A 144,179-nucleotide genomic window follows, 5' to 3' on the forward strand; every position below is an offset into this window, starting at 1 on the left:
TGTGATGAACTTCAATATGCAGGGGATGGAAAAGACCATTCCTGAGGTATTTGCAATGCTGAAATCAGCAGAGGTAGAAGTCAAAAAGGAACATCAAGTGTTGATGGTGAATAAAACCACTAAGTTCAAGAAAGGCAAGGGTAAGAAAACCTTCAAGAAAGACGGCAAGGGAGTTGCCACGCCCGGCAAGCAAGCTGCCGGGAAGAAGCCAAAGAATGGACCCAAGCCCGAGACTGAGTGCTTTTATTGCAAGGAAAGTGGTCACTGGAAGCGGAACTGCCCCAAATACTTAGCAGACAAGAAGGCCGGCAAAACAAAAGGTATATGTGATATACATGTAATTGATGTGTACCTTACCAGTACTCGTAGTAGCTCCTGGGTATTTGATACCGGTGCAGTTGCTCACATTTGTAACTCAAAGCAGGAGCTGCGGAATAAGCGGAGACTGGCGAAGGACGAGGTGACGATGCGCATCGGGAATGGTTCCAAGGTCGATGCGATCGCCGTCGGCATGCTACCTCTACATTTACCTTCGGGATTAGTTTTAAACCTTAATAATTGTTATTTAGTGCCAGCTTTGAGCATGAACATTGTATCAGGATCTCGTTTAATTCGAGATGGCTACTCATTTAAATCCGAGAATAATGGTTGTTCTATTTATATGAGAGATATGTTTTATGGTCATGCTCCGATGGTGAATGGTTTATTCTTAATGAATCTCGAGCGTAATGCTATACATGTTCATAGTGTGAGTACCAAAAGATGTAAGATTGATAATGATAGTCCCACATACTTGTGGCACTGCCGCCTTGGTCACATAGGTGTCAAACGCATGAAGAAGCTCCTTGCTGATGGACTTTTAGAGTCTCTTGATTACGAATCATTTGACACGTGCGAACCATGCCTCATGGGTAAAATGACCAAGACTCCGTTCTCAGGAACAATGGAGCGAGCAACCAACTTATTGGAAATCATACATACTGATGTGTGTGGTCCAATGAGTGTTGAGGCTCGCGGTGGCTATCGTTATGTTCTCACCCTCATTGATGACTTGAGTAGATATGGGTATGTCTACTTAATGAAACACAAGTCTGATACCTTTGAAAAGTTCAAGGAATTGCAGAGTGAGGTTGAGAATCAACGTGACAGGAAAATCAAGTTCCTGCGATCAGATCGTGGAGGAGAATACTTGAGTCACGAGTTTGGCACACACTTAAGAAAATGTGGAATAGTTTCACAACTCACGCCGCCTGGAACACCTCAGCATAATGGTGTGTCTGAACGTCGTAATCGCACTCTATTAGATATGGTGCGATCTATGATGTCTCTTACCGATTTACCGCTATCTTTTTGGGGCTATGCTTTAGAGACTGCCGCATTCACTTTAAATAGGGCTCCGTCGAAATCCGTTGAGATGACACCGTATGAATTATGGTTTGGGAATAAACCTAAGCCGTCATTTCTAAAAGTTTGGGGATGCGATGCTTATGTCAAGAAACTTCAACCTGAAAAGCTCGAACCCAAGTCGGAAAAATGCGTCTTCATAGGATACCCTAAAGAAACTATTGGGTATACCTTCTACCTCAGATCCGAAGGCAAGATCTTTGTTGCCAAGAATGGATCCTTTCTAGAGAAGGAGTTTCTCTCGAAAGAAGTAAGTGGGAGGAAGGTAGAACTTGATGAAGTATTACCTCTTGAACCGGAAAATGGCGCAACTCAGGAAAATGTTCCTGAGGTGCTTGCACCGACTAGAGAGGAAGTCAATGATGATGATCATGAAACTTCAGATCAGGTTGCTACTGAAATTCGAAGGTCCACAAGGACACGTTCCGCACCAGAGTGGTACGGCAACCCTGTCTTGGAAATCATGTTGTTAGACAACGGTGAACCTTCGAATTATGAAGAAGCGATGGCGGGCCCGGATTCCGACAAATGGCTGGAAGCCATGAAATCCGAGATAGGATCCATGTATGAAAATGAAGTATGGACTTTGACTGACTTGCCCGTAGAGCAGCGAGCCATAGAAAATAAATGGATCTTTAAGAAGAAGACAGACGCGGATGGTAATGTGACCATCTATAAAGCTCGGCTTGTCACTAAGGGTTATCGACAAGTTCAAGGGGTTGACTACGATGAGACTTTCTCACCGGTAGCGAAGCTGAAGTCCGTCCGAATCATGTTAGCAATTGCCGCATTCTATGATTATGAAATATGGCAAATGGATGTCAAAACGGCATTCCTTAATGGTTTCCTTAAGGAAGAATTGTATATGATGCAGCCGGAAGGTTTTGTCGATCCTAAGAATGCTGACAAGGTGTGCAAGCTCCAACGCTTGATTTATGGGCTGGTGCAAGCATCTCGGAGTTGGAACATTTGCTCTGATGAGATGATCAAAGCGTTTGGGTTTACGCAGACTTATGGAAAAGCCTACGTTTACAAGAAAGTGAGTGGGAGCTCTGTAGCATTTCTCATACTATATGTAGATGACATACTTTTGATGGGAAATGATATAGAACTCTTGGACAGCATCAAGGCCTACTTGAATAAGAGTTTTTCAATGAAGGACCTTGGAGAAGCTGCATATATATTAGGCATCAAGATCTATAGAGATAGATCAAGACGCCTCATAGGTCTTTCACAAAGCACATACCTTGATAAGATATTGAACAAATTCAATATGGAGCAGTCTAAGAAGGGGTTCTTGCATGTGTTACAAGGTGTGAAATTGAGCTCAGCTCAATGTCCGACCACGGCAGAAGATATAGAAGAGATGAGTGTCATCCCCTATGCCTCAGCCATAGGTTCTATTATGTATGCCATGCTGTGTACCAGACCTGATGTAAACCTTGCCGTAAGTTTGGTAGGAAGGTACCAAAGTAATCCCGGCAAGGAACACTGGACAGCGGTCAAGAATATCCTGAAGTACCTGAAAAGGACTAAGGAAATGTTTCTTGTTTATGGAGGTGACGAAGAGCTCGTCATAAAAGGTTACGTCGATGCTAGCTTCGACACAGATCTAGATGACTCCAAGTCACAAACCGGATACGTGTATATTTTGAATGGTGGGGCAGTAAGCTGGTGCAGTTGCAAGCAGATCATCATGGCGGGATCTACATGTGAAGCGGAGTACATGGCAGCCTCGGAGGCAGCGCATGAAGCAATTTGGGTGAAGGAGTTCATCACCGACCTAGGAGTCATACCCAATGCGTCGGGGCCAATCAAACTCTTCTGTGATAACACTGGAGCTATTGCACTTGCCAAGGAGCCCAGGTTTCACAAGAAGACCAGGGACATCAAGCGTCGCTTCAACTCCATTCGTGAAAATGTTCAAGATGGAGACATAGATATTTGTAAAGTACATACGGACCTGAATGTAGCAGATCCGTTGACTAAACCTCTCCCTAGAGCAAAACATGATCAACACTAGAATTCCATGGGTGTTCGATTCATCACAATGTAACTAGATTATTGACTCTAGTGCAAGTGGGAGACTGTTCGAAATATGCCCTAGAGGCAATAATAAAAGCATTATTATTATATTTCCTTGTTCATGATAATTGTCTTTATTCATGCTATAATTGTGTTATCCGGAAATCGTAATACATGTGTGAATCTTAGACACCAACATGTCCCTGGTAAGCCTCTAGTTGACTAGCTCGTTCATCAACAGATAGTCATGGTTTCCTGACTATGGACATTGGATGTCATTGATAACGAGATCACATCATTAGGAGAATGATGTGATGGACAAGACCCAATACTAAACATAGCACAAGATCGTATAGTTCGTTTGCTAGAGTTTTCCAATGTCAAGTATGTTTTCCTTAGACCATGAGATCGTGTAACTCCCGGATACCATAGGAGTGCTTTGGGTGTACCAAATGTCACAACGTAACTGGGTGACTATAAAGGTATACTACGGGTATCTCCGAAAGTGTCTGTTGGGTTGACACGGATCAAGACTGGGATTTGTCACTCCGTATGACGGAGAGGTATCACTGGGCCCACTCGGTAATGCATCATCATTACGAGCTCAAAGTGACCAAGTGTCTGGTCACGGGATCATGCATTACGGTACGAGTAAAGTGACTTGCCCGTAACGAGATTGAACAAGGTATTGGGATACCGACGATCGAATCTCGGGCAAGTAGCATACCGATTGACGAAGGGAATTGTATACGGGGTTGCTTGAATCCTCGACATCGTGGTTCATCCGATGAGATCATCGAGGAGCATGTGGGAGCCAACATGGGTATCCAGATCCCGCTGTTGGTTATTGACCGGAGAGCAATCTCGGTCATGTCTACATGTCTCCCGAACCCGTAGGGTCTACACACTTAAGGTTCGGTGACGCTAGGGTTGTAGGGATATGTATATGTAGTAACCCGAATGTTGTTCGGAGTCTCGGATGAGATCCCAGACGTCACGAGGAGTTCCGGAATGGTCCGGAGGTAAAGAATTATATATAGGAAGTGCTATTTCGGCCGTCGGGACAAGTTTCGAGGTCTCCTCCTCCTCCATAGAGCTTGGCGAAGCCCTGCCGGAGTACTGCAGCTCCATCACCACCACACCGTCATGCTGCTGCTAGAGCCATCTTCCTCAACCTGATTTTTTTTTTCAAAACTATCTCGTTATTTGAAGCAAATTCGGAAACTATAGCATGCTTTGGAGAAATATCAAGTCTAGCACCCTGTCGGCCAGGTGTTGGCCGAAAAGGGTGTTTTCGGCCACCACTAGGCCGAAATAGGTTTTTCGGCCATGCCTTGGCCGAAAAGATGCAAAGCTGGCCGAAGAGGGGTGTTTTCGGCCACCCTTTGGCCGAAAAGGTCTTTTTGGCCTAGTGTAGGCCGAAAAGTACTTGTTGGTCAATCGTAGGCCGAAAAGTACTTTCTGGTCAAGTTTAGGCCAAAAAGTCCCTTGGGCCACCTTTTTCCGTTAATTGTTGGCCAATGTATTTTCCCGCCAACCCCTTCGTTGATGCAGCCCTCTTGCCCTTCGACGATGTGGTCCTTTTGCCATCCGTCGATGCAGAACTATTGCCCTTCGAGGATGGAGAACTCTTGCCCTTGGACGATGAAGAACTCTTGCCCTTCGACGATGCAGAACCCGGAAGCGGGGCATGAAGATATCATCTTCGTCCTGGCTCTCCTCAATCCATAAAGATGGATTATTTGCTAAGTTGGCGGGAAGGGGTTGGTGGGAAAGAATTGGCGGGAAGGGGTTGGTGGGAAAATACATTGGCCAACAGATAACGGAAAGGTGGGCCCAAGAGACTTTTTGGCCTACACTAGACCAAAAAGTACTTTTCGGCCTAGTGTAGACCAAAAAGTACATTTCGGCCTACATTTGACCAAAAAGACCTTTTCTGCCAAACAGCAGCCGAAAATAGCCATTTTGGCCAGCTCAACCACTTTTCGCCCATGGCAAGGCCGAAAACCCTACTTCGGCCAACAGTTGGCTGAAAACTACCTTTTCGGCCTGCACGTGGCCGACAGGGTCATAGTTTTGCATTTTTTTTCATTATGTGCTATAGTTTCCGAAATTGCTACAAAATACATCATAGTTTTGAAAAAAATCCCCCCTTGCTGGATCAAGAAGGAGACGTTACGCTGACCGTACGTGTGTTGAACACGGAGGTGTCGTCCGTTCGGCGCTAGGATCTCCGGTGATTTGGATCACCTCGAGTACGACTTCCTCATCCCCGTTATTTGAACGCTTCCGCACGTGATCTACAAAGGTATGTAGATGCAATCCAATCACTCATTGCTAGATGAACTCCTAGATGGATCTTGGTGAAACCGTAGGAAAATTTTGTTTTCTGCAACGTTCCCCAACAGGATCCAGGGCGACTGGATCCACTCGAGGATCTCCCAAGAGGACCTCGACGACCTGGCCGAGGGAGGGCTGAACCCCTACGACTCGGCGCGGCTTCTGGGGAAGGAATCCGAGCCGCAACCCAGGGAGGGTGAGCGCGTTCTTCTTGCCACCCACGTCGACCATGGGTTTTCCCTGCCCCTTCATCCTTTCTTCTGAGGGTTTCTGAACTTCTTTGGGGCTCAACTCCACCATTTTACCCCCAACTCAATCGTTTATCTTGCCGCGTTCATTTCCTTGTGTGAGAACTTCTTGGGTTGTCGACCTCACTGGGGTCTTTTCAAGCATATCTTCACTTGTCGCTCCCAGACAGTGAAAAAGGCTAATCCAAGTGACGAGAGGACCCAAGTGATCCAGATGTGTGGCGGTCTTGGCATCCGGACGAGGGAAAAGCTCCTTTCCGGCCATGATTCTTCCCGATTCAGTTCGCGGATGGCAGTCGACCTGGTTCTACTGCAAAGACCAGTCGACGCCAGGGCAATCGACCGGCCTCCCTCCCTTTACCATGGACCGAGTGGAAAAACCCTCCCCTTTGAAGGTGCTCTCGGAGGAGAAGGCGCACGTGAAGGTGTTGGTCAACCAAGTGGTCCAGCTCATTCGTGACGGGGTCACCGGTATGGATCTCTTGGAGGTCTTCCTTCAACGGCGCATCCAGCCTCTCCAAGCCCGAGACCACCCGATGTGGATGTATTCGGGTCTAGAAGACTCCACTCGGATCCAACCGGAGGAGGTCGATGACGACATGCTGGAGAAGTGGCTGTCGAGCATTACCGGGAACAAGGACAACCCCAGGGGAGCCAGGAGAGTCCCTCCATTCGACCAGTCTCATGCACCAGAGAAGCTCTGATTCTGAGTTTTTGCTTGTAATCTGAATTCACTCGCGCAGATGTCTGTATTGCGTCGACTGACTTTGTTCTCCCTGCTTTCTTTCAGGCCATTATTCAAATGTATTCGATGCCCAACGGGAAGCAAGAGCAAGCTCAGGAAGGCGAGGCGAGTGGTGGCGAAAGTGGCGAGTGGACTTCCGATGGTGAAGGGGATGGAGGAAGCGACGACTCGAGTGATGAGGAAGAAGTCGAGCCGCCTCCTCGCATAGAGAGGCGATCCAAGCTTGACCAGGATCGGCCGAGTGCCCGCGACAAGGCGACTGCTCAGGCTAGTCAGTCTTCGAAGCGTCCTCGTATCTCTTCACCAACCACGACTGAGAAGGCGCCAAAGCACCCCAAAATTGCAGAACCGAAGACTCGGAATGCGCTGCCGAAGATCAAGATCGATATCCCCGTCGCCTCCGCGTGAGTGTTTCTCCTTGTATTCACTCGACGCTCCGCGCTGTTTATTTTTCTTGTTTTAACTGGACGAGCTTTGGAATTGTTAGCGCTGCCACTTCCGGGACCTCAGCTTACAGGGATGATGATGAGGTGATGGAGGATGCGGTCACTTCTAATCTGGGTATGATTTCTGCCATATTATCTTTCTTTGGTCGATTCAACTGCATCATGCATCATTGGGTGACGTGATTTTGGCAACTTGAACTTTGTACAGCTCCCAACATTATTGACCTCCCTGATGATGATGAACATCCTGAGAGGTCTTTGACGAGGAAGAGTAGGCGAGCTCCTGTAAGTGAGGCGCTGCAGTCGACGCCGAGGGCGGAACCAGTCGTTCAGGACACTGGTGACGTCAATCGGGGTTCTGTTACCTTCGCGGAGCCCCTGTCGAGCGCCTTGCCTTCTTCTTCGACTGCTCAGGCCCCTGTCGACCCGCCTTCACTTTTTGCAACTCATCATGTCCCGGAGGACGAGGTGAATGCTGCTTGGGAAGCCATACGCCAGGTGGGCATTATGATGGAGAAGATGAAGACAGTGTGGGATGCCAGCCAAGCCGCCTATGATGCCAGCTCGGCTCTCCAGAGCAATGTTCAGGTTAGTTGGTCGCCGCTTGTTCTGTTAGGATATGCTATCTGAAGATTCTTTCCGAAAATCTTTTTATCTGTACACCCACTGGGTGTGTCGATTGAATTTTTTGGACTAGTGGGGGCACGCTGAGTGCACCCACTGGGGGTAGTCCCCGAGGCTACGGCGGACTGCTGGCAGTCGACCGTAGTCTTTGTATTTTGTCGAGTAAAGCCGAACTGGTAGTTTGTTTCTTTCGCTCGATCTGGTCGAGTGGAATCAGAACCGGTAGGGGCACACAAAGTGCACCCACTGGGTGTACTCCCCGAGACCGCGGTCGACTGCTGGCAGTCGACTGTGGTCTGAGTTCTACTTTGCCTCTCTTTTTTTTACTACTCGACTCTGGCGGGCCGGTCGAGTGGGATCAGAACCGGTGGGGGCACGCAAAGTGCACCCACTGGGTGTAGTCCCCGAGACTATGGTGGACTGCGGGCAGTCGACTATAGTCTTAGTATTTGTCGTTTTCTGCTATGGAATAATTTCTCCCCTTTGATTTCAGAAATCTTGTGATCTTGGAGCTCGCTTCGCTGATTTGGAAAGTTAGCAGATTCAACTGAAACTTGACTTGGAGCTGGCCAGGACAGAACTGCAGACGGTTAGAGACGGCGCCGCCGGTAAGACAAGTCTGTCGACTGGTCAGTTTTAGGCCCGAGCCCCCTTCTGCTATTTCTGAATCAATCATCATTTCTTTGCAGAAAAATTGAGAGAGGCTTTGGCAAAAAAGGATCAGGATTTGTCTGCTGCCCGGAAGGAGGCTGACGATAGGACCGCTCTGGCCGAACAGAAGCTGGCTTCAGTCAGCCAGTTGGAAGAAGAGAATACCAGGCTGAAGACTGCTCTGAATGAAGCCAACAGGGAGTGCACACGTTGGAAGACGGAGAACCTCAACCTGACCGAAAAGATGGAAGGCATTGCTCGTAGGAGGGACGATCTGGAGAGCTACCTCGGGAGCCTTGCCAAGAAGTTGTATATCAAGCTTGAAGGTGCACATTTAGTTCCGACTGATTGTTTTTGTGTCGACTCAGTGTATGAAAATTGACTTATCCTTGGATCGTGAATGCAGAGTTTTGCTAGAACTTTGAAGAGGAGACTGGGCGGATCGAACCAGGTTTGGATCCAATCAACTCTCCCGTGAAAGATGAAGCTTCCATGAATTTTCTCCGACTGGAATCTCACATTGACGGTGCTGTGGACTACTTGGATCGACTGAAGGTCGCCATGTCACAGATCGACCCGGCACTTTGGCCAGAGGCTACGCTCCAACACGATCTCGAGTCTCTGATGACTCGTCTTAACGGAATTCCTGACCGAGTGCAGGAGTGGAAGAAGTCTTCTACTCGGTGCGGCGCTGATGTGGCTCTGTCCTTGGTTCGTGTCCACTGCAAGGAGGTGCGACAAGACAAGCTGGCAGCAATCAAGGTCGCCAACACCCAGAAGCATGACTTCCGAATCTTTATGGAGACTTTCATCGCTGCAGCCACTCGGATAGCCGACGGTGTCGACCTGGATGAGTTCGTCAAGCCTGCCAGCCCTCCTCCCGCAGAGTGAACAAACTCTTATGTCCCACCTTAAATTTGCCTCGGAATGTCGAGTGGTTTTTGTAACCGTTAAACTTTTTCGGGTCTCATGCCCGAGTACCTCGATCCGTGATCCAGAACCTTTAGGATTTTATCTGAACTTGGTTTACCGTTGAATATCTTTATGAATCTCCTGCTGAGTGAACCCAACCTTTATCCGAGACAACTTTCTGTATTCGCAGCACAGCTCCGAAGGAGGGGGAAGTAGTCGACCCATGCCTTGTATTTGTGGCGAAGCTCCCCAGAGGCGGGCGGCGGTCGACCCACACCCTGTTACTGCAGAGTGGGACGGAGCGCACATTGTATTTGTGGCGAAGCTCTCCAGGAGAAGGGTGGGGGGGCAGTCGACCCATACTTTGTTACTGTAGAGCGGGATGAATCGCGCATTGTATTTGTGGCGATGCTCTCCAGGAGAAGGGTGGGGGGCAGACGACCTGTACTTCATTACTATAGAGCGGGATGAATCGCGCATTGTATTTGTGGCAAAGCTCTCTAGGATAAGGTGGCAGTCGACCTGCCCCTCGTCGTCCTTGAGGATTGAGATGTGTTTGGGAGAAATTAGGCGAGTACTGGACTGCAGCTAAGCCCCCGAGTGGGAGGATTGCTCTCCACTCGGTAGGGTTTTTTTTCAAACTTAGGCGAGTGCCTGACTGCAGCTAAGTCTCTAGGTGGGAGAACTTAGGCGAGTACTGGACTGCAGCTAAGCCCCCGAGTGGGAGGGTTGCTCTCCACTCGGTAGGATTTTTTGAACTTAGGCGAGTGCCTAACTACAGCTAAGTCTCTAGGTGGGAGAACTTAGGCAAGTACTGGACTGCAGCTAAGCCCCCGAGTGGGAGGGTTGCTCTCCACTCGGTAGGATTTTTCAAGCTTAGGCGAGTGCCTGACTGCAGCTAAGTCTCTAGGTGGGAGAACTTAGGCGGGCACTGGACTGCAGCTAAGCCCCCGAGTGGGAGGGTTGCTCTCCACTCGGTAGGATTTTTCAAGCTTAGGCGAGTGCCTGACTGCAGCTAAGTCTCTAGGTGGGAGAACTTAGGCGAGCACTGGACTGCAGCTAAGCCCCCGAGTGGGAGGATTGCTCTCCACTCGGTAGGATTTTTCAAACTTAGGCGAGTGCCTGACTGCAGCTAAGTCTCTAGGTGGGAGAACTTAGGCGAGCACTGGACTGCAGCTAAGCCCCCGAGTGGGAGGATTTCTCTCCACTCGGTAGGATTTTTCAAACTTAGGCGAGTGCCTGACTGCAGCTAAGTCTCTGAGTGGGAGAACTTAGGCGAGTACTGGACTGCAGCTAAGCCCCCGAGTGGGAGGATTGCTCTCCACTCGGTAGGATTTTTCAAACTTAGGCGAAGCGGATTCGCAGCTAAGACACCCACTGGGGGATTTCTTACGCAAACAAAAACAATAATAATCACTGCGAAAATTATAACGCTCTTGTCTTTGATAAATAAACTACAGGAGTTTTCCTAATTACATCTCGTCCGAGTGAGAATTCAAGTATAAAAGGGGCGGAGAAGCTCCGCATTCCAGGCTCGTGGCTCATCAATCTTGCGATCGACATTGTAGAGGTGGTATGCTCCATTGTGGAGGACTCTGGTGACTATGAAGGGGCCTTCCCAAGTAGGAGCAAGCTTCTGTGGTTTCTGCTGATCCACTCGATGGACTAAGTCTCCTTCTTGGAAGGCTCGGTTCTTCACGTTTCTGGCATGGAATCGACGCAAGTCTTGCTGGTAGATGGTCGATCGAATCAGGGCCATTTCTCTTTCTTCTTCTAGGAGGTCGACTGCGTCCTGCCGGGCTTGTTTTGCTTCATCTTCTGAGTAGAGCTTGACTTTGGGAGCATTGTGAAGCAGGTCACTCGGTAAGACTGCCTCGGCTCCATAGACCAGAAAGAATGGGGTTCTTCCGGTCGATCGATTCGGGGTTGTCCTCAATCCCCGAAGGACTGATGGGAGCTCGTCGACCCATGCACCTGCTGCATGCTTGAGATCGCGCATCAATCGGGGTTTCAGTCCTTTGAGAATTAGGCCATTTGCCCTTTTTGCTTGTCCATTCGACTGGGGGTGAGCGACCGAAGCATAGTCGACCCGAGTGCCCTGAGAGGCGCAAAAGGCTCTGAACTCGTCGGAGTCGAAGTTTGACCCATTGTCCGTGATGATATTGTGCGGAACTCCATATCTGAATATCAACACTCTGATGAAACTGATAGCGGTGCAAGCATCGAGATTCCTGATAGGCTTGGCTTCAATCCATTTGGTGAACTTCTCGACTGCTACCAGCACATGAGTGAAGCCGCTCCTGCCTGTTCTCAGTGGCCCAACCATGTCCAGCCCCCAAACAGCGAAGGGCCAGACGAGCGGAATGGTTTTCAGGGCTGACGCGGGCTTGTGCTGCATATTGGAGTAATACTGACACCCTTCACATTTGTCGACTATCTCTTTAGCCATCTCATTGGCCCTTGGCCAGTAGAACCCCGCTCGGTATGCTTTAGCCACAATGGTCCGAGAGGACGCATGATGACCGCAGGTCCCTGAGTGGATATCGTTAAGGATCATCTGACCTTCTTCTGGTGTGATACACTTCTGGCCGACCGCAGTCGCGCTTTCCCTATATAATTGTCCCTTTATGACTGTAAAGGCCTTGGATCGACGGACAATCTGTCGAGCCTCTTCCTCGTCTTCTGGGAGTTCTTTCCTTAGGATGTACGCGATGTACGGTTCTGTCCAGACGGGAGTGGTAACCAGCACTTCCATTATCAGATCGACCACAGGTGGAACTTCAACTTCAGTCGGATCCGTGGCGCTCTTTGGCTGCGGGGCCTCTTCCGTGAAGGGATCCTCCTGGACTGATGGTGTGTGAATGTGCTCCAAAACCACATTGCTGGGAATGGCTTCTCTTTTGGAACCTATTTTTGCCAAATCATCAGCTGCTTGATTTTTCAGTCGGGGTATGTGATGAAGCTCTAACCCCTCGAATTTCTTCTCCAGCTTTCTCACTGCGTTGCAATAACCAGTCATGGCTGGACTTCTGACATCCCATTCCTTCATCACCTGATTAACCACCAAATCTGAGTCGCCATAGACTATGAGGCGACGGACGCCAAGTGAGATGGCCATGCGCAACCCATATAAAAGTGCTTCATATTCTGCCTCGTTATTGGAGGAATCAAAATGGATTTGAAGAACATATCTGAGTTTATCTCCTCTGGGGGAGACCAACACCACTCCGGCACCGGAACCACTCAGCATCTTGGAGCCGTCGAAGAACATAGTCCAATGCTCCGAGTGAATCTGAGTCGGCAGCTGCTGTTCAATCCATTCGGCGACGAAATCTGCGATTGCTTGGGACTTGATAGCTTTCTTTGCCTCAAACTTGATATCAAGGGGAAGGAGTTCAATCGCCCATTTTGCCACTCGACCAGTTGTATCCCTGTTATGCAGGATCTCTGATAATGGAATGATCATAGAAGCAGTGAGCAACTTTCTTGGTGGTCATATAAATCCCATATACAAGCTTCTGATAGTAAGGATATCTTTGCTTCTATGGGGTCAGGACTTCGGAAATATAGTATACTAGGCGCTGAACTTTGAAGGTTTTCCCTTCTTCTTCCCGCTCGACGGTAAGTACCGTACTCACGACTTGTCCTGTGGCTGCAATGTAAAGCAGCAAAGGCTCTTTGCTGATTGGGACAGCAAGCACCGGCTGGGTGGAGAGCAGAGCTTTGAGCTCTGCAAACGCTGCATCAGCTTCAGGAGTCCACTCGAACTTGTCCGACTTCTTCATCAATCGGTAAAGAGGTAATACCTTTTCACCGAGACGAGATATGAATCGACTTAGGGCGGCCAAACAACCAGTAAGCTTCTGGACGTCGTGCACTCGCACAGGGCTTTTCATTCAGAGTATAGTGCCAACTTTTTCTGGATTGGCGTTGATTCCCCGTACGGAAACGAGAAAACCGAGTAACTTTCCGCCAGGGACTCTGAATGTACACTTTCATGGATTAAGCTTGATATCATACCTCCTAAGGTTGGCAAAGGGTTTCAGCAAGGTCAGTCAGCAGGTCGGAACCCTTTCGTGACTTGACCACAATATCATACATGTATGCTTCCACGTTCCAACTGATTTGAGTGAGTAAACACTTCTGAATCATCCTCATGAATGTGGCTCCGGCATTCTTGAGGCCGAACGACATGGTAACATAACAGAAGCACCCGAATGGAGTGATGAAGGCTGTCTTGATCTCGTCAGGTCCATACAGACGGATCTGATGGTACCCGGAATAGGCATCTAAGAAAGACAGTCGCTCACATCCCACAGTCGAGTCGACTATCTAGTCGATGCGGGGGAGAGGAAAATGATCTTTCGGGCAGGCCCGATTGATATGTTTAAAGTCAATGCACATGCGAAGTGACCTGTCCTTTTTGGGGACCATGACAACGTTGGCGAGCCACTCGGAGTGGTAGATTTCCCAGATGAACTCCGCTGCTAAGAGTCGATCCACCTCTTCGCCAACAGCTTTTCTCTTTTGGACGGCGGACCGTCGAAGATGTTCCTTGACAGGTTTTACTTTTGAGTCGACTCTCAGGCGATGCTCAGCTAGCTCCCTGGGAACACCAGGCATGTCGGAAGGCTTCCATGCGAAGATGTCCCAGTTCTCACAGAGGAACTGGACGAGCGCTTCTTCCTATTTGGAGTCAAGTGTTGTAGAGATATGAGTCGGGGCGGCGCTGGGGTCGGTCGGGTGGATGTGAGCAATCTTCGTGTCGCCAGTCGACTGGAAAGCTGACTCTGTAGCGGGCTTCTTGGCTCGCAACAGATCACTCGGGTCTGTAGTCTTCTGGTATTCCTGCAACTCCACCACTGCCATCTGTGCGTCGGCGATCTTCGAACTCTTCTGAAAACATTCTTCCGCTTTCTTCTGATTGCCCGTAATGGTGATCACACCTTTGGGGCCAGGCATCTTCAATTTGAGATACACGTAACATGGTCGGGCCATGAAGCGTGCATAAGCCGGCCTGCCCAAAATAGCGTGATAGGAACTCTGGAAGTCTACAACTTCAAATGTCAACTTTTCTTTGCGGTAATTCTTGGAATCACCGAAAACCACATCAAGAGCAATCTGGCCGAGTGATTTAGCCTTCTTCCCAGGAATGACTCCATGGAAGCTCATGTTGCTGGCACTGAGTCTAGACATCGGAATGCCCATCCCCTTCAACGTCTCGGCGTATAATATGTTCAAACCACTGCCACCATCCATCAGGACTTTGGTCAGTCTAGTGCCTTCAACAACTGGGTCGACCACCAAAGCTTGCCTCCCAGGGGTGGCGATGTGTGTTGGGTGGTCGGACTGGTCGAATGTTATGGCAGTCTGAGACCATTTCAGGTAACTAGGTGTTGCCGGAGCGACCATATTCACCTCTCGGTTAATAACTTTCAGTCAACTTTTGCTCTCAACATCAGCAAAAATCATCAGGGTGGAATTGACTTGAGGGTATCCGTCATCACTGTCCTCCTTGTCCTCGACCTTGTCTGACTCCTTTTCCTTTCCCTTGGTCTACTTGCCCTAGAACTGCTGGATCAAGAGTCGACACTGTCGAGTGGTATGTTTCGGGTAAATAAAATTACCCTCTTCATCTTTCTTCGTGTAGATGAGACACGGTAAGTCCAACACATCATTTCCCTCCTGGTCTTTAACCTTTTTGGGGTTCCAAGGCCCTTTAGGTTTCCCTTTAGACTTTCCTTGGGCCAAAGCTAAAGCTTCCCCGAGAGCTGCTGGCTCGGCCTTCCGCTTCTGCTTCCGATTGGAATTGCCTCCGGTTTCTTGGGTGACTGACTTGAGCTTGCCACTTCTGAGTCGATCCTCGTCTTCACCATTAGCGTACTTGGTGGCAATCTCCATCATCCAATTCAGGGACATTTCTCCGGTTCGACCGAATTTCAAATTTAGCTCTCTGTACTCGACGTCTTCCTTGAAGGCACAAACTGCTTGGTGGTCAGGCACATTTTCCATTGAGTGATGTAACGTGATCCATCTCTGGATGTAATCCCTCAAAGTTTCATTTGGCTTCTGCACACAAGACCGCAGTTCCGTCAGTCCTGCTGGTCGCTTGCATGTGCCCTCAAATGCGGTGATGAACACTCGGGAGAGATCTTCCCAAGTGTAAATGCTGCCAGGTGCTAACTGGTTTAGCCACGCTCTGGTCAAGCCCTCCAACATGAGAGGCAGGTGCTTCATGGCCACTTCATCATTGCCGCCACCAATCTGGACGGCCACTCGGTAGTCCTCAAGCCAAGTATCAGGCTTGGACTCGCCAGTGAACTTACTGACTCCAGTCGCCAACCTGAAATTGGGAGGAATCACAGCAGCCCTGATGGCTCTACTAAAGCACTCTGGCTCCGAAACATGTACTCTGCTGCTCAGGCGCATCTCTGTCGTGGCCTTCTCGGTGAGCCCTGTTCCTGTCGACCATACCTTGGACAAGGATGGATCTCGCGTCAAAGCCTGGCCCTCTGGGGTCAACTGGAATCCTTCGCCCACCACTATGAGAGCTCCTGTCATCCTGCTGGCGAGGCACATACGACCCACTCCTCGGGGGAGGCGTGGGCATTCGACGTCGACCGTCACGATCGACTTGGTGATCATACTGTTGGGTTACGTAGTAATTTCAAAACTTTTCCTACGCACACGCAAGATCATGTGATGCATAGCAACGAGAGGGGAGAGTGTTGTCTACGTACCCACGAAGACCGACTGCGGAAGCGTTGACACAACGTAGAGGAAGTAGTCGTACGTCTTCACGATCCAACCGATCAAGCACCGAAACTACGGCACCTCCGAGTTCGAACACACGTTCAGCTCGATGACGATCCCCGGACTCCGATCCAGCAAAGTGTCGGGGAAGAGTTCCGTCAGCACAACGGCGTGGTGACGATATTGATGTACTACAGCAGCAGGGCTTTGCCTAAACTCCGCTACAGTATTATCGAGGACTATGGTGGCTGGGGCACCGCACACGGCTAAGGAATAGATCACGTGGATCAACTTGTGTGTATCTGGGGTGCTTCTGCCTCAGTATATAAAGGAGCCAAGGGGGAGGGGGCCGCCGGCCAGGAGGAGGGCGCAGGAGCAGTCCTACTCCTCCCGGGAGTAGGACTCCCCCCCCCCCAATCCTATTTGGACTAGGATTCCCCGAGGGGGAAAGAGAGAGAGCGGGGCCGGCCACCTCTCCTAGTCCTAATAGGACTAGGGGAGGGGGAGGCGCGCGGCCACCTTGGGTTGCCCCTTTCTCCTTTCCACTAAAGCCCATTAAGGCCCATATGGCTCCCGGGGGGTTCCGGTAACCTCCCGGTACTCCGGTAAAATCCCGATTTCACCCGGAACACTTCTGATGTCCAAATATAGGCTTCCAATATATCAATCTTTATGTCTTGACCATTTCGAGACTCCTCATCATGTCCGTGATCACATCCGGGACTATGAACAACCTTCGGTACATCAAAATGCATAAACTCATAATATAACTATCATCGTAACCTTAAGCGTGCGGACCCTATGGGTTCGAGAACAATGTAGACATGACCGAGACACGTCTCCGGTCAATAACCAATAGCGGGACCTGGATGCCCATATTGGCTCCTACATATTCTACGAAGATCTTTATCGGTCAGACCGCATAACAACATACATTGTTGCCTTTGTCATATGTTACTTGCCCGAGATTCGATAGTCGGTATTCCAATACCTAGTTCAATCTCGTTACCGGCAAGTCTCTTTACTCGTTCTGTAATACATCATCCCACAACTAACTCATTAGTTGCAATGCTTGCAAGGCTTAAGTGATGTGCATTACCAAGAGGGCCCAGAGATACCTCTCCGACAATCGGAGTGACAAAACCTAATCTCGAAATACGCCAACCCAACATGTACCTTTGGAGACAATTGTAGTACTCCTTTATAATCACCCAGTTACGTTGTGACGTTTGGTAGCACCCAAAGTGTTCCTCTGGCAAACGGGAGTTGCATAATCTCATAGTTATAGGAACATGTATAAGTCATGAAGAAAGCAATAGCAACATACTAAACGATCGGGTGCTAAGCTAATGGAATGGGTCATGTCAATCAGATCATTCACTTAATGATGTGATCCTGTTAATCAAATAACAACTCATTGTTCATGGTTAGGAAACATAACCATCTTTGATTAACGAGCTAGTCAAGTAGAGGCATACTAGTGACACTCTGTTTGTCTATGTATTCACACATGTATTATGTTTCCGGTTAATACAATTCTAGCATGAATAATAAACATTTATCATGATATATGGAAATAAATAATAACGTTATTATTGCCTCTAGGGCATATTTCCTTCAGTCTCCCACTTGCACTAGAGTCAATAATCTAGTTCACATCGCCGTGTGATTCAACAGTAAGAGTTCACATCACCATGTGATTAACACCCATAGTTCACATCGTCATGTGACCTATACCCAAAGGGTTTACTAGAGTCAATAATCTAGTTCACATCATTTATGTGATTAACACCCAAAGAGTACTAAGGTGTGATCATGTTTTGCTTGTGAGATAATTTTACTCAACGGGTCTGTCACATACAGATCCGTAAGTATTTTGTGAATTCTATGTCTACAATGCTCTGCACGGAGCTACTCTAGGTAATTGCTCCCACTTTCAATATGTATCTAGATCGAGACTTAGAGTCATCCAGATCTGTGTCAAAACTTGCATCGACGTAACTTTTTACGACGAACCTTTTGTCACCTCCATAATCGAGAAATATTTCCTTATTCCACTAAGGATAATTTTGACCAATGTCTAGTGATTTACTCTTAGATCACTATTGTACTCCCTTGCTTAACACAGTGTAGGGTATACAATAGATCTGGTACACATCATGGCATATTTTATAGAACCTATGGCTGAGGCATAGGGAATGACTTTCATTCTCTTTCTATCTTCTGCCGTGGTCGGGCTTTGAGTCTTACTCAACTTCACACCTTGTAACACAGGCAATAAACCTTTTCTTTGACTGTTCCATTTTGAACTACTTCAAAATCTTGTCAAGGTATGTACTAATTGAAAAAACTTATCAAGTGTCTTGATCTATCTATATAGATCTTGATACTCAATATGTAAGCAGCTTCACCGAGGTCTTTCTTTGAAAAACTCCTTTCAAACACTCCTTTATGCTTTGCAGAATAATTCTACATTATTTCCGATCAACAATATGTCATTCACATATACTTATCAGAAATGTTGTAGTGCTCCCACTCACTTTCTTGCAAATACAGGGTTCACCGCAAGTCTGTATAAAACTATATGCTTTGATCAACTTATCAAAGCGTATATTCCAACTCCAAGATTCTTCCACCAGTCCATAGATGGATCGCTGGAGCTTTCATATTTAGTTAACACCTTTAGGATCGACAAAACCTTCTAGTTGCATCGTATACAACTCTTCTTTAGTAAATCCATTAAGGAATGCAGTTTTGTTTATCCATTTGCCAGATTTCATAAAATGTGGCAATTGCTAACATGCTTCGGACAGACTTAAGCATAGATACGAGTGAGAAAATCTCATCGTAGTCAACACCTTGAACTTGTCGAAAACCTTTTGCGACAATTCTAGCTTTGTAGATAGTAACACTACTATCAGTGTCCGTCTTCCTCTTGAAGATCCATTTATTTTCTATGGCTTGCCGATCATCGGGCAAGTCAACCAAAGTCCATACTTTGTTCTCATACATGGATCATATCTTAGATTTCATGGCCTCAAACCATTTCGCGGAATCTGGGCTCATCATCGCTTCCTCATAGTTCGCAAGTTCGTCATGGTCTAGTAACATGACTTCCAGAACAAGATTACTGTACCACTCTGGTGCGGATCTCACTCTGGTTTACCTATGAGATTTGGTAGTAACTTGATCTGAAGTTACATGATCATTATCGTTAGCTTCCTCACTAATTGGTGTAGTAGTCAGAGGAACAGATTTCTGTGATGAACTACTTTCCAATAAGGGAGAAGGTACAATTACCTTATCAAGTTTTTTACTTTCCTCCCACTCACTTCCTTCGAGAGAAACTCCTTCTCTAGAAAAACTCCGAATTTAGCAACAAAAGTCTTGCCTTCGGATTTGTGATAGAAGGTGTACCCAACAGTCTCCTTTGGGTATCCTATGAAGACATATTTATCCGATTTGGGTTTGAGCTTATTAGGATGAAACTTTTTCATATAAGCATCACAACCCCAAACTTTAAGAAACGACAACTTTGGTTTCTTGCCAAACCACAGTTCAGATTGTGTCGTCTCAACGGACTTAGATGGTGCCCTATTTAACGTGAATGCAACTGTCTCTAATGCATAACCCCAAAATGATAGTGGTAGATCGGTAAGAGACATCATAGATCGCACTATATCTAATAAAGTATGGTTATGACGTTCGGACACACCATTACACTATGGTGTTCCAGGTGGCGTGAGTAGTGAAACTATTTCACATTGTTTTAATTGAAGACCAAACTCGTAACTCAAATATTTTACCTCTGCGATCATATCGTAGAAACTTTTATTTTCTTGTCATGATGATTTTCCACTTCACTCTGAAATTCTTTGAACTTTTCAAATGTTTCAGACTTATGTTTCATCAAGCAGATATACCCATATCTGCTCAAATCATATGTGAAGGTCAGAAAATAACGATACCAGCCGCGAGCTTCAACACTCATCGGATCGCATACATCAGTATGTATTATTTCCAATAAGTCAGTTGCTCGCTCCATTGTTCCGGAGAACGGAGTCTTTAGTCATCTTGCCCATAAGGCATGGTTCGCAAGCACCAAGTGATTCATAATCAAGTGATTTCAAAATCCCATCAGCATGGAGTTTCTTCATGCGCTTTACACCAATATGACCTAAACGGCAGTGCCACAAATAAGTTGCACTATCATTATTAACTTTGCATCTTTTGGTTTCAATATTATGATTATGTGTATCACTACGATCGAGATCCAACGAACTATTTTCATTGGGTGTGTAACCATATAAGGTTTTATTCATGTAAACAGAACAAAAATTTATTCTCTTACTTAAATGAATAACCGTATTACAATAAACATGATCAAATCATATTCATGCTCAACGCAAACACCAAATAACACTTATTCAGGTTCAACACTAATCCCGAAAGTATAGGGAGTGTGCGATGATGATCATATCAATCTTGGAACCACTTCCAACACACATCGTCACTTCACCCTCAACTAGTCTTTATTCTGCAACTCCCGTTTCGAGTTACTAATCTTAGCAACTGAACTAGTATCAAATACTGAGGGCTTGCTATAAACACTAGTAAAGTACACATCAATAACATGTATATCAAATATACTTATGTTCACTTTGCCATCCTTCTTATCTGCCAATCACTTGGGGTAGTTCCGCTTCCAGTGACCAGTCCCTTTGCAGTAGAAGCACTTAGTCTCTGGCTTAGGATCAGACTTGGGCTTCTTCACTTGAGCAGCAACTTGCTTGCTGTTCTTTTTGAAGTTCCCCTTCTTCCCTCTGCCCTTTTCTTGAAACTAGTGGTCTTGTCTACCATCAACACTTGATGTTTTTCTCGATTTCTACCTTCATCAATTTCCGCATTACGAAGAGCTTGGGAATAGTTTCCATTATCCCTTGCATATCATAGTTCATCACGAAGTTCTACTAACTTGGTGATGGTGACTAGAGAATTCTGTCAATCACTATCTTATCTGGAAGATTAACTCCCACTTGATTCAAGTGATTGTAGTACTCAGACAATCTGGGCACATGCTCACTAGTTGAGCGATTATCCTCCATCTTTTAGCTATAGAACTTGTTGGAGACTTCATATCTCTCAACTCGGGTATTTGCTTGAAATATTAACTTCAACTCTTGGAACATCTCATATGTTCCATGACATTCAAAACGTCTTTGAAGTCCCGATTCTAAGCCATTAAGCATGGTGCACTAAACTATCAAGTAGCCATCATATTGAGCTAGCCAAACGTTCATAACGTCTGCATCTGCTCCTGCAATAGGTCTGTCACCTAGCGGTGCATCAAGGACATAATTCTTCTGTGCAGCAATGAGGATAAACCTCAGATCACGGATCCAATCCGCATCATTGCTACTAACATCTTTCAACACAATTTTCTCTAGGAACATATAAAAATAAACACAGGGAAGCAACAACGCGAGCTATTGATCTACAACATAATTTGCAAAATACTACCAGGACTAAGTTCATGATAAATTTAAGTTCAATTAATCATATTACTTAAGAACTCCCACTTAGATAGACATCCCTCTAATCCTCTAAGTGATCACGTGATCCAAATCAACTAAACCATGTCTGATCATCACGTGAGATGGAGCAGTTTCATTGGTGAACATCACTATGTTGATCATATCTACTATATGATTCATGCTCGACCTTTCGGTCTTCGTGTTCCGAGGCCATATCTGTATATGCTTGGCTCGTCAAGTATAACCTGAGTATTCCGCGTGTGCAACTGTTTTGCACCCGTTGTATTTGAACGTAGAGCCTATCACACCCGATCATCATGTGGTGTCTCAGCACGAAGAAATTTCGCAACGGTGCATACTCAGGGAGAACACTTCTTGATAATTAGTAAGAGATCATCATAAAATGCTACCGTCAAACTAAGCAAAATAAGATGTATAAAAGATAAACATCACATGCAATCAATATAAGTGATATGATATGGCCATCATCATCTTGTGCTTGTGATCTCCATCTCCGAAGCACCGTCGTGATCACCATTGTCACCGGCGTGACACCTTGATCTCCATCGTAGCATCGTTGTCATCTCACCAAGCTTGTGCTTCTACGACTATCGCTACCGCTTAGTGATAAAGGTAAAGCATTACATCGCGATTGCATTTCATACAATAAAACGACAACCATAAGGCTCCTGGCAGTTGCCAATAACTCGGTTACAAAACATGATCATCTCATACAATAAAATTCAGCATCATGTCTTGACCATCTCACATCACAACATGCCCTGCAAAAACAAGTTAGACGTCCTCTACTTTGTTTTTGCAAGTTTTACGTGGCTGCTACGGGCTTAAGCAAGAACCAATCTCACCTACGCATCAAAACCACAACGATAGTTTGTCAAATAGACTCCGTTTTAACCTTCGCAAGGACCGGGCGTAGCCATACTTGGTTCAACTAAAGTTGGAGAGACAGTCGCCCGCAAGCCACCTATGTGCAAAGCACGTCGGGGGAACCGGTCTAGCGTAAGCGTACACGTAATGTTGGTCCGGGTTGTCTCGTCCAACAATGCCGCCGAACCAAAGTATGACATGTTGGTAGGCAGTATGACTTATATCGCCCACAACTCACTTGTGTTCTACTCGTGCATATAACATCAACATAAATAACCTAGGCTCGGATGCCACTGTTGGGTTTCATAGTAATTTCAAAAAATTTCCTACGCACACGCAAGATCATGTGATGCATAGCAACGAGAGGGGAGAGTGTTGTCTATGTACCCACGCAGACTGACTGCGGAAGCGTTGACACAACGTAGAGGAAGTAGTCGTACGTCTTCACGATCCAACCGATCAAGCACCGAAACTACGACACCTCCGAGTTCGAGCACACGTTCAGCTCGATGACGATCCCCGGACTCCGATCCAGCAAAGTGTCGGGGAAGAGTTCCGTCAGCACGACGGCGTGGTGACGATCTTGATGTACTACAGCAGCAGGGCTTCGCCTAAACTCCGCTATAGTATTATCGAGGACTATGGTGGCTGGGGCACCGCACACGGCTAAGGAATAGATCACGTGGATCAACTTGTGTGTATCTGGGGTGCCTCTGCCTTAGTATATAAAGGAGCCAAGGGGGAGGGGGCCGCCGGCCAGGAGGAGGGCGCAGGAGGAGTCCTACTCCTCCCGGGAGTAGGACTCCCCCCCCCCCCCAATCCTATTTGGACTAGGATTCCCCAAGGGGGAAAGAGAAAGAGGGGGGCCGGCCACCTCTCCTAGTCCTAATAGGACTAGGGGAGGGGGGAGGCGCGCGGCCACCTTGGGCTGCCCCTTTCTCCTATCCACTAAAGCCCATTAAGGCCCATATGGCTCCCGGGGGGTTCCAGTAACCTCCCGGTACTCCGGTAAAATCCCGATTTCACCCGGAACACTTCCGATGTCCAAATATAGGCTTCCAATATAACAATCTTTATGTATCGACCATTTCAAGACTCCTCGTCATGTCCGTGATCACATCCGAGACTCCGAACAACCTTCGGTACATCAAAATGCATAAACTCATAATATAACTGTCATCGTAACCTTAAGCGTGCGGACCCAACGGGTTCGAGAACAATGTAGACATGACCGAGACACGTCTTCGGTCAATAACCAATAGCGGGACCTGGATGCCCATATTGGCTCCTACATATTCTACGAAGATCTTTATCAGTCAGACCGCATAACAACATACGTTGTTCCCTTTGTCATCGGTATGTTACTTGCCCGAGATTCGATCGTCGGTATTCCAATACCTAGTTCAATCTTGTTACCGGCAAGTCTCTTTACTCGTTCTGTAATACATCATCCCGCAACTAACTCATTAGTTGCAATGCTTGCAAGGCTTAAGTGATGTGCATTACCGAGAGGGCCCAGAGATACCTCTCCGACAATCGGAGTGACAAAACCTAATCTCGAAATACGCCAACCCAACATGTACCTTTGGAGACACCTGTAGTACTCCTTTATAATCACCCAGTTACGTTGTGACGTTTGGTAGCACCCAAAGTGTTCCTCTGGCAAACGGGAGTTTCATAATCTCATAGTTATAGGAACATGTATAAGTCATGAAGAAAGCAATAGCAACATACTAAACGATCGGGTGCTAAGCTAATGGAATGGGTCATGTCAATCAGATCATTCACTTAATGATGTGATCCTGTTAATCAAATAACAACTCATTGTTCATGGTTAGGAAACATAACCATCTTTGATTAACGAGCTAGTCAAGTAGAGGCATACTGGTGACACTCTGTTTGTCTATGTATTCACACATGTATTATGTTTCCGGTTAATACAATTCTAGCATGAATAATAAACATTTATCATGATAGAAGGAAATAAATAATAACTTTATTATTGCCTCTAGGGCATATTTCCTTCACATACTGCTCATGGTTCCCATACTGGTCACGCCGGTCTCCACGTCCCTCACGCCTCGGGGGCGATCTCGGGCTGTGAGCCGACTGGACCGTGTCCGCAGCAACGGATCTGCTGTGAATTCTGTTCCGCGACTGAGAAACAGCGGAATTCTGATCTCCTGCTGCCCGGAGTAACACTCTGATCTGCAGCAAGCCTCTGCCAGCCTCCGACTGGGAAGGCTGAATCGACTCCGCTATACGGGCCGCAGCTGCTAAATTCTGAATCGGAGTCCGATATACCTGTGGGGGCGGGAAGAGCTGACGTCGACTGGATTCGGGAACCCGTTGTCGCGCCCGCTCGTCGAGTGCTCGTTGGAGGTTCTCCAGTCGAGTGCGCTCAGCCAAGTTTGCCAGGCACGCGTCCTCCAAGGCGCGAGCTTCGGGGGTTTCTCCAACGATAGGAGTGTGCAGTGCATCCATGTTCCGGCGGCGAAGTTCTTCTCTCTGCAGCGACGTGAGAGGCTCGGGAAGTTACTCCTCATGGGGACGCGACGGGTCGCCTCCTCCTGCGCATCCGTCGGTGCGGGTAAAACTGGGGGGGCTGGGCGGTCCATCGACCATCAGAACCTCCACCGCCGGATCGCTGCTATCGCACTCGGATGCGGTCTCTTCGGAGCCAGTCGAATAGGTCGTAGAGGGATCCGTCGGGCTCGATCGCCGCGAGATGGCCGACTGACGGGCCACCGCGTGTCTCACCCACCGCTGAAGTCTCGACCGACCGAAGCGCTTGCGACGGCGGGAAACGGGGAAGGAGGACAGCACAGGAGTCGACCGATAAGGGGTCGACGGTTGCCGCAGGAGAACACCACAGACACACGCGCGAAAGTGCGTTGCCCCGCGGATAGGGAGTGCGTCCACGTCGAGCGGAGCCTCCTGAAGCCAGGCGGAGTCGTCGGCGATGAACATGAGCGCGCCGAGACGGATCTCGCGGCCCTCCACCAAAACTCCGTCGAAAACCATGATGATTTGGGTCAGAAAAGATCGCAACTCCTCCAACAAAACGCTAAAACACTTGCCCCAAGGTGGGCGCCAACTGTCGTGGTTCTAACTCTGACAGTAATGTAGGGGGGTAAGTATGGAGAGGTGAGGTCTTAGCTATGGAGAGGTTGTAAGGACGCAAGGTTTACGAGTTCAGGCCCTTCTCGGAGGAAGTAAAAGCCCTACGTCTCGGAGCCCGGAGGCGGTCAACTGGATTATGTGTGTGTGTGAGTTACAGAGGTGCGAACCCTTGTCTCGGAGGAGGGGGTGGCTTATATAGAGTGCACCAGGACCCCGGCCAGCCCACGTTACGAAGGGTTCAATGTGCATTAAGGCAGGGCGTTTCTGGTAACTCTAGTAATAAAGTGCTATGATGATCATAAAAGCTACTTAATGACCGACCGTTAGAGTGCGGGGCGCCTTTAGGTCTCCTGGCCGTCGAGTGGTTGGGTCTTGGTCGAGTGATTGCTTCTTGGTCGAGTGTCTTCGAGTCTGTCAAGTGGGACACCTTCAAGTCGATTGAAAGGTGATTTCTTCTAGAGATGTCCTTGGGTAGGGCAGTTAGGGCAGGTCCATGACCCTACCCTAGGTTCATAGCTTCGTCAGCCGGGAAGGAGGCCAAAAAGACCCGGGGCGGCCTTCGTCGCCGCGGCACTTCGGACACAATATCCGAAGGCTCTGATGCCCATTCCGCCTCCAAAGAGGACGAGGAGGAGGAGGAAGATGAATCCCCTGCGGGGCAAGAAAGAAGAGGACGGCCTCCGTACACTTGGAGGCCGAGCTACCCAAAATGGGAAAGGCTCCTCTTCCGGAGGAGTCCACCGCCGCCGCCGACAGCGGCCCGGCATGGGATCCCAGGGCCCAGCCCCTGGTGAACTCTTAAGTATAAAATCCGAGTACGTTTTTAGGCGTCTAGACTCATCTTGGCATAGTATTTTAACCTAAGCCATATTTTTTGTAGTCCGGCGAGGTCCGTACCAAACAATCCTCATCAGAGGATTCGCTGAGCTCAGATGCTATGGAGAGCGGGACGCCCCCAAAGGCCCCTTCCTCGAAACAGGTGCATAACAACGAGGCTTTGTCCCAGAAGGACCCAGGCCAAGGGGGAGAGGAAAAGACCATGAAGGCAGTGCCTGGAGGTCAAACCTCAGGGGCCGGACACATGGGGGAGAAGATTCCCATGGGGGCTGACAGCGGGGGCCATCCTGAGTTGGGCTCCCAGCCGGATGCAATTCCGGAGATCTATATGGCTCCAGAATCAAGCAGGCAGCCTCCCTCGGTTGGAGGGGGCGTGCCTGTTCCATCGGCAACCTCTGTCCAACCAGAGGTGTCGGATGCTTTGTTGGTGGCACTGAAGAGCGCCTCCATCGTTGATGAACACCATGCCCTTATGGGTGCGGTGATTGAGAAGATTCAGTTAGCTGAGAGTGGACTGAACTAAACCTGTATCAGCCTTATAAAAGGCTTTGAAGTATGTTTTATGAGTTTTCGAAGAGTGTCATAGTATAGGTAGTAGCCCCTGATACACTGTTCGGTGAAAAAAAGAACTGGACAGAGGATCTAACTTATGTTCGTAGGAAGACTCATTGAATGACATCTATTTCTCTTTTGTTATAAGCAGACGTCTGTAGCAGCTACTGCTTCTCATACTGTGGAGATCTCCAAGCTGAATCAAAGTCTGGAGCGGGCCAAAGAAGAAATTGGCCAATTGAGAATGCAGTTGAGAAATAAACAAGGTATGCACAAGTCTTTTTCGCGTTTATTGCGAATGAATTTTCAATATGAACTAAGCCGCGTGATTTGCGCTAGGGATTGTGACCGAAGTTGAAGCCCTTAAGAAGGTTGTGGTCGAGGCCGAGAAAAAGGCAGCCACAGAGCAGGCTCTTCGTGAGAAGCACGAGGCCAGGGTTATTAGAGCTGAGTAGGAGCTGCAAGAGGCCGTGAGGAAGTGCGAGACCTTGGAGCAGAGTTTAATGGAGAAAGAATCCGAATTCACCAAGGCACATCAGGCCACGAGCGATACCTGGGGGAAACCCAAAGCGCCCCGCAGGGGATCCAAGAGGCGAGAAAGATCGCGGCGGGTAAGGTTTTTTTCCATGTAAAGTAAGTATTTGAGGGGAAAACTATGTTTCTAAGTTTGAATCCGGATTTCTCATGGGTATTTGCCGAGCTACCCCGCAGCATATCCGATGCCGCCCAATTCTACCGAGCCGAAGAAAGGAACACTATAGATAAGCTCTTCTGGTCGCGGTATTTGGCACCGAATTATCCGGTGCCTTTTGCCGATCAACTGAAACAGCTGATCGAACTGCATAAGGCGGCGGAACTAGCCATGAAAGATTTGGTTATCCGGCTATGGCCTGCCGAGCCGATTCCCAGCAGCTACTTCAGGCTCGTGAAGCGGCTTGTAAGCGCTTGCCCTCGACTTGACGTCGTCAAGCGGTCGGTCTGTATAGAAGGTGCGCGAATGGCCTTCGCCCGCAAAAAGGTGCACTGCGGGAAGATGGATGCTGAAAAGATGATGACCGAAGGACCGCCAGAGGGGAAGGAGCACCGCAAGCCCGGATTGTATTATGAGAGTGTCCTAAAAGGATCCTACCTTGCAGCGGAGCTATGCGCCAAGGACATTATAGTTCCATGAATGCCAATTATGTTGTCCTTTGTAATGTTTGAACAAGGTCATTTATTGACTTCCTGTTATATAAAAGTTTACCCTCCTGTGCGGCTGTTTTATATGTTAAACCTGAGAGTTGGCTAGTCGTCGGCTTCTGCCCCCACATAAGAAGTACGGGGGTGTTTGGGATAAACCTGAGCACTCTTTATCCCAGTTTTAGGTCCTTCGAAGGAGGTGCTCAGCACGACGAACCAGGCAATCGGACTATAGGGCTTTATCACTCTCACTTAGCCATAGGAGCTTTAGTAAGGTAGGTGCAGCCCCTGGTGTTCGGAAGACCATACTAGGGGCTCTATAAGCACCTGATCGGAGGAAAAACCGATCTGTCGCACGCTGCATTGGTTATGGCATTATGCGGGAGAAATCCTTAAAGATTTTGTGACCTCTCGAACAGCTGACAGTTAGTTTTCATCTTTCTCTACTGAGGTGCTCGTCCAGAAGAACCGGGACACAATCGCAGTAGTTCTCCTAGTGCTACCTTAGCCGATATAGCGGAACATAAGGTACCAAAATATGGGAGCCGGGCAAACCCAACTATTGACCCAAGACATGATTCAGAGCTGATGCATATAATGCTATGGGTTTGGGGTGCCGAACTTCCATGAAGGTGTTCGGACTTTATTGCCGTGTTATGGGTAAAACGAAGCCCCTGGCATATTTTAAGGCATATCGCTATGTGCGGATGCCACTTGACGAAAGAATTTCAATAAGAAATAACAGCAGGTAGACATCATATAAATCCACATGTTGTATTTAAATAGTACGTCTATGCGTATGGGTACAAGTAATGTGATAAAAAAGGAATATGATTGCGGAACCTGCTGAGACCAGGGGGAAGAGACTGAGTGCGGATCCGTAATATAGCCAGATGGCCATTGCGGGGAATGTCTAAGGATTCCCTTGCGCATTCAAGCTGCCTCCGTATAGCCCGTCCTGGTCGGTGCGAAGGTGAACCTGTGAAGGAAATGTAAGAAATATTTGCGCACCGGAGAGCGGTTGAGCCGCTGAATGCGGCCTGTCCTGGCCTTCGCCGGAGTGTTTAATTGAGCTCTAGAGGAGCCGGGTTATCCTTCCACGAAGTAGTTCGGAGTCCCTTGACGGTGTTCGGGAGCCTGGACGTCGACTCGAGGTTCGGCTACAAGGTGCTGCTCGTTGCTTCTGCTGCTAAGGCAGTGGTGTATTTGCTGGTGTCAAGGGAAGGTTCGGCCTTGCCATTTACCGTGATGACGCCGCGTGGACCGAGCATCTTGAGCTTATGGTAGGCGTAATGTGGCACCGCGTTGAATTTTTTTGAGCAAACACGGTCCGTCCGAGCAGTGCCTGATAATCACTACGGAAAGGGACGATTTCGAAGATTAACTCTTTGGTACGGTAATTTTTTGGTGATCCGAAGACTACCTCGAGGGCAATGGAGCCTATACAGCTGGCTTCCACACCTGGTATAATGCCTCTGAAAGTGGCTCTAGTGGGTTTGATCGCCGAATGATCGATGCCCATCTTGCGCATTGTGTCCTGATAAAGCAGATTTAAACTGCTGCCTCCGTCCATAAGGACTCGAGTGAGGTGGAACGCGTCTATTATTGGGTCGAGGACTAGTGCGGCTGGATTGCCCTGATTGGCATTAACCGGACGATCCGTGCGGTTGAAGGTGACCGGCCCTAGTTTATATTGTGGGACGACTAGTTCTGTTAAGTCGGCATCCCTAAGGGTGCATATCCGGTCCGAGTTGGTAATTTGGGTTGTATTTACCACATTCACCGATTGAATATGCAGGGGAAATTTCTTTTGCCCTCCTCTGTTCGGTGATCTGGGCTCTTCGTCGCCATCATCGCTTCGAGACCCCCCTTCGTCTTTGGTGCCTGTCCTGCCGGCTTATTTGAAGACCCAGCATTCTCTATTGGTATGGGTGGCTAGCGTTCCGGGGGTGCCATGAATTTGGCATTGAAGATCGAGTATGCGGTCCAGACTGGATGGACCCGGATTGTTATTTTTGGGTGGCCCTTTCCGCTGACCGGACTTTGAGCCCCTGAACCCGGCATTAACTGCCGTATTTTCGGCATTTTCACCATATTTGCGGCGCTTATGTTTGTTGCGTCATGGTTTGCTGTTGCTATCCCTGGCTTCTGATATGCAAGGTTTGCCTGTTGTATTGGTACTACGAGCCAACCAGCTATCTTCGCCCGCGCAAAAGCGGGTCATAAGTGTCGTGAGGGCTGCCATGGATTTTGGCTTCTCTTGGCCGAGGTGCCGGGCGAGCCATTCGTCGCGGATATTATGCTTAAATGCCGCTAAGGCCTCTACATCCGGACAGTCGACAATTTGGTTCTTCTTGGTTAGGAACCGGGTCCAGAATTTCGTGGCAGATTCCCCTGGCTGCTGAGTTATATGACTTAAATCGTCAGCGTCCGGCGGTCGCACATAAGTGCCCTGGAAATTGTCCAGGAATGCATCTGCCAGGCTCTCCCAACTTCTGACCGAGTTTGCCGGCAAGCTATTGAGCCAATGTCGAGCAGGCCCTTTGAGTTTTAGCAGGAGATACTTGATGGCATGTAAATCATCCCTGCGGGCCATGTGAATGTGGAGGAAGAAGTCTTCTATCCATACCGCGGGGTCTATAGTACCATCATATGATTCAATGTTTACGGGTTAAAACCCTTCTGGGAATCCATGATCCATTACTTCATCAGTGAAGCATAAGGGGTGTGCTGTGCCTCTGTGCCGGGCTATATCACGACGCAGTTCATACGAGTCTTGTCTGCTGTATTCGGCCCCGCCGGATTTGCTTTTAGTGTATCTGGCGTGACGACCATCATCACGTGTTGGGGCGCGACCCCGTGATCCGTAGATCGATCTTGCATGTTTTATTTTGTTTTCCAGTATGTCTCGCAGGTCCCGTGTGTTTCCCCAGGCCTTGGTATTTTTGTTTGAATGGCGGCGGGGTGCGGGTTGGACTTCGGGCTGATATGCCTCTCTGTCTCGGCCACGAGGTGGCCGATCATCCGCATCATACGCTGGTGATGTAGGTTTCAATGCTTCCTCCTCGAGTTGAGGTAGCAACCTACGCTTTGGGTAACTCTTGGTTGGGCGCTCGAGTTCGTATTCCTCGGCTGCCAGGTCTTTAGTCCATCTATCCGCTAGCAGATCTTGATCAGCTCGAAGCTGTTGTTGCTTTTTCTTCAGGCTGTTTGCTGCGGCTATAAGCCGGCGCTTGAAGCGCTCCTGCTCGACGGCATCCTCAGGCACGATAAATTATTCGTCGCCGAGGCTCACTTCGTCTTTGGAGAGAGGCATGTAATTGTCATCTTCTGATTCTCTGTTTGCTGCCTATTCCGGAGGGCTAGCTTGTTCATCCTCCCGCTCGAGGTCTGGCTGGAGGGGATTGTCGTCGTCTTCGGCACTATATGGAGCCTTATTGTCTCTTGTGCCGATATCGCTGCTTTTGCTATGGCGGGACTTAGAGCGGCGCCGCTGACGTCGGTGCTTGGATTGCTTCTTGGAGGGATTATCCTTCGTTGTCTTGTCGCCATCACCTTCTTTGGGGGGTGTCCACCATGTATATATCATACGATGAGGTGGCAGTCCAGCGCCCTGTGGGCGGTGGTTCTTGTTCGTCTCTTGCATCGTTGTCCATACCGTCGATGTCTTCGGAGCCGAAGTCGAGCATGTCGGTTAAATCGTCGACAGTGGCTACTAAGTGGGTGGTGGGTGGGGAGCGAATTTCTTCATCGTCTGCATCCCATTCTAGCCGGACATAGTTCGGCCAAGGGTCTCCTGACAGGGAGAGAGACTTCAACGAGTTTAGTACGTCGCCAAAAGGCGAGTGCTGAAAGATATCCGCGGAGGTAAACTCCATGATTGGTGCCCAATCGGATTTGATGGGCACGGACGCAGGCGGCTCAGAGTCCATGGCCGGGGACGAATCCAATGGTTCGGCAACACGGGTCTCGTAGGAGGTGAAGTCAATATTCGGCTCTATCGCCACTGAATGTGCGGCCTCCATGGCGGGGTCCATCCACCCACCCTCAGATGGCGCAATTTGTTCCTGATTGAGGACCGGAGTGGTTGCAGGTGTGATATCCCGAACACTGTCCGATGGCAGAGCTAAATCATGCTCGTCGTGATTGTGCGGCGCACCTGACATGGGCTCGAATCCGTCGAAGATCAAGTCTCCGCGGATGTCGGTAGTGTCGTTCAAGTTTCCAAACCTGACCTGATGGCCAGGGGCATAGCTCTCGATCTGCTCCAGATGACCAAGCGAGTTGGCCCGCAGTACGAAGCCGCCGAATACGAAGATCTGTCCGGGGAGGAAAACCTCACCCTGGATCACATCGTTGCCGATGATCGAAGGAGCCATCTGGCCTTATGGTGACGGCACGGTGGAACTGTCAATGAAAGCACCAATGTCGGTGTCAAAACCGACGGATCTTGGGTAGGGGGTCCCGAACTGTGCGTCTAAGGCGGATGGTAACAGGAGGCGGGGGATACGATGTTTACCCAGGTTCAGGCCCTCTCGATGGAGGTAATACCCTACTTCCTGCTTGATTGATCTTGATGATATGAGTATTTACAAGAGTTGATCTACCATGAGATCGTAGAGGCTAAACCCTAGAAGCTAGCCTATGGTATGATTGTTGTTGTCCTATGGACTAAAACCCTCCGGTTTATATAGACACCGGAGGGGGCTAGGGTTACACAGAGTCGGTTACAAGGGAGGAGATCTACATATCCATGTTGCCAAGCTTGCTTTCCACGCCAAGGAGAGTCCCATCCGGACATGGGACGAAGTCTTCAATCTTGTATCTTCATAGTCCAACAGTCCAGCAGAAGGATATAGTCGGGCTGTCCGAGGACTCCCTAATCCAGGACTCCCTCATCCGCGGCCCCGGCAAGGCCCTTGTCGGGGCGGCTCGTCCAACACCAGCGGAGCGCACCACCCTTGAGCCCACGGTCTCCAATGGCATCAACCACGTTGGGCCAAGGCTCGGGAGGCACCTCCATGGTGGCAAGCAGATCTTTATGAAGACTAGGAATATTCAAGATCAGATGAGGATTAAAAGACGACGATCCTCGGCAAGATCCTTGCCGAGGGGAGCCACAAGACCCCTGGCAAGATCCTTGCCAGGGACAACAGCACGCCACGGCGAGGCCCTTGCCGGGCCACCCGGCAAGGCCCTCGCCAAGGGCTCCAGCGAGGCCACCTCCAGGCCGGCACCAGCCAAGCCTCCATCGCCGTTTCCATGCAGCTGCCAGCCCAACCAGCTGGGCAGGCACCTGCGTGGCAACATGCAGCTCCCAGGCCAACTCATCAAGCACCCACGTGGCGGCATGCAGATCTTCGTGAAGACCCTACCACCGCGCCACTTCAGTTGCCTGCTTGCCTACATGGCGTTGCACGCATCACTGGCCAGGGCGCGTGTCGAAACGAGGAGGAGCGGCGACGGGCGGGATGGGCCTCGCTCCCGTCCTCAATAAAGCAAGGGGACACCTAAGTGATGCATTAAATGTGTCTTGGCCTGTAATACGAGCGATAAGCTCATAGCATTGTACGCCTTTCCACCTCTCAAGAACACTCAATACATCCACCAAAATAGGACTAGGGTTTTACGCATCCTCACGGCCCGAACCTAGGTAAACGATCCTTGTGCTGATTACTAATCCTGCTCTTCTCGCAACCCTGCGCCCCGGCAACCGTAGTATAAGGAAATATAAATAACAACTTTATTATTGCCTCTAAGGCATATTTCCTTCAGTCAATTGTCTTTTTAGAGATCTCAAATGGTTACCACATACGGATGTATATAGACATATTTTAGAATATAGATTCACTCATTTTGCTCCACAAATATTTAGGAACGAAGGGAGTAGTTCACATCGTCTTGTGATTTAACACCAATAGTTCATATCTTTTTCATCCGTTCACTTATATTATTAATTTTGATTTTTTGTTATTCGAGATGGTACTGGGCTCGTCGCTACGTGTTTTAAACAAATTAATCAAGTAGGATTCGAACCATGCACCATGTGGTCAACAGTGCAAGAACCACCCAACCCACCTACCGACTGCTTTGTGCTTTCTAAGAGATGAAATTGGTAAAATCTGTACGCAACACATTATGCCTTTTGGGCCGACCCATCTATACATAGAAGTACAGCTTTCATGTGGCATGTTTTAGAGGTTTCCCGGCCGGGTTTTACTGGTTTTGAGAACCTTCTAGAAGGTTTTCTACAAGTATTATATTTTCCCTTTTTTTCGTTCCTATTTTCTAATTATTTTTATTTTTCAAAAAAATGTTTGGAATTTTTATAAAAATCCATCTATTAAAAAAACACCTTTTTCATAAAATGTTTCCAGTTCTGAAGTCAAAATTATCGTTGAGAATTTTTAATTCATTCACAATATTATATTTTATTAAAGTAGGTATATATAGATTTCTTGCATCACAATGTTTTCGTCCGTCACCTTGTTGACGCCTAGGGCGGAAAAAATAAATTCGCTAGGCTGTGACGCAAATCGGACACAGGCCTAATAGATTAGAGCAAAATATACCAGCCAAAACACCAGTCATTTGTTTTGCTCACAAATTAAAGAAAGACTAATTATATACGCAATGATTGGATGGACAGAGACGCACGTGATGGGCCAACCGGGCCAAAAAGTATTGCTCATGTGGGGAAACAGCGTACACATGCTGTTTTGCTTGTCAAAAATTGAGAACTCACCTTTGAATTAATAGTCCCACATTGATGCTTCCTATAGAATCCAATCAATTTGCCTTCAAAATAAGAATCCAGTCAATTTATATATGTCAGCGAGTACATAATTGATGTGCCCGTTTGGTAATAAACAAATATAAATGATGAGGTGCGGGATTGTAGGAGAGCTGAAGATAAACATAATGAAGGCATGAGTTATACGACCAGATGCCAAATCAAGCAGCGTCAAAATTCCTTGCATGATACGTGCATGTAGGAGAAGGCCAATGATTAGACAATGTTCTTGTATCAACGGTGTACTGCTTCTACAAAAGGTTCGCTTGGTATGTACAAACTCGAAAACCTGATCCAGGCTGCTTAACCAAAATGATCCCAATTTGATTATAAGTTATAGCAGAAAGCTTTTTACATTAGTGTGGGGTTTGAAAAAAATATAGTTTAAACAATGGTTATGACATTAGTTATGCCTTAGCATTCTTATTTATGACGTACAACTTTGTATCGAGTAAAAGTCAACATTTTGGTTCATTAGATGATTCTCTAATGTGGGATGTATGCTTGTTAATTTGTAAACCTAAATTTTAGGTTTGGTTTATTTTAAGCATGGATGCAAGATGAATCTTCATATGTCTTTACCTAATAATAAAGAACCGATCACTTCTTACCACCATAATTTCATCCGTTTTGGTCCGTCCACCTGTTGCTCTCATAATTTTTGTACGGTTCTGTATACAGGTTGATAAGTCAATGTGCCAAAATTTTATGGGCCACTTAAAACGTTCAACATCACGACCTGCCCTCCCCTCCCTTAAGGAGGTAGCAAACAAAAAAAGGTTTCCTTATGCCTGTGCTAGAATTTCAGATTCTAATTAATAGTCCCATCCCGCCTTTTTACATTAAATTCTAGAAAATTATATACGTTTCGAGTTGCCAGAATCAACAAGTCAGCAAAAAGAGGATGAGATATGTATGCCATGCATCACCAATCGAAAACAGTTGAGTCCTTAGCCCCGAATTGAAGATCACGACCGATCAAAGATGTGAGAGAGGCAGATCAAATCCAAAAAAGCAGCCTACTACTATCCTAAAGGGAGGCAATCTAAGAAATCCAAAAAAAGCATCATGGATGATGTCCGGCCTAATATCCTTAATGGACCGGTAAATATCTTTGAGTCCTATCCGCAAAAAGGAAAAATATCTTTGAGTCCGTCACGCGGACGTGTTAGCGTGTACACATGAGTTTATTCTCCGAACTATGCACACTTTTTTAAACACAAATGCAGATAGTCTTCAAGCAGTATTAATCCGGTTTCACATGAGTGCACAATAAATCATCGGTGCCAAAATACAGACGTTTATGTGTCATGGCAATTGAGTCTTTAATTGATCCTAGTGAAGCTATCACGGTGGATCATGAAAATGATGCTATAACTAACGTCCCTGAAATGGACAAGTTGGGCGTGGTATGGAGGAACTTGGCAGCCAACTTATACACACTTTTGCCCCAAACATTGATGCTATGGACGAACAACAACAATTGCATCCAGGTAAAATTATTTTGAAAGTGTTGCATGCATAGTATTTGGATTATCTGATGGTAGTACAATGAGTAATATGTCGATGTGATATGCTTTGTCACTAAGCATCGATGATCTGCCCTACAACGTCATAACACTTTTGCCCCAAAGAATCATATTTGTTAATTGATCTATCATCTTTGTCATCATCAAACTTACCCTCTATTTGTCCAGCCTGATTAATGATAACTTTGCAATGAAGCATGTGAACTTTTTTCTCCCGTTGCAACGCACGGGCATGTTTGCTAGTGTGACTAATACCCAAAGGGTTTACTAGAGTCAATAATCTAGTTCACATCGCTATGTGATTAACACCCAAAGAGTGATCATGTTTTGCTTTGTGAGAGAAGTTTAGTCAACGGGTCTGCCACATTCAGAGCCGTATGTATTTTGCAAATTTTCTATGTCTACAATGCTCTGCACGGAGCTAATCTAGCTAATCGCTCCAACTTTCAATATGTATCCAGATTGAGACTTAGAGTCATCTGGATCAGTGTCAAAGCTTGCATCGATGTAACCCTTTACGACGAACTTTTTGTCACCTCCATAACCGAGAAACATGTCCTTATTCCACTAAGGATAATTTTGACCGATGTCCAATGATCCACTCCTGGATCACTATTGTACCCTCTTGCCAAACTCATGGTGAGGTACACAATAGGTCTGGTACACAGCATAGCATACTTTACAGAACCTATGACTAGGGCATAGGGAATGACTTTTTATTCTCTTTCTATTTTATGCCGTGGTCGGGTTTGAGTCTTTACTCAACTTCACACCTTGCAACACAGGCAAGAACTCTTTCTTTCACTGTTCCATTTTGAACTACTTTAATAACTTGTCAAGGTATGTACTCATTGAAAAAATTTATCAAGCGTCTTGATCTATCTCTATAGATCTTGATGCTCAATATGTAAGCAGCTTCATCGAGGTCTTTGTTTGAAAAACTCCTTTCAAACACTCCTTTATGCTTTCCAGAAAATTCTACATCATTTCCGATCAACAATATGTCATTCACATATACTTATCAGAAAGGTTGTAGTGCTCCCACTCACTTTCTTGTAAATACAGGCTTCACCGCAAGTCTGTATAAAACTATATGCTTTGATCAACTTATCAAAGCGTATATTCCAACTCCGAGATACTTGCACCAGTCCATAGATGGATCACTGAAGTTTGCATATTTTGTTAGCGCCTTTAGGATTGACAAAAACCTTCTGGTTGTATCATATAGAACTCTTCTTTAAGAAATCCATTAAGGAATGCAATTTTGACATCCATTTGCCAGATTTCATAAAATGTGGCAATTGCTGACATGATTCAGACAGACTTAAGCATCTCTACGAGTGAGAAAATCTTATCATAGTCAATACCTTGAACTTGTCGAAAACTTTTTGCGACAATTCGAGCTTTGTAGATAGTAACACTACTATCAGCGTTCGTCTTCCTCTTGAAGATCCATTTATTCTCAATGGCTTGCCGATCATCGGGCAAGTCAATCAAAGTCCATACTTTGTTCTCATACATGGATCCCATCTCAGATTTCGTGGCCTCAAGCCATTTCGTGGAATCTGGGCTCATCATCGCTTCCTCATAGTTCGTAGGTTCGTCATGGTCTAGTAACATGACTTCCAGAAAGGATTACCGTACCATTCTGGTGCGGACCATTCTGGTTGACCTACGAGGTTTGGTAGTAACTTGATCTGAAGTTTCATGATCATCATCATTAGCTTCCTCACTTAATTGGTGTAGGAATCACTGGAACTGATTTCTGTGATGAAGTACTTCCCAATTCGGCAGAAGGTACAATTACCTCATCAAGTTCTACATTCCTCCCATTCACTTCTTGCGAGAGAAACTTCTTCTCTAGAAAGGATCCATTCTTAGAAATGAACTTGCCTTCGGATCTGTGATAGAAGGTGTACCCAACAGTTTCCTTTGGGTATCCTATGAAGACGCATTTCTCCAATTTGGGTTCGAGCTTATCAGGTTGAATAAATTTCACATAAGCATCACAGCCCCAAATTTTAAGAAATGACAGCTTATGTTTCTTGCTAAACCACAGTTCATATGGTGTCGTCTCAACGGATTTAGATGATGCCCTATTTAACGTGAATGCAGCTTTCTCTAATGCATAACCCCAAAATGATAGTGGTAAATCGGTAAGAGACATAAAAAATCGCACCATGTCCAATAAAGTATGGTTACGATGTTCAGACACACCATTACGCTGTGGTGTTCCAGGTGGCGTGAGTTGCAAAACTATTCCACATTGTTTCAAATGAAGACCAAACTCGTAACTCAAATATTCACCTTCATGATCAGATCGTAGAAACTCTATTTTCTTGTTATGATGATTTCCCACTTCACTCTGAAATTCTTTGAACTTTTCAAATGTTTCAGAGTTATGTTTCATCAAGTAGATATACCCATATTTGCTCAAATCATCTGTAAAGGTCAGAAAACAATGGTACCCACCACAAGCCTCAATACTCATCGGACCGCATGAAGGAAATATGCCCTAGAGGCAATAATAAAGTTGTTATTTATTTCCTTATATCATGATAAATGTTTATTATTCATGCTAGAATTGTATTAACCGGAAACATAATACATGTGTGAATACATAGACAAACAAAGTGTCACTAGTATGCCTCTACTTGACTAGCTCGTTAATCAAAGATGGTTATGTTTCCTAACCATGAACAATGAGTTGTTATTTGATTAACGGGATCACATCATTAAGAGAATGATCTGATTGACATGACCCATTCCATTAGCTTAGCACCCGATCGTTTAGTATGTTGCTATTGCTTTCTTCATGACTTATACATGTTCCTATAACTATGAGATTATGCAACTCCCGTTTACCGGAGGAACACTTTGGGTACTACCAAACGTCACAACGTTACTGGGTGATTATAAAGGAGTACTACAGGTGTCTCCAAAGGTACATGTTGGGTTGGCGTATTTCGAGATTAGGTTTTGTCACTCCGATTGTCGGAGAGGTATCTCTAGGCCCTCTCGGTAATGCACATCACTTAAGCCTTGCAAGCATTGCAACTAAATGAGTTAGTTGCGGGATGATGTATTACAGAATGAGTAAAGAGACTTGCCGGTAACGAGATTGAACTAGGTATTGGAATACCGACGATCGAATCTCGGGCAAGTAACATACCGATGACAAAGGGAACAACGTATGTTGTTATGCGGTCTGACCGATAAAGATCTTCGTAGAATATGTAGGAGCCAATATGGGCATCCAGGTCCCGCTATTGGTTATTTACCGGAGACGTGTCTCGGTCATGTCTACATTGTTCTCGAACACGTAGGGTCTGCACGCTTAAGGTTACGATGACAGTTATATTATGAGTTTATGCATTTTGATGTACCGAAGGTTGTTCGGAGTCCCGGATGTGATCACATACATGACGAGGAGTCTCGAAATGGTCGAGACATAAAGATTGATATATTGGAAGCCTATATTTGGACATCGGAAGTGTTCCGGGTGAAATCGGGATTTTACCGGAGTACCGGGAGGTTACCGGAACCCCCCGGGAGCCATATGGGCCTTAATGGGCTTTAGTGGAAAGGAGAAAGGGGCAGCCCAAGGTGGCCGCGCGCCTCCCCCCTCCTCTAGTCCTATTAGGACTAGGAGAGGTGGCCGGCCCCCCTCTCTCTCTTTCCCCCTCGGGGAATCCTAGTCTAACTAGGATTGGGGGGGGGGAGTCCTACTCCCGGGAGGAGTAGGACTCCTCCTACGCCCTCCTCCTGGCCGGCGGCCCCCTCCCCCTTGGCTCCTTTATATACTGAGGCAGAGGCACCCCAGATACACACAAGTTGATCCACGTGATCTATTCCTTAGCCGTGTGCGGTGCCCCCAGCCACCATAGTCCTCGATAATACTGTAGCGGGGTTTAGGCGAAGCCCTGCTGCTGTAGTACTTCAAGATCGTCACCACGCCGTCGTGCTGACGGAACTCTTCCCCGACACTTTGCTGGATCGGAGTCCGGGGATCGTCATCGAGCTGAACGTGGTGCTCGAACTCGGAGGTGTCGTAGTTTCGGTGCTTGATCGGTTGGATCGTGAAGACGTACGACTACTTCCTCTACGTTGTGTCAACGCTTCCGCAGTCGGTCTGCGTAGGTATGTAGACAACACTCTCCCCTCTCATTGCTATGCATCACATGATCTTGCGTGTGCGTAGGAAATTTTTTGAAATTACTACGAAACCCAACAATGGTATCAGAGCCTAGGTTATTTATGTTGATGTTATATGCACGAGTAGAACACAAGTGAGTTGTGGGCGATATAAGTCATACTGCCTACCAGCATGTCATACTTTGGTTCGGCGGCATTGTTGGACGAGACGACCCGGACCAACATTACGCGTACGCTTACACAAGACCGGTTTCCCCGACGTGCTTTGCACATAGGTGGCTTGCGGGCGACTGTCTCTCCAACTTTAGTTGAACCAAGTATGGCTATGCCCGGTCCTTGCGAAGGTTAAAACGGAGTCTATTTGACAAACTATCGTTGTGGTTTTGATGCGTAGGTGAGATTGGTTCTTGCTTAAGCCCGTAGCAGCCACGTAAAACTTGCAACAACAAAGTAGAGGACGTCTAACTTGTTTTTGCAGGGCATGTTGTGATGTGATATGGTTAAGACGTGATGAGATATAAGTTGTTGTATGAGATGATCATGTTTTGTTGAAGTTATCGGCAACTGGCAAAAGCCTTATGGTTGTCTCTCTATTGCATAAGATGCAAGCGTCCAATAATTGCTTTACTTTATCGCTATGCGATAGCAATAGTTGCAAGAGAAATTGTTGGCGAGACGACCACGTGACGACACATTGATATAGATCAAGATGATGGAGATCATGGTGTCATGCCGGTGACGATAGAGATCATAACAGTACTTTGGAGATGGAAATCAAAGGCGCAAGATGATGATGGCCATATCATGTCACATATTTTGATTGCATATGATGTTTATCTTTTATACATCTTATTTTGCTTAGTTTGACTATAGCATTTTAAGATGATCTCTCATTAATTATCAAGAAGTGTTCTCCCTGAGTATGCACCGTTGTGAAAGTTCTTCGTGCTGAGACACCACGTGATGTCGGGTGTGATAGGCTCTACGTTCAAATACAACGGGTGCAAAACAGTTGCACATGCGGAATACTCAGGTTATACTTGACGAGCCAAGCATATACAGATATGGCCTCGGAACACGGAGACCGAAAGGTCGAGCGTGAATCATATAGTAGATATGATCAACATAGTGATGTTCACCAATGAAACTGCTCCATCTCACGTGATGATCGGACATGGTTTAGTTGATTTGGATCACGTGATCACTTAGAGGATTAGAGGGATGTCTATCTAAGTGGGAGTTCTTAAGTAATATGATTAATTGAACTTAAATTTATCATGAACTTAGTCCTGGTAGTATTTTGCAAATTATGTTATAGATCAATAGCTCGCGTTGTTGCTTCCCTGTGTTTATTTTGATATGTTCCTAGAGAAAATTGTGTTGAAAGATGTTAGTAGCAATGATGCAGATTGGATCCGTGATCTGAGGTTTATCCTCATTGCTGCATAGAAGAATTATGTCCTTGATGCACTGCTAGGTGACGGACCTATTGCAGGAGCAGATGCAGACGTTATGAACATTTGGCTAGCTCAATATGATGACTACTTGATAGTTTAGTGCACCGTGCTTAATGGCTTAGAATCGGGACTTCAAAAACGTTTTGAACATCATGGAGCATATGAGATGTTCCAGGAGTTGAAGTTAATATTTCAAGCAAATACCTGAGTTGAGAGATATGAAGTCTCCAACAAGTTCTATAGCTAAAAGATGGAGGAGAATCGCTCAACTAGTGAGCATGTGGCCAGATTGTCTGAGTACTACAATCGCTTGAATCAAGTGGGAGTTAATCTTCCAGATAAGATAGTGATTGACAGAATTCTCTAGTCACCATCACCAAGTTAGTAGAACTTCGTGATGAACTATGATATGCAAGGGATAACGAAAACGATTCCCAAGCTCTTCGTAATGCGGAAATTGATGAAGGTAGAAATCGAGATAAACATCAAGTGTTGATGGTAGACAAGACCACTAGTTTCAAGAAAAGGGCAGAGGGAAGAAGGGGAACTTCAAAAAGAACAGCAAGCAAGTTGCTGCTCAAGTAAACAAGCCCAAGTCTGATCCTAAGCCTGAGACTAAGTGCTTCTACTGCAATAGGGACTGGTCACTGGAAGCGGAACTACCCCAAGTGATTGGCGGATAAGAAGGATGGCAAAGTGAACATAAGTATATTTGATATACATGTTATTGATGTGTACTTTACTAGTGTTTATAGCAACCCCTCAGTATTTGATACTAGTTCAGTTGCTAAGATTAGTAACTCGAAACGGGAGTTGCAGAATAAACAGAGACTAGTTAAGGGTAAAGTGACGATGTGTGTTGGAAGTGGTTCCAAGATTAATATGATCATCATCGCACACTCGCTATACTTTCGGGATTAGTGTTGAACCTAAATAAGTGTTATTTGGTGTTTGCATTAAGCATGAATATGATTTGATCATGTTTATTGTAATACGGTTATTCATTTAAGTAAGAGAATAAATTGTTGTTCTGTTTACATGAATAAAACCTTATATGGTTACACACCCAATGAAAATAGTTCGTTGGATCTCGATCGTAGTGATACACATAATCATAATATTGAAACCAAAAGATGCAAAGTTAATAATGATAGTGCAACTTATTTGTGGCGCTGCTGTTTAGGTCATATTGGTGTAAAGCGCATGAAGAAACTCCATGCTGATGGAATTTTGGAATCACTTGATTATGAATCACTTGATGCTTGCGAACCATGCCTCATGGGCAAGATGACTAAGACTCCGTTCTCCGGAGCGAGCAACTGACTTATTGGAAATAATACATACTGATGTATGCGGTCCGATGAGTGTTAAGGCTCATGGCAAGTATCGTTATTTTCTGAACTTCACAGATAATTTGAGCAGATATGGGTATATCTACTTGATGAAACATAAGTCTGAAACATTTGAAAAGTTCAAAGAATTTCAGGGTGAAGTGGAAAATCATCGTGACAAGAAAATAAAGTTTCTACGATCTGATCGCGGAGGCAAATATGTGAGTTACGAGTTTGGTCTTCAGTTAAAACAATGTGAAATAGTTTCACTACTCACGCCACCTGGAACACCACAGCATAATGGTGTGTCCGAACATCATAACCGTACTTTATTAGATATGGTGCGATCTGTGATGTCTCTTACCGATCTACCAATGTCGTTTTGGGGTTATGCATTAAAGACAGCTGCATTCACGTTTAAAAGGGCACCATCTAAGTCCGTTGAGACGACACAATCTGAACTGTGGTTTGGCAAGAAACCAAAGTTGTCGTTTCTTAAAGTTTGGGACTACGATGCTTATGTGAAAATGTTTCAACATGATAAGCTCGAACCCAAATCGGAGAAGTAAATCTTCATAGGATATCCAAAGGAATCTACTGGATACACCTTCTATCACAGATCCGAAGGCAAGACTTTTGTTGCTAAATTCGGAGTTTTTCTAGAGAAGGAGTTTCTCTCGAAAGAAGTGAGTGGGAGGAAAGTAGAACTTGATGAGGTAACTGTACCTGCTCCCTTATTGAAAAGTAGTTCATCACAGAAATCTGTTCCTGTGACTACTACACCAATTAGTGAGGAAGCTGATGATGATGATCATGCAACTTCAGATCAAGTTACTAACAAATCTCGTAGGTAAACCAGAGTGAGATCCGCACGAGAGTGGTATGGTAATCCTGTTCTGGAAGTCATGTTACTAGACCATGACGAACTTGCGAACTATGAGGAAGCGATGATGAGCCCAGATTCCGCGAAATGGTTTGAGGCCATGAAATCTGAGATATGATCCATGTATGAGAACAAAGTATGGACTTCGGTTGACTTGCCCGATGATCAGCAAGCCATAGAAAATAAATGGATCTTCAAGAGGAAGACGGACGCTGATAGTAGTGTTACTATCTACAAAGCTAGAATTGTCGCAAAAGGTTTTCGGCAAAGTTCAAGGTGTTGACTACGATGAGAGTTTCTCACTTGTATCTATGCTTAAGTCTGTCCGAATCATGTTAGCAATTGTCGCATTTTATGAAATCTGGCAAATGGATAAACAAAACTACATTCCTTAATAGATTTATTAAAGAAGAGTTGTATATGATACAACCAGAAGGTTTTGTCAATCCTAAAGGTGCTAACAAAATATGCAAGCTCCAGCGATCCATCTATGGACTGGTGCAAGCATCTCGGAGTTGGAATATACGCTTTGATAAGTTGATCAAAGCATATAAGTTTTATACAGACTTGCGGTAAAGCCTGTATTTACAAGAAAGTGAGTGGAAGCACTACATCATTTCTGATAAGTATATGTGTCTGACATATTGTAAGATCGGAAATAATGTAGAATTATTCTGCAAAGCATAAAGGAGTGTTTGAAAGGAGTTTTTCAAAGAAAGACCTCGGTAAAGCTACTTACATATTGAGCATCAAGATCTATAGAGATAGATCAAGACGCTTGATAAGTTTTTCAATGAGTACATACCTTGACAAGATTTTGAAGTAGTTCAAAATGGAACAGTCAAAGAAAGAGTTCTTGCCTGTGTTGCAAGGTGTGAAATTGAGCAAGACTCAAAGCTCGACCATGGCAGAAGATAGAAATAGAATGAAAGTCTCCCTATGCCTCAGCTATAGGTTCTATAAAGTATGTCATGCTGTGTACCAGATCTATTGTATACCCTACAATGTGTTAAGCAAGGGAGTACAATAGTGATCTAAGAGTAGATCACTGGATAGCGGTCAAAATTATCCTTAGTGGAATAAGGAAATATTTCTCAATTATGGAGATGACAAAAAGGTTCGTCGTAAAAAGTTACGTCGATGCAAGTTTTGACACAGATCTGGATGACTCTAAGTCTCAATCTAGATACATATTGAAAGTGGGAGCAATAAGCTAGAGTAGCTCCGTGTAGAGCATTATTGACATAGAAATTCACAAAATACTTACGGATCTGAATGTGACAGACCCGTTGACTAAAATTATCTCACAAGCAAAACATGATCACACCTTCGTACTCTTTGGGTGTTAATCACATAGCGATGTGAACTAGATTACTGTCTCTAGTAACCCCTTTGGGTGTTGATCACATATCGATGTGAACTATAGGTGTTAATCACATGGTGATGTGAACTATTGCTGTTAAATCACATGGCGATGTGAACTAGATTATTGACTCTAGTGCAAGTGGGAGACTGAAGGAAATATGCCCTAGAGGCAATAATAAAGTTATTATTTATTTCCTTATATCATGATAAATGTTTATTATTCATGCTAGAATTGTATTAACCGGAAACATAATACATGTATGAATACATAGACAAACAAAGTGTCACTAGTATGCCTCTACTTGACTAGCTCGTTAATCAAAGATGGTTATGTTTCCTAACCATGAACAATGAGTTGTTATTTGATTAACGGGATCACATCATTAAGAGAATGATCTGATTGACATGACCCATTCCATTAGCTTAGCACCCGATCGTTTAGTATGTTGCTATTGCTTTCTTCATGACTTATACATGTTCCTATAACTATGAGATTATGCAACTCCCGTTTACCGGAGGAACACTTTGGGTACTACCAAACGTCACAACATTACTGGGTGATTATAAAGGAGTACTACAGGTGTCTCCAAAGGTACATGTTGGGTTGGCGTATTTCGAGATTAGGTTTTGTCACTCCGATTGTCGGAGAGGTATCTCTAGGCCCTCTCGGTAATGCACATCACTTAAGCCTTGCAAGCATTGCAACTAAATGAGTTAGTTGTGGGATGATGTATTACAGAACGAGTAAAGAGACTTGCCAGTAACGAGATTGAACTAGGTATTGGAATACCGACGATCGAATCTCGGGCAAGTAACATACCGATGACAAAGGGAACAACGTATGTTGTTATGCGGTCTGACTGATAAAGCTCTTCGTAGAATATGTAGGAGCCAATATGGGCATCCAGGTCCCGCTATTGGTTATTTACCGGAGACGTGTCTCGGTCATGTCTACATTGTTCTCGAACCCGTAGGGTCCGCACGCTTAAGGTTACGATGACAGTTATATTATGAGTTTATGCATTTTGATGTACCGAAGGTTGTTTGGAGTCCCGGATGTGATCACATACATGACGAGGAGTCTCGAAATGGTCGAGACATAAAGATTGATATATTGGAAGCCTATATTTGGACATCGGAAGTGTTCCGGGTGAAATCGGGATTTTACCGGAGTATCGGGAGGTTACCGGAACCCCCCGGGAGCCATATGGGCCTTAATGGGCTTTAGTGGAAAGGAGAAAGGGGCAGCCCAAGGTGGCCATGCGCCTCCCCCCTCCCCTAGTCCTATTAGGACTAGGAGAGATGGCCGGCCCCCCTCTCTCTCTTTCCCCCTCGGGGAATCCTAGTCCAACTAGGATTGGGGGGGAGTCCTACTCTCGGGAGGAGTAGGACTCCTCCTGCGCCCTCCTCCTGGCCGGCGGCCCCCTCCCCCTTGGCTCCTTTATATACTGAGGCAGAGGCACCCCAGATACACACAAGTTGATCCATGTGATCTATTCCTTAGCCGTGTGCGGTGCCCCCAGCCACCATAGTCCTCAATAATACTGTAGCGGAGTTTAGGCGAAGCCCTGCTACTGTAGTACATCAAGATCGTCACCACGCCGTCGTGCTGAGGGAACTCTTCCCCGACACTTTGTTGGATCGGAGTCCGGGGATCGTCATCGAGCTGAACGTGTGCTCGAACTCGGAGGTGTCGTAGTTTCGGTGCTTGATCGGTTGGATCGTGAAGACGTACGACTACTACCTCTACGTTGTGTCAACGCTTCCGCAGTTGGTCTGCCTAGGTACGTAGACAACACTCTCTCCTCTCGTTGCTATGCATCACATGATCTTGCGTGTGCGTAGGAAATTTTTTGAAATTACTACGAAACCCAACACCGCATACATCAGTATGTAATATTTCCAACAAGTCAGTTGCTCGCTCCATTGTTCCGGAGAATGGAGTCTTAGTCGTCTTTCCCATGAGGCATGGTTCACAAGCATCAAGTGATTCACAATCTAGTGATTCCAAAAGCCCATCAGCATGGAGTTTCTTCATGCGCTTTACACCAATATGACATAAACGGCAGTGCCACAAATAAGTTGCACTATCATTATTAATTTTTCATCTTTTGGCTTCAATATAATGAATATGTGTATCACTACGATCGAGATTCAATAAACCATTTACATTGAGTGTATGACCATAGAAGGCTTTATTCATGTAAATAGAACAACAATTATTCTTTGACTTAAATGAATAACCGTATTGCAATAAATATGATCCAAATATATTCATGCTCAACGCAAACACAAAATAACATTTATTTTAGGTTCAACACTAATCCCGAAGGTAAAAAAGGAGTGTGCGATGGTGATCTTATCAACCTTGGAATCATTTCCAATACACGTCATCACCTTGTCCTTAACTAGTCTCTGTTTATTTTGCAACTCCCGTATCGAGTTACTACTCTTAGCAACTGAACCAGTATCAAATACCGAGGGGTTGCTATAAACACTAGTAAAGTACACATCAATAACATGTATATCAAATATACCTTTGTTCACTTTGCCATCCTTCTTATCCACCAAGTATCTAGGGTGGTTCCACTTCCAGTGACCATTTCCTTTGCAGTAGAAGCACTCAATTTCAGGCTTGGGTCTAGCTTTGGGCTTCTTCATGGGAGTGGCAACTTGCTTGCCATTCGTCTTGAAGTTCCCTTTCTTTCCCTTGCCCTTTTACTTGAAACTAGTGGTCTTGTCAACCATCAACATTTGATGCTTTTCTTGATTTCTACCTTCGTCGATTGCAGCATCACGAAGAGCTCGGGAATCGTTTCTGTCATCCCTCGCATATTATAGTTCATCACGAAGTTCCAGTAACTTGGTGGTAGTGACTAGAGAACTCTGTCAATCACTATTCTATCTGGAAGATTAACTCCCACTTGATTCAAGCGATTATAGTACTTAGACAATCTGAGCACATGCTCACTGGTTGAGCGATTCTCCTCCATCTTGTAGGCAAAGTACTTGTCAGAGGTCTCATACCTCTCGACTAGGGCATGAGTCTGAAATACCGATTCCAGCTCTTAGAACATCTTATATGCTCCGTGGAGTTCAAAACATTTTTGAAGTCCCGTTTCTAAGCCGTAAAGTGATAACGTAATATCTGCTAATGAAATACCAATTTTTAAAACATCTATTTCCATTTTTGAAATACCAATTCCAGCTCTTAGGACTAAGTTCATGATAAATTAAGTTCAATTGATCATATTACTTAAGAACTTCCACTTATATAGACATCCCTCTAATCATCTAAGTGATAACGTAATCCATATCAACTAAACCATGTCCGATCATCACGTGAGATGGAGTAGTTTTCAATGGTGAACATCACTATGTTGATCATATCTACTATATGATTCACGCTCGACCTTTCGGTCTCAGTGTTCCGAGGCCATATCTGCATATGCTAGGCTCGTCAAGTTTAACCCGAGTATTCTGCGTGTGCAAAACTGGCTTGCACCCGTTGTATGTGAACGCAGAGCTTATCACACCAGATCATCACGTGGTGTCTCAGCACGACGAACTGTCGTAATGGTGCATACTCAAGGAGAACACTTGTACCTTGAAATTTAGTGAGAGATCATCTTATAATGCTACCGCCGTACTAAGCAAAATAAGATGCATAAAGGATAAACATCACATGCACTCAATATAAGTGATATGATATGGCCATCATCATCTTGTGCCTTTGATCTCCATCTCCAAAGCACCGTCATGATCACCATCGTCACCGGCTTGACACCTTGATCTCCATCGAAGCATCATTGTCGTCTCGCCAACTATTGCTACTACGACTATCGCTACCGCTTAGTGATAAAGTAAAGCAATTACATGGCTATTGCATTTCATACAATAAAGCGACAACCATATGGCTCCTGCCAGTTGCCGATAACTATTACAAAACATGATCAACTCATAGAACAATTTATATATCATCACGTCTTGACCATATCACATCACAGCAAGCCCTGCAAAAACAAGTTAGACGTCCTCTACTTTGTTGTTGCAAGTTTCACGTGGCTGCTACGGGCTTCTAGCAAAAATTGTTCTTACCTACGCATAAAAACCACAACGATTTTTCATCAAGTGTGTTGTTTTAACCTTCAACAAGGACCGGGCGTAGTCACACTCGATTCAACTAAAGTTGGAGAAACAGACACCCACTAGCCACCTATGTGCAAAGCACGGCGGTAGAACCAGTCTCATGAACGTGGTCATGTAATATCGGTCTGGGCCGCTTCATCCAATAATATCGCCGAATCAAAGTATGACATGCTGGTAAGCAGTATGACTATTATCGCCCACAACTCTTTGTGTTCTACTCGTGCATATAACATCTATGCATAGACCTAGCTCGGATGCCACTATTGGGGAACGTAGTATTTCAAAAAAAATTGCCTAGGATCACGCAGGATCTATCTAGGAGAAGCATAGCAACGAGCGGGGAGAGTGTGTCCACATACCCTCGTAGACCAAAAGCAGAAGCGTTTAGGAACGCGGTTGATGTAGTCGAACGTCTTCACGATCCGACCGATCCAAGCACCGAACGTACGGCACCTCCGACTTCTGCACATGTTTAGGTCGATGGCGTCCCTCGAACTCTTGATCCAGCAAAGTGTCGAGGGAGAGTTCCGTTAGCACGACGGGATGGTGATGGTGATGGTGAAGTAATCCGCGTAGGGCTTCGCCTAAGCACTACGTGAATATGACCGGATTCGTAAACTGTGGAGGGGGCGCCGCACACAGCTAACAATGTTTGTTGTGTGTTCTCGGCGCCCCCTCCCCACGTATATATAGGTGGGAGGGGGAGGGGAGCAGCAAGGGCACGCCCAAGTAGGAGGAATCCTACTTGGGGGCCTTGTCCAATTTGGCCTCCCCCCCTTCCAGAAGTGCTGGAGGGGGAAGGAAAGAGAGGGGGAGAGAAGGGAAGGGGAGGCCGAATCCTCCTCTTTCCTTTCTCTCGTCCCCTCCTTCCTTCTCCAACTATTTGCATATATGGGGCGCAATAGCCCACTAGGGGCTGGTCTGGCCCGCCCTTGGCCCAATAAGGCCCATATCTTTGCCGGGGGGTGCCCGGAACCCCTTCGGTGACCCGATATGTACCCGGTACCCCTAGAACACTCCCGGTGTCCGAATACTATTGTACTCTATATGAATCTTTACCTCTCAACCACTTCGAGACTCCTCGTCATGTCCGTGATCTCATCCGGGACTCCGAACAACATTCGGTCACCAAATCACATAACTCATATAATACAAATCGTCATCGAACGTTAAGAGTGTGGACCCTACGGGTTCGAGAACTATGTAGACATGACCGAGACACATCTCTGGTCAATAACCAATAGCGGAACCTAGATGCTCATATCGGCACCTACATATTCTACGAAGATCTTCATCGGTCAAACTGCATAACAACATACGTTGTTCCCTTTGTCATCGGTATGTTACTTGCCCGAGATTCGATCGTCGGTATCATCATACATAATTCAATCTCGTTACCGGCAAGTCTCTTTACTCGTTCTGTAATGCATCATCCCATAACTAACTCATTAGTCACATTGCTTGCAAGGTTTATAGTGCTGATCATTACTGAGTGGGCCCAGAGATACCTCTCCAATAAATGGAGTGACAAATCCTAATATCGATCTATGCCAACTCAACAAACACCATCGGAGACACCTGTAGAGCATCTTTATAATCACCCAGTTACGTTGTGACGTTTGATAGCACACAAGGTGTTCCTCCGGTATTCAGGAGTTGCATAATCTCATAGTCAGAGGAACATGTATAAGTCATGATGAAAGCATTAGCAATAAAACTACTAAGCTAATGGATGGGTCTTGTCCATCACATCATTCTCTAATGATGTGATCCCGTTCATCAAATGACAACACATGTTTATGGTCAGGAAACTTAACCATCTTTGATTAATGAGCTAGTCTAGTAGAGGCATACTAGGGACACTTTGTTTTGTCTATGTATTCACACATATATCAAGTTTCCAGTTAATATAATTCTAGCATGAATAATAAACATTTATCATGATATAAGGAAATATAAATAACAACTTTATTATTGCCTATAGGGCATATTTCCTTCAGGCACGCCATAGGGGGGAGTCCTACTTGGACTCCCGGTCCAAGTAGGATTCGCCCCCCCCTGCTATTCCCACTAGGAGAAGGAGGGGAGGAGGAAGAGGAGAGAAGGAAGGGGGGGGGCGCCGCCCCCACCCCTTGTCCAATTCAGATTGGCAAGGGGGGAGCGCGCCACCTCCTTGCTAGCCCTCTCTCTTCTCCACTAAGGCCCATGGTGGCCCATTAACCTCCTGGGGGGGTTCCGGTAACACCCGGTACTCCGAAACGACCTGGACCATTCCGGTGTCTGAATGTAACCTTCCAATATATGAATCTTTACATCTCGACCATTTCGAGACTCCTCGTCATGTCCATGATCTCATCCGGGACTCCGAACAAACTTCGGTCATCAAATCACATAACTCATAATACAAATAGTCATCGAACGTTAAGCGTGCGGACCCTACGGGTTCGAGAACTATGTAGACATGACTGAGACACATCTCTAGTCAATAACCAATAGCGGAACCTAGATCCTCATATTAGCTCCTGCATATTCTATGAAGATCTTTATCGGTCAAACTGCATGACAACATACGTTTTTCCCTTTGTCATCGGTATGTTACTTGCCCAAGATTCGATCATCGTTATCACCATACCTAGTTCAATCTCGTTACCAGCAAGTCTCTTTACTCATTCCGTAATACATCATTCCGCAACTAACTTATTAGTCACATTGCTTGCAAGACTTATAGTGATGTGCATTACCGAGAGGACCCGGAGATACCTCTCCGATACACGGAGTACCAAATCCTAATTTCGATCTATGCCAACTCAACAAACACCATCGGAGACACCTGTAGAGCATATTTATAATCACCCAGTTACGTTGTGACGTTTGATAGCACCCAAAATGTTCCTCCGGTATCTAGGAATTGCATAATCTCATAGTCAGAGGAACATGTATAAGTCATGAAGAAAGCAATAGCAATAAAACTAAACGATCATTAATGCTAAGCTAATGGATGGGTCTTGTCCATAACATCATTCTCTAATGATGTGATCTCATTCATCAAATGACAACACATGTCTATGGTCAGGAAACTTAACCATCTTTGATTAACGAGCTAGTCTAGTAGAGGCATACTAGGGACACTTTGTTTGTCTATGTATTCACACATGTACTAAGTTTCCAGTTAATACAATTCTAGAATGAATAACAAACATTTATCATGATATAAGGAAATATAAATAACAACTTTATTATTGCCTCTAGGGCATATTTCATAATTGCCGGAGGTGGGAAAGGGAAGAGGAAGGAGAGAAGGAAATGGGGGCGAACCCCCGTAGACTGAAAGGATTCGGGATATAAATAACAAATTTCTAGGATTCGGGATAACGTACCCTCGTAGGCTGAAAGCGGAAGCGTTTGACAACATGGTTGATGTAGTTAAACTTCTTCTAGCTCTGACCGATCAAGCACCGAACGTACGGTACCTCCGAGTTCTGCACACGTTCAGCTCGGTGACGTCCCTCGCCTTCTTGATACAGTAAGGTGTCGAGGTAGTAGATGAGTTCCGTCAGCACGACGGCGTGGTGACAGTGATGGTGAAGTGATTCTCGCAGGGCTTCGCCTAAGCACCGCAAAACTATTGCCGAATGTGTAAATTGTGGAGGAGGTCGCCTCACACGGCTAACAATTGATGTTGTGTGTTCTAGGTGGGCTCCTCCACACATATATATAGGTGGGAAGGGAGGAGGGGCAGCGAAGGGGCGCCCCAAGTAGGCTGAATCCTACTTGGGGTCTTCCCCAATTCGGCCTCCCCCCTTCCATAATTGCCGGAGGGGGGAAAGGGAAGAGGAAGGAGAGAAGGAAAGGGGGCGAACCCCCTCTTCCCTTCTCCCACTCGGCCTCCCTCCATGGGGGGGCGCCACTCCTAGTGGGCTGGTGTGCTCCCCTCTCATGGCCCATATGGCCCGATATTCCCCCGGGGGATTCCGGTAACCCCTCCGGTACTCCGATAACTACCCGATACACTCCGGAACACTTCCGGTGTCCGAATACTATCGTCCTATATATATCAATTTTTACCTCTCGACCATTTCAAGACTCCTTGTCATGTCCGTGATCTCATCCAGGATTCCGAACAACATTCAGTCACCAAATCACATAACTCATATAATACTAAATCGTCATCAAACTTAAGCGTGCAGACCCTACGGGTTCAAGAAATATGTAGACATGAACGGGACACCTCTCCAGTCAATAACCAATAGCAGAACCTAGATGCTCATATTGGCTCCTACATATTCTACGAAGATCTTTATCGGTCAAACCGTTATGACAACATGCATTATTCCCTTTGTCATCGGGATGTTACTTGCCCGAGATTCGATCGTCGGTATTTCTATACCTAGTTCAATCTCGTTACCGGCAAGTCTCTTTACTTGTTCCGTAATACATCACCTCGAGACTAACTCCTTAGTCATTTGCTTGCAAGCTTATGATGTGTATTACTGAGAGGGCCCAGAGATACCTCTCCGATACTCGGAGTGACAAATCCTAATCTTGATCTATGCCAACCCAACAAACACCTTCGGAGATACCTGTAGAGCATCTTTATGATCACCCAGTTACGTTGTGACATTTGATAGCACAAAAGGCATTCCCTAGGTATCCAAGAGTTGCATAATCGCATAGTCGAAGGAATATGTATTTGACATGAAGAAAGCAATAGCAATAAAATTGAACGATCATTATGCTAAGCTAATGGATGGGTCTTGTCCATCACATCATTCTCCTAATGATGTGATCCCGTTATCAAATGAAAACTCTTGTCCATGGTTAGGAAACCTTAACCATCTTTGATCAACGAGCTAGTCAAGTAGAGGCTCACTAGGGACACATTGTTTGTCTATGTATTCACACATGTATTTAGGTTTCCGGTCAATACAATTCTAGCATGAATAATAAACATTTATCATGAATAAGGAAATATAAAATAACAACTTTATTATTGCCTCTAGGGCATATTTCCTTCAATTATGACCACAAGGAATCCTTAAATCAAAATGCAACCGAGTCTGGTTGGGAACCATCATCGAGTATATCAAAGGATGGAGAGATTGGCACAATCTCAACTCATTGATCGAAAGGTGAACCACGGAATACCGACTGGGTTGCACGATCAATCTTAGAATGGCGATTTAGCAACCAACACACCAAAATGAAATTACTGGTCATTAACTTCAAAGCAATAGGGTTGCTAGAAATTTTGAATTTACACATCAAAGTCCATTTGTTGGCACTCCGGTTAGAAACAACACGGGGACCAAGAAAAGAATGGTGATGGTGATAAGTATCACTTGTATCAAGAATTTCATAAGAGGTGGTGAAATTCTCACGACATTCTTGACATCAAAGATGGTAATACTCCAAGGTAGAACATAACATAAGTAGGATAGCAATGAACTCGAGGTACAACACAAAACATGAACAAGTTTGTGTTGGAGGGAAGGCATTAATGTTGTCGATGATAACACAAATCATCGCGGGGAAAGGATGGTATTTCTCATCATGAATTCGATTGATATCCTGGAAGAGCTCAGAATGTTGATGATGATCATGTCACATTTGTAGAGAGTTTTCATGAAGATGTAATCGATCATCGACGACATCAAACAAAAGGAATGGTGAAGCGTAAGGTTATCGGAAACACAAATAAGATTGCCAGCTCAGAATCGAAATTGCCTTTCAAGACAACCATCATGATGTTGAAAGCTTGATGTAAGCTTACTGTACTATTGGAATTGTGTTCTGGGGATGAAGGAGATAGGTAACATGGTCAAGATTTCAGCATGACGACGATGATGTAGCGAATCAGCTGGGAATGACATAATCAAGTACAGACTCGTAAGCAATGAAGATTACAAAGAGTTGTTGAATCGCAGTGTGGATTCGATTCAATTATCGGTGTCCTTGAGTGTCTAACAACTCAGAACCCGGGGAAAATTGGAATCGGTGAGAAATAATAGTTGATGAAGAACTCATAAGAAGTTATGTAGTTCCATGATATTCTCGAGATACCAGAGAGTAAAACTTGAAGGTAGATCAAAATAGAGGTTAGACTAGTGTACTGATATGTGGAAGACAAGCACTTTACTTGTTTGAGAATGAAATCAAAGTAGAACAACATGGTCGGAACCACGATTGCAAAGGACAAAATCACAGATACAAGATCAAATTATACCAAAGGAATGATTATTGTTACGAGAAGCTTCCATGATAAGAACTACATCATGTCCATGGGCATGAACACAAAGTTCAAGGTCGACTCCCACTTCTTCAATGCATAACCTTTCATTTACTGCCCTATCAAAAATACTTTGAGTCTGAAGAGTTACCTGGTGATATATCAGGAGAGTAAGACCCGTGAAAACTTTCGGGCTCACATAGATAGCAAATCCATAGATACAACCCATTGGGACATTTTACAAATCCATACAACACGCTTATAGGAGCAACAGATATTAGCTCGAAAGCAGAGCATGGTTGGCCAAAACAGAGAATACAATTTACCAAGGCATTATATATATCAGGGAAAGAACTCACAAGGTGATTGAATATGAAGGACACTATCGTATAATAATCCAACAATAGATTTGGTGATCCACAACGGAGCTGATGTGAGTATCGATACGCAATCATAGGAAGACAGAATGCAAGGACATCGGATTATAACATCTGAATAGTTCTACGCTTAAATACAAGGAATTATGATTTCTAGATCAGTGTATCATAATCAAATGCTCTAATCAAATACGAGTAAGTTGAATAGACTTAGATGGAGAATCAATCAAGGTTTGATTTGTCGAGAATCAGCTCATGTTCGGAAAGATGTCTGAGCCGAAGGAACGAATTCTAGTTTCGATTGATGATTGCGAGCATTCACAAATATATCGAATCAAAGGCTCAAAATGATGATGGCAAAGGATGTTAATGAATATTGCTAGACATATGGAATTAACCATCACGCAAGCAGGTAAGGAAGATTGAGAGCAATAGGGTATTGAGGATTTTGGATGATCAAATTGCATTTGGAAGAATTTTGGAAAACATATGAATAATTAGGTATGAACGAATCCCTGGTAAGTGCGAGGAATTATTCGTAGGTGTATTCGCGAGACAAGGAACTACCAGGCAGTAGGCATAAAGGATCCTCTGAACATTGGAGAGTATTTCGGGGCATCTTGTAATAACAAGAGCAAATGGAAATGACTGTATGAATGGCAAGTGTATGTAGTTATCTATATGGACCTATCGGTGGTAGAGAATTGCAAAGGCGATGAGCACAAAGGTTTCGGGAAAAACATCGAAGAGTATTTGTGGGATCTTCTGGTGAATCAAACCATCATCTGGAATGAAAGGCTCTCCAGGAGGAAGTAATTATGAAAACCTAGAGTTAGAGTTAGTAAAATATTTAAACCTGAATAGAAGAGAGATCGGAATCCCAGTAAAGGCGAGGAATAAAAGATCCTAATCCCACCCGTTTGCGATGTGGGCTCGTAAGCCATACAACAATGTTAGTAAAATAGTTTTTCAAATACTAGACTCAACTTCGCCAAGGAGTTGGAAAGGGGTTTCATACTGGCAGTCGGCTCTAATACCAACTTGTGACGCCCCCGACTCGATCATGCACTAGACACAAATGCGCATGATCAAGATCAAGACTCACGGGAAGATATCACAACACAACTATAGACATACAACTAAAATAATACAAGCTTTATATTACAAGTCAAGGGCCTCGAGGGCTCGAATACATAAGCTGGAATACACAAGAGTCAGCGGAAGCATCAAAATTTGAGTACACACATAAGTAAACAAGTCTGCCTTAAGAAGCCTAGCATATGAAAGATAACTGGATCAAAAAGGCGCAGGCCTCCAACCTAGGAGCCTCCTATCTACTCCTGGTCGTCGACGGTCTCCACGTAGTAGTAGGCTAGGGCGGGGTAGTAGTCGGCAGCGGCGGGATCAGCTGGCTTTTGGGGCCCGTCATCTGATCGCACCAATTGGGTAGAGAAGAAAAAAGGGTAGCAAAGCAACCGTGAGTACTCATCCAAAATACTCACAAGGCTTAACAAGTCAAAAATGTCTCCACCTTTAGAATTTTATTGGTGCAATTTTACGTCATACACAAGACATGTAAATAAAGAGATTTTCACATTTGCCTTGTTGGATGGTTTTGCCCTTAGTTTTAAACTATGCTCAGTTTGCCACTAAGCAATTATGCTTGGTTATACAAATGCCCCTTATGTTTAATTTCCATTTATCAAAGACGTTTCACTCTGACCGTACATGTCATATTATTTAGGGAAAAACTGAGCACCTTTAAAAGTAGGGGCAAAACTGTCTGGTGTGCACTGGCTAAGGGCAGAAATGTAAAAATCCCTTAAATAAATACCTTAATATTTGGTTCTCGTTTATAAGCGAAGAAGGGTATGCTTAGTGAAACCCACACATGTGCACTGAACCTCTTTTGGCGGTGTGTAAACCAACAGACAAACCCAACAAATGCCAACATATACAATACCAAAGTAAGTTGACATCAATCCTTATCGTCATAAAATTACTTTTTAGAAAATCTGCAAGCCACTACTAAGGTAGACAATATCCGTCATTTTTTATATTTTTTATTTATAGCTTTGATATACTCTAATTCAAGTCACAAATAAAATGTCACAACTATAACAATCATTATCTGAGAAAGTCATTAGAACTACAAATGTGATCACATTAAGATAAGTTCATCAATTGAAGAAATATATGTAGTAAATAAAACAATGTAAACACACACACACACACACGCGCGCGCGCGCGCGCGCGCGCACGCACGCACACACAAACTAATGACCGATTTCAATATATTTCTCGTATTCTAGCAGAGCACACAATTAATACAATATTTTCCAAGATATATGTTAATAAATGGTTTCTATATATTTTCTAAAATAGGACGACATTAATGAACGATTTCAATATATATCTCGTATTCCAGCAAAGTACGGAATTAATACAAGATTTTTCTATATATATATATAGTAAGATAAATGCTAATAAATAAAGACATTAATGAATGATTTCCGTGTACATCTCGTATTACAGCAAAGCATGCAATTGAAAGTTGCTTTTGCATATGTTATCAGCCAGTACACTGAATGTGTTTTTGTCTCTGTACAACTGACTGTAGACGCAGCCAACATCAATCGACGGTAGAGCTCATGCCGTGTGTTGCAGGCCAACGCATCCCGTCGCCCCAGGCATGGCATTACTCACAGGCAGCCAATCTCCACCTATGCGTCTGCAGCCACTCGTCTGTCCATTCCAAAATATGTATTTATGATCAATTTTAATAGTATATTTCTCGTATTCCAGCAGAGCACACAAGTAATACAAGATTTCCCAAGATATATGATATATGTTAATAAATGCTTTCTATATATTTCGTATAATAAGAATACATTAATGAATGATTTCAATATATTTTTCGTATTCTATCAAAGCACGGAACTATTACAAGAGTTTCCTATACATAATATATACTCATATTTGCGACGCCTGCGAACGTGGGTTCCACCAAACCTGCGTCCAAGTCGTGTGGCGGCCTCCGGTGGCCGTGAACGAGGGCTGGATGTGCCCGGAATGTGCGATAGGAGCCGTCAACGCCCAAGACATCACCAGGCAGTTATGTCAGCTCCCTCTTGTTCATTTCCTTATGGTTTTACATCTCTATTTGTTCAGCGAATTTTATATATAACTTTAAGAAGTGCGTAGATTATTGTTGCTCATGCCCTCAGGAAAATGGATGTATCTAGATCTAGTACGTAGTTATTCCGAACGGAGTGAGTAATTTGCAGATGGTAATCGTGAGTCTAGTCGAGAACGTGACATGATGGTTATATCGATTGCAGATGTTTTTGGTTTGCTACTTCTTATGACTAATTACACACATGGACTTGCTGTCAACACAGCATATGAATTTGGTCTTTGGAATTTTCTGCTTTGCTTGACTGTCAATAACACTGTGTCATAAATGACTTGGTTTAAAATAAATGCTATAATTAGCAACCGGTAGCGGTGGCTTTCTAAAGCATTAGTAGTAAGAGCGCAGCATGCATGGTGTTGCATCCTCTTCTAATTTAGTGGCTACACCGCGAGTAATTCGTGGTTTTTGTATGTTTCTCCCTAATTTGGTACTGCAGCTAATTTGCTGCTGTCACCCTTTCGCCAAGGGCATGCGCAATGATAGTTTTATTTTGTTCTAGTTGTGGCACTAATTTGATTTGTGTTATTTCAAACAAAAAATATATACCGGAGAATTTTTTTTAGAACAATATACTGGAGAAGTATATACTATGCTAATGGAGTAGTTTTTTTTAGGGGATTTTTTTTTTGAGGGGATGCTAATGGAGTAGTTGTAGCCTTGTACTAGATCTGTAGAAGCCCAACAAAGTTAACCAACCTCTCCAGTTGTGGCACTAATGGATTGTTGCGCTGTATACCCAAGCCCAAAACAAGCCCATGTCTTATTTTTAGGCCAGCACCGTGAGTTTGACCTGGCCTACCATCGCCAGTTCAGAACTTCAGATCGATTCTGCGCTAGTCGATCGCCAGACGCCACAGAACGTACGCCATGGCAGCGAGTCCCGCCGTCTCAGCCCGTGTAGATCTTCCTGCGCGGTACCGATTGATGCGCCATCGAGTACACGAGCCCGGCGATCACTTGATTTATTCCTCCAGCAATCGAGTCGAAGGTATACCGCGCAGTTATTTTTCTTGTAGATTTGTGCATGACCTATAGTCTAATTAACGGGCTCACTTATGACGCAGGACAATTGATTAATTTACAAATTAGACGTGTCTTCTTTCTTTCTCGGATTTTGCTAAAGCACATCTAGATGTGCCTTAAGTATTGCACATCTAAATCCTATGTCAATGATTTTCATGGAGATTCATGTGGGTATTTTCCTTTTTTTTTATGTTTGATTGAGTCACTTAGATATGCAATAACTAGACAGACCCCGAGAAAAAGTTAGATGTGTCTTTTAGTTTTGGGAGATGAGAGATGATTTATGACATTATTTGCTATAGCTACATAGTTCACCCAGATGATATCACCATACTGATTGATGAGTTTAATAGTTGTCGAGATAAATATAATCCAATAGAAAATCAGAACTTTTGAGTTGAGACATCACCAGGCAGTTATCTCAGCTCCCTCTTGATAATCTCCTTATGATTTTAGATCTTATTTTGATCAGTGAGTTTTATATATACTAGCTATAAGAAGTAGGTAGATTGTTCTTCATGAAACGCCAGTAGTACTAATGGTGAGTCCTATCGAGAACGTGACATGATGTTTGGTTTGCTACTTGTTATGATTACACAGATGCACTTGCTATCAACATAGCATATGAATCTGGTGTGTTCTTTCGATTTTTCTGCTTTGCTTGACTGTTGATAACACTGAGACCTAAATGACTTGGTTTAAAATAAATGCTATAATTAGCAACTGGTAGCAGTGGCTTTCTAAAGCATTAGTGCGGCATCGTAGCAGTGGCTACTAAAATTAGGTATTACACTGTAGTCATTTGTGGTTATTACATGTTTCCCCCTGATTTACTACAAAGAACATGGTATATGAGATATTGCAGCTAATTTAATGTTGTCACCCTTTCACGCAGTTAGGGCATGCGCAATGATAATTTTATTTTGTTCTAGTTGTGGCGCTAATTTGATTTGTGTTATTAGTTTATTGAAGTAGGACACCTGCATGTTTGGGTCTTGATAGGTACATGCAGTTCAGCCTTAGGGAATTTTAAAATCACCATGACTTGCAATCTGTAGGAGAGAAATTTCTAGCTGTTCTTGTTTTCTTTCAATGTGAACGTATCTTATTGGTTTCTCTTGCATCGTTGTGTGATATTGTTGTCTCGCATTTTCTTTATCCAAAATTCTAGTGTGGAAATTTGAACTAGTTCTCTTTAATGTATATCATGAACTCTTTTGTGGGTTCTCTTTCGGTCCATTAAGTTTGCGGTTAGGTATCACCTAGTATGTTCCAGTAAATTAATGAATCTACTGGGTTCACAAGAGAAGATTATTTGGATTGGTGTGATTAATTGGAGAATGGATCACTAGTAGTAGAGTAGAAGGAAATGAAGCATCGGCGACCAAGGTGTCTGGCTGCCGAGCTGCGGATGGAAATTAATCTAGAGAATGGTAGATAGGGATTCCATCATAACAATGGGCTAGCTTTATTGATTGATTAACGATAGTACAATGGACCGGAACAACTGGAAGGCCACCAACAAAGAAGATCCATGATAAAACCGGAAGTTACATCAATGTCCTTTTGATCTAATGTCTGATGTTTCTCCATGTCTTCGGTGACGAAACCCGCACAAGCCAGGCCAACCTTATAGGTTGTGCACAACCACATGAGTTGCCTAGCTCAAGTGGTGAGAACCTAATATGACCAAAAACCCCTTGCAAGGCAGGCTGCCAAACTGTTGTTCGGACATACAACTAGTAGAGAAGGCGCAAAGCCCAAATTAACGAGCATTGAGAATCACTAGCTCTATGAGGTAGATCACGATGGTCACACTAGGGCGAGGATGGAGTTGGGAGACCACCATGGGGCCACCACGACCAAACACAAGCCTAACAAAGAAGGCACCTAGACTCCTAGTAGCGAGATATTGATCCTTACTTCCTAAGGTTAAATCGATTGCGAATATTGAAATGGTGGATGATTCATCCAACGGCTAGGATTTCATCACGTCCATCTCATGTACAAGGGACATGTGAGCACAATATTATGCATACAACTTCTATGAAAGGCCCATCATGGAGAGAGATCAAGTATAGTGACTTGTGGTCAAATGCTTGTACCACCACTCTTGTTGACAAACCTTCCTCCACCATTACAATGTGTGTCTTCATCATCGTGTAAAGATTTTGCTCGATAAGGAAACCATGGTGGACGGTCGTTCCAACACCGGCACCACAATTGGGCTTCGTCATGGCTCTCCACCAGTGGTGCTACCCATGAGTAAGAATGGTTTCGACATGTTTGTCAGGCCCGTGGGTCAAGCTTAGTAGGAAGAATCTAGTGCCACCAATAGCAGTAGTTAGTGTTGACACTACCAAATGTGAATGATGGCATAGGCTTGCTCATGTATGGTAAGAGAGACAAAAAGATGGTGGGCAGAGTGCTGACATGGTCGATGTATGAATACATTCGTGTACCTCTGGAACCACCTACCCATAGAACTAGTTCTTTTGTATTTACATTACCCAGAAATCTTTTACAAGATTGAATTGTGTCTACGTTGTAGTTATGATTAGAATTTGTTGTGAGTAACAACACTGTGAATAGTACCCCTAACCTCTCATGCACTACAATGTATGGGACATCAAACAAACATGTATTGCGTCTTTCTGCTAGCATCTGTGCCTAACCCCATCGCCATGGCAATCTATTTCGGTGCCTCTTATGTATTTATCATCGCATCTTGTTTGCCTTCTTTCATCAAATTTAATATTACCGTCCTTGACCCCTCGACCTCGTTACCCATTCTTTAGCTAGATATCTAAAGGATCTTTAGTTTGGCATGTCCATGGTTATTTGTTACCCCATCAAGTTCTTTTATTTCTCTTCAACTTCATCCAGAGCCACACAAATCTTTTCAGTTTTCTTGTCTCCTTTAGACAGTAATTTCCTTGATTTGCCACAACCCTTCCTTATTTGACCAACTGCATTGAATCATTTCCATTTCTTTCTTCCCTATGGCCCATCCTAATTGGATCGAGCATGGCCTAATTCCAATCTCTTCTCTCGATTGTGACTTGTTCTCGCCAATGTAACATTGCCCTTTTGGCATTAATCTATGACCTTCTATGCAGTCCGTGACCATTGTAGTGACTCAAAAATTGTCGACACCATGTTTGTACTTGCGGCTGCTATTGCTAGTTTTAACTATTTTCATTATTTTCCATTAACACAGGAACTCTTTCTTACACCATACTTGTAGATGGTCATTTGGTCTAACTCCTTATAACGATTTGATTTGAGATGTTAACCGATCTTTTTTCCGTCGTTCGACCAACTGTAAACATAGTTCTGATGTGAAATTGTAATCAATGTTGTGTCTGAACATTAAAGAGCTATTAGGTACTTCCTCAAGGCTCAGAGTAACAAACTCTCAAGGTTTAACACTGCTAATATATGATTGCCAGTGTCACATGTATTTTGTGAGTTTAGCCATCACAGAATTCAATGCATCTTCATAGAAGACTGAGTGAGACCTTCTACACAACAGAACGATGGTGATTCTCGGAGAGGAATGCCATGGTATCCCCTATGTATCAAATGGCATATGTGTAAACCCATATGTGATGATTTCGCCACAAAAAGGGAGTTACCTTAAGCCATGTAGGGGAGATGAACTAAGGAAGAGACATCATGTGAGCCATGTCATTAAGTAACCTCATATAGTGAGTCGGCGACCTAGATCCCAAAGGACTCCCATATTGCAAGATCTATGGGAATCCACAGGATTGAGGGTATACTCGGTTTGATCATGATCACATTTTTGCCATATTCTCTGGATTGAAAATTTTCCTATTTACCGATATCTTCATGGTGAACTTGCTAAGAGGCCTTTCCTACGTATGCAGAAGACCTATGCTTGAGAGGAAAACAATAAACAATGAAGTAAAATTATCTCCCAAGGATACATTCTCTTCTCTTGACTTGTGCCTCGTCCTATTCAAGGCACAACCAAGCAACTTCCTCTGTATACCATTTACCATGCCGTGAAAGAAATACATAATTTCCTTGTGCTCGCCATAGATTTTGCCACCAAGTCTCCTTGGGGCAAGTAGACGGCCAACAAGACCATACTCATCTGGGACACCTTCGAGAACATCAAATCTTCTAGAAGATGTCATGACCATATAGGAGGTTGTGGTGGAAACATTGGCCATGGTAAAGGAGCAATGGACGAGATTGTCTAATGCCGTGATGCCACCCTGCCAGACAACTAGACACCCTTGCCCACATTATGTCATTCGATCCTAGTTTTTTACTATTGGTTCCTTCACCAAAGAGTAGGAAGTATGATATGATTTCATAATTAACTTCTTCACACCTTAGGGTGTTACTCGTTATCGGGCGACGTGGAGCATGATCCATGCCATGTAGCCTGCAAGTGCAGTGGATTTTATGGGATACTGCTCACACGAGGGTAGACTTGCAGTACCCTATTCCACATTATTTTATTGGATTCAGAAGCAGACAGGATAACACTAGGATGCAGATAGAAATACAGATGATGTCGGAGCTAGACTTGGCAAGGTAGTGTAATGCCTCATTCCGAGAATAGACACAAGTAAACGGGTAATACACACATGCGAAGAGTATTTAAATGCCGGACAAAATTACAAGAGTAAAGGGCATATAGAACTACAATGTGGTATATAACAACTAGAAGCACATAATAAACTCTAGAAGGCGGTAAACTTCCACAAGTAAAACACTAGGAGTCAACCACACCATGTCATAAATAAGTACCATCTATATGACAAGTTTTTTTACTAAAGTTCTATAGAAGTCGAATTATCCTATTTAAGAGGGTTGGATAATCTCGCTAAAAAAACTCAATAATCCTAATACCATGGGGTATTATGAATAATATATCTAGTGTCTCGGGTTCGGAGTCAAAGCGGATAGTTTATACATGTAAAAAATCTCTTACCATATCCTATCTATACAATGGATTCTGAAATGGTTCAGTTCGGTGATTATACAAATCACATTCCCCTCACATGTGGGTAACCACAATATCATCGGTTTAGGGAGTTTTACTCCGAAAACCGCAACTCGTCTCCCTCATGATCTTTCTTTCTGGATTCTCTACTCGAGTTCCTCTCAATCTCCTCTCACCATCGCCTAGATTCGTAGTCATTGTCGTCTCAATCCAATCAGGTTCACTTGGCAGCTGCTCCTCTCAATCGGGCATGCTAGAAAGCCACGCTCATGTGCCGCCGGTCCTCCACCCCACCCGTGCCCTTTTGGCCTGCCCACACACTCCCATCAGTTGCATGTGGGTCTACAAGGTTTGGACTCGTTGTCATGGTTCTCCTGAGTGCTACAAGGCTCGACTTATTTTCTGCATGGTAATACATGTCTCATTTATATCATAAAGATCATAGTACAAGCCACGCACACACTGAGTTGACAAAACTGAAAAGACAGCAAAACGATAGCCTTTGCACATAGGAACATCAACCAAGCAGTAAAAAATATAGACAAGACCGAATAATCCTCAGAGCTTGACACCAACGCCCATCATCGGCCTCTGGCACCACCACAGCAGCCACCAAAGGAAAACATGACAGATCACCTCCACACCCAAGCTTGACACAGCTCTATCGCTGATATGCAGCTTTGGGGACCTCCAAGGTTGAACGAATCAGACCGGGGTAACACACTGGACATGCCATCAAACTCAAAATTTGGCACCCCCACATGACTAAGACGTCATAGGAGGAAATCATACCTTCCATCCATGAAAAACGGACCCAGCACATGATTCACCATCTCCCGATGCCACTGATGCAAACCACAATTTGCATCTTCTCCTGGACAACCTTCCAAGCTTTGTGCCGACGCTGGAGCAGACATCGTTGCAATCGCGGACCTCGAGGGCACATGTCCACCACAAGGATGCTGTCGACGCCTGACCATCCTTGCTTGAATAGACTAGTTTCCAAATCCATCCCCAACCATAGAACCTTTGCCTCGTCAGGGTAGGATCTGAAGAATCTTTTTTCAACGCAGCCATCGCCGTCGCTGAAGCCAAGATGATGAATATCCCAAAACCTAGGCTACTAATGGCTAAAATGTTCCACATGTGTGAATCCGTTGACCCCCTCACCACCAACGACCAAGGTCGTCGATGGAGGGGAGCCGTCAGAGGATGGTGGCGGAAGGAAGTGCTCCTAGCGGCGGCGGCGAGATCAAGGCTCGTCTTATTGCCCATGGCTATCATCATGAGCTTGGTCATGACTATGGCGAGACATTTGCTCATGTGTCCCACATGACCACAGTTCGCACCCTTGTCATGGCTTCTGTTCGCCACTAGTTTGTCTCTCCACTTGATGTCAAGAATGCTAATGAACGGCGAGTTGTGTGAGGTCTGTATACAACCACCATCAGTGTATTCTGTTCTTGACGACATGGTATGTCATCTTTGTCGCTCTCTTTATGGCTTTAAGCAAGCCCCTTGTGCTTGGTGTGAGCGTTTCGCCTCACTAGTCACTACTACTTGTTTCTCGGTGAATTCTCATGATCCTGCACTTTTTTCCACCTTCCATCTCATGTCATCAACTGCAACCAACCCCTAGGATTGAGGGATCCTTGGTTAGCTGCCTAATTATCTTTTATATGTTTTGTAGACTAATATCTTTCCAAGTTAGGTTATCGACGACGCCACAATATTGATCCATGTACAATTTGTTTGACGGCTAAAAGTGAAGGTTGACTACATTCAATGGTGACAAAGTAGGATGTTGGAATAGTGGGAGGCCCTTCCATCATTATTAGTGGCACTGTTGTTACCCTCGGTTGGTGGCGTGGTAGCCCAAGTCCTCCCTCTCTTTCTCCACCTCGAAAGCCCTCGCCAAACGTTGATGCTCAATGGAGAAGATGATTCGCATCTAAAGAGTCATAGCCGGCATTATGGTATTGTGGCAATGAACAATACAAAATTTGGCATCTACGGTGCTAATCGCATAATAGCGCGCTATTTCTGCGCTAAAAGTTGTAGTGTTATAGCGTTGTAGCGTTATGCAAAAATCTGAAACAGAGAAAACAACAACCCAGCGGCCCAAAAACACCCCTTGGCTGGTGACAGCCCATACCCCTCTCATTCTTAGTGTCAGACCTAACCAACGAGGCAATAATACCCTAGTTCGCATTCCCCCTTCCCAGTTCCCACCCGAGCTTTGAGCGACGGCGGCAGCGTCTTCTCGTGAGGGGCTACGGCGGCAGCTATCTCCAACTCGACTCCAGCCAACACAGGAAGGGGTTATGTCAGCCACGCCAGTCAGCCACCAGGTAACACTTTCCTCTACTGCTTCCACTTTTCCACCTCGCTGAGCTCCTCCTGCATGTTGTTGGTTGCTCATGGGCATGCTCCTCCTCCTCTTGCTGCTCCTATCTGCTGCTGCAGTCGTTTCTTGGGGTTGGAGACGAGGGGGTGTGGCCGTGGAGATGGGGAGCACGCGGTGCAGGGACGTCGGAGCCAATGAATCCTAGGCTGGGCTTGGCTGCCGGCTCGACGAATCGAGCAGGTGTCGTGGTCGCTTCCGATCTGTAGGGGATGGAGAGGAAGTAGGGAAGAGAGGGGGGGTCAAACTTCAGTTTAAAATTGGATCGCTAGCACTGGCTGACTTTGTGCTTCCAGTCAAATATATTGTGCCTCATATTTGAAATTTTTGGGATATATTTATCATTTTTTATGCAAAATGCCGTTTTCAAATATAGCACGCTATAATCTGGAGAAGGGCGGTGCTAAATCTTGTAGCGCGCTATTTTTTTTCATTGGACTATGGTCATTTTTGGCTGACCATTCAATAGAGGGTCAACTTTATGAATTCTCACTATAGAAACTGCCTTTTCTGGATCCGAATTTGTTCTGGGGTGAAAAAATCATACTACACTGGATTCTGCTGGATATTGAAATGCCTTCTTGAATGGCTCACTACTGGATCTGACTTTGGATCGCTTGGATAGTATCCTTCCTGTTTCCAGTCCTGTGCCCAGAGAGTTCTGTGGGGATGGAGTTGGGCATCCAGTAAAATTGGGCTCTCTACATGACCGGCTTTGCTTTTTTCTGCTGTTTAATTCTTGTGGAGAAGTGTATAATGCAGTATCTCTCCAAAGTAGTTCCTAATATGAATTGGCGAACATCAATTGCATGGACCACGCCATGCTCTCTGATGTTCCTCAGCCTATTGCAGTCATGTTTTCCTCGATTCTGGGGGGTGTGTGTGTGTGGGGGGGGGGGGGGGCAAATTTGAGTGCCAGCGTGGGCACCAAATGTAACGTGACTCCGCCGGGGTCACAATTTCAGGATTTCTGAAGAACATGCGGCTTGGTGGTACTATGAAATTTTCGTGGCTGTTTTTATTGTCAAATTGGAGCATGCACTTTGATAACAAAACTTTAGCTCCTGAAGGACGTTTTGCATTATGAATTCATATTTCAAATACTAGTATGGAAATTTCTTTTGGGTCTGATATTACCATGATTTCCTTTCTCACTGAAAACTGTTGGGTTTCCTAGCCAGGCTTGTTAATCCTGGGGTCTGCCCCTGTGTATTTTATAATCTTGGAATATTACAACCATGTGCACATCCTTAGTGAGGAATAAAGATGTTGAATAAAAGTAAAAAATAGGCATGCATAAATTATGAAACATATTTCTGTTAAGGTAGAAGGGGCATCCATTAACCAAGTTATGTATTGAAAACCCACTAATAATCTATTCTATTCTTCTTTTAACATGACAACTCTCACATGGCTGCAAATTTTCCTGATCAGTTCATATGCATTTTACCCAACTGTTAGCAAATGATGCCTTTCCATTATTAAAGCATTTCAATATCATATACATCATATAAGATTATGCAAGCATTTGTGAAAACATGCACTGCTTAGTGATTCTGACCTGACCTGAAGTGTAGGTTAGAGTGCACTGATGTTATGGTTTTAGTCCTTTCCTATTCTGGTTGTGTTATTCCATAAATATTGAAAGGATGGTCTCCTTTCGAGACTGGATCATGGTCACGTGTCAGACTGCTTGGTTCTTATATTTTGAAAAGATATATTTCACACTAAATTTATAGAAAAAGAATGCCGTTCGGAAAGTAACATTCTATGCTTTCGATCATCAATCCTCACACATGCCCTTTTGTGCAATTTCTTGTCTACTTATTTTTGATATCACATTTTGATCCACATAAAGAGAATGGCTTATGTACTTACAAAAATCGCTCAACCAGGTGTCCCTATACCAAATTTTTATATGTATATACAGACATGTGTTTCTCCTTGGAGGAGGTGTGTGGGGAGGGGGGGTGCGGAGGGCTCTGAGTTCTAGAATTTTGAACTTTTGGAATTTTGTTAAGTGTTATACCTGCATCAGACCATGCCTACACTGAAGTTGCTAACAAACATCAAAGTTTGCTTTATTTATTCCTGGCTATTAGGTCTGGTACATGCATAGATTCTGTACAATTTCCCCACCTTGTTTGGTCTATTTTGATGGTAAAATTCTAGTCACATATTATTTGGTGAACCTTTCTCTTGAGTTCATGAACAAAATTGCCCCAGTGTTCATTGTTTCCTTTAGCAGATCTTTTGATCTTCTTAAATCCACATGACGGTTGTGAAACTGCTGCAGCCGACTACATAACTGCAGTATAACTTCAAAATCAAACATGATTTGAAGCTAACTATTTCTATTTTGAGTCCACCGTCATTCTGTACAATGTTTAGTTATGTTGATGATTGTTATTCTGTACCTTTAGTGATTATTATGGAGTTCAATTTTCCTAATCGAGTTGTCTTTGCATATCAGTGTGTTAAGAAGCTTATAACCATAGCAGTTGAATAGGTCATTATTATCCTTTCATTGTTTTAGACTACTTTTATGTGCTATGCTGAAGAGAATAAGCGCTGAAAGTGTGCTTGCATTTTCTATAGCTGGTTCTTTGTGTTACAGAGCAGTGCTTTCATTATTGTACATGATGCTCGCTGTTTAATTGTCAAATGGTTATTGTTTTGACTACTCTTGAAAGATTGGTTCGAAGGAAAAAACTTCTGATTTGTTGAAATTCTGCTTTTTGCAAAGAAAAGTGAAATTACAAGTAACTTGTGGCAGCTATTTAGTGATAAACTTTATAAACTGGACTGTTTTGGGGTGCTCTGACATAATAATGTCAGAAATGTTATAGGAAGTTTTTTAATAACCTTTGTTGCACAGGCATTATCATCACAGGAGAGTTAATATTTTGTTTTGGTCCTCCTCGCAGAGTAAGTGTTGCTGGAGCTCATTTGACTGAATTGGCTACTCCACATTTTGAGGGGCTACAGTTGAATAATACAACTCCTTTTGGTAAGGATATTATAGCAATCATATGTACTGCAAGCGAGATGTATTTGCTTTTTGTTGGATATTTTCCACGCCTTTATGCACTGTAACTTTTTAGACAGCAATTGGTTGTCCTAAGCATCAAGATCAACTTCTGCTTGCCGCATATTATGTGTTTATCCATAAACGGAAATTTAATTCCAGTTCCAAAAAATTATGGTTCCTGCTACCGTTTTGAAGTTATAGCCATCTGGTCTCTAAAGTAACTATTGACCGTCATTGGTGGTGCATCTTATAATAATCCATTTCTGGTTATCATGTTTGCAGATGGGAATCAGTTTATGCCAGCATTTGGTCTTCCTCATTGTTTTAACATGAGACAACAATTTCCTCCTGTGGATCAAAATTTCATTGCTGATGGAAACATAGAACAGAGCTCAAATCATACATGCTGCAGGAGAAGAGATTTTCCACAAAAATCAGCATTTCACAAGTTTTCTGAGAAGCACGAGTTTGGAAGTTCCAGTACTTATATGGAGCCATCATTTTTTAAGAAAGCAACAGACTCGAGTCGTAAAGAAGAAAGAAATCCACCAAAGCCTCCAAAATTTCTTGCAGAAAATTGCAACCGTCAAGCGCATCATGGCAGTGTGAGTATCTCATTACCTGTTTCAGATTCCGTTTCTTCATTCAGTGTCCATTTTAGATGTTCTTGTATCCCACTGCTACAGCCTTTGTATTCTTATGCTGCAGTTATTTTATCTTACGTCACTTTGGCGCTGATTTTGATAACACTGATTTTTTGTGTTGTTACTCTTGGTTGGCCTACCTGTTCAATATCAAGATTTCTTTAAAACTAGCTTGGGAGAGATCGATAAACAGGCAAGCTACCACAATTGCCATCAGATATGGCCAGTGGGTTTTACATCTTACTGGCATGATAGAGTCACTGGTTCACTGTTTGAGTGTGAGGTGTGTGAATGTGATGGCCGGAGTTCTGCGCCTTTGTTTAAGGTCAGAAGGTTACCATGTTCAGTGTTCCCCCTTCCAGAAGCCTCCACCATTCTCTTTCAGAATGGTGCAAGAAAGGCCGCTGAAACAAAGGAAAGTAGCAGTTTTATTGGATATACTGCTAATGATATGGATGATGATATTTATATGATGGTGGATACGCCCTCTGAGACCAAACAAGATTTCTTATCAATTTTTACCAGTGATATGGAGGATCAAAGGACTTCTTTGTGTTGCAATGATGTACAGAGCTCAAATATGATGTCACAAATACTACCATCAAATTCTGAGAATGTTCCACCAGGTAAAGAAGCCAGTATTAATGACCAAATTGGTGAGTTTACATTTAAGGGAACATCGCCCTCTTCAGTATGGGGGATGATTTCTTCTGCTATGGTGGAAGCATGTGAAAAAAATGTATAAGGAACATGGGCATCTGGTATTCTCATGCACACACAACAGTGAAAATCATTTATTAAACAAGGGGAGTGGATGTCAGAACTTTGATGGTCCTTACGCTCCCTTAACTAGATTTTGCTCATCCAATGGCCCCAGTATACCACGAGTTACAGAAAAGAAGAATGATGTGAAATCTACTTATACATTACTGAAGAATTGGCTATACCATGATAGAATTGGGCTTGACTTGGAATTTGTTCAAGAAATTGTGGAGTCCCTTCCTAGATCCAGGTCTTGCATAAACTACCAGTTCTTGTGCAATAGGACAGAATTTCATTCTTCTGTGACAGTTGCAAGTGGTTTACTTTTATCTGTGCATAAAGATGGTCAAAGTAATGGAGATACACCATATGGTAGACATGGTGCCGTGACTGGGCTACATGATGATGCTCAGCCCAGCGGTTCTAGCATCCGCAAGCTACCTCCGGGACGTCCTATTAGCCATAAGCTTCAACCGGAATCGGCGGCAGATGTTTTCCAGGTAGCTCTTTACATATCTGTTACTGTTTCTGCTATTTGAAGAAACACATCTTTACAAAGTTGTGCATTTCCTTTTTATTCTTGCATCCATCTCATTGAAATTTTCTTGCAGATATGGGAGTTCTTGGGGCGCTTTGCTGAAATCATTGATCTCAAAGAAGTGCCTTCATATGAACAATTAGAAGATGAACTTGCTGACCCATGGCCAACTTGTGCAAGTCAGAAAGAAACACTGTCAAAGGGCATTCAACAATGTAGGGATTACTCTTCACCAATGAATTCCCCTGCTAATGCTTTTATATCACATTCAAATAGTGAATCTGGTCTCTCCAATAATGAAGAGATTGTGTCTGTATTTATTCCTGTTGAAACTTCCTCTATGAAGGAAGCTCGTCTAGATAAATTGGCAGCCCAGATACTTGGGAGGTGCACTGGTAGAGTATTGCCCAGGGTTCATCTTGCACTCATTAAGGTTCTTTTTGGTGAGGTATTATCAAAGCTCAGCATTGACCCCAAAGAATCAAAACCCAGGCGCGGGAGAAAGAAGGACACTGAGAGCCATGTTTCAACAAAGGAATTTAACTTTGATATGCTAACTGCTAACAAGTTGACTTGGCCAGAGTTGGCTAGAAGGTATATGTTAGCTATTTCTTCCATAAATGGGTGCATGGATGTGTATGATATTTCCAGTCGAGAAGGGATGAAGCTATTCCGCTGCCTACACGGTGATGGTGGCATACTGTGCGGAGCAGTACCTGGGGTTGCCGGCATGGAGAAGGATGCCCGTGTAAGCATTTTACTTCTACAATTAGCTGAACCTTGTGATTCATTTGGATCGTTCTTCCTTTCCTTCTTCAATCAGACATGAGCTGTAGTATTTGCTATCTGTTTTTAGATTCTTTCTTCTACTTTTTATTTCTATTTATTAATATTAATTTTTGCTTTGATTGCAACCCTGTACAATTATATTATACACATTAACTCTTCATAATAGTATGTTTCTATGTTGTTTCTATGAGGGACATAAGACATATCCATGTTTTATCCTGCTTAGGAAAAAACCTTGTTTTTTTGGGTTACCTGTCACCATCAGGCTCGCTTTCTGTTTTTTAGGGTAAAACAACAGGGAATACCATTACTCTGTGTGTGTGTGTGTGTGTGTGTGTATATATATATATATATTATAGTAATAATAAAAAGAGGTATGTACTATCCTAGCAAGGCGAATATAATCAGTTAAGAGACTGTGAGACAAGATTTTCCACCAGTTTGTTTCTTTCTATAATTTCTTTCTATGATTCTATCTATGGAGACAAGATATCTTGACTACATTGATTCCTTGTCCAGCTGTGTGATATTTTGAAAATATCAAATATAATTTATAAGGATGCTGCGTTACGTTTGTTGTATGATTTATCTATAGTTTTTTGTTCGCCCACTAAGAGATATTATAAATTTCCTGTGTTCTTATTTTAGACGATTGTAAATTTTATGTGTATTTTTGCTGCACTGTACTTATTGTATTGTATTTTCAGCTGCTTCTGGAGGCGGAGAATTTGATATGCAGCTCTCTATCAACAGAAGGAAACAAGGTTTATATGATGGATTACAAGTATTCTGCTGAGGTGCCTATTGCTGATAATAGAACATTTCCGGATTGGGCAGAAGCACTAGAGCCTGTGAGAAAATTACCGACAAATGTGGGAACGAGAATTAGAAATTATGTTTATCAAGCTTTGGACCGAAAATCACCAGAATGGGCAAGGAAAATTTTGGAACATTCGGTAAGTAAAGAGGTCTACAAGGCTAATGCATCTGGACGAACCAAGGTTAGTAATGCTCCTGCAGGCTGAAGTCATTGTATTATTGCTGTTCCAGACTGCATTTAATTTCCTTTTTCTGGCTTTGACCTGCTCTCAGGCCCTTATAAAACCCTTTTTATTGATAGATCGAGCTGCAATACTTATGGTGTTTTTCTCGTAAAGAGTAACGAGTTGCAAAAATAGAAGTATGAGTTTGTATTAGTTTATGTTTTAGTACCATTTGTTGTGTGGGTTGCGCTCTAGATTAGAACTCCTCATGTATTTTGCCCTTAGCCGGCAATACGAATGCATAAATTCCATTTTCTAGTTCCCCTAACACTTCTTTTGTTTTACTATTTTACGAGATGAAGTATTGTATCCCTTTAAAAGGATGACAGAATGGTTGCAGAATGATGTATTTTGTATTTACATGTTTTTGATTATATAGCCTGAGCAGAAAACTTTGGTTAACATGAACTTGCTGTCAACACGGCCAAGCTTATGTTGTATTTGACTTATTCTTTGCCATAGCACGGCCAAGCTTAGTCAGTGCATAGCACGGCCAAGCTTAATTTGAGGACCCTTGTGACTATTTGGAAAATACACTAAAAGATTATTTTTTTCTTGTTGCAGAAAGCTGTTTTATCTGTGTTGTCAGAGGCATGCAGTGTAACAGTGCCACAAAAAACTGAAAACCCAAGAAATGAAAGGAAAACTATTTCCATCTCAGAGGTCATCTTGAAGAAGTGTCGTATTGCTCTGCGCCGTGCCATTTCCTCAGATCAATATAAGCTTTTGGGGAATCTTCTTGGAAGTATTATAGTGAACTCTAATGAGTATATATATGAGGATGAAGGCATCCTTGGATTTTCTGGTATGGTGCCACGCCCTTTGGACTTCCGCACAATTGACATAAGGTTGGCTATGGGAGCTTATTGTGGATCTTGGGAGACCTTTTTTGAGGATGTGCAAGAGGTGCGTTTTTCTTTAACACCCTTTTTGTATTATGCCATGGTCACGCATGGGATATTTTCTCAGATTTTCCATGGATGGCTTCATGTGCCTGCAAATACTCCTGTTGCGTTAGCTTGTGCTAACTGTTGATCAGCAAAGGAGTTATAACAGACAGTGTGCCGAAACTAGAAAATCAAGCTGACAGTTAGTTTGTGCACAAACTAGAAAATTTGCTGATCTGCTATGTGTTTACCTGCAGGTAATCCGTAATCTGCACACTGCATGTGCAGATCGAATAGATATAGTGAAAATGGTTCTGGAATTCTCTAAGAGTGTTGAATTGCATAAGACAGAGGTGTGTTATCCCTTTCTGTATTGTAGTTTACTATGCTGATTTGAGTATATATTAGCTTACTGTTAAATTTTCTGTTTACTAAGTTATATATATTACCAATGATTTTAGTAAACCTTTCGGCTTTCTGTGCAGGTGCTCGACCTTGTTCAGAAATTTGATTGCTTCCTGTCTAGGGAGAATACTGGTTCAGAAATCCATGAGGAGCTACAGGATATTCTGACTGCAACAGCCAAATTACCTAAAGCTCCATGGGAGTATGGTATTTGCAAAGTGTGTGGCATTGATAGAGACGATCACATTGTTCTCTTGTGTGATGGCTGCGACGATGAGTACCATACTTATTGCCTGAATCCACCACTAACTCGAATACCACGAGGAGACTGGTTCTGCCCATCGTGCATGTTAAAGCTAGAGAGATCACATCTTGACCAGGGTGCTCATGATCTTAAACGACAACGAGAAGGAGCAGAGTCTCATGCATTTCACGGCAAACCATCATGCATCTCAGCTCAAAGGAAATCACATCTTGACCAGGGAGTTCAGGATTTGAAACCACAACGGAAAGGACCCTATCATGACATGCTTATTAAGTTAGCTGCAGCAGTGGCAGAAAAAGAGTACTGGGAGCTCAGCACACAAGAGGTATGGTTTTCTCTTCTATGGTTCTTTGTGTATTGCACATTTCGCTATACTCCTTTATATGATTCTACCTTGGCCAAATCATCTTTTCTCTATTATCTTACGGTATACCTGATAATTTCTCTGTGTGCTAATTTTCATAGTGGACAAAGTGACAATCTACATTGTCTAACATTTATCTTCAAAATGCAGAGAATAGATATGCTGAAATTTCTTTGTGATGAAATGCTCAACACAGTCCTGATAAGAGAACATATAGAAAAATGTCCAGATAAGTTCAATGATCTCCAGAAGAAGTTTTATGCTTTGAATTTTGAATTGAAGGATTTGAAAGATAAGGAGGAAATGAGGAATTCATATGGTGAAATGGATACTTTATCGGACCAGATTTCAAAAGTGCAGGAGTCAATTGGCACAGTAGAGTCAGAGCTTAATATGGCATCCTTGAGAAGAGATTTTCTGGGAAAGGATTCCTTGGGTCGACTGTACTGGGTTTTAGGACGATCTGGTAAACGTCCTTTGTTGGTCGTTGATGGAAGCATGCTAATAAGCAAGGAGAGGGACCCACCATCTACTTCTGATTGTAAAGGATGGAATTCTGCATCTGTTGTCATTTATGAATCGGATGAAGAAATCCGTAGCCTTGTTGACTGGCTAAGGGAATACGATCCAAGGGAGAAGGAGCTGAAACGTTGTATCCAGCAGTGGCAGTGGCAGCGGCAGAGGCTTCTTCATCACCAGCTGGGTAATTTTGTTCCCAGTGATCCTCCAGTATCATCCCAGGGGTCGTCGAACAGCAGCGAGCAGCAGCTTATGGAAGTTCCCAGTACCAAGGCTGCAGCAATTTTGGGGAAAACATGCCGCTGCGACTGCTTAGAGCCTATATGGCCTGCTCAACACCACTGCACAGGATGTCATGAGACTTACTTCACGTCAATGGAGTATGAAGATCGTGCTGGAAAGTGCAATGGACATGTCAACAAGGAGAAGGATTCTGTTCATCCTAGCTCCACCTCTGGGTCCACAAAACTGATGAAGTCATGCCCATATGACTTTGAAGAGATTTGCGGAAAATTTGCCACCAATAATTCAAACAAGGAGATAGTGAAGGATATTGGACTTATTGGATCAAACGGAGTTCCGTCTTTTGTCCCTTCACGTGCAGCTTTTATTGATCCTCCAGTCATTCTGAATAAAAACAAAAAAGCAAGATGACATCCCAAATGATGATTGGGTTTCCAGCTCCTTAGAGGAATGCCAGGCAATGCCTGCACAAAAGTTAGGGCCTGAGGGGTCTAATTCTGCTCAAAATTGTCCTGCAGCTAGTACTTCCTGTGATGAAAATGTGTCAAAATCTAAGGAACCAGCCCCTGATACTGATACTACTTCCTGTGAGGAAGCAGCATCTTCTGCAACAGACAAGCCAACAACAAGATTGCTAGCTGTTAACGGTGGCTTGGTTCCGGAGTCATCACTGAGGCCTGTTACAGGAAGAAACTCTCATATCCTGAAGCAACAAAAGATAAATTTGCTTGATATAGATGCAGCGTTGCCAGAGGAAGCTTTGACAACCTCAAAGTCTCAACAAATGCGAAGGCGTTCATGGCGTGCTTTCGTCAAGCATGCAGAATCAATATCCGAGGTGACTTCATCATCTATTTATTCACCTTAATTTGTGCCACACAAAATATATATATTAAAAGCTCTCTAACATCATCATTTCCATACAAAATAAATGCTTGAGAGGGCTGTTATTAGCCACTGCACTGATTAATCGTATCTATTCTATGCCTCTTCCAGATGGTACTGGCGACCAGCATGTTGGAGAGAGTGATAAAATCCGAGTTCCTGAAGAATGATTGGTGGTACTGGTCCTCCTTTACAGTAGCCATGAAGACCTCAACTGTATCCTCGCTCGCTCTCAGGATCTACACTCTCGACAACTGTATCATGTACACCAAGCAGACTAACACTGTGCCACCGGCTGACAGTACAAAGGTTGTGAACAAGGGGAGGAAGGGGAAAGAGCCAGAACCATCAGCGTCGTAATTTGCGCCGCTCGATCTATTGTATACCCCAAACTTAGATGTTCCGCAGACAGTTCAACAACTATGTGACGCTGTGATGACAGAGTTGGTACTATAGACAGAGTCTTTGGTTATTATGTGGTCCCTTGAGGCTTTAGGGCTAGCTTTGATTCTGGTGTTCCTGCAAGGGTGCAACCTTGACCATTCGTTTTAAAAAGTCAAATTTACCAGACTACTAATAAGATACCCGTGCTACTAAGCTACTGAATCACATTCAGAAAATGGAATAACATAAGTACAAAGTAAAATGTAGTGCTGAGATTTTCGTTTGAGAGAAGGTTAGGATGTAAGCACATCAAAAGAGTACAAAATGTATAATGACGCTACAAATACCACAAATTTAAATGGGGCCACACACCTGCTGCATTATAATTACATCCAGCTTTAGCAAACACATGTGCAAAACTATTACTCCTGCTAGCAAACAATGGAGCAGGCATTTCCAGATTCGCAGCAGTGCCCTACGGTGGCAGGTGGCCGTGTGCGCCAGTGTGGAGGAGACCCAACTGGCGATGGCAGCAACAACCAGAGAGGATGACCTCTGAGACGAACCGGTGATGGGGTGAGAATTTTGTTGTCGACAGGTGCGGCGTCGTAGAGGAGGAACGACAGGCGATGGAAGTGACGGCACAAAAGAGAGCACAGGAGATCGTCGGAGGAGGAGGAGGAGGAGAGAAAAAGGCAAGCAGAGGAGAGGTTCACTGACTTTGGAGTATATTGAAGCAGCCATGGAGTGATGTTGATTCAAAAATTGTACTCTGGTGGGCTGCAATTGGAGAGGAGAGGCGGCTGCTGCTTGCTGGACTGTGATTGGAGAGCCATTAGGGAAGAAACGACAATGGCCAAGAGTGGCGGCGGCATGGTGGAGGTCGTGAGCAAAAGAACTTTTTTCCCCAAAAACTGAGCCGATAGGATATATTGAACGACATCGGAGATTGCTTGCTAGCTTGCTGCTAGCACGTTGACGAGGTTACCGCCCCAGAAGTAGTTGAAGCACTGGTGCTACGTGCGGTGGCTCTCACCCGCCAGGAAGGCTTTTCAAGGGCCGTTTTCCAGTCAGACTGTTTATTCGTTATCCAGATAAACAATGCTTCTACGGTTGATCGCTCGCCGGTGGGGCTCATCACTGCTGATATCAAGGAGTTGGTGTCGTTCTTGTCGTCCATTCACTTTAGTCATATAAATCGTTTGTCGATTGTTGCGGCACATTTTCTAGTAAATCGTCATGTAAATCATCTGAGTCCTTTAATGACTCCATTTTTCATGTAAACCCGGATTGTAACCGGGAGGCACTCTCATGATTATCCTTGATCAATAAGCGTGATATTCCTCAAAAAAAACTTATGAGATTGACCAGCACAAGAAAGTATCTCATGGAAACTCAGTTGAAACCAAGGTCTGATGGGGATCCAGATCAATCGAGTTCGGCTCACCATGTTGCTATTTAATCTTGTGCAGGAAGTACTTTCTCATACTATGTACTGTACCAGCCCAAAATCTACCTGAACTAACAGAGCACACAACTGCTCAATGCCAGGAGCTTATTAGGGCGGCGCGGGCTTGCGGTGCTCCCATCCAGGCAATGGTGTGATGATGAGCTCTGGCCCGAAAGTTCATCTCGACTCCTCAGACTTGCTTGCCCCTTGGTCCAACTTACGGTGGCTCGGTTCTCCGTCCTCGGGCGCCGAGATTTAGAGCTGATTACGGATAGGTAAATCATATATGCATCTTGATTAACCCACTAGTTTATATACTTCTTCTCTCGATTTATTCTGCCCAATAGGTTTGTACTAGATGTGGGTACAGGTTGCTTGATCTAACAGCCAGGGATGAGACGAGGGGAATGGCAGCAGTGGAGCAGAACAAAGTGCCGGGTCACACAAATTTCAGTTTTCATCAGTTAGATATCAGACTTCTTCCCTCGATTTTTTTCTGTCCAGTAGGTTATGTGTGTAAGGTTACTCGAGTTTTATTGTCACTCAGTTAAACCCTGTCATATAGAATCACAAGTTGCATTCCAAATTCATGAAACAAGCAGTTGCATAAACTTGCGTTTAATCCCAGTTACATACAGAGGCTAATCAAGTCACTCGATTCATTCCAAATTCATATACAGAGGCTACTCGAGATTTATTGTCGTTCGGTCAATCCATCCATGTCATATAGAATTAGAAGTCGCATCACAAATTTGTGAAACAAGCATTACATCCGGCTAATCCCAGTTACATGTCGTTACTCTAGGTTCTGTAGCAGAAACAAGGGGTTGCATCACAAATCAGTGATTATAAAATCGATCTGGGCATCACTTTTCTTCTTTGCAAGTACCACCTTCGACCGCAAGCTTCTGTTGGAGCTCTTCAGTGATGAGCGCCGATTTTTGCTTGTTTTGGTCACCTATATAGCAAATGATTCAATCAGTTACACATCCATCACTTGGGTAACAAACGCTTTTACCACTTGGCTAAAACTAGTAATGATAGCAAGCAAGTATTCGTGAATATATAGATCAAAAGTATAGCAGATTTAGCTGTACAAACGGAACAAACAACTCTGTCAGATTGAGACTCATGATCTAGTTCATTTACAATATTCTTCGAAAAATTGCAAGTGCTAAGTGCAATGTCTGAACTGGTAGTGCCATTTGATTATTCAAGAGGAACATCACTTTGCTACACGAAAATTGTAAATGACAGAGAAAAATAAGTAATGGAAAACATGAATGGAACTATGCTACAACAAAACTAATGAAGCAAAAACAAAGACTACTAATGAGCTAGTTCACTTAGATCGAGACATTTTTAGCTAGTTACTTACATGCAGATGTACTCTTGAGAATAAATACACATGGCAGCTTTAATAAAAATACACAGAACAACTTGTATTGGATTCAACACCATAAGTGTGTGTTATCCTAAGTGCCTGTTAGTTACTATTCATTCATTGTTATCAAGAGTTTAGTTGCAACTGAAATTTATGTATTTCTAACTATCGGTTCTGAATCACATTGTAGGTCTGTTATTGGATTTCGTACTGGATAACATGGAACAAAGGATCAGCTCATTGTGTACATGGTGGCTCCAGTTGACAATCTAATCTTAACACTGATCTTTTTTTTTACTGTGAACTAGTAGTGCTAAAATAGTATCTCAGTGGATTTTCTGTTTGTAAATCTGCACAACAACGAACTCATTCGTGTGTCATTTGCACCTGAGATCATGATATTTAAATTATCATTGGTATCTTTGTAATGGTGCTATCCTTAAGATCTCTAATTTTTCAAGCAACCTGTTACACTCGATATCAAGGAAATGTGAACGTACCGGTCTCTTCATCATCAGATAGGTATATTACATTAGCAGAAGCCTCCATGTCATGGGGATCACTGGGCAGCCCAAGACCTGTTAGCCATTCATTCAGTGATGCTGAATCAGAATCTGACTCCGCCGAGCCTGATGCTGAAGGCCCAACACCTTTACTTGGCAACACATTCAACGCAGCTGATGAAACGCTAGATGTCGTTGTCAAACCTTGCTGTGATGTTAGTGGAAGAACTGGATTTGGAATCCAAGGTACTGGCGACAGCAGGTGTGTTGGGTGTGAACTTGATGGCAGTGCTGGAACCTGCCGAATTTGATGTGAACTTGATGGCCCCAAGAGTGCCGGTATAGTGGGGTGTGAACTTGGGTGCAAGCTTGACAGTGATGGGTTCCCTGGGGGAGCAGCCTGTGGGCATGATTGTCTTATATTTATTGGAGTCACAGGGATAGACCATGTCCTTGCGGACATGCTCTCCAGCCTAGTTGGAAGCTGCTGCTGATTTGCAGATACCATTGAATGCACCTGTGGAGGCAACCTGCGCTGAAGATGAGGAGCAGGTGCACGTGCTAGTTCACTGTGGACTCCAAAGCTTCCCCGTGGCAGAACTGGCGCGGGACTAAATCTAGTTGATGTTGATCTGGCAATGTTGCTTAGTATGGAGGGATGTGGTCTGACCACTTGTGAAGATGGCGATGATGATGGTGATGGTCGATCGACCTGAAATAGTTGGACATGATGTATCGGCACTGGAGGTCGACCAGCTGACGACGACGCAGTTGGTGATGCAGTCGATGCCACCGCTGAAGACCTCGTGGGAACTTGCTGAGAAGCCTGGGGTGTCTGGTGATTTGGAGGGCTGTGGGCTCTAACTGCAGATCAAAGTAGTTGGCATTAGCGATAGAGATTTGGGACAGGTGTTTGCAAATCATGTCAGCATATTTCATTAAGAGGACATAAAAAATGATTGCTTATAGTCAATACTCAATACCTTGGTCTCCAGAAGATATGAATTCCTTCCGAAGATTGTCAGCTAGTGACTGGTTGAGGAGAACTTTCTCACATAAATCATTTAGTGTCTCCGTTTGCTGAAGATGAGTGGAATCTTGTTTTTGAAGTAACAAATCATACTTTTGTTTGAGCTTCTCCATTTCTTGGCTATACTCGGTCCTAAGTTGTGATTGCTGTCCGTAAGTGAAAAAATGAGAACAAGATGAATCCCAGAACTAGTGTACGAAATTCACAACCAAGATATACATACATGAGCTAGAAGAAATAGCAAACCTTTAGCTCGTGGGTTTTATTAAGCGAGTCAATGTGTAACCGGAATCTGTGCAACTCATTTTTCAGTGGATCATCACCAACTGGTGGATGATTAAACATCCTTGGTGCCAACGGAAAGAGTTGTGCTGAAGAACCCGGTGCAGCCTCGGGTTGATGACTTGGTGGTTGACACTGATCAGGGTGTGTTCTTTCAAGCAGAATACTGGATGGTGGAACCGATGGATGCATTGCAGATGGCAAACACTGAGATGATGGTACACGAGAAAGGTTTGCTTGTTCGGCATCTCTTTGTGAAAGCTCAGTTGGCACCATACTTGGTTGTGCAGACTGAATTATCAGATCTGTCTGAGTATAAGCTTCCCTGGATGCTGATGGTTGCATTTCAGGTCGCAAAGTCTGAGCTGGTGTTATACCAGAACGGCCTACTTGTTCTGCCTCTCTTTGCAGAAGTTGCGCTGGTGCTACAATTGGTTGGGCTGACTGTATTACAAGATTGGCCTCGGCTTCAACTTCCTTAGACATTTGCAAGGAAGTCTGGCTGGGCACAGGAGCCAAAGTCTGTGGTTCTAAGTAAGGTGGATCTGCATGAGTATTGCCCCCATTGTCGGTGTTAACTTCCATTTCAGCATCTCCTAAATGTTGGTCAGTCTCTCCCGGTAATGGTTGCAAACACCCACCACTCTGTCGCTCAATATGTTCAGTCCTATGGTCACCACTTGAAGATTCCTGATATATGTTACAGGTACATATGATTAGTATCATAATGGATACTAATAAAAAAAAGGTCACAAGGAATACTAGTGCAACCATAATGTAATGAAGCACCATGAATTGGAACATGAAGACCATTGCTCAGAACTGACTCAAATGGAAAGACAAGTGCTGCATCAACTGTGATGTCCTCTATTTGGAAGTGCGTTTATAAGTAAATGGGTACACAGTGTCACTGACGCTCATAGATGAGCCTACTAAATATTTCTTTTCCTTTTGCTGTATTAAAAAGAACTTCAATTAGTAATCTGCAAACCGTAAAACATGAGAGTATGAAAGGCAACATACTACAAACAGTTTTCTATGCCTAGTGTACTGTACTGCCATGATGAGCAAGTAACTATGTTCACTTGCTACATGGAAAGAGCAAAAACGACACATCCTACATGAGCCTACTAAACATCTCCTTTCCTTTTCGCTATATCACAAAGGAAAACTTATATGAAATTTTTACAGTCCATAAAACATGACATGAAACTTGAACCAAAGCTTCAATGTGTTATACTTCTAAATTGACTGCAAAATATGTTGGAAGTTTCTGTAAAAAAAAAGTTAAGCTGACAGTTCCGACATGGATAAGCTTATAAAATCAGAATGAATACCACTCCAAAGAACTAGTAAGTATAAGACCTGATTAATCCATGCCCTACCTGATTAATGGAATTATCAATTGCAGGACTAGAATTTAATTGGTCTTGAACAGCCAGAGATGCCCCTCCTTGCATGTCAATGCAATCAAAACTATTGCCGATCATGTTCTCTGTCAAACCAATACCTTCTGATGCTAGTGTGCCTTCGTTGTGGATAAGAACTTCAGCAGAACCTTTTCTCGCTGCTTCTGCAATGATAACATCAGATGGAATCACACTACCAACCAATGTAACTTCCATCACTGAAGTTTCGTGCAAAGACTGCGGACAGTTTGCCAAAGTAGTTGTATCAACACAGGAGCTAAAGTGGCTGAATTCCTCAATAGCAAAGCCTGATTCTGGTAAATAAATACTCTGATCAAAAGTATGATCTAATTGGCCATATTTTGCTTCGTGAAGGAACTTTTCCTTCAACTGCAACTCCTTAGTCCACACCTTCGATTGCTGTAAATCAAGGTTCTCACGCTGGTGCCTCATGTGCTTCAGAAACGCATATAGTAGCATAGTGAACCATTCAACTATTAGGTTTGTTAGCATAGTGAGCCATTCAACTATTAGCTTTGTTTGACCACCTCTGTCCTCTGAATCAGCTTGAGACCTACGAAGGTGTTCCACAACTATTCTGCATGCTTTTCTCAGTTTCACCACTCCATTGTGCCTGTGCATGTCAAACATTGCGACCTCGTTTGCTTGTTTATCAAGGATATTCTTCTCTCTCAAGGAGAAAACCATGTCAACTAAATTAATTCTTTTCTCTGTGATCCTATTAAGAAGTACATCCTTTGATACAGATAGCAGTTCCTTCTCTCCTGGTACAATAGCCTCAATCACTAAATCATGTGAATCCTCTTGATGTGATTTGTTCCCACCAACAGATGCTGTCTGCTTAGGGGTTGATTTGCCATTTCCATGTCTAGTTGAGGTCTCCTGCTGGTATGGTGATATGTTCTTTACTGAAATTGATTGATTATTCTTGCCTGTTCCGCCTACTCCATATGCGAACTCCTTCTTTAGGTTCCTTAGCTTCTTATAAACCAACTCGACACAAGTTTCACTGCACTCATAGTTCAAGTATTTTGCAGCAAGAGCCAGTGATTCTTTATGATTAACCTTGTGCCTTGAGAGAGAAGCAGCATGCCAGCACTGAAGTAAAGCATGCAAAGAAGGAAAACATTCATGAAGAACAGCAACATTTAACATTGAACATGTAGTGCAAAAATTAAAGAAGACTCTTCTCTAACCAGTGCAATGTTGAATGCATGCTTTGGCTCCTGACTGACTTGGTGATTCTTATTCTTCAAAGCATACTCAAGAAGTTCCTCACATACACATTTAACACTCCCCTGCACAACATGTTACCGTTCCATCAAAGAATCCAATCAGCTAAAATAGCAAAATGATGAGTATATGAAATCATGTGTCTTCAGAAATTTCAGCCTCACTAAAATGGTAGGGTGAATTACTATTTGATAAATTGTCTGTGTATTTATTTGTCACACATAATGTATTGCTGTTCAGAATTGCTGCACTCTTCAGTTTAGGCACAATTTATGATTGTCGATCAATTACAAACAACCAAACATTTTAGTTCTCTTCGGCATGTATTTGGTTCTTAATATCTTCCTTACGGAACTTTCAATACTGCCAATAGGTTTCTACTTCTGACCAAAGGAATATATTAAACACTAAGAGCAACTCTAGCAGAATTGGCAAAACAGCCCAACCGCCATAATAACAGCCTGTGCATTCGGGACCAAAAAAAGGGATCTATTAAAGTTGCCATATCACCCTTGGCCTCCAAGATTTTTGGAACATGCTCCAAATAGTGGGCCATAGCCTCCTTATTTGGAGGTTGAACCGGGAGGGAAATTTCACCTCTTTCCCCTTGCGCATGGCCTCTCTCCCCCTTCCTCCCTCCCTCCCTCTCTCTCTCTCTCTCTCTCTCTCTCTCTCTCTCTCTGCCAATGGCGCGTGTCGGATGCGCGTACCAGTCCCGCAGGCACTTATCTCACCAGGAAACGAGCCAATTAACGGTTGTCACCTCCTGTCCAACAGCCCGCGCCCATTTCTGCCACATTTTCCCGCCACCCGCCCACCCCGTTTCCCGCCACTCGTGGATATAGAAAGGCCAGCACACGTCCCAGCTCATCTCCCAGCCGCCAACAGCTCCACTTTCTTCTCCACTTCCCTCCTTGTCCTCACCATGCCGCTTCACCCAAGGCCGGACTGGCTGCCACTCACGGAGAAGACACAACAGCTGGACGAGGAGGACGTGCAGGAGACCACCCTCATCGCGGAGGAATGTGATCGCCAGGACGGGCTGGACGGTGTCACAGGCCGCCCGCTGCCGCGAAGCGCTGCACGGTTGCGTCCGAGATCGACTCCACCGCTGGTTTCCCGCCGCTCCCTCGCTGCTAGGGCAGTTTGGGATGCCCGCTAGGCCGCCACCTCCGCCATAGGCGTCGAGGAGGCCGCGGCAGAGAGGGAGTGCACCTTCTGGGCCAACTTCAAGGTGGCGCCAGCGGCAGTATAGGAGATGGACGCAGAGAAGGAGCATGCCATCTGGGACCATCCCCCCGCTGGCCAAGCCACCCCTGGCCTCAACGATGGTGCCTGGCCAAAATGGGATGAAGGCACTCCCGCCCAATTTTGCACGGCCAGGGAATGGCCGCGTCTGTCCCCATCAAGCCCAACTTCACATATTAGTTTTGTCTCAAATCAAATCTTGTGAAGTTTGACCGAGTTAAAAGAAAAAAATATTCAAAAAATTTACCAAGATTCACAATAACAAATCAATATCACTAGATCCATCATTGAATATATTTTTGTATTGTATTTATTTAGTATAGTAGATATTGATATTTTTTATATAAATGTGGTCCAATATGACAATGTTTTTTTCTTGCATGGAAATATTAGTGTTTGACTTAAGACAAAAGTAAGATGCGAAGTATTTTGAAACGTACTATGGTATATGAGCCAAGAGGTCTCAAGCTCAACTCCCGGTCAACGCAGTATTTATTATTTAATAGAGTATTTACAGCCTACATCAATCTGACATTTAAGGCCTGGCGGAACCTCGACATGATGGGGACTCCCAAAAGTCCAAACTGATTAAAAAGGGCAGGCAGTATATTTCAACACAAACATCAAGAGAACAATGAAGTCGTTACATTCAGCATACCGGTAGTTCAAACAATTCATATAGCTTTGAGAACTCTTGCTTCAATGGGATGTGAACACTATTTTGTGTGTCCTGAAGATTTTCCACCCCTACAAAATGGATTCTGTTAGAACAGTGCATTATTCGCACCAAAAACAGAGCTGTTAATTATAGTTACAGTGGTATACCTTGTTCCTGCCATGTGTTGTCAACTGATATTTGATGAGAACTAGATGTCGTACTAATTTCAGGCAATACTGAGACATTGTCTTCGCCAGCTAAAACATTTGCAGATGAATCCAAGATTCCAGCAATTTTTCTACGTTTCGTACTAGCTTCAGCAGCCTCGTCTGCATGAATTTTCCATTCTTCCATGCTTTGTCTCTTTCTACAGTTGCTTTGTGCCAGCTTAGTTATATACTGCCAACGAGGAGACTTCCGATCTAGCAAATTTACCCAGAACTTTGGGAGATCACTATCAGGTGCAGAGATCCCCTCCCTCTCACCTACTACAACACTATCTCTAGAATAAAGAGGTCCACTCAGATGAGCTTGTGATACGGCTGCATTGCTCGTCTTAGTGCTGGTATCATCTTCAGTGGATAACTTCGTTGAGAACTCTGAAAGTACTTTATCCATGAATATGCATCGTTTTCTAGCCTTTCAAGTCTACTGAAGAGAAATGATGCACCCCAACTAAGCATACAATGGCTCAGGATAGGCATTATATTCTGGACACTGGTATCAAGAGTATGATCATGCTTTGCAAGTATAAGAGCCTTTTCCTCCACTGTACAAGACGAATACAAACGAAAAATGGGCACACATTCAGATTGTGACTCTATGCTGATCTTCTGGAGGGCTCTCAAGTCATTTGTGGGATTCCAATCACTAGAATATATGATGATGACATCAACTGATGACAGTTTAATGCTTGGGACACATGCACGACTATCAATCAAGAAAATAAACCGGCCCTTAGTCGTGTCATTGAACATACTCATTGCACCCTGTTTCTTTGGTACAGAGAAACCATGCTCCACGCGCTCATATGACTCAAGACCAAAGCTTTCACAGAGAAAATCACCCAGAATATCACCCATTGGAATGCCAGCCCCATCACAAGACTGCACATAGAAGAAAGTACCATCATATTGCACTGATAAGCTTGGGAAACCTTTCCAAAAGATCATGATATTTAATTCTAACAATGATGAATCAGAAACTACCCAAACAAGAACTTAATAAGGGATATATATGCCAGCAATTAAAAAGTACACATGGTGCATGAAAAGTAACATATTTAGATTTTGAAATAAGGTACCCACATGTTTTCTTTTAACCGATGCCAAGATGTTACAACATGTGCTTGCAAAATGTTGTTTCTAAAGTGAACCATATGTGCATTGTACCAAAAAAACATAAATTTAGAACAAGTGCAGATGTGTCAGCTTTCTGCAGGAGCAACCATGAATTCATATAGACACCATGGGGGGTGGGGGGGGGGGTGTTCAGGTAAAAACACAAAACTGAGAAAGACTCTGACAGTCTGACTATGAGGGAGCAACCCTGAGCAGGGTTAGAGATGCCTCCTTAAATCTAAAGGATTGAACATGGACTTCTTTCAGGATGAGCAATAATCTAATAGGGGCTACTTTGCCAAAAATCCGTGTGTTCCTTTGTTTCCAGATATAAGCCAACAGGCCATGACGAAGATGCCTAAGAATCTATTTCCCGAGAAACCAGCAGTATGATGGTGCAGCATGTCTTCGATACCATTTCTCTGCCGGTCTGCCCCACTGAATGCCAAGCTTGTTACAACAATTGACATTAAAGGGGCAAAAGAAGGAAAGATGGATGCTGGTTTTCTACTGCCCGTTGCTGCAAAGGACACAAGAGTTACCATTGGAGATAGTGAAATGCCGCGCAAGAATTTCTTTGGTGTTTAAATGATCAAACTAAATCAATGTCTAGAAACTCCATGCTGCGGAATTCTTATGTGCATAACTCTACTAAAGTGAAACATCACCAGTCTTTCTGCAACTCTTGATTCTGCGACTGAGGGAAGTGATACCCAGATGTTATTACTAACAATTTGACAAAATGTACCAAAGAGCAAAGACAGCTTGAAACTTTTCCTCATATGAGAAGTTGAAAACCCTTGTGCATAACATTAACAAATAATTAAAAGAAATCATCGCATGCTTCGGTTGCCGGAAATAAATAATGCATGCTTTGAGGAAGTACAAAACATTAATACTTGCCAACTCTTTAGATACAAGTACTAGTAATGAATCACACGTAACAGGCATTACTACATTAATTGGGACAAAGTTAAATAATGGAAGTAAGAGATTATTTGAGGCATGGTACCACAAAACGCTTACCTGGGAAAGGATAAGAACTCTCTGCCTTTTTTCCTTGATTAATCGGAGCATTTTCTCAAGAAGCAGTAGCTTGCCACTTGCACGAACTTCAATATCCAGGATATCAGTTACTGGGTGGCCCTTGGGAAGTGAGTCTAGCAGCGTTTCATCTACTAGATAAGGGTGGTCGCAGCACTGTTGCATGATAAGATCAGTAAAGACAGTTAGCTATGCACAATGAGTACCATTGCAGATTCCGTCTAACTCCCTACTGTGAAAAAAGGGTACCATGCATGCTCAGAAATTTTAACAGCTAACCTTCCGGAGGGATACAAGAATGTTGCGAAGAGCACCAACACTGTCAGTTTTTTCATTTGATTGAAGCGCTAGTGAGTTTGAAAGCAAGGTATAACAGTACATTTCTAGTTGCACTCGTGAAAGGCGAGCAGGAACCCAGTACTCCACAAATTTTGACGAGTCCACTTTCTGGGCCATTGCAACATGAGGTGTGAACTCTGAACAGTTATCAGTTGGCTCTCTAGCGTCCACTGCAGGACTGCTTTCAGCCACCATATTCTGTGAGCATAGATCAGCAGTCATATGTGCCTGTACAAGAACTGATAATGTAACCAACTCCTTTGATACAGATGGTAGGATGATAAGAAAAGCAGCATTGCAAATAACAAGCCAACATATTGAGGCAACAAGGATGTTACAGAAAAATCAAGCATATGAGTTGCTAAAAGGAAACTATACAGGGTATCCTGTCAGGTGGACACTGCGTCCTGCATAGGTTGTAATGAAGCTCAAGACGTTATATGAGATAATTCAGGTGCAAATAAAGAACATTTTGATGTATTACTGGAATATGTGTTTAGTTATTTACTTCTATTTTGCTACTCGAGAGTTACGAGATATAAAGGATGAAGGAAAATAACAATGACACTTACAGTAATGCTTTGTAATAATGTAAGGTCAAGAACTGTAATAATGTAAGCACAAGAGGTGATATGTGATCTAGTAGCAACAAAAGAACATATTAATCTGTTACCAGAATATGTTATTTAATTCTATTTTGCTACTCCAGGGTTAAGACCTATCAAGGATGAAGGCAGAGGGGACTGGTACTTACAGCAACACCATGATTTCATAAAGAGTAGAATCAAAGAAACAACAACTCAAGAATAGAAGATGGTTGAGCAAACCTCCGAAATGGGAGCAGATTTTTCAACATCAGTTTTCGACCCATCTGTCTCCAGTATCAACTCGGGAGCTTCACACCGACCAGAAGTACAGCCTTCACAAAATTCATTGACGACTTGACTTAAATGTGCCTGGTTATCTTCTTCGTGCGCGCCACTTTCTTCAAACCTCAAAACAGAGCCATTGTCTTCCACAGTTAGCCTTTTATGCTGCTTCAGTGGCCTGGTACCGCTCTCAGAAGCATCATGCTTATTCTTGGTTGACTTACGTTCATCAATTTTCCTTTTCACGGTTTTGCCGAGAGCAGCCACTTGACCAGGAGAAACTCCAGTTGAATCATTTGAAGCAGCAGAAGCTGAAATGGTACTTTTCTTTACTCTGTCAGACGTTTTGGGGGAACTAGGCTTCCTCGTCGACCCTTTTAGCTTCATTGCTGACGATTTCAGGGAATCAGGTGTGCTGGGGTTGCTCCTGCCCCTCATAGATGTCTGCGAAACCGGTGTAGCTGCAGAACTGGTGGTGGTCATCACAATGGGATCCTTTCCTTTTGTTTCTCGATTCAGCATCCTCAGGTTTGGCTTCGGCTCATCGCCTGTTTCACGCACAGACGAGGTGGAGGTCGTTGCGGACTTGGGGTGCTTTGCATTGGTGGCGGCGCTGCCTTCCCTTGCACTGGTGTTGGTGTCCCCTGCTCCCTCATTGTTCGCCCCTCCTGACCGGGTATTGGCCATCAGCTTCAGTAGAATCAGTCAACGCATTAGGCAGGACACCTAGAATAACGCAATTTCGATCAGAAGCAAAGGGGGGTCGGGAATTTGGCAGCCCAGAGGTACGGGGGCATGTGCATCACAAAAGTTGGGGTTTTTCTCTTTTTTTACCTCGCAGTCGAACTGCTAGGGAGTCGTTCGCCGTGGTCGAGCCGGCGGGCACAGCGAGGCTGAGCGAAAGAAGAGAGACGGCGAAGGCGGTGCCGGGGTAGAGCTCCTGCGGCGGGCCGTCGTCTTGGTCGAGCTCCTGCGGCGGCTGGCCGGTCACTGTGGTCGAGGTAGATGGGGGTGGCCGCGGAGCGGAGGAGAGGAAGCCGGCGCGACGGAGGTGGATGATGGGGTGGAGGCGGCCGACGGCGGTCTTGCGGCGGCCCGCCGGCGGCAATGTGCGAGCGCGCCGGTGGCCAGCTGCTGGACGGCGGACGAGAAACCTAGAAATGGGGAATGTCGCGGGGTCGGGGATTGGGGAACCGATTGGATTTTTACAGTGGCAAACAGGAGTAATTTGTCACAACTCTGAAGTTTTTTTTTTATAAGGAAGCCGTATTCCACTGATACGTGCCACGGGAGCCAGTTCTTTTATTATAACACAAATAAAAGGGCAGGGGAAATCTTAATGCAAATGAAATAACCAAAAGAAGATTACCTAAGACATAAGATTTCAGAACATTAGGGTGAAATCTAATAATTATCTACTAGATGACATGATGTAAGCAAATAGATTAAATCCAATTTAAACATCCGCAATTAATCCCATATTGTTTTTACAGATTTAAAGGTTGTTTAACACTCTCTCTCTCTCGCTCCCTCCATCTCTCTCTGCGAGCCAGACATGCACCCTCTCATTCCGTCACATGGGAATGGCCGGGGCGGGTTTTAGGCCGGGCTTGACAAAGCCCAAAGTGAAAATCCCAAAGTTGAGCCCGACCAAAGCCCCAAAACATGTGCTTTCTCAAGCCTGAGCCCTACCCGAATGCAAGCCTGGAGGCCCAACCCGCATGCAGATTTCCAGTCTACGCACGTGTAAGCTCGGTCCTAAGCCTGAAAGCCCGGTTTGAAAAGGTGAGAAACGGAAGCCCGTGCCCGGGCCGAATATTTTCTTAGGCTGTAAAATGAAGCCCGAGCCATGCCTGAAGAGGCAAGCCTGGCCGGCTTGGCCAAGGTTTTTCGGGCTGGACTACCAATGAAAACGTTTAGGTGTTGCCATTTATCAGCCTCTCAATCCAGTGCAGTGAGTTCTATGCACGGTTGACCATAATAGCAAATGAACTGAATAGTTCCTAGAAAATGGGGTTGTTCCTCCAATCGAGAATTTTGCAATTGTCTACATAGATGATTGGTCATGTTTGTTGCCAATTTGGTACCAAGATAAGGAACAACAAATATATAATACATGTGCAAGTTAAGTTCCAAATGAGTCATACAAATTGTTGCATTGAAGATGTGTCACTTTATGATGCTTGGATCCAATAGTCTAGTCTAGTGTGTCGGGCATTTATTGATTAGAGCATCTATAGTTCGACGCCCCAAACCCGCCTCAAACGCCCTGGCGGATGGCCCGGTCACTGATCAGTCACAAAAATCCGACCCATATGGGCTCCTTAAACGGGCCTCAAACGCCCGGGATGACCGGCACCTCTCATATCCAACCCAAAAATAGGGCGGATATGGGGGCGTCCGGGAGCGTCCGTCACGTCGGACCCGACAACCCGGCCCCATCGCAAATTGCACCAAATCCACCAAACCTTTCCTCCCCCTCCTCCTCCAGTCGCCCTCCTACCTTTCCCGCGCCTGAGCCCTCGCTGTATGCCACCCTTGCTCCCCATCCTCACCACGGGTCTCGATCTGCCGTCCTAGATGTCATGCTCATACATATGTTGTTTGCTAGATGGCGAGGGCGACCACTTTGTATCACGAGATGGAGAAGAAGGTGTTTGCTTTTAGCCATTGTTTGATCTTATTGATTGGAGTGTCAAAGTGGACACAGCTTGTGGTTGATGTCAAGGCCGACAAGAGGAGGAATGATGGCTCAAGCCCCCACCAATCAATCGGGTTGGACGATGGAGAGGACGATGTTGTCGTCGAGAATGGAAAAGCCACCGTGCCAAAGGATAACCGACAAGTCATGGGAAACAAGTGGGAGAATATTGAGTTGGAGAAGCAAAAGGCGGCGATCAAATGGGAACTCGAGAAGGCCAAGACATTTGGAGAGATTGAGCTTGAGAAGTAAATGTTGCAACTCGCACAGGACGCAGAGGATGTGAAGATCATGTTGGCGGACGAAACCCTCTTTGATGAGCATGCAAAGAAGTGGCTTGCGGATAAGAAGAAGGAGATCAACAAGCATAGGGTGTACGAGGCGGCGAGGGCGGTAGCGGCAGCGAAGCATGCGACAAGGATGTAGGCGGAGCAGGAGGAGCATGACACAAGCATGGCCTCGAAGCAGGCAGCATGGATAGCGTCCGGCCAGTGATCCGACAAGCGAGCCATCCGTCACGCTAGAACATGGATTTCATTTTGGCATGTCCGGTTTGTTGAACTATGATTTGCTTTGCTTTAGTTTCGGATTGTTGAATTCAAACAATTTGTGTCGTATGATCGACGTGCATGGATTGTATGGATTTGAGGATCCGAATTTGAGGTATGTGGATGTGTGGCGCAAGATATCAAGGGTCGGACGCTCTCGCGGCCGTATAGGGGGCGAATTTGCCAAGTCCGATTGTAGATGCTCTTATAGGGAGTTAATGGAAGGTGGAGAACTGGAGACAGCAGCAACCATGTGGAGTAAGCCAAATGTTCTTGATAGTGTCAAAAGGCGGTGTAGATCCAACTAAATTTTAAAACTTTGACTTATATTAGGACAAAAGATAGAAGTGCACTTGTTCCGGACGGAGGGAGTACTGGCTACTGATGCTAGGGTAGCATCCCCATGTGTATGTATGAATATTCTTGATTGATAGTGTCGGTTTTGGGTAGATATAAATGAGCTAAAATATAGCAATACTTGCACATTATCGAATTTCTTGTAGATTGCTGCATACTTGCACAACAAGCAATTGGGATGTACTACTAATATCGAAGGAGGCCAAATGATGGATGTCTACACAGGAACTCAAATGGTCAAAAGCCCACCCACCATCCAGGGTATAGACCAAGGAAGCTGCTATTGGACTGCTCGCTCAATGCCGCTTATTACTGGGATCTTCTCTCCACACCAAACGTGATAAAGCTTTGCTCTTGGCTTGCTTCAGAAACCTTGATGATCCAGTACTCTGCATCTACTCCCTCTGTTCATAAATACTCCTATTTAGAAACGGAGGTAGTAGTAAACTGACTGGAAAGATACTAACTGCCTGTGCAAAAGGCTATCTAGCTAGGTCTAGGATCAGTCAAATTCAAATAGTTGACTGCAAATTATGGAGTAACAATTTGTTTTTTGAATGAACTTCTTACTGGAGGAGACAGAGTCTTCAACTTGCGTGAAGTAAAGTATATATAGTTTCCTGCTAACCTTCTCTGCTTTCAAGACTACGAGCTTCTGATCTGCAAACGCACAACAAGTTGTCTAGTTAGGCCATTTCCTCCTGTGAGAAAGAACCTGAATGTTGTGGAGTAACTGTTGCAAAAATACACTCACAGAACTGATAGAAAAAAATGTAAGAACCTGTGAGAAAGAACCTGAATGCCGTACCTCTTATTAACACGAGATGAACCAAGTTCTATGGTGGCTACATGACTCCGCAAACTTGAGAGTACTCATTGTTTCACCAAAAGCACCGCCCTCATGATTCACAAGCACACACACAAAGAACAACAAATGGATGGCAATGTTGGCATTCTTGACGAAACAAAGCCATAAATCTTGAGAGATTTTGTGTACACCTGAGACATGTACTTGCGTTAGCTTACTATTTCGGTATGGAACGTGTGACACTTCTAGGCTAGTGCAGATGATGATTTGTTCAGTCAGCCAGTCTTTCTCACAATGTCAGCCAAAGAAACGAACCCAGCAACGGCGGTCCTGGATAGCAAGGAGCTCTCGCCAAAGCCCTTCTTGACGTTGACGGGGAGGTAGCTCCGGGCGGCGGCGGCAAATCCTTGGGTCACCTGCCTCCATGTTCGGTCCGTCGTTGGCCGGTGTTGGCGGAGGGCAAGTGCGCGGCATCAGTGGATGTCGACCTCCATTGCTGTTAGCAGGATGGGAGAGGGAGTGGCGGCTTCCAGATCACTTGCGTGAGGTTTCCGGTTCGAGGAGAAAAATCGAGGCAGGCAGGAGGTGGACAAAGCGAAACGGTTTCTAAGGGGAGAGGAAACGATATTCTTTTTTTAGGTTGTACCAATTTCTATCCATTTCCGCAACAAAATAATTTTGAACGGAGAGAATAGTATAAAGTTGAAAATTACAATACATGGATCACTTTAAACAGCACTAGAGAGGACAATCGTATTGGCACATAAGAAAAAACACCCGGTATAAAAGAATTTTATGGGTACAACTTTGAGGGAGTTGACCCCTGAACGCCTGACCAAATCGTCATCGTCCACCATCCACCAGCCACGGTGTTGATGTCATCATCGGAAGAGAAAATAGACACCATGCATCGATAAACCGTCAAAGCACCATTAATATTGCATCACTGCTTTGTGAGCCGTAGAAAGCGCCACCATGGACGGCGAAGCGCATATCAATGTGGCGCATTGGTCGGGGTTCAACCCTATGCTTCTTGGGTCTCAGATCCGCCGTCTGCAGTTGATGAATACCATCGGATCCGCCTGCCTGCAGACCATAACCCAATGCTAAATCAACAACCACAATGAAAGAAACTGCCGTCACCGCATGAAGCAGCGGCCGACGACGAACTCCTCTATGTACATGACACTTTTCACTCACTCCTCGAAGCCTCCACAAGAAGAAGCCCTGCAATGGGACCGAAGTGAGGAACACCTTATTCTCCGCGGTGGTGATGCCGCCATCAAGACGCCACCATTCAGAAAAACTACTAACCCTAGACCACCAACCAGCCGGATACGAAGCACCGAGATCGCCACCCCACCTGCTTGTTGGGGAACATAGTAATTTCAAAAAAAAAATCTACGCACAGGCAAGATCATGGTGATGCATAGTAACGAGAGGGGAGAGTGTCGTACACGTACCCTCGTAGACCGTTAAGTGGAAGCGTTATAACAACGTGGTTGATGTAGTCGTACGTCTTCACGATCGACCGATCCTTAGCACCGAACGTACGGCACCGCCGCGTTCAGCACACGTTCAGCTCGGTGACATCCCGCGAACTCATGATCCAGTACAACTCTGGGAAGAGTTTCGTCAGCACGACGGCGTGGTGACGATGTTGATGAAGCTACCGACGCAGGGCTTCATCTAAGCACCGCTACGATATAACCGAGGTGGATTATGGTGGAGGGGGCACCGCACACAGCTAAGAGATCAATAGATCAATTGTTGTCTCTCCAAGGGGTGCCCCCCTCCCTGTATATAAAGGAGGGAGAGGAGGAGGAGGCGGCCAAGGAGGAGGAGGCGCACCCAAGGGGGGCAATCCTACTCCAAGTAGGATTCCCCCCTCTTTCCTAGTCCTAGTAGGAGAAGGGAAGGAAGGGAAGGAGAAGAAGAAGGAAAGGGGGGCCGACCCCCTAGTCCAATTCGGTTTGGGCTAGGAGGGCCGCACGCCCCTAGCTGGCCGCCTCTCCTCTTCCTCCACTTGGGCCCATAAGGCCCAATAAGCCCCCGGGAGGTTCCGGTAACCTCTCCCGATTCTCCGGTATTTATCCGATAACCCCCGGAACTCATCGATCCGGTGTCCGAATATAACCTTTCAATATACCGATCTTTACGTCTCGACCATTTCGAGACTCCTCGTCATGTTCGTGATCATATTTGGGACTCCGAACTACCTTTGGTACATCAAAACACAAAAACTCATAATATCGATCGTCACAGAACTTTAAGCTGCGGACCCTACGGGTTCGAGAACTATGTAGACATGACCATTTCGAGACTCCTCGTCATGTTCGTGATCATATTTGGGACTCCGAACTACCTTTGGTACATCAAAACACAAAAACTCATAATATCGATCGTCACAGAACTTTAAGCTGCGGACCCTACGGGTTCGAGAACTATGTAGACATGACCGAGACATGTCTCCGGTCAATAACCAATAGCGGAACCTAGATGCTCATATTGGTTCCTACATATTCTACGAAGATCTTTATCGGTCAAACCGCATAACAACATACATTGTTTCCTTTGTCATCGGTATGTTACTTGCCCGAGATTCGATCGTCGGCATCTCAATACCTAGTTAAATCTCGTTACCGGCAAGTCTCTTTACTCGTTCCGTAATGCAACATCTCGCAACTAACTCATTAGTCACATTGCTTGCAAGGCTTATAGTGATGTGCATTACCGAGAGGGCCCAGAGATACCTCTCCGACAATCGGAGTGACAAATCCTATTCTTGATCTATGCCAACTCCACGAACACCATTGGAGACACCTATAGAGCACCTTTATAATCACTCAATTACGTTGTGACATTTGGTAGCACACAAAGTGCTCCCCCGGTATTCGGGAGTTGCATAATCTCATAGTCATAGGAACATGTATAAGTCATGAAGAAAGCAATAGCAGTAAACTTAAATGATCAAGTGCTAAGCTAACGAAATGGGTCAAGACAATCACATCATTCTCCTAATGATGTGATACCGTTGATCAAATAACAACTCATGTCTATGGCTAGGAAACTTAACCATATTTGATCAATGAGCAAGTCAAGTAGAGGCATACTAGTGACACTATGTTTGTCTATGTATTCACACATGTATTATGTTTTCGGTTAATACAATTCTAGCATGAATAATAAACATTTATCATGAAATAAGGAAATATATAATAAATTTATTATTGGCTCTAGGGCATATTTCCTTCACTGCTACCACTGAAGCAGCAGGCGGATGGGGAAGGGATCCACATGACAACCGGATGAAAGCGACGGGGACTTGGTCGCCTCCTATTTGCCTAGAAAAGAAATGAAGACTTGACCTGCTCGCTCGCAAATGTCCTCATCATATTGTTCGGACATTTTGTTGTCACCCAATGGCGGTCGCAAAAATGTCGGGACCCGCAAACCAACATCAAATGCAGGGAAGTTTGGTGGAGTCTAGACGTGTGTCGTCCGACACCCATGGCCCACCCAAAGCCCTTTCCCCCACTTTGTCCCTTCCCCATGATGTGTGTCTGCACCATCGGTGACCGGCATTGCTATTTATCACTGTTCATATATGTATGCCCAAATTCAAATGAGTATGCATGTTTAATCTCCGTTCATATCTTCCTTTAGCCATTTGCAATGCTACATACCATTGATTTCTGAGAGAAAACATAAAAAATGTCACATAGGTCAAGAATTGTATTCTGGACCTGTGGGTCCATTTTCCCTGTAGTTGCAACCGGAAGTATATGTGTGATCATGGAAATATGTCAAAACTTTTAATATACATATTCAAATTTTAAGTATGTGTGTGTGAATTCGGTTTTAGCTAAAACCTCAAGTGCCTGAAAAATATTCTTGGCGTCATTCACCTTTTTCTTCTTCCCGAGCGCGTGAGATGTGGAGGTTGGACCTCGCTGCAGACGAAGTAACCTTACTATCTATCTAAGGGGTGTGGGGGTGCATGTTCGTTCAGAAGCAGCAACCTCACTATCTTAGGGACATGGGGATGCGGGGAGTGGGGGGAGGGGGTCGTCGGAGTTGTTAACCGATGCATGGCTTAGAAGGATGGTCGGGGCGGCGACCAACACACTACGGAGATGTGGGGAGAGGAGAGCGGGCGGTGACAGCCGCTGCCCGGCGGAGGGGGGGAGTTGGTTAGGGCTAGGTTGGTCGGCAGCTATGCGAGAAAGAAGAAGTTAGAGGTTGAAGATGAACGATGCCTTAATATATTTTCAGCCGTTGGATGAAGATCTAATGGAATGAACGTAAGTGATGCAATATATTTTTTCAGGTGGCTGATGTATAGGTGGTCCCGTTTGAATTTTCACATAAATATATACGGAAGTACCAAACTTTTGTTTCATAAAACCTAGTTATATGTTAACAACATTATTTATAATCTTTCTTTCTATTTGAATTTTTTTATTTCTAGTTGGTGCCTTCCAGCTCAGTTGGATTTGGCTGGTGGCCTCCGGCTCGGTGGATCTGGTGGATTCAGGCCCGGTCTAGTCCTCTAAGACTCTATCAATCCCAAAGCCCGGCGGTGGTTTCGACTGCGGCTAGTTTTGGCCATGTCCAAAAAACCCGGGCTAGTTTTGGCCATGTCCAAAAAACCCGGGCTGATGGCTCTATGCCGGGAGGTAGACCGTCACTACCAGAATAAGCTACGTTGCCGACGGCCCAGGGCCGTCAGCATAGGCCAAAAAACCGTCGGCATAGCCCCGTCGGCAACTCGTACGTCGGCATATCCCAGGGCGGCCGTCGGCATAGGCCGCTATGCCGACGGCGTCTGTACGACCGTCGGCATACATGCACCGTCGGCAAAATTTTCCGCCTAACGGCCGTCAAAACCGAGCCAACCATGTGCTGACACGTGGCACAGGTATCCCGACGGTAAAGCCGTCGGCATAGCTCTAGAACCTATGCCGACGGTCTAACCGTCGGCCTAGCAGTGCCACATGTCAGCTGCTGGGTAGGCCTGGCGCATAGCTACGCCGACGGTTAGACCGTCGGCATACTTGCTGACCATAACAAAAAAACAATTAAGGCTAGAAATTTACGAATGCAATTAGAGACATGATTCTAGAAATTAAACCCTAACAAACAAATATGTGTAAGAGAACTGCACTGACAACAAGTGAGCTGTGCAAACACAACCAGAATAGCAAAGATGGCTTCGAAAACTGAATCAGTTAGTTTTCCAGCTCACACTGAATACAACTACTAGTGCTAGTAATCAAAATTAAATGGTACATCCATCCACTCTGAAAATCAGTGCACAGACAAACGTCACAATCCATATTATTAACTTGGAAGAAAAAAACTTGTTGGTTGGGAGTGACCTTGTGTTCGTTGGATGCCATCGCCGTCGAGATCCAAGTCAAAGTTTTAAGATATTTGCTTCTCAAGATGCAGAGCATTTTTGTCAACCTACACAACAGCACCACCACCAGCAATACTATGAGCGACAATCCAGACGGCCGCCACAATTAGCTAGTAAGACATTAACACCATAATATGAAGCAAACAGAGCAATCCCAATGTGCAAATAAATTGTACTGATTCCATTGAAACAATACCGTGGCTTCCCGCAAAAAAAAAGAAACAATACCGTGGCATAAGTAACAGGTGCCACAAAAACAGAGCTAGTTGCTGAGTGTAGAGCAATACTAGTATAATTTCAAATTCAGAGGACAGTTACTAAGCCATAAACACTAGATAAGCATCTCAGGGGACAGCAAAACTATAAATTCCATTGCATCAATATCAATAGGATGGCATAATGATCAGGTGGCACAAAACAAAACAAAGCTGTGGAGTGAGTCTAGCACAGAAAAACAACGGTTTGGCCATCAGTCATAGCTCTCAAGATAAAACAAAAGAGGTCTCAGGTTTAAACTGAAAAGAAACAACTAGTTATGCGAGTTTTTTCAATAGTAACTTGGAGATGCACAAAGAACAACTAGGTACGACTCACCCTGGATGCATGCATGCATGAGCATCCATACTTGCAGTGCAGGCAGTAAATAACAAATTACTATATTTCCCAAAGTATATAATAGCTTTGTAAAAAAGAGGATTGTATCAGCCAGACACTTCTCCCAGGATCAATGTATGCATGCAATTCATCTAGGCCCAGCATGATGCTAAATCCTACTCATGTTGCTAGCACATATACATATATACACAACAAGAACGAATTCACAGGCACAAAAATGAATATCCCCTGGTGTAACACCCCGGATATGACTTACCCAATTTGTATTCCAACTCTTGCCGTTTCCGGCGTTAAGTTATTTTATTTTCTCGGGTTCGAGTTTTTGTCTCCGTGTGTTGTTGTCGTTGTCATGCATCTCATATCATGTCATCATGTGTATTGCATTTGCATATGTGTTCGTCTCATGCATTCGAGCATTTTCCCTGTTGTCCGTTTTGCATTCCGGCGCTTCGTTCTCCTCCGGTGGCCATTTCTACCTTTCTTTCGTGTGTGGGGATTAGACATTTCCGGATTGGACCGAGACTTGCCAAGCGGCCTTGGTTTACTACCGGTAGACCGCCTGTCAAGTTTCGTGCCATTTGGACTTCGTTTGATACTCCAACGGTTAACCGAGGGACCGAAAAGGCCTCGTGTGTGTTGCAGCCCAACACCCCTCCAAGTTGGCCCAAAAACCCACCAAAACCCTCTCCATCATCTACAGCGTTCGATCACGATCGCGTGGCCGCAAACCGCACCTCATTTGGACTCTCCTAGCTCCTCCTATGCCTATATATACACCCCCTCCGAAATTCGCGGTTCCACTCTCCCCCTAACCCTAGATCCAGATCCGCCGCCACCGGACATGTCCGCCGCACCGGACACTCCGCCCGCAGCCGCTCGCGGCCACTGAGAGGCCGCCACATGGCACTGGGAACCCCTCCCGCCGCCGGCCCGTCCCGGCCCAAGGCAGGCCCTCCACCGCTCCCGCCCGGGCCGAGGCGCTCGCCCGCATCCCGCCGCCGTCTCCTTCGCCTCCGGGAGCGCGCCGCCCCCTCCACCGCGGATCGCCGCTCCGTCCGCCACATCCCTAGCCGGCGGGACGTCCGGCCTCGCCGCGCCCTTCTTCCGACCCCGCCGCGCCGGCCGGCCACTACTCCGGCGAGCTCCGCCGCTCGTCTCCACCGCCCCGGCCTCGTCCCCGACTCCGGCCTCTTCCTCTCCGGCGATGCCCCGCAAAGCTCCGGCCGGCTACAGTGCTTCTCTGGCGAATCTCGAAGTCCGTGCAGATCTCAGATCCAGATCGCCTCGGTTGACTTTTTCTCCTGAAACCCTAATCCATATGCCCATGTTCATCATGCTATAACTCCTCATCCGTAGCTCAGTTTTGGGCATATAACATATCAAAATGTTCGTCTCAGAGAGTACATCATTTCATTCCATTGCATCATTTTCATTTGAGTTCATCTTGATGCCCGAAATGCTGTTAGAAGAGGGCTACTTGAGATAATTGTCAGATCTGTTGTTCCATTTAGATATTTGTCATTTTTGCCATGATTATTGTATGCATGATATGCCCATGAGCTCTACATATATTTTGTTAAGGGTTTTTCCATCTTTCCAGAGGTGTAACCCATGTATTTTTGTGATGTGTGTGGCGACTAGCACAAGCTTGCAAAGTGGTGCACTTATTAATGCTGATTTCAGGGACTTAGCATTTCCACTAAGTCCTTGAGATGTTTATCTCATATGGCCATATGTTCATGTTGTTTCCTAGTGATCCGTGCCTCTTGTGAGGATGATCAGTAAGGATGTTTTGTTAATCTTGCAGTGCTCTATCCATCCATGTCTTTGTTTGCAATTATGGAGCACCCTAGCTTGAGCCAATCGAGCTCTACTTTTGCTACTTCATGAATCCGGGCAGATTGTCTACTTGTTAGCGATTTTTCCGATGTTGTAGTTGATCCGTGCATGCTATGTTATTGTTCTTGCCATGTCTAGCTTGCATTTTGTGTATTCTTGATGTTTGTATGCTTATTTGGTCATGACTTGCTCTGTAGTGAGTGCATCGAGCTCGTAAACATGCCTACTTGATATCTGTTTTCAGCATGTGCCAGTTTTCACTAAGTCTGAGAACTGATTATGTTTTTGCCATGTTCACATGCTTGTAATTGTATTTTCTGATCCCTTTTGGCTCAAGGTCACTAAGGGACTTTTGTTAAGCTCTTTGAGTAGCTCCATGCCATGCTTTACTTTTCCATGTTCAGGTCCTGTAGCATATAGTTTTGTTGCTCCCAAGAGTGCTACCTGATCTGGAATTCCAGACAAGTGTTAATTTCACTAAGTCTGAGATCTGTTTACCATATGCATTTTTGCCATGCTTGTTTGAACATGTTAATGGATGAATTGGCCGTAGCTCAGTGCTAGACTTTTGTTAAGCATCATAAATGCATCCCTGCCATGTATTTTTATGCCATGTTTGGGTGCTGTAGCATGTTCATCTCATTGCATTTAGATGGCTACTTGCTGTAAATCGCAGACTGGTGTCATATTTGAATTGCTTGCCATTTCCAAACCGTAACTCCGATTCTGGCGTTCTTTATATAATTTTCAAGCGATTTCATCTCATTTTTCCAGTGGCACACTTGGATTCCCAAGTTGAGGCCAGGTTCATGCATCCCTTGTCAAATCTTGCATATGCATCCCGCATCGCTTTCCGCATAGCATACCATCCTTGCATCATATTATTTGATCCTTGCACGTGGTTGATTGTGTCCTTGTTACTTGTTTGTCTTGTTTGGGTAGAGCTATGAGACGAGTTCGCTAACGAGGAGCCCGTTGAGTTTGCTTTCAAGGATCCAGTCAACTCTGACAACTTTGCAGGCAAGATGATCATACCCTCGAAATCACTACTATCTTTGCTATGCTAGATTGCTCGCTCTTTTGCTATGCCAATGCTACGATGCCTACCACTTGCTTTCAAGCCTCCCAAATTGCCATGTCAAACCTCTAACCCACCAAGTCCTAGCAAACTATTGATTGGCTATGTTACCGCTTTGCTCAGCCCCTCTTATAGCGTTGTGAAGATTGGAGTCCGTTCCTTGTTGGAACATTTATTTACTTGTTGGGATATCATTATATTGCCATGTCATCTTAATGCATCTATATACTTGGTAAAGGGTGGAAGGCTCAGCCTCTCGCCTAGTGTTTTGTTCCACTCTTGCCGCCCTAGTTTCCGTCATATCGGTATTATGTTCCCGGATTTTGCGTTCCTTATGCGGTTGGGTTATAATGGGAACCCCTTGACAGTCCGCCTTGAATAAAACTCCTCCAGCAATGCCCAACCTTGGTTTTACCATTTGCCACCTAGCCTTTTCCCTTGGGTTTCGCGGACTCAAGGGTCATCTTATTTTAAACCCCCGGGCAGTGCTCCTCTGAGCGTTGGTCCAACCTAGAGCACCGTGCGGGGCCGTCCCTTGGCAACTTGGGTTACGTTGGCTCCCGTACGCTTAGCTTATCCGGTGTGCCCTGAGAACGAGATATGTGCAACTCCTATCGGGATTTGTCGGCACAGCGGGTGGTGTTGCTGGACTTGTTTTACCATTGTCGGAGCTGTCTTGAAGAACCGGGATGCCGAGTCTGATCGGAATGTCTCGGGAGGAGGTCTATTCCTTCGTTGACCGTGAGAGCTTGTCATGGGCTAAGTTGGGACTCCCCTGCAGGGATTTGAATTTTCGAAAGCCGTGCCCACGGTTATGGGCAGATGGGAATTTGTTAATGTCCGGTTGTAGATAACTTGAACCTTAACTAAATTAAAATGAATCAACTGAGTGTGTTACCGTGATGGCCTCTTCTCGGTGGAGTCCGGGAAGTGGACACGGTGTTGGAGTAATGTTTTGCGTAGGTTGCCCTCTAGTTTCTCTCTCGCGCTTTGCCTCCTCTTCTCGCTCTCTTTTTACGAACAGGATAGCCACCATATATGTTAGTCGCTTGCTGCAGCTCCACATATTTACCTTGCCTTACCTATAAGCTCAAATAGTCTTGATCGCGAGGGTGCGAGATTGCTGAGTCCCTGTGGCTCACAGATTACTATTACACCAGATGTAGGGCCTGATGATTCCGCTCCAGATGACGCGCTTGAGCTCAAGTGGGAGTTCGACGAGGACTCTCAACGATACTATGTTTCCTTTCCTGATGATCAGTAGTGGTGCCCAGTTGGGGGTGATCGGGACCGTGTCGCATGTTGGGTTATCTTTTATTTTAGCGTTGTAGTCGGGCCATGAGTGTTTGAATGTTGTAATGTTATTTATGTACTTGATTGACGTGGCGAGTGTAAGCCAACTATGTTATCTCCCCTTTTATTATCTATATTACATGGGATGTTGTGAAGATTGCCTAACTTGCGACTTATGCCTTCAATGCGATTATATCTCTAAGTCGTGCCTCGACACGTGGGAGCTATAGTCGCATCGAGGGTGTTACACCTGGATAGCATTGTAATGAACTACTCACATGCAATTTGATAGGACTAGTACTAGTGATAACAATCCAACAACGTCCTAACAGCTGCAGCAACACGCACACATCAACTGCCTGAATACCGGTGAATAGCAAAGTCTATCCATACTTGACAAAGGAGCAAATCAATGTCAAGTTCATCTCAGATGTGTGGTTCATGACAACGGTAGCAGTTAACAAGATTACTGAATTTTAATTTGTGGAAGCAAGGAAACAAGCAATAGAATGCCTATCTCGTTCAACACTAGAGTAACAGCAGTAGCAAATTCAGTCCAGCATGTGAGTAAGTAAAAAATGTAGATCAACAGGGAATCAAACTAGTTCAAAGAAATCTGTAACAAAATTTACAGTAAAAATCATCTAGTATTAATCAATGGTTCTATTTTGATCCAAACTAGATGAATTCAAGGCTAATCTATTAGTCTAGTAGCAATCATCTAGTATGTGACAGTAGAGGAGTAAGTGTTATTGTACAGTTAGAAAAATACACGTCATGTGCATGGCAGCAACCGGAGGGAACAGAGGAGTGGAGAGGGGCTCACCATGGTGGTGCTTTAGCCGATGCAGTGCACCGCCGTCATGTCGTGGAGGGAGCCGCCGGAGGGAGCCACCGCCTCGCCGGAGTTTATCCGCTGTGCGCGTCCGCCCCGCAGCCACCGGGTGCAGGAGTACCATCCACGAGGCGGAGCCGCCCATGGGACTTGCGGTGGGCTTCAGAGAGGGCGGAGCAGAGTCGCCGTCGCCGCGCTGGAGTTGGAGGGGACGCCACCCTCGGAACCCTAGCCATCGGAAGGGGTCGTGGCTGAGCTCTCGGGGCCACGAGAGGCGGATCTGGCCGGAGGGAAGGGAAGAGCGGAGGCATGGGGCTCGGATCTGTGTTGCGCGTTGGCGAGGCTCGCCGGAACACGCCGGAATCGTGCGGCGTAGGCAGCGGCGGCGGGGGAGGGAGGGAGGGAGAGAGAGAGAGAGAGGAGGGAGAGAGGTGGCAGGGAGGGAGAGGTGGGGCTGGTGTCGTGGTGGGGTAGGCTGCCCTGCCACGTCACCGATCCGTGGGAGGTTGCTTCCAACCAATAGGAAGCCGGCACAAATTTTGTGTTTCTTTGCACAGTTTTTTGAACACGAAATACTCATGTTAAAATTTAGTAAAAAAATAAGAAAAATCCACATCTTCTAGGAATAATAAACCAATACCATGGAAAATTTCATATTTATTTACACCTTGTTTGCATTTAAAAATAAATAAAAACATCCGCAAAATGACGAATGTTATGGCCTAATTCATGGCATAGTTATAGTGATATCATATTGTGTATAAGTGTGCATCTTAGAATGGAAAACAATTTTGATGAAGGGAGTTTTCATTTTATTTTCAAGCAAAATTTAGTTTTCAATTTCTGAGTGCCGAAAAAGATTATTTTTGTGTGTGAAAACCCTACTGAATATTTGTTGCCGGATCTAACCATTAAAATCCACGGAAAATCATACGGCGCTGGAAATCCTCGGGACCGGGCATGGTGTCATCATATGGCCCTTGTAGGGTGTGGTAAAAATCTGAGCGCGTTTCGCAAAAGGCTGACCGGAGGCCCTTTGTAAATTGCACCATCTTCGAGGTAGTATCCAGCTATCGGGAGGGAAAGTGTGTGGTTTGTGAAGGAAGGGTGTTGCCCGTTGCTCTGTTGAACTCGAAACTTCTCGTGCTCTTAAAGGGGGGTGGGGGTATTACATGAGATGTGCCAGGACATGGCATTTTTGGGAATATTTAAGACATTTATTGCATCCGTAGGGTTTCAATGCGGGAAATTACAGATATGCATGGCGGCCACCTGAAATGATGTCCAAAAGTGGTTTGTACAATCGTATATGATGTCTTTTCGGAATGTGTATACCTAGTGCAACAAAAGGAGGGGAAGGACCCACCACCGGGGGGCGAATGTACCTCGGCGGCATGCCGGATCTAGCCGTTAAAATCCACAGAAAACATACGATGCCGGAAATCCTCAGGACCTGGGACGATGTTCATATGTTCCTTGTAGGGTCTAGTAAAAGTTTGAGTGTGTTTCGTAGAAGCCTGACCGAAAGCCACTTGTAGATTGCACCATCTCCTAGGTAGTATCTGGCTATCAAGAGGGAATGTGTCCGGTTTGTGAAGGAAGTGTGCTACCCGTTGCTCCATTGACCTCGAAACTTGTCTTTCTCTCAAAGGGGGGCATTACATGACATGTGCCAAGACATGGCATTTTTCGGGCCCTCCTGGAATATTTGAGACATTTATTGCATCCGGTTCTACCCAACACGCACGATCCCCCCTCCAAGCGACGGTGGCATTGCCGTCCGTGGAGGGGAACAACACCCCGGACACCCAAGATGGGCGTCTACACATGCCACATCACTTTCACACATGCATTGGGACACGGTACGGTGTTTCGATGGCATTGCTACACCTTGAAGCCCCACCGACCGGACTAACCCTATTCCCGTTGACCAGGAGATCTAGGCCTTTGACTTTCGTCAGACGGGCTTTGACCAGTGGACTCTTCCACCTGGTTGCGATAGGTCAGCCCATAGGAACATCCACGAACATGGCCTGAACCCAACCAACCACTAGATTCCCTCTGGTTCTACCCGATGCACACGTTCCCCCCCCCCCTCCAAATGATGTCGGCACTGGCATCCATGGAGGGGGCAACACCCCGGAGACCCAAGACGGGCGTCTATGCATGCCACGTCACTTTCACACATCCATCAAGACCGCGTGCGCTATTTCGGTGGCATTGCCACAACCGGAGGGCCACCACAAAGCCCCTTGGCCAGGAGATCTAGGCCTTTGACTTTCACCGGATGGGCTTTGACCAGTGGACTCTTCCAACTAGTTGTGAATAGTCATCAGGGCCGTCGATGGAGGGGGCCGAGGTGGGCGACCGCCCAGGGCCCCCAAATATTTGGGGCCCCTAATCACTAAGTATTAGTCTATTAGCTGTAGGTTTAAAATTAGGAAAAATAAAGCTCATGAGCCCATTCGCCCAAAACAGCATGTATAACAGGCCCATGAGGTCTAGAGAATCGATCAATTGATCGTTTTTCTGCCATAGTGCATTGATTGCTAATAGGCCCCAACAACGCCCGTTGGTTTTGCTTCCTCCGGCCGCCCACCAGAGACTACGATGCCAGATCTACCTGAATGCCTACCTGCTTCGGCATCAGTCGATCGCCCACGGCCTGTCAATTACGAGCGCCATCACCTCTGGTCTTCCACTATTAGGTAATAAGTTCATTTGTTTTGATTAGGTTAGGTGGGAAGTGTCGAACGAGGCTAGATTTAGGACACAATTAATTTTGAACTCAGTAGTTCTTGATTTTTTTGGTTGTTGGAAAATCATCATATATGTATTGTGTGATTATTTAGTTTGATCCTGATGTAAATTTAGGGTCCTATTTTGATTTTTGCCCCGGGGCCCCAAATTTTTGGAGACGGCCCTGATAGTCATCCCATAGGAACATCCCCGAACATGGCCTGGACCCAACCAACCAATAGATTCCCTCCGGTTCTACCCGACACGCACGATCCCCCCTCCAAGTGACGGCGGGACAGCCGTCCATGGAGGGGGGCAACACCGCGGAGACCCAAGACGGGCGTCTATGCATACCACATCACTTTCACACACGCATCGAGACCCGGTACGATGTTTCGGCGGCATAGCTACACCTCAAAGCCCCACTGACCGGACTAACCCTAGCCTCGTTGACCAGGAGATCTAGGCCTTTGACTTTCTCCTGGCGGGCTTTGACCAGTGGACTCTTCCACTGGTTGCGATAGTTCAGCCCATAGAAACCTCCCCAAACATGGCCTGGATCCAACCCACCACTAGATTCCCTCCGGTTCTACCCGACGCGCACGATTCCCCCTCGAAGTGATGGCGGCACTGCCGTCCGTGAAGGGGGGGGGGGCACACCTTGAAGCCCAAGAAGGGCGTCTACGCATGTCACAACACATTCACACATGCATCATGTCCTGGTGCGAGATTATGATAAGAAAATCATTTAAAAGTTATCCAAATCTAGTGAAGTATCAATTACTTGTGATTTTTACTAAGTATAAGGACCTATATGCAAAATTACATGAAGTTACATTTTAAAATACTCAAAAGTAAAAACAAACAGGATATTCATAATCTATGGAAAATTCTGCCCCAATTTCATATATAATTTGTGTATGTTTAAGTTTATATAAATTAGATTTAAATTAATCAAATCTAAAGTTTAAACAAAAAATGCAAAATGAGAAATAAAAAACATATAATATATATGCCGACGGTATCCCCGTCGGCATAGAAAGCCCACATGATTTTTTGCCGAATAAAAAAATGTACAAGCTATGCCGACGGCCTCCGTCAGGGCCGTCGGCATAGAGGTGACGGCGTCAACCCTCCGTTTGGACCTGGGTCGGCGGACCCACCTGTGTGCCGACGGCAGCTCTATGCCGACATCCCCCGTCGGCATAGTGGAATATACGCCGACGGCCTTCCTACGCCGACGGCCCCCGTCGGCATAGATGGAGGTTTGCCGATGGCTTTAGTACGCCTACGGTGTTTCCGCGGCCGTCGGCATACCACCATCTATGCCGATGGGGGCCGTCGGCGTAGAGAAGGCCGTCGGCAGCGGCCGTTATTCTGGTAGTGCGTGGTGGCGAGGTGATGAAACCGGTCAATGGTTCCATGGTCATGGCTTGGTGGTCGTGATTAAGATCTGATCGACTGAGTGGGGTAGCTGCAGATTATGCTCCAACGATCTCATACGGCTCCGTGACGATGATGGTCACCGAAAGATCTTTCAAGAGTATTCATCACTCAAAATCCAGTGGGTTGATTTTCACGGTGAGATGCAAATTATGAACGACGACTTGACGCGGAGATATGGTTATGCAGTGGCGGCGGTCGCATCGCATGTAAATGCTAGAATCGTGGGAAAATGGTGGCGACAACACTTGAGTGACCTCGATGGTGGTGCTAATCAAGCACTTGGTCACGAGCTCCAGGGTGAAAACCTAAGTCTGACCAGTGACGGTTATACATGGCAAGTCGATGTTCTTACGCCATAACCTTATTGAAGGCATTGTTCGGATATGTTCGGATTGATTCTTCAGGGTGAAAAGCTTAGACTCTAGCTTTGGTGGTTGAATCTGGTGATGGCGATGCTTGATTGTCGCTACTTTGTTGAAGGCGTTGCTGTTGAGGAACCTCGTCGTGTATGTGATGTCATGAGATGGTTGGTGCGAATACTGTATTTATTATAATTTGTCGATAACGGATCTAATCATTTTGTTTTTTTTCACCTACATATAGCTTCGGTCTTATGTGACTTTGCTATTTACCGACGTGTTTTTTTTTGTGTGTGCGTGGGTTTGTGTTGGCCGTGTGCCGGGTGCATCCGAACTATACAGAGGCTGGGTGTGTGCTCTTTGGGTTTGTATTCTCTTGATACTTTTCTTGAGCTAATAAAATTCAACCTTTATAAAAAATCGTTGCTATACAGACATGGATGTATTTTTTACTTCTAGCATTCTTTGTACTACCTTGACTGTAAGTTTTTTCTTAAAAAAACCCAGAACAGAGGTAGTGCTAGTACAGTCCACGCCCAAAGCGTGCGCGCAACATTTCCATTTCAACCTTTGACTGACACGCCGCCGCCCTCCCGTCTTCGCTGCCAATCCCCTCCTCAAAACCCTAGGCCCATCGCCGCCGCCGGCCGCCATGGCGCCGCCTCGCTCCACCGCCGCCCCTCCAGACCTCCCTATCCCCGACCCTACGGCCGTCGACGAGTTCAATCTGCATCTGCTCCACGCGGCGAGCGAGGGCGACCTCCCGCTCTTAAAGGGTACGTCTTTCGGGTGCGCTGGCGTCTGGGATCCCAGGGCAGGGAGGTACTGATTTCCCCCAGGGTTCGTCGTGTTGCAGCGCTGGTGCGGGCGCTGGAGAAGAGCACGCGGGATCCCAGGGAGGTGCTGGATGCGACGAGGGAGGAAGGCCTCGGGGCGCTGCACATGGCCGCCAGAATTGGGAGCGTCCCGGTGTGCAGGTACCTGGTCGAGGAGATAGGGGTCGATGTGGACGCCGACGGCGATGAATGTACGTGCCTCTGCCTCTTAATTTGTCTCTAAAATGTACCATAGCCCTCTTCGTAGGTGCGTTCGTAATATAAAAATTCCCAGGCCAGCAGTAAATTCCATGCTGTTAATTAGTAAACAAAGCATGCTCTGATAGCCAGGGATCGATGATCCCGGTATACATCTCTTTCCACTGACACGCGTCTTCATCTGATAGCCGTAACGCCTCTGCTTTGCGCAATGTTTGGTGGAAGCTTGGATACTATCCGCTATCTTCTCGATCATGGGGCTAATCCAGACAAAGTTGTCGGCGACCGCTTCACCCCGCTTCATCATGCCGCTGGAATGGGTACTTCTCTGCTAGCACATGGCATTTTTCTTCCAATAGTATTGTATTGCAATATTGTTCTACTATGATATGATTCCCATGCGTGTTGGAAAGAGAGTATGTAGGAGATGGTATCTGCAATAGATCTACTTTGGGAGGGGGCAAAGTATTCAGATTTATTTCCTAGCTTACGTTTTTCTTTTGAATAGGATTCCTAACTTATGATGACAAACATAAACGGCTAATTGACCAAAACTACCTAGCTTACATCAACCCATCTACTAGTTTCTTGCTGGTATTTAACTTATGATGTAAAATTATGCGCCTCACCTTCTTGCTGGTATTTCACAGCCATCTCCTTCCCTCAGCTAATGTAAGGAAAGTGGGATACATTCACACTGATAGCTAAATTGATGTGAAGTCGACAACAACGAAAATTTTACAGAGTGCCCCTCTTTTCATGGGGGTGTTTTATTGTTGCCTGGCTAGAGGTTGCCTGGGCGAATGTTTCATGGTTTTTGTTGTATACTTTGGATATCAGTGCCATTTCCTTTTTGTCTCAAAAGTTGCCCATTTTCTCATATTCTTCTCCCTTGTCTGTTTGTAACTATTCCTGGGAATGTAGTTTTAATCGGTGTGTGTCTTGATCATATAAAATCCCCCCATCACACAATTAGTTGTACTCTGTAGCATTTACCTGTTGGATTCCCTTTTCATCTTTTTGTCCTTCACTCAGGAGACCGTGAAATGGTGGAACTCTTGCTTACAAAAGGAGCTTCTGTTGACTCAGTATCTGTCAGTGGGACACCATTGCATATCGCTGCCTTCAGAGGGCAGGATGAAGCTATGAAAGTTTTATTGGAGAACAACGCAGATGTAGGTTTAATAACACATTGTTTCCTCCCGAGGTGTAATTTTGGCTAGCTGCATTGTTCCGATTAAACAACGCGGCTGTTTCATTTGCTTTGCTGGTTGTGTTGAGTCGGCTTTACTGCTTTTTATTCAGTAGTTTTGAAGTCCGAGGGCAATTATGAGCTAACTTGATACATTTTTCTAGCAATTATTAAAGATCATGCCTTTGTAGCAGTGACTAAGTTCACCCTGTTAACTTTTGTTTAAATTCTGCTGAGGCTGCATTCTCGATAGGCCAGAGTGGTTTCTCTGTACTCCATAGGCTGTTGCTTAAACCCCGTTCGTACCTGCTTCTTCAATATAGGCTCCACTATACACGCAGTTATATGTTTTCCAAATGCCAATTTTAAGGCCATTGCAACCTTCTGAATTTGTATCCCCTCTAGTATTCATGATGATGTATGTTTTTCTTTCACATACGCTTGTTCTGTCTGGCGGCTCTTGGTGGGTTCATCCCTAGGCTCTAGCCTACCCAGCTTAGCTGGGAACAAAAGGGTGTGCTGTTATGTGGTACTTCTCCTTCAAAGGGACACATGGAACAGAATTGATAAAACGGTCTAATTGCTTAACATGGCCACTAAGGCATTAATGCTCAATATATTATTCCAGAAGCTCTTGTTGATACATGTTTGCTTTTGCAAAGTCATTGGAAGATTTTTCTTATTACAGAAGGTCATAGGACCACAAATCATTCTCCTTTTTTTATTTTTATGTTCTTTCCTACATTTTACTTCAGTATATGTATATAGTAACTCGTGTGTTATTCGTTTCTCACCAGCATAACAAGATACTGCCTGGTATTGACACCCCCCTTATTTCTGCTATAACTGCTTCCTCAGTGAAATGTGTCAAGCTCCTGGTTGAGGTATCATGAATGCAGTCTCATTTTCATTGCGTCAGGCCTCAGAATTACTTAAGAAATTTTTGGTTCAATGCTACTCCTTCCATTCATTATTATAAAGACGTTCTAACTTTTCTGATTTGGATGTATATAGACACATTTTAGTGTGTTTGTTCACTCATTTCAGTCCGTATGTACTCCGTATTGAAATTCCAAAACATCTCATATTTGTGAACGGAGGGAGTACATTTTTGCACAGTAAAGTAGGTTTGGCCTTCTTTAACGGTGTTTGTTATGTGATGTACCTTTGAGACACTTTTGTGGATGCGCTACACTAATTATTCCCACAAGAAAGTGTCGTGTCTAATCGGCAGTGAGCTCATAGAGTTCCTCTAGAAACTGATTCTTATAATACTTTTTGGTAGGCTGGTGCTGATGTCAATGACGATCTTGTACCCCCTTTAGCTGCTGCTGCGGATAAAGGCTTAACTGCATGCTTGAAATGCTTACTGGAAGCTGGTGCTGACCCTAATGTTCCTGACCCCGTAAGATTTCTTTACCTCTATGCCATGGCATGCCAATTGCTTGAACATAGGTACTGCTGTTCACACATATAAGAATACTATTTAGAGGTTGTCATGATTGGGTTATGCATTGCATCACAGACACTTTAAGAGTTTTGATAGCGCATTCTAAGATCTACCAGATTCTGCAAATTGGAAGCCTGGCACATATTTTAAAAGTGAATTCTTGGAGCTGTTGCTCTTCCAAACAGGTCCAATAATTCATGAAGCTGGGTATCCATACTTCCAAGAATTCACTGAGTTGGAATTGGGGGGTTTTGGGTGTGTGTTTTGTTTGTTAGGCTTAAATCATCTTATTTTAGCCTACATATTATCCAAGAGTTGGAGCTGCTCCAAACATGTCCTAAGATTCTTGCCATAATAAAATTGTTCCACTCAATCCAACATCCTAGAATCCTATATGTAGACTGTATGTGCTGTCACATGCTGCATGCAAATATAATTCTAGGGGTCATGTGTTTTCTTATGAAATTAGACTTAATTAAAACTGCGATTGAGACTTTTGGCTTTCTTCATTTGTTAGACTTAGGTGCACTAACCATTGTATTAGAAATATTTCCATGATCGTAATGCATCCTAGCAATTGCATACACACTTACCTTTCTGAATAACATAGAACCAGTGAGCTGCTGGCATTTTTCATTTCTTTTTAGGACTGTTTATCTATTTTTTAGCATGCTGTGTTACGTAATTGGAATGGGAGACCATCAATTGATAAAAATACATCTCTAGTAACTCTTCAACAATGTCGTATACATCGCCAAGTCATTTTGAAATCCTGCGTATCTTGTACGAGTTAGTTGTACAAGATTATCTGTACTAGGGCTGCTTATGTTTAAAGACATAATGTCATTGCCAAAGAAATATTTGTAAGACAACTCGGAATCATGTTTCAAGTTGCATCAGGGCTGTCAGTTTGCAGTCTGAACACGGGGATATGCCAAAAGGAAGGGGTTCAAATTTTAAATGGACAAACATGGTTTTTTGACAATCATTTTAGCAATTGGTTCTCATATTTTTTTGTAATTATGTTACCTTTTTTATCTTACTAATGATCTAGTTGAGTACGCCTTTCCGCCTTAGTTTCCATTCCCTCTGGCCTTTCTGAAAGTGCCTTTCTGAAGTTGAACTTTGTGTACAACAGTCGGGTAGGCTGCCAATAGAACTCGCTGCACTGAACGGTACAAGGGAAGATGTTGAGATCTTATTCCCTGTAACTTCTTGTATTCCAACTGTGCATGATTGGAGCATTGACGGAATAATACTTCATGCAAAGTCAGTGTCTATGGAACAGGTATGCATTAGATCCTGTGTATTTCATATATTTTCTAGTTTAACACTGGCATCAACTTTGAATCCATGGTTTCCCAGTTAGAATTACCATACATAAAATTAGCCATGTTTCTTTTTGCCTCTTTTGATTGGATGAACAAGAATTTTATACATGCTATTGATAACATTTTATAAGATTCTTTGGTTGGGGGTGATGGCCTGATAGGGCTTGTAAGGTTATATTTATGTAAAAAGTAATATCTTCAGTAAAGAGAAGAACAACTGATATGGTGATAATGTGGGCTTTTGTGTGGGTGGGTGGGGTGGGGGGTTGTAGCTGAAGCTGCTTTTAGGAGATATGAGTTCTCGAAATTAATATTTCCTTGTTACTATCAGGAGCAAGACTGAGGATGGAGATGTTTCTGTAATTGAACATGGCTGTTTTGCTACTTTTTTGTGGCACAATATTATGCGCTATTCAAAAAACAGCCGCACCAGCCAAGCACCTATTGTTTTTAAAAACTATGATAGTATATGTACTGCTTTATACTGTCATTCCTGGGTCTTCTTGATTCACTTGTTTTTCTTGATCATTTAGGGTGATTATTCAAATGTAAAAAGAATAGACGAGCTGAAGTCACTTGGGGTTAAGTCTGTCAAGAGAAATGATTATTCTACTGCGGCAACAGTGTACAGTGTGGTATGCTACTATACCTTATTTCTCAACGTGCAGTCTTGAATTATATCAGCTGAAGTTGCTTGAATTGATGTTAGGTGGTCATGATCTGGTTTCACATTATTCTTGTCATACATGCTCACTTTAGAGAGAGTGATGATCTTTGCGACCGATAAGTACACTTGGCCTCATGCTTTGCTTTGAGACACATCTCTCTTTGATTTATTGAAAATAATTTTTATTGCCGTATGTAAGTTTGATCATGAGGACCTGACAAGGACTTACTGTATCCTTAAACAGCAGTAGAACCGTTGTTCATTTCACTTTTTGATGGGGAACGACATGGGCTCTGCTTTTGCACTGTAGCAGAGGGGAAAACACAGTACAACTGTACATCAGAGAAAAACGCGTAAGACTCACACATGGAAGCTAAACTAAGCAACCCAGCACCCTAACTCGGATGAGCATACTCGAGGATCAGAACATCCTCCTGAATGGAACTAGCTAACGCAGCCGCTTTATCATTTTCTGCTCTAAGATCCTTCGGCTTCTGACCACGATTCCCTTTTTCCGGGATCCTCCTCCACCACTTGCAATCGTGGGTGAGGAAAACACAATGGAGGAAATGATGGGGTCGTCAAAGCTGGAATTGTTGCCACACATCCTTTGGATAAAAGCACTTGAGAGAAACTTGCAGCGCACTCTCAGGTTCCTGGTCATACAAGCAGCAAATACTGTTGTGTGGCCAACCTCATGCACTGAGCCTGTTCGCTGTCCAGTTGTTGATTTCTGGGTTGTGGGTTTGGACATTAAGAGATTTTGATATCTCTTACTTGCAAGGAAGAATGGAGAATTATTTGTACATAGAAATTGAACCTGTTTGACAATTGTCTTCACTTCAACATTGTCCTATTCTTGTACTTCAGTTACTGCTATAAGGACATTAGCTTGAATTGAATTGACAATATTGTCCAGACTAGTGCATTTTTAAGTTCTAATTCATCAGAAATTCAAGGTTTTCTTTGCAAGCAAGATGTGATTGCTTGTTTTATTATGTAATCAGATCAGACATGTCCTAAGTTTGGTCTCAACCTGTTGGATGCATGCAGGCAATAGAGCATGACCCTCATGATGCTACCTTGTTCTCGAACAGGAGCCTTTGCTGGCTCCGCATGGGCGATGGACACAATGCTTTGCAGGACGCTCTTGCGTGCAGAGAAATGCGGCCTGGCTGGCCAAAGGCCTGCTACCGGCAGGGCGCAGCGCTCATGTTATTGAAGGTGTGATCGAATATATCTATCTGGTTGGCTAGTTTGTTACTCCTTTATTATACCGCCGCATGTCACCCGTTGTTTTACACCTTGCATTGTATCATCATCAGGACTACGGGGGTGCACGTGATGCTTTTCTGGATGCAGCCAAGTTGGACCCGCAGAGCTCTGAGATCAAGGCTGCGTTGCGGTACGTTTCAGTTTCACCCATAACCTGTCATATCTGAATCTACAGCCGACTTGCACAACTACTGATCTTGATCTACAGACATACTCGAAGGAGATTTATGCACTGCATACATTTATTTGTTAGACAACGTTAGTCATGCATTGAAAAGCCTAAGCCTAATTGTGCCAAAACCCTAATGATTCTGATATACAGTTGGTGTTGGAATTAAACATGCAGGGAAGCTATGAATTCCTTGGAGATATCCGATGGCGCAACAAAGACCACTTGAACAGTATGGAACTGGAGTTCCCTGAATCGGCCTTGTTGTTTCATTGGTTAACTTGGTGAACCAGTATGAGGAAATAAGTAGCATTAGGGATCGATGGAGGGCACTTTTGTCATTTCCAGCTGCTGCCTTGGCTCTTTTGTTACCTATTTTCTTTTACTTTGGTGAAAAAAAGTAGCAAGAGATGCGTCGACCTAGTCATCAGTGGCTAAGTAGACGAGAAGATACATGGACCAAACTCCAAAAGAATATGCAAGAGAAGAACCAAACAATGCAATACTATCTTTCGTACTCATGTAGTAAAGAAGTGGCCTTGGTCAGAGCCTCAGAGGAGCTATTAATCGTCTCTCTCAGAAAAAAAAAGGAGCTAGAATGCTACTCCCTCTGTTCCTTATAAGTCTTTGTAGAGATTCCACTATGAACCACATACGGATGTATATAGATGCGTTTTGAAGTGTAGATTCACTCATTTTGCTCCGTATGTAGTTCATAGTGGAATATCTATAAAGACTTATATTTTGGAATGGAGGGAGTAGATCGAGATCGTTGGGAGTAAAGAGATCATTAACAGCGCTGACTGCTGCTGTAAAGAGATCATTCACGGCGGTGACTGCTGCTGCTGGTAATGGTACCGGTGGGTCGATGGCCGGCGTTGTCCCGTCGGTGATGATTTGCCTGCCCACCCACATATATGCCACTGTACTATTGCCTTGACTGACTTGACGACTCCCACGCTCAGCAGACATCGGCTTTCGTGAGTTGGCATAGTTGTAAACAAACAAACCATGCGTCTCCAAGAGAACGAAATTCAAACCAATAATTCGTGAGTTGGCATAGTTGTATGTTGAGAACAAACAAACCATGCATCTCCAAGAGAACATAATTTAAACCAATAATTCGTGAGTTGGCATAGTTGTATGCCGAGAACAAACAAACCATGCGTCTCCAAGAGAACATAATTTAAATGAATAATGTTACACCTATTGGGGAGTTGTGGAAGATTTACGGCCAACTAGGAAACGAGATTGACGTGGCTGCCGGCCCGTGCTGAATGAGCAAAAGAAGAAGGAAGATAATGCACAGCTATTTACGACGCAAGGAAAAAAAATAGAAGGCAGCTCAGTTTTTCCAAAGGGAGACGAGGTTCATTTTTTGCATCATTCTTCTAGCTTTTCTTGATCAAGTCCAAGTATGCTATAGTTGTTGTTTCGATTTCTGTTAAGTTATGACTAGTGTGCAATTGATGTGATCTTGAGTTGGTTTTAACTGGTGCTACCCCTGTTCTTGTTCACCTTTTGCATCTTTCATCTAGCTTTTACCTTTTCTTGATTAGATCAATGCCCTTTGCAACTTTTGCGTCTGTAGTACAGTTACTAGCTTGATCATCTCTTTAAGTTCAACATGAAGGTCACGAGTTCATGGTTACCATGCCAACATTTAGGTAAACCTGTTATAATTTTAGTTTTGCCTTCGACCAAGGATGGTTAAAAAATTCATGTTTTATAGGCATGGATGATGGAACTGTTGGTGTTCAAGAATCAAGCGACATGTATGTCAAGCGATGACGACAACATCGAGCACCTAAAGGAAAGCAGTATGGAACTTGAACATGAGCATAATGAAGCTCAACCAGATGCGTTACTTAGAGATCCTGAACTGGGGGTGATCTTTGATACTGAGAATGAGGTGCAAGAGTACCTACATCAAATATGCTAAGGCAAAAGGCTTTGCTATGACGAGAAGAAGCTCAAACCATGACAAAGATGTACAACGGAAGTACCATACACTTTCCCAATGTTGAGGCCCAAATCCAATTGACGAGATAGGATGTAAAGATAAAATTAACATATTCTAAAAAAAGAAGAAGCTAAAATTAACATTACTCGTGGTACTGACAGGAAACTTTATATTTTGACGGTCATTTTGGATCATAATCATACAAGAAGTTCACATAAATCTCGGTTCATATACAACAAAGAGTTGGATTTACATGCCAAGCGAAGGCTTGAGCTGAATGATCGGGCCAGAATATGACTAAACAAGAATTTCAATTCTTTTGTTGTGGCAGCAGATGGTCATGCGAACCTAACTTTTGGTGAGAAAATTTGTTGCAATTTTCTAGAGAAAACAAGAAGGTTAAAACTTGGCAGTGGTGATGACGATGCGGTTTGTGACTGTTTTGTCAAAATGCAATCCAACACTCCAAACTTTTTGGCTTGATGCAAGAAGTAGAGCAGTGTATGACTCTTTTCATGATGTCATTACTTTTGACACAACATAGTTGATGAACAAATATGATATGTCTTTTGTTTGTCTTGTCAAACTCAATCATCATGGCCAATCAGTGTTGTTAGGATGTGCGTTATCATCATATGAACATAGTGGACCATTTCTTTGGTTATTTCAAGCATGGCTTACATGTATGTCAAATCGTCAACCAAAAGATATGATAACTGACCAAGCAAAAGCAATTTGGAATGGTGTGGTTTTTTTTTCTTCCAGAATCTTGATACATATGGTGTTTGTGACATATAATGAAAAAGATACCCGAGAAGTTAGGTGGATACGATGAATATGATCACATCAAGGTTGTCGTCGGCACGACAGTTTATGACTCATCAACAATTGTGTAGTTTGAAGTTGCATATCCTTGTGGAGTATAATCTTGGTGATAATGAATGGCTTAAAGGGTTTTATGACATTGGCACCGTAGGACAATAATTCGGATTCAGAATTTAAAACGCCAAATTATTTGGCTAGAAAAACGGATTATCCTACCGTGCGCCGGCCGTATATTAGTAATACCATATCCTATTAATCGGACTCTAATTCAGATAGGATTGTTGCTGAATGTTAAAAATCTTTTACCATATCCTATGGGAACAAAACTATTCTAATCATTTTCACCTTAGAAATCGGGGAGAGGTGCGGACATGTCCGCGGACAAATAAGGGACCAAATTTGAGATTGTTTGGCCACTTGAGTCACACTCCTCACACTGGTAGCGTATGCGCAGCATTTCCACCGCTGATTGACACGCTGCCTCTCTCTCCCCCCTCCAAAATCCCACCACCTCGCCATCGCCGGTCGCCATGGCGCCGCGTCACCCCGCGACAGATGTAAGGTGGAATTCACCGTATATTGATCACCAGTCAGGAGTACAATTTATACAACAGAGGTTACAACCGCAGGAGCGCCTCAGGAGGGCGTCGTGCGTAACAGACGCACGGTAGGCGTGCGTCGTGGAGAGCTATCCAGAGGCGCCGCATGACTCGGTCAGGTTGGTGCAGGAGGAGTCGTGGTAGTCGTGGTAGCCGTTTTCCAACAGCCCCCCGCAGTCGAAACGGGGTCGTCGACGACGTTGAGGCTGGAATGGAACTCCACGAAGACGCTGGTCGGCAACCCTTTGGTGAAGACGTCGGCAAACTGCGAGGACGATGGTACATGAAGAACACGAACATCTCCGAAGGCCACACGATCACGAACAGAGTGTAGATCGATCTCCACGTGCTTGGTTCGTTGGTGCTGAACCGGGTTGGAGGATAGGTACGTGGTGGATATGTTGTCGCAGTAGACGATCATCGCACGTTCAGGTAGCCGCCCGATCTCCTGAAGAAGCTGGCGGAGCTAGCACGACTCGGCGACGACATTAGCAACCGCCCGATACTCCGCCTCCGCGCTGGATCGAGACACCGTCGCTTGCCGCTTCGATGACCAGGATATGAGGTTGTCGCCAAGATACATGCAATACCCCGAGGTAGATCGGCGTGTGTCGGGGCACCCGACCCAATCGGCGTTGGTGTACACCACGAGCTGAGATGACGACGATGGCCGGAGAAGAAGCCCGAGATGTGTAGTCCCGCCGAGATAGCGAAGGATGCGCTTGAGGAGCGCGACGTGAGGAGTGCGTGGTGAGTGCATGACCAAGCAAACCTGCAGGATGGCGTAAGAAATGTCGGGGCGTGTGAGCGTAAGGTATTGCAGCGCGCCGGCAAGGCTGCGGAAGAGGGACGGGTCCAGAGCGGGAGCACCAGCTGTGGCGGAGAGCTTTGCTTTGGTGTCGGCGGGGGTGGCGATGGGGTTGCAATTTAGCATGGAAGCGCGGTCGAGGATCTCGAGGGTGTATTGGTGCTGGGAGAGGAAGAGCCCGTGCGCGCTTCGCTGGACGTTGATGCCTAGAAAGTGGTGGAGAGCACCGAGGTTGGTCATGGAGAACTCGGTGGTGAGCGCGGTGGTGATGGCAGCGAGCATGTCATGGGTGCTGGCAGTGAGGATTATGTCATCAACGTACAAGAGGAGGTATGCCACGGCGGTGCCACACCGGAGAATGAAGAGCGAGGAGTCAATGCGCAAGGCCACAGAGCCCAGGGTGAGGAGGAAGGAGGTGAACCGCTGAAACCACGCGCGAGACGCCTGTTTAAACCTGTACAAGGACTTGTGAAGTTTGCACATGGCCGTATGGCGTGCGGTGTCGATGAAGCCGGCGGGTTGTTGACTGTAGACGACCTCATCGAGCGTCTCATTGAGGAACGCATTCTTGACATCGAGTTGGTTGATAGCCCAGTTGTTGCTGACATCGATGCTCAAGATGACGCGGATGGTGGCTGGCTTGACAAACGGACTGAAGGTTTCGCCGTAGTCCACGCCGGGCTGTTGGGTGAACCCTCGGAGCACCCAACGAGCTTTGTAGCGAGCGAGGGAGCCATCAGGATGCAGCTTGTGGCGAAAGATCCACTTCCCCGACAGACCACGTGTTGTTTTGCACCAAAGCATTAAATTCTTCAAGCATAGCATTGTACCAGTTGGGGTCCTTGAGGGCTTGTTTGTAGTTCGGGGGGAATAGGTGAGATAGAGGAGGGAGACGTGGTTATGGTCATGAGCTTCCGAGGTTGAAGAAAGCCGAATTTGGCCCTCGTACGCATGTTATCAAGGTTTTTGGGAGGGGCGACGGGAACAGCGCGGGGCGGGAGATGGCGCGCAGGTGGCGTATCGGGAGAGGACGGCTGGGAGCTGGTGGGGTCGGAAGGTGGCAGTGAACCAGCTGGCGAGCTCGGAGCGGGCGAGGTGGGCACTGGATCCGGAGGAGATGCGCGGGGCCCGGGCGTCTCGGGAGGGGGCGGGCTGGGTGCGGTAGTGGGTACATGATCCGAGGAAGAAGCGGGGGCAGGTGGGATTCTGGCGGTACGAGGAGGCGTGATTGGTGGGGCGCGGGATTCCAGGTGGATAGGGTGGTGGGTGCGGCTCGGATCCGGTGTGGCTGGGGCGGTGGGTGCAGCGGTGTGGTCAGCTGGTAGAGAGCTAAAGGGAAACAGCGTCTCGTCAAAAATAACTTGGCGAGACATAATGAAGCAGTGGGTAGCGACGTCTAGGCACCGATATCCTTTGTGCTCGAGGGGCAGGCCAAGGAGCATGCAGCGGACGGCGCGAGGGGCAAGTTTGTGGGGCATGGTGACCTAGGTATTAGGAAAGCAGAGGCAGCCGAAGGTGCGTAGCGTTGAGTAGTCTGGGGCGGTGCTGAAGAGGACGAAGTACGGGATGGCGTTGCAGATGGCACGCGAGGGACGAATGTTGAGGAGGAACGTGGCAGTGTGTAAAGCTTCGACCCAAAATGGTGCGGGCATGTGTGCTTGGAGGAGAAGAGCGGAGGATATCGTTAGTGGAACGGATGGCCCGGTCCGCTTTGCCGTTTTGAGGAGACGTGTGCGGGCAAGAGAGACGGAGAGCAACACCCCGGTCGGAGAAGAAGGTGCGGAGGCGAATGTTTAAGAACTCGCCCCCGTTATCTCATTGCATGCACTAAATAAACACGTGAAATTGCGTAAGTACATACATGTAGAAACGTTCGAGAGTGGTAGCAGCATCAGATTTATGGCGTAAGGGAAAACTCCAGGAAAAATGTGTGAAATCATCCATGATGAGCAAATAATATTTAAAACCATAGAAGCTCGCAACCGGAGAGGTCCATAGATCACAATGAACTAACTGAAAAGGAAACGTAGTAAATGTTGTTGAATCGGGAAAGGGAAGGCGAGCTTGGTGACCGAGCTGACAAGCGTCACACGCACCACGTGGGTGGACCGGTTTATTACAAGAAGGTAAAAAATTATTTGCTAAACGAGAAAAAGAGGCGGCGCTAGGGTGTCCGAGCCGCCGATGCCATAAATTTCCAACGTCCACGGAGAGAGCTGCTGATCGCGGGCTGGAGTTGCCAGAGAACGTGTAGAGCTGGCGGTAGCTACTGCAGCTCATGAGCGGGGTCCGGGTGGCCAGATCCTTTACAACAAAGCCAAATGGGTAAAACTCAATTGAGACAGAATTATCAATGCAAAAACGTCGAACGGAAATCAAATTTGTAGCTACACGGGGAGAGTAGAGAATGTTGTTGAGGTAGAAAGGGCGAGAGGTGAGTTTGGCCGAACCAGTGGCAACGATAGGAAGATGAGACCCGTCACCGACAATGATGCTAGAAGAAGAAAACTTTGATGGAGAACAAGACATGTCGAGGTTACCTGGGTTCCCAGTCACGTGCGCGGAAGCGCCAGAGTCGAGGTACCAGTCGCCCTGCCCCCCGGGCTGCGCTGCTGCTGCATAGACAGGTTGTGCATGGCGGCGATCAGGCCGGCCTGATCCCACGACGGCTGCGGCGGCGGAGGATGAGTCGAAGAAGAAGCCGTGCCGTGGTAGGTCATGGGGTAGGCGTGAGCAGGGTTGCCGGGGCGAGGCCCGAGCACGCCAGCGGCGTTGGGAGGCACCCAGGGAGCACGCCCCTATGGAGGAAAGTGCGCACCCCACGGTGCAAAATATCCGATCTAGGGGTCTGCCCCCCGGCATGAGATGAGCCTGTCCACGTCCGCCCTGGTTGCCGTTCTGGTAGGTGCCACGCCCCTGGCCGCGCCCGCGAGGCTGGTAGCCGCCACGCTCCGCCTGTGCCTTGTCGCGGTCGTCGGAGGGCGCGGAGGAGGAGCCGCCGGAGCTGGATCCACCGGACGCATTGCCCGAGCTGTTGCCAATCCCGATGGCGACGGCCGTCGTGCCCTCAAAGCGATCGCGGGCGTTGAGGGAGATCTCCTCGAGAAGGAGCCGAGACCGGGCCTGGACGAAAGTGGGGAACGGGTTTTGCATCGGCAGGACGGTGGCAATGATCTGATACCTGCGGGAGAGCCCACGAAGCAGCTGCAGAGTCAGGGCGCGATCGGTGACCTCCTCGTCGACATCGGCGAGCGCGCCCGCTAGCGCTTTGAGGCGCCGGCAGTACTCCGCCATGCACATGTCGCCTTGCTGCAGGTTGCGGAACTTCGCGCCGAGATGAACGGCGCGGCCAGCTTGGTTGTCGAGGAAGAACGAGTCCAGCTTGCTCCAGGCGGTGTAGGCGGTGTTGTCGGCGCCCCGGATCACCTCATACAGCTCATCGGCGACCGTGCCATAGATCCAGAGGAGTATGGTCACGTCGGCGTTCCGCCAGACGACGCCACGCTCCAGCGGCGGCGTGAAGTGGGTGATGTGGTCCTCGGCGTCGTACATGGACAGAACGTATCGCATGATGTCCTTCCACTTGGCGCAGTCGCCGGATCCAAAATCCAGCTTGAAGGGGAGGAAGTGGGTGATCTGGAGGCTGCCCATCGGGGGAATGCTGGGCGTGGGGTGGGTGGGCAGAGTAGTGGGTGGGGCGGCAAGGGGAACGACGGTGAGGGCGGCAGGTGCCGTGAGAGGAGCTGCAGACAGAGTGGGGAGGTGGAGGGTGTCGGAGGCCGTGGTGACCACGGTGGGAGCGGAGGTGCGGATGGGAGGACACCATTAGGGAGGTCGACGGTGGCGGGTGGGGCGGAGGAGGAGGAGGAGTCGGCCATTGGGTCAGGAGCAGAGGCTCTGATTACCAAGATGTAAGGTGGAATTCACCGTATATTGATCATCATTCAGGAGTACAATTTATACAACAGAGGTTACAACAGCAGGAGCGCCTCAGGAGGGCGTCATGCGTAACAGACGCACGGTAGGCGTGCGTCGTGGAGAGCTATCCAGAGGCGCCGCATGACTCGGTCAGGTTGGTGCAGGAGGAGTCGTGGCAGTCATGGTAGCTGTTTTCCAACAGCGGCCACCTCAGCCAAGCGCAGTGCCGCCCCTTCCGGCCGCCGACGGATCACTTCCGCTCCTCCACGCGGCGAGCCGCGGCGACCTCCGCCTCTTCAAGAGTATATGGGCGATTCCAGGCAGGTTTTGTTTGGATCTGTTCCCTTTGTCTGTTTGTAACTATTCCAGTGCATGCAGTTTTAGTTGGTGTGGATCTTGATCATATTGAATTTTCCCCATCACGCAATCAGTTCTACTTTGTAGTAATTACCTATTGTATTCTCTTTTCATCTTTTTCCTGTACTTAGGAGACTGTAAAATGGTGGAACTCTTGCTTGCAAAAGGAGTTTCTGTTGACCCAGTATCTTTTGAAGGGACACCACTGTATGCCGCTGCCTTGGAAGGGCATGATGAAATTATGCAAATTTTGTTGGAGAACAACGCGGATGTAGGTTTAACAACATACTATTTCCTACTAATTGTGCCTAGCGGCATTGTTTCATGTTTCATTGGTTTGGCTGTTGTGTTGAGTCCGCTTTACTGCTTTTCTTCAACAGTTGTGAAGTCTGAGCGCAATTACCTAAATTATACATTTCTTTAGCAATTATTTAAAATCATGCTTTGTAGCAGTGACTAAGTGCTCTCTGTTAACTTTTCTTTAAGTTCTTGTAAGGGTGCATTCTCGAAGAGCTCTGGCCATCTATGGTTTCTTGACTTCACAAAATAAATCTAGCTCCATGCATACTCTATACGCCATATCTTCTTGCAGCTCCATCCTACTTGCTTCTTCAATATAGACTCCACTGCAAGTTTCTGAATTTGTATTCCCTCTAGTAATTCATGACGAAAGATGTTTTTCTTTCATATACGTTTACTTCTTTTGGTGCCTCTTGGTGGGTTCATCTCTTGGTTGTAGCCTACCCAGCTTGCTTGGGAATAAAAGATTAAACGGGTGGGCTGTTATTGTTGTACGTCTACTCCTTTTAATAGATACATGGGACAGAACTAAAAAAAAGGGGTCTAATTGCTCAAAATGGCCCCTAAGGCATTAATGTTCAATATATTATTCCAGAAACTCTTGTTGATACAGTACATGTTTGCTTTTGCAATGCTGTTGATTTTCCCCCTTCTTTTACAGAAGGCCACAGGACAACAAATGCATGCATCCTTCTATTTGTCTGCTCTTTCCTACATTTTACTTCAAATCGTGTGTTATATGTGTTTTGCCAGTGTAACAAGAAAGCACCTGGTATTGACACCCTTCTTCTTGTTGCTATAACTGTTCCCTCATTGAAATGTGTCAAGCTCCGGGTTGAGGTATCGTGCCTGCAGTCTTCATTTTCGCTGTGTTAGGCCTTAGGAAGTTAGAATTACATCAGCCAATTTTGGTTCAATGCTACATTTTTCGACACTAATGTAGGTCTGGCCTTCTTCGATGGTGTTTATTATTTGAGCTACCTTTGAGATTTTTTTGTGGCCGCACTACACTAAGGTCTTACACAAGAAAATGTCGTGTCTAATCAGCAATGAACCAAACAGCCCATAGAGAGTTCCTGTACGAACTGATTTTGCAATATTTTTTTTTTTTTGCAGGCTGGTGCAGATGTCAATGAAGGTATTCTAGCCCCTTTACTTATTGCCGCGGAGATGAAAGGCTCAACTGCATGCTTGAAGTTGTTACTGGAAGCTGGTGCCGACCCTAATGTTCCTGACCCTGTAAGATTGCTGTACCTTTATGCCATGCCAATTGCTTGAACACCACAACTGAACAGTGTATTCTTGGAGCTGGTGCTCTCGCAAACAGGCCCACAAATTAGTGGAGCTGGGTATCCATAGTTCCAAGACTTAATGGAGCTGGAATTGGGGGTGTTTCGGTGGTGCATTTTGTTTGTTAAGCTTTAATCATATTATTTTAGCCTACGTACTTGATATCCTTCAAGAATCAAAGGGTTGGAGCTCTCCCAAACACGTTTATAACAGTTCTCACATAGAAATAAATAGATATATCATCTTCTTATAGTTTAATAGATATTTATAAATGTATTTTTACATATCTTACAAAATTATCAATATCAATAAACGATTATTTACACAATATTTTTATATATAATATAGATATTAATAAATCATTTCCATATATTTCTTATAAGAACACATTAATGAATGATTTTCAGTATACTTCTTGTGTTCCAGCAAATCACAAAATTAATAAAATACATTTTTTTATTAAGATAGATTTTAATAAATTATATATATATTTCTGACAAGCAGATATTAATGACTGATTTTCAATATATTTCTCGTGTTTCAGCAAAGCATACAATTAATACAAGATATTCCAACATGCGTATATGTTAAGAAATGATTTCTATATATTTCTGGTCCGGAGCTGGATCCACCGGACCCATTGCCCGAGCTGTTGCCAATCCCGATGGCGACGGCCGTCGTGCCCTCAGAGCGATCGCGGGCGTCGAGGGAGATCTCCTCGAGAAGGAGCCGAGACCAGGCCTGGACGAAAGTGGGGAACGGGTTTTGGATCGGCAGGACGGTGGCAATGATCTGATACCTGCGGGAGAGCCCACGAAGCAGCTGCAGAGTCAGGGCGCGATCGGTGACCTCCTCGTCGACATCGGCGAGCGCGCCCGCTAGCGCTTTGAGGCGCCGGCAGTACTCCGCCATGCACATGTCGCCTTGCTGCAGGTTGCGGAACTTCGCGCCGAGATGAACGGCGCGGCCAGCTTGGTTGTCGAGGAAGAACGAGTCCAGCTTGCTCCAGGCGGTGTAGGCGGTGTTGTCGGCGCCCCGGATCACCTCATACAGCTCATCGGCGACCGTGCCATAGATCCAGAGGAGGATGGTCACGTCGGCGTTCCGCCAGACGACGCCACGCTCCAGCGGCGGCGTGAAGTGGGTGATGTGGTCCTCGGCGTCGTACATGGACAGAACGTATCGCATGATGTCCTTCCACTTGGCGCAGTCGCCGGATCCAAAATCCAGCTTGAAGGGGAGGAAGTGGGTGATCTGGAGGCTGCCCATCGGGGGAATGCTGGGCGTGGGGTGGGTGGGCAGAGTAGTGGGTGGGGCGGCAAGGGGAACGACGGTGAGGGCGGCAGGTGCCGTGAGAGGAGGTGCAGACAGAGTGGGGAGGTGGAGGGTGTCGGAGGCCGTGGTGACCACGGTGGGAGCGGAGGTGCGGATGGGAGGACGCCATTAGGGAGGTCGACGGTGGCGGGTGGGGCGGAGGAGGAGGAGGAGTCGGCCATTGGGTCAGGAGCAGAGGCTCTGATTACCAAGATGTAAGGTGGAATTCACCGTATATTGATCATCATTCAGGAGTACAATTTATACAACAGAGGTTACAACAGCAGGAGCGCCTCAGGAGGGCGTCGTGCGTAACAGACGCACGGTAGGCGTGCGTCGTGGAGAGCTATCCAGAGGCGCCGCATGACTCGGTCAGGTTGGTGCAGGAGGAGTCGTGGCAGTCATGGTAGCTGTTTTCCAACAGCGGCCACCTCAGCCAAGCGCAGTGCCGCCCCTTCCGGCCGCCGACGGATCACTTCCGCTCCTCCACGCGGCGAGCCGCGGCGACCTCCGCCTCTTCAAGAGTACATGGGCGATTCCAGGCAGGTTTTGTTTGGATCTGTTCCCTTTGTCTGTTTGTAACTATTCCAGTGCATGCAGTTTTAGTTGGTGTGGATCTTGATCATATTGAATTTTCCCCATCACGCAATCAGTTCTACTTTGTAGTAATTACCTATTGTATTCTCTTTTCATCTTTTTCCTGTACTTAGGAGACTGTAAAATGGTGGAACTCTTGCTTGCAAAAGGAGTTTCTGTTGACCCAGTATCTTTTGAAGGGACACCACTGTATGCCGCTGCCTTGGAAGGGCATGATGAAATTATGCAAATTTTGTTGGAGAACAACGCGGATGTAGGTTTAACAACATACTATTTCCTACTAATTGTGCCTAGCGGCATTGTTTCATGTTTCATTGGTTTGGCTGTTGTGTTGAGTCCGCTTTACTGCTTTTCTTCAACAGTTGTGAAGTCTGAGCGCAATTACCTAAATTATACATTTCTTTAGCAATTATTTAAAATCATGCTTTGTAGCAGTGACTAAGTGCTCTCTGTTAACTTTTCTTTAAGTTCTTGTAAGGGTGCATTCTCGAAGAGCTCTGGCCATCTATGGTTTCTTGACTTCACAAAATAAATCTAGCTCCATGCATACTCTATACGCCATATCTTCTTGCAGCTCCATCCTACTTGCTTCTTCAATATAGACTCCACTGCAAGTTTCTGAATTTGTATTCCCTCTAGTAATTCATGACGAAAGATGTTTTTCTTTCATATACGTTTACTTCTTTTGGTGCCTCTTGGTGGGTTCATCTCTTGGTTGTAGCCTACCCAGCTTGCTTGGGAATAAAAGATTAAACGGGTGGGCTGTTATTGTTGTACGTCTACTCCTTTTAATAGATACATGGGACAGAACTAAAAAAAAGGGGTCTAATTGCTCAAAATGGCCCCTAAGGCATTAATGTTCAATATATTATTCCAGAAACTCTTGTTGATACAGTACATGTTTGCTTTTGCAATGCTGTTGATTTTCCCCCCTTCTTTTACAGAAGGCCACAGGACAACAAATGCATGCATCCTTCTATTTGTCTGCTCTTTCCTACATTTTACTTCAAATCGTGTGTTATATGTGTTTTGCCAGTGTAACAAGAAAGCACCTGGTATTGACACCCTTCTTCTTGTTGCTATAACTGTTCCCTCATTGAAATGTGTCAAGCTCCGGGTTGAGGTATCGTGCCTGCAGTCTTCATTTTCGCTGTGTTAGGCCTTAGGAAGTTAGAATTACATCAGCCAATTTTGGTTCAATGCTACATTTTTCGACACTAATGTAGGTCTGGCCTTCTTCGATGGTGTTTATTATTTGAGCTACCTTTGAGATTTTTTTGTGGCCGCACTACACTAAGGTCTTACACAAGAAAATGTCGTGTCTAATCAGCAATGAACCAAACAGCCCATAGAGAGTTCCTGTACGAACTGATTTTGCAATATTTTTTTTTTGCAGGCTGGTGCAGATGTCAATGAAGGTATTCTAGCCCCTTTACTTATTGCCGCGGAGATGAAAGGCTCAACTGCATGCTTGAAGTTGTTACTGGAAGCTGGTGCCGACCCTAATGTTCCTGACCCTGTAAGATTGCTGTACCTTTATGCCATGCCAATTGCTTGAACACCACAACTGAACAGTGTATTCTTGGAGCTGGTGCTCTCGCAAACAGGCCCACAAATTAGTGGAGCTGGGTATCCATAGTTCCAAGACTTAATGGAGCTGGAATTGGGGGTGTTTCGGTGGTGCATTTTGTTTGTTAAGCTTTAATCATATTATTTTAGCCTACGTACTTGATATCCTTCAAGAATCAAAGGGTTGGAGCTCTCCCAAACACGTTTATAACAGTTCTCACATAGAAATAAATAGATATATCATCTTCTTATAGTTTAATAGATATTTATAAATGTATTTTTACATATCTTACAAAATTATCAATATCAATAAACGATTATTTACACAATATTTTTATATATAATATAGATATTAATAAATCATTTCCATATATTTCTTATAAGAACACATTAATGAATGATTTTCAGTATACTTCTTGTGTTCCAGCAAATCACAAAATTAATAAAATACATTTTTTTATTAAGATATATTTTAATAAATTATATATATATTTCTGACAAGCAGATATTAATGACTGATTTTCAATATATTTCTCGTGTTTCAGCAAAGCATACAATTAATACAAGATATTCCAACATGCGTATATGTTAAGAAATGATTTCTATATATTTCTGGTCCGGAGCTGGATCCACCGGACCCATTGCCCGAGCTGTTGCCAATCCCGATGGCGACGGCCGTCGTGCCCTCAGAGCGATCGCGGGCGTCGAGGGAGATCTCCTCGAGAAGGAGCCGAGACCAGGCCTGGACGAAAGTGGGGAACGGGTTTTGGATCGGCAGGACGGTGGCAATGATCTGATACCTGCGGGAGAGCCCACGAAGCAGCTGCAGAGTCAGGGCGCGATCGGTGACCTCCTCGTCGACATCGGCGAGCGCGCCCGCTAGCGCTTTGAGGCGCCGGCAGTACTCCGCCATGCACATGTCGCCTTGCTGCAGGTTGCGGAACTTCGCGCCGAGATGAACGGCGCGGCCAGCTTGGTTGTCGAGGAAGAACGAGTCCAGCTTGCTCCAGGCGGTGTAGGCGGTGTTGTCGGCGCCCCGGATCACCTCATACAGCTCATCGGCGACCGTGCCATAGATCCAGAGGAGGATGGTCACGTCGGCGTTCCGCCAGACGACGCCACGCTCCAGCGGCGGCGTGAAGTGGGTGATGTGGTCCTCGGCGTCGTACATGGACAGAACGTATCGCATGATGTCCTTCCACTTGGCGCAGTCGCCGGATCCAAAATCCAGCTTGAAGGGGAGGAAGTGGGTGATCTGGAGGCTGCCCATCGGGGGAATGCTGGGCGTGGGGTGGGTGGGCAGAGTAGTGGGTGGGGCGGCAAGGGGAACGACGGTGAGGGCGGCAGGTGCCGTGAGAGGAGGTGCAGACAGAGTGGGGAGGTGGAGGGTGTCGGAGGCCGTGGTGACCACGGTGGGAGCGGAGGTGCGGATGGGAGGACGCCATTAGGGAGGTCGACGGTGGCGGGTGGGGCGGAGGAGGAGGAGGAGTCGGCCATTGGGTCAGGAGCAGAGGCTCTGATTACCAAGATGTAAGGTGGAATTCACCGTATATTGATCATCATTCAGGAGTACAATTTATACAACAGAGGTTACAACAGCAGGAGCGCCTCAGGAGGGCGTCGTGCGTAACAGACGCACGGTAGGCGTGCGTCGTGGAGAGCTATCCAGAGGCGCCGCATGACTCGGTCAGGTTGGTGCAGGAGGAGTCGTGGCAGTCATGGTAGCTGTTTTCCAACAGCGGCCACCTCAGCCAAGCGCAGTGCCGCCCCTTCCGGCCGCCGACGGATCACTTCCGCTCCTCCACGCGGCGAGCCGCGGCGACCTCCGCCTCTTCAAGAGTACATGGGCGATTCCAGGCAGGTTTTGTTTGGATCTGTTCCCTTTGTCTGTTTGTAACTATTCCAGTGCATGCAGTTTTAGTTGGTGTGGATCTTGATCATATTGAATTTTCCCCATCACGCAATCAGTTCTACTTTGTAGTAATTACCTATTGTATTCTCTTTCATCTTTTTCCTGTACTTAGGAGACTGTAAAATGGTGGAACTCTTGCTTGCAAAAGGAGTTTCTGTTGACCCAGTATCTTTTGAAGGGACACCACTGTATGCCGCTGCCTTGGAAGGGCATGATGAAATTATGCAAATTTTGTTGGAGAACAACGCGGATGTAGGTTTAACAACATACTATTTCCTACTAATTGTGCCTAGCGGCATTGTTTCATGTTTCATTGGTTTGGCTGTTGTGTTGAGTCCGCTTTACTGCTTTTCTTCAACAGTTGTGAAGTCTGAGCGCAATTACCTAAATTATACATTTCTTTAGCAATTATTTAAAATCATGCTTTGTAGCAGTGACTAAGTGCTCTCTGTTAACTTTTCTTTAAGTTCTTGTAAGGGTGCATTCTCGAAGAGCTCTGGCCATCTATGGTTTCTTGACTTCACAAAATAAATCTAGCTCCATGCATACTCTATACGCCATATCTTCTTGCAGCTCCATCCTACTTGCTTCTTCAATATAGACTCCACTGCAAGTTTCTGAATTTGTATTCCCTCTAGTAATTCATGACGAAAGATGTTTTTCTTTCATATACGTTTACTTCTTTTGGTGCCTCTTGGTGGGTTCATCTCTTGGTTGTAGCCTACCCAGCTTGCTTGGGAATAAAAGATTAAACGGGTGGGCTGTTATTGTTGTACGTCTACTCCTTTTAATAGATACATGGGACAGAACTAAAAAAAAGGGGTCTAATTGCTCAAAATGGCCCCTAAGGCATTAATGTTCAATATATTATTCCAGAAACTCTTGTTGATACAGTACATGTTTGCTTTTGCAATGCTGTTGATTTTCCCCCCTTCTTTTACAGAAGGCCACAGGACAACAAATGCATGCATCCTTCTATTTGTCTGCTCTTTCCTACATTTTACTTCAAATCGTGTGTTATATGTGTTTTGCCAGTGTAACAAGAAAGCACCTGGTATTGACACCCTTCTTCTTGTTGCTATAACTGTTCCCTCATTGAAATGTGTCAAGCTCCGGGTTGAGGTATCGTGCCTGCAGTCTTCATTTTCGCTGTGTTAGGCCTTAGGAAGTTAGAATTACATCAGCCAATTTTGGTTCAATGCTACATTTTTCGACACTAATGTAGGTCTGGCCTTCTTCGATGGTGTTTATTATTTGAGCTACCTTTGAGATTTTTTTGTGGCCGCACTACACTAAGGTCTTACACAAGAAAATGTCGTGTCTAATCAGCAATGAACCAAACAGCCCATAGAGAGTTCCTGTACGAACTGATTTTGCAATATTTTTTTTTTGCAGGCTGGTGCAGATGTCAATGAAGGTATTCTAGCCCCTTTACTTATTGCCGCGGAGATGAAAGGCTCAACTGCATGCTTGAAGTTGTTACTGGAAGCTGGTGCCGACCCTAATGTTCCTGACCCTGTAAGATTGCTGTACCTTTATGCCATGCCAATTGCTTGAACACCACAACTGAACAGTGTATTCTTGGAGCTGGTGCTCTCGCAAACAGGCCCACAAATTAGTGGAGCTGGGTATCCATAGTTCCAAGACTTAATGGAGCTGGAATTGGGGGTGTTTCGGTGGTGCATTTTGTTTGTTAAGCTTTAATCATATTATTTTAGCCTACGTACTTGATATCCTTCAAGAATCAAAGGGTTGGAGCTCTCCCAAACACGTTTATAACAGTTCTCACATAGAAATAAATAGATATATCATCTTCTTATAGTTTAATAGATATTTATAAATGTATTTTTACATATCTTACAAAATTATCAATATCAATAAACGATTATTTACACAATATTTTTATATATAATATAGATATTAATAAATCATTTCCATATATTTCTTATAAGAACACATTAATGAATGATTTTCAGTATACTTCTTGTGTTCCAGCAAATCACAAAATTAATAAAATACATTTTTTTATTAAGATATATTTTAATAAATTATATATATATTTCTGACAAGCAGATATTAATGACTGATTTTCAATATATTTCTCGTGTTTCAGCAAAGCATACAATTAATACAAGATATTCCAACATGCGTATATGTTAAGAAATGATTTCTATATATTTCTGGTCCGGAGCTGGATCCACCGGACCCATTGCCCGAGCTGTTGCCAATCCCGATGGCGACGGCCGTCGTGCCCTCAGAGCGATCGCGGGCGTCGAGGGAGATCTCCTCGAGAAGGAGCCGAGACCAGGCCTGGACGAAAGTGGGGAACGGGTTTTGGATCGCAGGACGGTGGCAATGATCTGATACCTGCGGGAGAGCCCACGAAGCAGCTGCAGAGTCAGGGCGCGATCGGTGACCTCCTCGTCGACATCGGCGAGCGCGCCCGCTAGCGCTTTGAGGCGCCGGCAGTACTCCGCCATGCACATGTCGCCTTGCTGCAGGTTGCGGAACTTCGCGCCGAGATGAACGGCGCGGCCAGCTTGGTTGTCGAGGAAGAACGAGTCCAGCTTGCTCCAGGCGGTGTAGGCGGTGTTGTCGGCGCCCCGGATCACCTCATACAGCTCATCGGCGACCGTGCCATAGATCCAGAGGAGGATGGTCACGTCGGCGTTCCGCCAGACGACGCCACGCTCCAGCGGCGGCGTGAAGTGGGTGATGTGGTCCTCGGCGTCGTACATGGACAGAACGTATCGCATGATGTCCTTCCACTTGGCGCAGTCGCCGGATCCAAAATCCAGCTTGAAGGGGAGGAAGTGGGTGATCTGGAGGCTGCCCATCGGGGGAATGCTGGGCGTGGGGTGGGCGGGCAGAGTAGTGGGTGGGGCGGCAAGGGGAACGACGGTGAGGACGGCAGGTGCCGTGAGAGGAGGTGCAGACAGAGTGGGGAGGTGGAGGGTGTCGGAGGCCGTGGTGACCACGGTGGGAGCGGAGGTGCGGATGGGAGGACGCCATTAGGGAGGTCGACGGTGGCGGGTGGGGCGGAGGAGGAGGAGGAGTCGGCCATTGGGTCAGGAGCAGAGGCTCTGATTACCAAGATGTAAGGTGGAATTCACCGTATATTGATCATCATTCAGGAGTACAATTTATACAACAGAGATTACAACAGCAGGAGCGCCTCAGGAGGGCGTCGTGCGTAACAGACGCACGGTAGGCGTGCGTCGTGGAGAGCTATCCAGAGGCGCCGCATGACTCGGTCAGGTTGGTGCAGGAGGAGTCGTGGCAGTCATGGTAGCTGTTTTCCAACAGCGGCCACCTCAGCCAAGCGCAGTGCCGCCCCTTCCGGCCGCCGACGGATCACTTCCGCTCCTCCACGCGGCGAGCCGCGGCGACCTCCGCCTCTTCAAGAGTACATGGGCGATTCCAGGCAGGTTTTGTTTGGATCTGTTCCCTTTGTCTGTTTGTAACTATTCCAGTGCATGCAGTTTTAGTTGGTGTGGATCTTGATCATATTGAATTTTCCCCATCACGCAATCAGTTCTACTTTGTAGTAATTACCTATTGTATTCTCTTTTCATCTTTTTCCTGTACTTAGGAGACTGTAAAATGGTGGAACTCTTGCTTGCAAAAGGAGTTTCTGTTGACCCAGTATCTTTTGAAGGGACACCACTGTATGCCGCTGCCTTGGAAGGGCATGATGAAATTATGCAAATTTTGTTGGAGAACAACGCGGATGTAGGTTTAACAACATACTATTTCCTACTAATTGTGCCTAGCGGCATTGTTTCATGTTTCATTGGTTTGGCTGTTGTGTTGAGTCCGCTTTACTGCTTTTCTTCAACAGTTGTGAAGTCTGAGCGCAATTACCTAAATTATACATTTCTTTAGCAATTATTTAAAATCATGCTTTGTAGCAGTGACTAAGTGCTCTCTGTTAACTTTCTTTAAGTTCTTGTAAGGGTGCATTCTCGAAGAGCTCTGGCCATCTATGGTTTCTTGACTTCACAAAATAAATCTAGCTCCATGCATACTCTATACGCCATATCTTCTTGCAGCTCCATCCTACTTGCTTCTTCAATATAGACTCCACTGCAAGTTTCTGAATTTGTATTCCCTCTAGTAATTCATGACGAAAGATGTTTTTCTTTCATATACGTTTACTTCTTTTGGTGCCTCTTGGTGGGTTCATCTCTTGGTTGTAGCCTACCCAGCTTGCTTGGGAATAAAAGATTAAACGGGTGGGCTGTTATTGTTGTACGTCTACTCCTTTTAATAGATACATGGGACAGAACTAAAAAAAAGGGGTCTAATTGCTCAAAATGGCCCCTAAGGCATTAATGTTCAATATATTATTCCAGAAACTCTTGTTGATACAGTACATGTTTGCTTTTGCAATGCTGTTGATTTTCCCCCCTTCTTTTACAGAAGGCCACAGGACAACAAATGCATGCATCCTTCTATTTGTCTGCTCTTTCCTACATTTTACTTCAAATCGTGTGTTATATGTGTGTTTGCCAGTGTAACAAGAAAGCACCTGGTATTGACACCCTTCTTCTTGTTGCTATAACTGTTCCCTCATTGAAATGTGTCAAGCTCCGGTTGAGGTATCGTGCCTGCAGTCTTCATTTTCGCTGTGTTAGGCCTTAGGAAGTTAGAATTACATCAGCCAATTTTGGTTCAATGCTACATTTTTTGACACTAATGTAGGTCTGGCCTTCTTCGATGGTGTTTATTATTTGAGCTACCTTTGAGATTTTTTGTGGCCGCACTACACTAAGGTCTTACACAAGAAAACGTCGTGTCTAATCAGCAATGAACCAAACAGCACATAGAGAGTTCCTGTACGAACTGGTTTTGCAATATTTTTTTTTTGCAGGCTGGTGCAGATGTCAATGAAGGTATTCTAGCCCCTTTACTTATTGCTGCGGAGATGAAAGGCTCAACTGCATGCTTGAAGTTGTTACTGGAAGCTGGTGCCGACCCTAATGTTCCTGACCCTGTAAGATTGCTGTACCTTTATGCCATCCCAATTGCTTGAACACCACAACTGAACAGTGTATTCTTGGAGCTGGTGCTCTCGCAAACAGGCCCACAAATTAGTGGAGCTGGGTATCCGTAGTTCCAAGACTTAATGGAGCTGGAATTGGGGGTGTTTCGGTGGTGCATTTTGTTTGTTAAGCTTTAATCATATTATTTTAGCCTACGTACTTGATATCCTTCAAGAATCAAAGGGTTGGAGCTCTCTCAAACACGTTTATAACAGTTCTCACATAGAAATAAATAGATATAGCATCTTCTTATAGTTTAATAGATATTTATAAATGTTTTTTACATATCTTACAAAATTATCAATATCAATAAACGATTATTTACACAATATTTTTATATATAATATAGATATTAATAAATCATTTCCATATATTTCTTATAAGAACACATTAATGAATGATTTTCAGTATACTTCTTGTGTTCCAGCAAATCACAAAATTAATAAAATACATTTTTTTATTAAGATATATTTTAATAAATTATATATATATTTCTGACAAGCAGATATTAATGACTGATTTTCAATATATTTCTCGTGTTTCAGCAAAGCATACAATTAATACAAGATATTCCAACATGCGTATATGTTAAGAAATGATTTCTATATATTTCTGGTCCGGAGCTGGATCCACCGGACCCATTGCCCGAGCTGTTGCCAATCCCGATGGCGACGGCCGTCGTGCCCTCAGAGCGATCGCGGGCGTCGAGGGAGATCTCCTCGAGAAGGAGCCGAGACCAGGCCTGGACGAAAGTGGGGAACGGGTTTTGGATCGGCAGGACGGTGGCAATGATCTGATACCTGCGGGAGAGCCCACGAAGCAGCTGCAGAGTCAGGGCGCGATCGGTGACCTCCTCGTCGACATCGGCGAGCGCGCCCGCTAGCGCTTTGAGGCGCCGGCAGTACTCCGCCATGCACATGTCGCCTTGCTGCAGGTTGCGGAACTTCGCGCCGAGATGAACGGCGCGGCCAGCTTGGTTGTCGAGGAAGAACGAGTCCAGCTTGCTCCAGGCGGTGTAGGCGGTGTTGTCGGCGCCCCGGATCACCTCATACAGCTCATCGGCGACCGTGCCATAGATCCAGAGGAGGATGGTCACGTCGGCGTTCCGCCAGACGACGCCACGCTCCAGCGGCGGCGTGAAGTGGGTGATGTGGTCCTCGGCGTCGTACATGGACAGAACGTATCGCATGATGTCCTTCCACTTGGCGCAGTCGCCGGATCCAAAATCCAGCTTGAAGGGGAGGAAGTGGGTGATCTGGAGGCTGCCCATCGGGGGAATGCTGGGCGTGGGGTGGGCGGGCAGAGTAGTGGGTGGGGCGGCAAGGGGAACGACGGTGAGGACGGCAGGTGCCGTGAGAGGAGGTGCAGACAGAGTGGGGAGGTGGAGGGTGTCGGAGGCCGTGGTGACCACGGTGGGAGCGGAGGTGCGGATGGGAGGACGCCATTAGGGAGGTCGACGGTGGCGGGTGGGGCGGAGGAGGAGGAGGAGTCGGCCATTGGGTCAGGAGCAGAGGCTCTGATTACCAAGATGTAAGGTGGAATTCACCGTATATTGATCATCATTCAGGAGTACAATTTATACAACAGAGATTACAACAGCAGGAGCGCCTCAGGAGGGCGTCGTGCGTAACAGACGCACGGTAGGCGTGCGTCGTGGAGAGCTATCCAGAGGCGCCGCATGACTCGGTCAGGTTGGTGCAGGAGGAGTCGTGGCAGTCATGGTAGCTGTTTTCCAACAGCGGCCACCTCAGCCAAGCGCAGTGCCGCCCCTTCCGGCCGCCGACGGATCACTTCCGCTCCTCCACGCGGCGAGCCGCGGCGACCTCCGCCTCTTCAAGAGTACATGGGCGATTCCAGGCAGGTTTTGTTTGGATCTGTTCCCTTTGTCTGTTTGTAACTATTCCAGTGCATGCAGTTTTAGTTGGTGTGGATCTTGATCATATTGAATTTTCCCCATCACGCAATCAGTTCTACTTTGTAGTAATTACCTATTGTATTCTCTTTTCATCTTTTTTCCTGTACTTAGGAGACTGTAAAATGGTGGAACTCTTGCTTGCAAAAGGAGTTTCTGTTGACCCAGTATCTTTTGAAGGGACACCACTGTATGCCGCTGCCTTGGAAGGGCATGATGAAATTATGCAAATTTTGTTGGAGAACAACGCGGATGTAGGTTTTACAACATACTATTTCCTCCTAATTTTGGCTAGCTGCATTGTTTCATGTTTCATTTACTTGGCAGTTGTGTTGAGTCCGCTTGACTGCTTTTCTTCAACAGTTGTGAAGTCTGAGCGCAATTAGCTAAATTATACATTTCTTTAGCAATTATTTAAAATCATGCTTTGTAGCAGTGACTAAGTGCTCTCTGTTAACTTTTCTTTAAGTTCTGTAAGGGTGCATTCTCGAAGAGCTCTGGCCATCTATGGTTTCTTGACTTCACAAAATAAATCTAGCTCCATGCATACTCTATACGCCATATCTTCTTGCAGCTCCATCCTACTTGCTTCTTCAATATAGACTCCACTGCAAGTTTCTGAATTTGTATTCCCTCTAGTAATTCATGACGAAAGATGTTTTTCTTTCATATACGTTTACTTCTTTTGGTGCCTCTTGGTGGGTTCATCTCTTGGTTGTAGCCTACCAGCTTGCTTGGGAATAAAAGATTAAACGGGTGGGCTGTTATTGTTGTACGTCTACTCCTTTTAATAGATACATGGGACAGAACTAAAAAAAAGGGGTCTAATTGCTCAAAATGGCCCCTAAGGCATTAATGTTCAATATATTATTCCAGAAACTCTTGTTGATACAGTACATGTTTGCTTTTGCAATGCTGTTGATTTTCCCCCCTTCTTTTACAGAAGGCCACAGGACAACAAATGCATGCATCCTTCTATTTGTCTGCTCTTTCCTACATTTTACTTCAAATCGTGTGTTATATGTGTGTTTGCCAGTGTAACAAGAAAGCACCTGGTATTGACACCCTTCTTCTTGTTGCTATAACTGTTCCCTCATTGAAATGTGTCAAGCTCCGGGTTGAGGTATCGTGCCTGCAGTCTTCATTTTCGCTGTGTTAGGCCTTAGGAAGTTAGAATTACATCAGCCAATTTTGGTTCAATGCTACATTTTTTGACACTAATGTAGGTCTGGCCTTCTTCGATGGTGTTTATTATTTGAGCTACCTTTGAGATTTTTTGTGGCCGCACTACACTAAGGTCTTACACAAGAAAACGTCGTGTCTAATCAGCAATGAACCAAACAGCACATAGAGAGTTCCTGTACGAACTGGTTTTGCAATATTTTTTTTTTGCAGGCTGGTGCAGATGTCAATGAAGGTATTCTAGCCCCTTTACTTATTGCTGCGGAGATGAAAGGCTCAACTGCATGCTTGAAGTTGTTACTGGAAGCTGGTGCCGACCCTAATGTTCCTGACCCTGTAAGATTGCTGTACCTTTATGCCATCCAATTGCTTGAACACCACAACTGAACAGTGTATTCTTGGAGCTGGTGCTCTCGCAAACAGGCCCACAAATTAGTGGAGCTGGGTATCCGTAGTTCCAAGACTTAATGGAGCTGGAATTGGGGGTGTTTCGGTGGTGCATTTTGTTTGTTAAGCTTTAATCATATTATTTTAGCCTACGTACTTGATATCCTTCAAGAATCAAAGGGTTGGAGCTCTCTCAAACACGTTTATAACAGTTCTCACATAGAAATAAATAGATATAGCATCTTCTTATAGTTTAATAGATATTTATAAATGTTTTTTACATATCTTACAAAATTATCAATATCAATAAACGATTATTTACACAATATTTTTATATATAATATAGATATTAATAAATCATTTCCATATATTTCTTATAAGAACACATTAATGAATGATTTTCAGTATACTTCTTGTGTTCCAGCAAATCACAAAATTAATAAAATACATTTTTTATTAAGATATATTTTAATAAATTATATATATATTTCTGACAAGCAGATATTAATGACTGATTTTCAATATATTTCTCGTGTTTCAGCAAAGCATACAATTAATACAAGATATTCCAACATGCGTATATGTTAAGAAATGATTTCTATATATTTCTGGTCCGGAGCTGGATCCACCGGACCCATTGCCCGAGCTGTTGCCAATCCCGATGGCGACGGCCGTCGTGCCCTCAGAGCGATCGCGGGCGTCGAGGGAGATCTCCTCGAGAAGGAGCCGAGACCAGGCCTGGACGAAAGTGGGGAACGGGTTTTGGATCGGCAGGACGGTGGCAATGATCTGATACCTGCGGGAGAGCCCACGAAGCAGCTGCAGAGTCAGGGCGCGATCGGTGACCTCCTCGTCGACATCGGCGAGCGCGCCCGCTAGCGCTTTGAGGCGCCGGCAGTACTCCGCCATGCACATGTCGCCTTGCTGCAGGTTGCGGAACTTCGCGCCGAGATGAACGGCGCGGCCAGCTTGGTTGTCGAGGAAGAACGAGTCCAGCTTGCTCCAGGCGGTGTAGGCGGTGTTGTCGGCGCCCCGGATCACCTCATACAGCTCATCGGCGACCGTGCCATAGATCCAGAGGAGGATGGTCACGTCGGCGTTCCGCCAGACGACGCCACGCTCCAGCGGCGGCGTGAAGTGGGTGATGTGGTCCTCGGCGTCGTACATGGACAGAACGTATCGCATGATGTCCTTCCACTTGGCGCAGTCGCCGGATCCAAAATCCAGCTTGAAGGGGAGGAAGTGGGTGATCTGGAGGCTGCCCATCGGGGGAATGCTGGGCGTGGGGTGGGCGGGCAGAGTAGTGGGTGGGGCGGCAAGGGGAACGACGGTGAGGACGGC

General features: G+C 45.2%; 1 protein-coding gene, 1 long non-coding RNA gene and 2 pseudogenes across 6 annotated transcripts; 3 read left to right on the top strand and 1 right to left on the bottom strand.

Moving 5' to 3' along the window:
- Positions 1 to 60,533: 60,533 nt before the first annotated feature.
- On the top strand, positions 60,534 to 72,162 carry LOC123087532 (uncharacterized). Of its 3 annotated transcripts, XR_006441425.1 has the most exons (4): positions 60,534 to 60,710; positions 71,061 to 71,143; positions 71,447 to 71,769; positions 71,964 to 72,162. It is a non-coding gene; the product is annotated as an uncharacterized lncRNA (long non-coding RNA). The 3 variants fall into 3 exon arrangements; XR_006441424.1 differs by having other exon boundaries at positions 71,447 to 72,057; XR_006441426.1 differs by lacking the exon at positions 60,534 to 60,710 and adding an exon at positions 67,946 to 68,080 and having other exon boundaries at positions 71,447 to 72,057.
- Positions 72,163 to 72,386: 224 nt separating this feature from the next.
- LOC123087531 (methyl-CpG-binding domain-containing protein 9-like) lies at positions 72,387 to 79,160 on the top strand (annotated as a pseudogene).
- Positions 79,161 to 80,928: 1,768 nt separating this feature from the next.
- LOC123087533 (uncharacterized) lies at positions 80,929 to 92,904 on the bottom strand (annotated as a pseudogene).
- A 19,377-nt stretch (positions 92,905 to 112,281) lies between these two features.
- On the top strand, positions 112,282 to 120,886 carry LOC123087534 (ankyrin-3). 3 transcript variants are annotated; one of them, XM_044509568.1, is made up of 11 exons: positions 112,282 to 112,518; positions 112,599 to 112,769; positions 112,965 to 113,096; positions 113,812 to 113,951; positions 114,766 to 114,852; positions 115,254 to 115,373; positions 116,557 to 116,706; positions 117,283 to 117,384; positions 118,470 to 118,640; positions 118,742 to 118,821; positions 120,593 to 120,886. In XM_044509568.1, exons 1-11 carry the CDS (start codon positions 112,395 to 112,397, stop codon positions 120,600 to 120,602), a joined length of 1,287 nt encoding a protein of 428 aa, XP_044365503.1. In that variant the 5' UTR covers positions 112,282 to 112,394; the 3' UTR covers positions 120,603 to 120,886. The 3 variants fall into 3 exon arrangements, with proteins under 3 accessions (XP_044365503.1, XP_044365502.1, XP_044365501.1); XM_044509567.1 differs by lacking the exon at positions 120,593 to 120,886 and adding an exon at positions 119,014 to 119,432; XM_044509566.1 differs by lacking the exon at positions 120,593 to 120,886 and adding an exon at positions 119,038 to 119,432.
- Positions 120,887 to 144,179: the final 23,293 nt, after the last annotated feature.

The sequence above is a fragment of the Triticum aestivum genome, chromosome 4A, assembly GCF_018294505.1.
Source record: "Triticum aestivum cultivar Chinese Spring chromosome 4A, IWGSC CS RefSeq v2.1, whole genome shotgun sequence".
NCBI lineage: Eukaryota > Viridiplantae > Streptophyta > Magnoliopsida > Poales > Poaceae > Triticum > Triticum aestivum.

Excerpts from the sequence above, each read along its gene's own strand:
- LOC123087534 (XM_044509566.1), top strand. The coding sequence starts at position 112,395 with ATGGCGCCGCCTCGCTCCACCGCCGCCCCTCCAGACCTCCCTATCCCC. Across the intron at positions 112,770-112,964 it reads GGACGCCGACGGCGATGAAT|CCGTAACGCCTCTGCTTTGC; the intron begins GTACGTGCCTCT and ends TTCATCTGATAG. Across the intron at positions 118,641-118,741 it reads CAGCGCTCATGTTATTGAAG|GACTACGGGGGTGCACGTGA; the intron begins GTGTGATCGAAT and ends TATCATCATCAG.